The 144179-nt window shown below is 40.8% G+C and overlaps 7 protein-coding genes across 9 annotated transcripts in view; 5 read left to right on the forward strand and 2 right to left on the reverse strand.

Moving 5' to 3' along the window:
• The window catches only part of slc8a2a (solute carrier family 8 member 2a), a 37775-nt gene extending 28230 nt beyond the window's left edge, over positions 1 to 9545 (forward strand). Inside the window, exons 8-12 of the mRNA XM_042498945.1 lie at positions 1459 to 1562; positions 3362 to 3474; positions 6276 to 6375; positions 7809 to 8081; positions 8677 to 9545. Coding sequence (XP_042354879.1) covers positions 1459 to 1562; positions 3362 to 3474; positions 6276 to 6375; positions 7809 to 8081; positions 8677 to 9053 — 967 coding nt within the window. The 3' untranslated portion in view covers positions 9054 to 9545. The remainder of the gene's footprint in view (positions 1 to 1458; positions 1563 to 3361; positions 3475 to 6275; positions 6376 to 7808; positions 8082 to 8676) is intronic.
• Positions 9546 to 13317: 3772 nt separating this feature from the next.
• Positions 13318 to 30687, forward strand: hnrnpl (heterogeneous nuclear ribonucleoprotein L). Of its 2 annotated transcripts, XM_042498816.1 has the most exons (14): positions 13318 to 13428; positions 13957 to 14075; positions 14700 to 14937; positions 17687 to 17772; positions 17912 to 18008; positions 18108 to 18180; positions 26265 to 26300; positions 26600 to 26668; positions 26768 to 27018; positions 27669 to 27790; positions 27897 to 28098; positions 28183 to 28240; positions 28662 to 28757; positions 29970 to 30687. In XM_042498816.1, the coding sequence occupies exons 1-14, from the start codon at positions 13345 to 13347 to the stop codon at positions 30026 to 30028; spliced, it is 1590 nt and encodes a 529-aa protein (XP_042354750.1). In that variant the 5' UTR covers positions 13318 to 13344; the 3' UTR covers positions 30029 to 30687. The 2 variants fall into 2 exon arrangements, with proteins under 2 accessions (XP_042354750.1, XP_042354751.1); XM_042498817.1 differs by lacking the exon at positions 26265 to 26300.
• Positions 30688 to 32388: 1701 nt separating this feature from the next.
• LOC121952202 (interferon regulatory factor 2-binding protein 1-like) lies at positions 32389 to 42114 on the forward strand. Its single transcript, XM_042498734.1, has 2 exons — positions 32389 to 34421; positions 41047 to 42114. The coding sequence occupies exon 1, from the start codon at positions 32615 to 32617 to the stop codon at positions 34394 to 34396; it is 1782 nt and encodes a 593-aa protein (XP_042354668.1). The 5' UTR covers positions 32389 to 32614; the 3' UTR covers positions 34397 to 34421; positions 41047 to 42114.
• Positions 42115 to 42583: 469 nt separating this feature from the next.
• Positions 42584 to 48804, reverse strand: micu2 (mitochondrial calcium uptake 2). 2 transcript variants are annotated; one of them, XM_042498736.1, is made up of 12 exons: positions 48516 to 48804; positions 48114 to 48243; positions 47036 to 47067; positions 46856 to 46931; positions 46095 to 46142; positions 45702 to 45784; positions 44989 to 45039; positions 44784 to 44878; positions 44163 to 44334; positions 43980 to 44088; positions 43733 to 43890; positions 42584 to 43291 (listed from the first exon to the last, which is right to left on the reverse strand). In XM_042498736.1, the coding sequence occupies exons 1-12, from the start codon at positions 48708 to 48710 to the stop codon at positions 43190 to 43192; spliced, it is 1251 nt and encodes a 416-aa protein (XP_042354670.1). In that variant the 5' UTR covers positions 48711 to 48804; the 3' UTR covers positions 42584 to 43189. The 2 variants fall into 2 exon arrangements, with proteins under 2 accessions (XP_042354670.1, XP_042354669.1); XM_042498735.1 differs by having other exon boundaries at positions 44784 to 44881; positions 48516 to 48803.
• A 7748-nt stretch (positions 48805 to 56552) lies between these two features.
• LOC121952144 (spectrin beta chain, non-erythrocytic 4-like) lies at positions 56553 to 105084 on the reverse strand. Its single transcript, XM_042498655.1, has 19 exons — positions 104941 to 105084; positions 87261 to 87524; positions 82094 to 82327; positions 79808 to 79897; positions 79439 to 79717; positions 79219 to 79349; positions 78646 to 78850; positions 75673 to 75918; positions 75407 to 75541; positions 73825 to 74066; positions 70786 to 70924; positions 70574 to 70658; positions 70145 to 70356; positions 68351 to 69774; positions 68133 to 68196; positions 67769 to 68037; positions 65969 to 66139; positions 65779 to 65821; positions 56553 to 57244 (listed from the first exon to the last, which is right to left on the reverse strand). The coding sequence occupies exons 1-19, from the start codon at positions 105061 to 105063 to the stop codon at positions 56945 to 56947; spliced, it is 4656 nt and encodes a 1551-aa protein (XP_042354589.1). The 5' UTR covers positions 105064 to 105084; the 3' UTR covers positions 56553 to 56944.
• Positions 105085 to 117119: 12035 nt separating this feature from the next.
• tiprl (TIP41, TOR signaling pathway regulator-like (S. cerevisiae)) lies at positions 117120 to 127096 on the forward strand. The gene is made up of 8 exons (XM_042499130.1): positions 117120 to 117184; positions 118411 to 118538; positions 120436 to 120615; positions 122047 to 122146; positions 124054 to 124185; positions 124654 to 124749; positions 125196 to 125258; positions 126830 to 127096. Exons 2-8 carry the CDS (start codon positions 118414 to 118416, stop codon positions 126959 to 126961), a joined length of 828 nt encoding a protein of 275 aa, XP_042355064.1. The 5' UTR covers positions 117120 to 117184; positions 118411 to 118413; the 3' UTR covers positions 126962 to 127096.
• A 6029-nt stretch (positions 127097 to 133125) lies between these two features.
• ska2 (spindle and kinetochore associated complex subunit 2) overlaps positions 133126 to 144179 on the forward strand; it is a 15573-nt gene continuing 4519 nt past the window's right edge. The window contains exons 1-5 of the mRNA XM_042499615.1: positions 133126 to 133185; positions 137356 to 137448; positions 138096 to 138272; positions 139737 to 139811; positions 141670 to 141712. Coding sequence (XP_042355549.1) covers positions 133153 to 133185; positions 137356 to 137448; positions 138096 to 138272; positions 139737 to 139811; positions 141670 to 141712 — 421 coding nt within the window. The 5' untranslated portion in view covers positions 133126 to 133152. The remainder of the gene's footprint in view (positions 133186 to 137355; positions 137449 to 138095; positions 138273 to 139736; positions 139812 to 141669; positions 141713 to 144179) is intronic.

Below are 144179 nucleotides of genomic sequence, written 5' to 3' on the forward strand. Positions count from 1 at the left end.
ATTTTAAGGTAAGATAAGATAAGATTAGCCTTTATTATCTCCCTTAGGAGAAATTTGTCTTGGACATCTGAGAGACTCAGGCCACATGGCCATATAAATACACAGTCAAACTAGTCAATATAACACAGGCAACATGATCACACACACATACAATCAGACTACAATTAACCCACAGTATCCCCACCAGTCTATACAGCCAAGAGTACTGCACAATGCCCTACATTTATTGGATGCTTTACAATGATAATTACACTGAAGTGCTATACAAGATAATTGCACAAATGCTCTACACCTAATAAAAGCACACAGAACACTAAGAAATGTAGTGTAGTAATAATGTAAGAGACTGATCAGATGTCCAGTGGATTGTAATGCACTTCCTTGAGAACATCAGTGTATTTTTTATGATATTCATTTGAATGGTCCATATTGCCTGTGCAAAGGACACACAAGCCAGGCGATTCTGTGATATGAATACCTAAACATGATGATATAGCATCGGAACTCCAAAATGCTGACAACAGATTACAGAATCAAAACAGGCTTTCAACTAAGATGTAATATTGACCTAAAGTGTACCTTCAGTGCGGGTAGATAGAGGGTTACAAAGCCTTTGTTCAGAACATTTTCTCATTTGGCAAACTTCTCGGGAGACAAACTGAAACATACTCTCGTGGTCTGACACACAGCACCCTCAATGCTTTCATATTGTACTGCTTCAGCCCATCAGTGCTTCTAGGAAAAAGGTACCTGACCCTCACTGAAACCAGAGGGAGGAGGTCCTATTAACAGAATTACCTGATGTCTTAACACCCACAGATAATCCCATCCCCGATCAGGTGTGGGAACCTCCCGTCACCCCATGTAAACTGACAGATCCTTTTCCCATTAAATTTTCAGCTTATATAAGCTGTGTTTGCACATAGGCTAATTGTACACTTAGTGAAAGACTCTGTTATGTAACATGGCAACAATACATGGTCCGCAGCAAAGGGTACAACAATGTAGATTATCGTTCATGGAATTATAGTTAAGTGTAAGGATTTTTTCCCCCTCTGTGACCATTATCCCTCGTTATATGTACACTCTTCTTCTAAGTTGTCAAGAATTCATCAAAGTTTTCTACACATAAACTTAACACACATTGGTTAAACAAGTATTGTTGTTCTACGAGTCATTTAGTTTCACAGTATTTCTTTGGCACATTAAGGAGCAGGAGCACACTACATTTAAGCCTGAATAATTTAAAGTCCCATCATGATTAATTATTTAGGTCACTTCAATTTGCGATCTGATTTAGACGGTAGAGCAAATGTTTCAGATGTGGAGGTATCCAGCATTTAGCTTGTGCACTCAGTAGAATTTAGTTCCTAGTACTTTACTTCTTTGTTGCAGAAATAAAAAATGTGTGTGTGTGTGTGTATGTGTGTTTGTGTGTGTGTGCTTGCATATCTCCAGTCAGACCTTAAAGGTGCGCATTATAAATGTGGAGGAGTATGAGAAGCAGGAAAACTTCTTCATTGTGCTCGAGGACCCCAAATGGCTGAAACGAGGTCTTTCTGGTAAGTGTGTGTGCATTTCAAATGTCAGCATTAATTAATTAAGTGGTGTGTGTTTTCACAATTATCAAAATAAAATAATGCTGTCTGAGATAACAGTCAAAGATGAGTTGTTCACTTAAACACAGTAGATGGGAGCAGTATCCAAGATCTAGAATCAAAATAACAACTATAGTAACACACAGGCGGCTGAACGCTGGGCTGCGTCACAGCCAGTAACTGAAGATTACACACTGCCATTCACCACTGGCTCTGTTTCACTGTAGAAGTGGCACAGCAGCTAATTATGAATTTAGTATCCTTTAGTTCTCTGCTCCTTGTCAGTGTGTCAAAGGATGGAGCAGGAAATGGATATGTGCTCATTAGTGGAGGTCAAAAGAATCAGAGACATTAGTTTACAGTAAGTGATATCATTAGGGAAGAGAGCTAATGAAAGCTAACAGTGAGGGGGCATTACGCATTTTTGCAGAACTGTTGCAGCAAGAACTCATACAGAAAATGTATAACTAATGTTGCCATCTATGGTAGCCATGAAAACCTACTCAAGACCCTTTGAAATTAATTTGAAGATGTTTTAAGACCTGCTCAGGCCTTTTTGAGAGAACTGAATTTAATGCTGTTCGAGACCTGCAGACACCATGTATAAAAGGACACTTAATTTGCTTTGGCCACTTTTGTAAGTATGACAGGAGGCCAGAGGCAAGTCACATCAGCCCCATACATGTCTCTAGGATTTTATGACATTTGTACGTTTAAGGACATTTCTAGAATTTAAACATTTCTAGTATCTGAGGACATTTCCAGGATTTGGGGACTTTTCTCAGATTTTAAGACATTTTCAGGATCATACAATGTTTCTAGGATATAAAGACATTTCTAGTATTTCTGGCCAATTGCCATCCTATTGGGGCCACAATTGGCCCATGGGCTGCAAGTTTACTATCACTGTGTTAGGCCCTGAAAATGGTTTTGTTATACTGTAATGAATCATTGTGTGTCTCTCTTCACAGCGCTGCTGCTTAACCAGGGTAAGATAGTTTGGTTGCAGGTTTTGGTGTGAAAGGTGATATGTGCGGCACTTTAAAATACCATTATACTGTTTTATAATACATTTTTAAAAACTTTTTCATGCTATCTGTCTCCACAATGGTGGAACAAGCTTCCCATTGACATCAGGACAGAAACTCTAGACATCTTTTGTAGACTGAAAACTCATCTGTTCAAACTGCAAGAGAGTTGGAAGCCTTGTCAAGTTAATATATTCATGATTTCTGCACGTCACTCAGCTGCTCCGTTTACATGCATCTGCACATGTAAACACCAAATCATATTAGAGAACATCCCAGTCAACAGTTGCCCCAAAATCTTCTTTCATTCATTCATTCATTCATTCATTCATTCATTGTCTGTAACCGCTTGTCCTCGCAAGGGTCGCAGGCCAAAATCTTCAATCAGATTGATTTTAATCAAATTGAGAAAACGTGTGCATGTAAACACAGCTACTGGGATGAGATTTGAATCTGTGAAAAAAGAGCTATTCAATTTAGGGCTAAAAGAATCTGACCCCATCCTGTTTTAACAGGAAGTACATCAGATTATGGAAACTAGATTCTCTTTAAATGCAACATACAGCACCTTATGAACATGTTCTTCTCTCAGAGTGTGCAGTGTGGAATGCTCTCTCATCTTTATGCTTCAGATATGGGCCTGTAGCCTTGGCTGATGTTTAAGGTTTTTGTGTGTTTTGTAAATGACAAATTAAAAAATTGACGTCATAATTAAACGCCTGTGCTCCCTGACAGGAAACCCCACTCCTGAAGAGGAAGAGGCCCGTAGGATCTCTGAGATGGGCAAACCCATTCTAGGAGAGCATAGCAGGCTGGAGGTCATCATCAGGGAGTCCTGTGAATTTAAGGTGTGTGAGTGGCTTTATGAAGACATAAACCAACCATCTTTATGCTCTGATAAATAAATCAATCAATAAAGTTTAGGGGCACTCAGGTGTATCTTAGGTTAAGTCCATAAGGAAATGAACTTTTAGCGCACTGGTTTTCGAGAGAGAGAGAGAGAGAATTTATGTGAATACCATTATGAAGCTTGAAGGTAAAGCTTTTAAAATATGATTACATCTGCATGTTTCAAAACAAAATCTTTGCAAAGTAACAATAGCTTGTCTAATTTGACATATGGGTGGCACATAAGTTAACATACAATATACAGGGTTCCCATGTTCATGGAAAACCTGGAAAAGTCATTGAATTTCACAATCACATTTTCCTGGAAAGGTCATGGAATTGGTCAAAAAAATCATTGAATGTTTTGGAAAAATCATGGAATTTTGTTGGGTCGAATAAAATTGTCACAGTAATCTTCTGTGAATAAGCTTTCTGAGATTGTAATGTAGCTTCAATGTGAGTCATTGTGTGACATTTTCTTCACCATCATGTACATTTCTTAATTTTCTCCTCGCTTTCCAGCTCTCCCCTCATATATGCCAGCTAGCTCAAATTATGTTGAATAGAGTTTTAATCTTATATGTTTAAAAAACTGTGGGCAAGTTTGGTAAGAAAAAAGGGTCCTTGAAAAGCCATGGTTTTGAAAAAAGTTTTGAAATGTTGTCCAAAAAGATGTGTGGAAACCCAAAATACAGTGTATAGTCTATGTACTTAATTACAGGGTCATTTCCTTTCTAAGCTTTAACAAATGTTGGACTAGTGACAGGCATAAAATCAGTGCTAATCAGGTGTTTGTTTTTTGTTTATTAACCACCTCACACCCTCTTGCCCATCAGACTCCCAACGGAGTACTAGACCAGGTACAGTTTCTGCCAGCTTTCTGTGAGTGATGGGACTGATAAGACTTTTCTCATCTCATTTTCTCATTCTAATATCATTGTATATTATGTATTCATATCTACCATTCCTCCATTCTCAGCTTTTTTCATACATTACACACATCTTGATTTTAGATGTGTGTTCATTTATGTGTGATGTGTGGTAAATGTTGGGTGCGTTTTTCTAAATTACATTAAAATTCTTTAGCATAACAGTGACGCCAGTGGTTTTGTGGGCATAATATGAATTTGTGCCATACTTTATAGATTCAAAGTAGGGATCCAAAGTATTGTAACTATGACCATATCTGAATGTGTGAAACACAATACATTCAAATGTGTGAATGTGTAAAAGTGTTTTGATAAATTGTCATGTTTGAATGTGTATTTAAATATCTGTGCAAACCGAATTAATTTTTGAATCTGCCATCCATGCATTATAGTTTTGAATAATTAAAAAATATTTGTGAGTGCATTAAGATTTGAACAAAAATTTACCAAAGACTAGCATTTGATGTCTGTGACCTGTGAGCCCTCTCTGGTTAGAAGCCTGAAATAAGGTCTGTTGTTAAGATGTTTTAATGCCTTTTAAATGTCGATGTGAGGGTCTAAGGACAGAGGGGTGTCGTCTGCTATAAAGCCTTCTGAGGCAAACTGTGATTTGTGATAATGGGCTTTATAAATAAAATTGACTTAATTTGAATTGACTTGTTAACACAAGCTGAAGACACTTTTACATTTTGTTCTACAATATAAAATACATCTGTAAATACCCCACTGTGAACTTTGAAGCTTTTATGTGTCTTGAAAAAGATGGTTGCTAACAAGTGGCTAAATGAGAAAATAGAACATTATCAACCTGAACAGCACTGAACACAGCTTTACAGCCTCGTAGCAGTGGCGGCATGAACGTAGTGTAGTTTGTTTCAGCCTAGCAATAGCTTTTTACTCATGGAAATTACATTTAGGCATTCAAAATCCTGAAAATAGTCTTCTTTTATGAATCTTGCTGTACAAAATGTGTATGTATCATAAATGTCTGTTCATTACAGAGCTTATTTTCTGCAGTGATACAAAATCTAATGGAAAAATCCTATAGGCTTTTTGACGAGGGAACCAGGGCGACATCTGTTTCTGGTTTGGCATACAGAAAAATGTCATGCCTGGGTCACTCTACCTTCTCTCTTGCATTCCACAGGCAGACCCCTCCCAATGTGGGACTAAAGTATTTGTACTTTTAGGTATAATTTGAATTTGTAGATTTAATTCGTATCTGTAAATGTGGGATTAAATCATAACACTGTGTGAACTTTTTTTTCACTCAGATTGATGTGTAACTGAAAATCTGTTCTGTTCTTTGACTGTAAATCTTGTTTGTGCACTCACAAATCTTTATTCAAAACTGTCATGTACAGCTATAGATCTTTGTGGATCGAAAAACAAAATCTTTTTGTTCAGATATTATTTAACCGTGAATGCATTTGAATGTATTGAATCAAAATGTTTTTACACTTTCACACATTTCAGTGTATTCATACAAAATGTTTTCACACACATCATACACAGCTATAACAGATCTGACCCTGTTTTGAAACGATACATATTTGCCGTATTTGTTTTGACATCACACTGCACCTAGTTTTCATCCACTAGCCTGTAAAACAATCTTACAACAACATTTCTGTAACCTTTTTATTTCATGCTGCTTTTACTCCCATTAATTCTCTTTTTATGTTACGATAAGCTTCAACCCTCTGAGATTTTTAGAAACAAATCCTGAAAAGGGTGAAGTGACAGAAATGTGAACCCATCTGTTCTGTGTTATTGATATGAGGTTTGACTACCTCGGCCTTATTACTGCCGTGTTCAATGTGTTGTAACAGAACACAGTGGACAAACTCCTGAAGGACACAAACCTGGCTGTGGTGGTTGGCACTCACTCGTGGAGAGAGCAGTTCATCGGAGCAGTCACAGTCAGCGCAGGTCAGTCAGCACTATATGTTTAGTTTTTCGGTTAAACCAGGTTAATTTTCTCATGTGGATTATGTTTTACATGAATTCAATTGATGATGTAAAAAGCCCCAAAAATAATCTTTAAAAAATTCATATCACTTTGTAAATGTCATCGGACCAGGCATGAACTTGACTCATTTTCACAATTCATGAATAGATTAAGATGATAGCTACATAATAGGGTGAGCAATGATGAAGTGATGACATTTTATATATAAAAGGCCAAACGCCAAATTGACTCTGACATCATAATGTTTTATAAAAAGACATTTTTGGCCATTACTCAATGTCATTGCACATTGTTTATGCACATTTCAGTGGGCGAATGCATGCACATGATTGGTTGAGAGTATCGCCTGTAGAGTCCAGTAGAGGGCAGACCCTGTGAGATACAGAACTCCACATATTGACATTGTTATCAAGTATGCACCTCAACAGCATCATAGAATTCATGAAATTAAGCTGTGGCTTTTGGTTTTCGCCTTCCACCTCGAAAGCTTTCATTGCCCCCATCTGGCCAACCATATGAAAGAATGTCTGAGGGCACCACTACATGTCTCTCCATTACGCCTGAGACACACTGCATGCGTCACTCAGGTGCGTCTCAGCAGCTGCTCAGCTGTGGCACATCTAGAGAAACAGAGGCTTGCCAATTTTTTCCGCCTGACGCATGTGGCTTTCAGCAAAAATAGACAGTGAACATGAAGTTTTAAAGGTCATACTGACCTTCCTTTCTTTCACTACAGTTTCAATGTCTATAACCTCCACAGACATGAAGACATCTGATTTAATCAACCTTCCCTGTCTCTCATAAAAGCCCTCAGACAAAGTTTCTGTCTGCAGAATCCATTCTGTTGTTGTCACAAAGCTTTTTATTTTGAAATATTTGCAGGGCCGTGTTGTTAAAAGTTCAGAGGCTACATGGCTTAATAAATGGGTGGAGTATGTGCTTTTAATTGTGGAAATCCAGTAGTTCGAGCAGCAGGTAGCTCTGTAGCAGCGCCGCAGCTACAGAGCTCTCAGTGTAAACACCACAAGTTTGCCAGCTGCAGCATTTCGGCAAGATTGCTGTCACATGCTGCTTACGCATTCAGTGTGTCCTGGGCGTTAAATATGCAACTGTAGCTAGCAACTGATTAGCTTAGCTAAACACTGGAAACACAGGGAAACAGCTAGTTTGTCTCCGTAAGAAAATCTCTTATCTAAAGCTCGCTTATTAACATGTCATAACTCATTCGTTTTAACCAAACAAAAACCCAAGTGTTGAAATGAGAAGTTGTGGTTTAAGAGGCAGTTATGTGCTGGACTTAGTCGGGGCTGTGTTCAGAATATTGAACTTTTCCTTTAAAGCACGGTGTTACGAAGGTGTGTTTAGTTTGATTGTGTCTGTCTTCTTCAAACAGGTGATGGAGATGAGGAGGAGGGACAGGAGCAGCGAATGCCGAACTGCTTCGACTATTTCATGCACATACTGTGCGTTTTCTGGAAGATTCTGTTTGCTTGCGTCCCACCCACAGAGTACTGGAATGGCTGGGCATGCTTCATAGTGTCAATCTCTGTTATTGGTTTTTTAACAGCCATTATTGGAGACCTAGCTTCCCATTTCGGCTGCACCGTCGGCCTGAGAGACAGTGTCACTGCGGTGGTCTTTGTAGCACTGGGGACGTCACTTCCTGGTAAGTGATTCTACCAGCGAGTCTCAGTTTTGTAATATACAGTATTTCCCTAAGCAAACTGGCTGAATTTCTTTCAAAAACATGGAAGGAAAGCAAAGAGCAACTTAATAAGACATGCAAAAAAATGTTTAAAAACAAATTTAAAAAATGACCTAAAATACTGCTGATAATATCTATCTATCTATCTATCTATCTATCTATCTATCTACCTGTCTGACTGTCTACCTGTCTGACTGTCTGTCTGTCTATATTGATAGATAGATAGATAGATAGATAGATAAATAGATAGGTAAAGAGAGAGACAGAGAGATATTCAACAGTATATTTATTTCATAGTTGTCTAATAATCCTTCCCTCTTTTGTAAAACTATTTTTAGGTAATTTTCTCGTTATATTTTAGTGATTTCTTGCCAAGCTGGTCATTGCCATATCTCCCCATGTTATCACAAGAGATCGAACTAATTGCACAGGTTTCAAAGGGTCAAATACTTGTGAACAGTATCTGAACACAGCACAAGAAAACTGATGTTGACCCAGTCTCAAAGGGTTAAACTACTGAATTACTGACTACTACTTGACTTGCCCTTTTTTCCAGATACCTTTGCCAGCAAAGTGGCTGCCACTCAAGACCAGTATGCAGATGCATGTGTGGGAAATGTGACAGGAAGCAACGCGGTGAATGTGTTTTTGGGAATTGGTGTGGCCTGGTCTGTGGCTGCCATATACTGGCAAGTCAAAGGTAAGGTCTTCCGTGTTGACCCCGGCTCGCTGGCCTTCTCCGTCACACTCTTCACCATTTTTGCCTTCATATCTATGGGAGTGTTGATGTTACGCCGGAGGCCGTCCATAGGCGGTGAGCTTGGGGGCCCTCAGGTCTCCAAAGTCCTCACATCACTGCTTTTCTTTGGACTCTGGTTCCTTTACATCCTCTTCTCCAGCTTGGAGGCCTACTGCCATATACAAGGCTTCTGAGACAGCACTGCTGAGGAGAGTAATGACTGCACAATAACAAATACACATCATCAGGACTGTACACTTCTGTTGCAGTAACTACCACTGAGAAGACCTCTCATCACTTGACAACTGCTGCCATGGTTCATAAAAAGAATGCATACACACTACAGACTCACACATACGGATCTGTACGTCACATCCACTGCAGGACAGTTCCAGTCAGGAAAATGTATTGTGACTACACTGATTCATTTTCACTTCAGTGGACTAAATAGCATGCACTGTTTGTGTTACAGGAGAGCAGAGCAGGTCCGTGTGCACTGTGAAGTCACTGGATTTTGCTTGATGCTAACTTGATGCCTAATGTCTCACAACTCGGATTTCAAGTGTGGTCTCATTTCTTCTCATAGAGGCAGAGTCACGTTAGACTTCCTGACCTGGTAAATAAAGTAATAAAACCAAGGGCAGCTGCTTTTACAAAGATGTGTGATGTAAGGACAGCTGAGTGTATCATCATGCTCATATCATAGTTACTCAGTAACAAAAGCTGTGTTAAAACTATCATCCAAGTTTGTTGTCAGTAAGCTTTAAGCTTATTTAAGCTTTAAGCTTTTTTTGTAGGTAATGTAGTTCACAGCAAAAGTGCTGTTGCAAGGGTTACTTCCACCTTTTGCTCACAGATTTAGTTGCCTGTTGAGACCATCCTGATGACATGAGCTCAATATCCTGCCTCACTCTCTGTATCAGTCTTGACTCTCTGAAACCCCAAACACTTTCCAGACATGACAGTCCAGGCAGGCCAATCACAGAACTGCACCATAGTTGACAATGTAAGCAGCCAGTCAAGGACTGTGTTATAGTTGAAGACTTGACATGCAAGCCACTGCAATTTTTTGTTTGAAAAGCGTTCTGAGAATGGTACAAAGCAACTAATGCAATGTTTTAGTTTTCAGTGGCAAGTTTTCTTTCAGTTCCCAGAAGATTCTTCTTAAAGTTAAACATCAAAAAATGTTTAAAATGCTGTTGTTGTTATTTTACTGTCCTCAATGTCATGTTCTGAATGTTGCTTTGAAAATGTTCGTCCTTTGTTCTCAAGTAACATTGTGGGAATGTTTTATAAAAAAGAATATTCTAGGGTCTGTCACCTCTCACCAAATCATCCTCAGAATGTTTCAGTTATAATGTTATGTCTTAGTTAGCATTTACCCTTAAAGGGACATTGCAAAGATAAATATCCTGAAAAAAATCGTTAAAAATTAAATTAAAATGTTGTCTTTAAAACATTATTGCATCTCATAGATAACGTCAGCTAGTGTTATAGGAATGTTTCCTGCTAGCTGGGAAGTGGGGACTTTAACGTTAGCAGAGTAAACATGGCGATAAGTGAAGTTAAGTCAGTAATACTGTCAATAACAACAATTAAACAACATCAGGATGCACTCACATAGGTCAATGTCCATTGTAGTTTGGCCTGTGATTGGCTAATGAAGGAGCAGCTAGGACAGGCTGCTAAGCTGGGGATCAGGCCATGCAGATCAGTGTTCACAGTGCTTCAGACAGACAACAAGGACACTGCCAGCTGGGATTCAGCAATCCAGAGGCAGCTGGCTGCTGGATGAGAATTGCAGAAATATGCCAGTGTATTAAGAAAACCCCATATGGATTGTTGACTATGAGGAACATGTCACATATAACATGTAAATAAATGAATTAAATTATTTGGACTGTTACTGTCTACCTGACAGTGTATTTGTGTAGTAGGATTGGCTGAAGGAGTTTGTCAAGGTGAGTACTCCTACCCACTGAAAGTGTTTGGGGCTGCAGAGAGTCCAGAATGATACAGGGAGTGAAGCACAATGTTGAGCTCATGTTATCAGGATGGTCTTACCAGACTACAGATCAGTCTGGTACAGTATAAACTGTATAAAAGCACTTCTGGTCAACAGTATAAAACTGTTGACCAGAAGTGTAACCTTGTCTTGGTCTATGATTTTGAATGGAACTGCTGTAAAGTGTTTTCTGCAGCTGTGGTTTAAAAAAATGAGCACAGTTTGGAGACAATCTACAGTTGGGGAGATAAGTTGCTGATTTCACACTGATAAACTGTGTTTCTCTGTTGACACCAGGAATTACTTATTGTATTGTCATGCACCTACTGAATTCAATCTCACTTTAAGTATTGATTATAGTAATGAATTAACCCACTATCAAAATGTATAACTGACAAAGAATGAATTTCTAATGCGCCGTGGAATGGAAAAAATGTACCTAATATATGCCATTCATTGTGATTGTTTGAAAGTGATGATTCATTCACCCCTGAAGTCTGATCTGTTTATTCATCAATGGTGTAATTTGATGTCTTTGTAATTCAATGTATTTGAGCTGATGTGAACAAAAATATATTGTAATTTATTGTAAGATGTCCTAATTCATTGAAATTGTGTGTCCTCAGGTGTACTTACATTGGTTGTCCAGGTATTACTCCCTCATTAGCGTTGAAGAAAGTAAATCGTTTATTTATTTTAAGAGGGAATGTGCTAAGTCATTGGGGGTATTTGTTCTGGGACACACTTAAATACATTTTATTGAATTCTGGGTTTCATGTTATAGAGGATAGATTATGATTTTATACATACAAAAAACTTGGATAGTGGCATCAAGGTTCTTAAAAGGATGGAAATCTGGGTCTTTATGGTACATCTAACAATTTTCTGAAGTGTGTTAACAGACAGAAAAAAAAGGCTCCAAAACAGACCTCTGAGATACATCTCAAGTCATTTTCATGGAGGAGGACTATGACATCACAGCTACAGGGTCATACAGGTAATACATGCATTTTCTTCCGCAACAATTACAGAAGCAGTCATCATGCCCAAAAAATATTTATAAAAAAATTAAATCATGCAAGTAAAAGCAAAATGAGAATCTGTGGACTAAATTGAGCAAATTCAAATATAGGATAACATATAAACACAAATAAAATATAAAATAAAGTAATATAGCATTGTGAAAACAGTATTTGCAGATGAATAAACTAAATGTTAACTGAAATGTAGTAATTGTATAAAGATAGATATTCTGAACAAAAATTAAAGGCAATGCTTTTTTTCCTCCTTTTTATAATTTTTAAGTTAAAAACTTTCTTCGGGGAATCGAGAGATATGTCTCTGAAATTTAGACACAAATTTGTTGAAATCTGTGTTAGTGAGCATTTCTCCTTATCTTAAATTATCCATCCATCTGACAGGCATGGTATATCAAGATACTGATTTAACGGCATAATTTGTGCCGAATCATAGACTGTACAGTCTATGTGCTGAACCCCTTCCCCTGCTTGGGGGAACATTCCCACAACAGTGGCTAAGGATACCTACAATTTGTGATAATGTTTTAAAACATTATTGCAAAACATTTTAATCTAATGTTCAAAGAATGTTTTAAGGATGTTTATCATTTCAAATAATGTTCCTGTAAAGTTAAATGTTGTTGTAACGTTGTAACTACAACATTCTGAGGATGTTTGGGTGATGTTGAGAGGTGTCAGATTAGTGAATGTTCTTTTATAGAACATTTCAACAATCTTACATGAGAAACATTTTCAAAGCAACATTCATAAAATGTAATTGAGGACTGAGATTACAGAACATTTTTTTATGAAAATGTAATGTAATGTGATAAGTTAACAGTAAAACAACAACAACAACAACAACAATTTAAACATTTTTTGATGTCTATAAAGAAAGTTACCCTAACTTTCTGGGAACTAAAAGAAAACTTACCGCTGAAATTGTTGCACAGGTTGCATTGTACCAGAGAGGAAAGAGAGGCTTTTACAGTCTACGTACACAAACTACATTCAGCATGCCAACATGTTACCCTGTGCGTATAACTTACTCTGAGTAAATGCTTATCATCTGACAGGTCGCTGCTGATGTAGAAGCACAGGTATTTAATCCCATCACACACACTGATAGCACTATCAGACAGTAGGAAGTCAGGAAATACAAATTTTCTGTCTTTATTACGTCTGACAATCATGATGTTACACTTATTTGCATTATATGTTATGTCAAAATCAATACCATACTGTAAACAGACTCTCGATAACTGCTGAAGTCCAGCACTATATAGAGATGTAGTTTGAAGATCTCCAAAAACATCCAATTAACACTTCTTTACTGCTGAGAACCCCGCTAGATAACCATGCACAGCGCGACATGGAGCCGTTGCTTTCAGCTGTACAGTTTCCCATTTTCCCCCACATACCGTGAATGCAGCAGCAGCCCGGCACAGGGGACAGGACAACATGGCTGCTGCTGCGGGCCGATACTACGGAGAAGGCGGCAGAGCAACGAAAAGACAGAAAACTGAGGACGGAGGAATGACAACGGTGAGGCTGTCCCATTGGTCTTAGTTATTAGCATTTTATTGTGCTAATAATTGCTGGGTTTTGTTTTTCTAAGGGAAGAATTTAGCTGGAAATAGTGGCGCTTATCAAGCAGCTAGCTCAAATGAAGAAGCTAATTTAGCTGACTGGCTAACCGAAGCAAACCAGTTCACGGTAACGATAATGTTACTTTGGTCAGGTTGATAAAGAGTAACGTTAACGGCCACGAACAACATAAAATAAAATCAACCACATATAAATATAATTTTCTGTACGGAAGGACACCAGGCTTTTGTTAACCGTGAGGTGTGCAAACACAAACAAATAGGAGTCGTTTTCAGGCGGTTTTCATGTCAGCAGTAACTTACGTGAATAACGTAAGTAACGCTAATCACCAACGCAATAACCTTTGTTTTTATAAGAAAGTTACAGCTGGTGTGTAGCGCTGTACTGCTCCATCGTGTCTTCAGCAGCGGCATGAGAGCTCCGTGTCTCTAATGTTCTGTGCATCATGTTGTGTGGCCACTTCAGGAGAGCTATGATGACCCTCATAAACCGCTCCCCTCCCCGGTGGTGCACATCAGGGGCCTGGTGGACGGCATCATGGAGGCCGACCTGGTGGAGGCCCTGCAGGAGTTTGGGGCCATCAGGTAATATTAATGCAGACCCTGTAAGTTATGCATAACGTGCTCACTGTATTGACTTTATTTCTGCGTGGTGTGATTGTCATGCTGCAGGTTTAATGGACCTGATGTGTGAACCTTCACAGTCTCATAAAGGTATTCACAGATGACACAGTCCTGACCCACTGTCATTTTATCAAGATGCTGTGGGTGCTTTATTAGAAACCTGTTTCAGACTGTTCACATCCAGCAGAGAAAGAGCACTGCTGGAGTACAATGTTCACTTGCTTGTTGCGTCCACAAAGGAGGTCATGTTTTTGGTTTGGTTTATTAACACTGTTAGCTCGGCCTGCAACTGTGCCTACGGAGTTGACAGTGTTAACAGTTGATTTGTTTGAGGCAAATTACTTTTGAAAAGAACGGTTGTTTGCAGTTAGCCACCATGATTAGTTACTGGGACTAATGTGGAAAAGCTATGGCACTAACTAGCTTAATGTTACTTCCTCTATCTCACCGGATGTTGCACCCACAATAATTAAGGATAGGAAAAGTACAACCAGGTTGCCAATGATTTAAAACATTCATGTGGAAACGTGGTGCAGTAGTCCAGTCTTTAAGTCCTCTAACTCTTCTTGAAATATTTCTTTACAGTTATGTGGTTATGATGCCCAAGAAGCGCCAGGCCCTGGTGGAGTATGAGGACATGAATGGCTCCTGCAATGCTGTTACATATGCAGCGGAAAACCAGGTCTACATTGCAGGCCACCCCGCCTTCATCAATTACTCCACAAGCCAAAAGATCTCCCGGCCAGGAGACTCAGACGACACCCGCAGCGTTAACAGTGTGCTGCTCCTCACCATCATAAACCCCATCTATCCCATCACCACGGTAACAGATTATAAAAAAAACCTAACCTTGTGTTCCTGTGACAGTATTGCACCATAATTTATGGAGTAGTGTGTTGAACTGGATACATCAGTGTTTAATAACAAATCAGTGAACATGTCAGATATGAGTCTGGCAATGTGAAAAAATCTTTTTGATGTGGGTTAAACAAACTACATGGATACTGCTACACATTGGCACATTATCCATCTTATCATCTTCTGAGATTTTGCTATTCTGATTTATTTGAGCTTGCTTTTTCTGTGAATGGGTCTCTATACTGTGTAGTGAGATGAACCTCCTGCACTCTAAATTTTAAAAAATTTACCTAAATCTAATAAATCATTTACAGAGAGACTCTCCTGATTAGAAATAAGACAGGCAGAGGCAACTTTTCACAGAAACGTTTGGCTGACTTGGTATATGCAGCATCCAACTGGCTCCTCTTAGCTGAAGGCTGGTGTGTGCTGTAGTGCCATAAAGCCATAGGCACTTCTCTTCAGAGGACCGCGGCCCGCTGGACCAAGGTACAAAATGCTGGAAGCAGGCAACTGGGGGGCTCTGTGAGATCGGGATAGATGCCATTTTCTTTGTCGAAAGTTAGTGTACTATTAGATGGACTTCGAAACTGCTATTTTAAGGTGGAAAAGCTGCATAATATTGCTTTGAAGTGGGTAGAATGAGCACTGAGTTTGCTCATATTGAAAAATAGGCAGAGCAGTGGCATCTGTGCAGTGTAAAATTTAATGTGACAATAATAATCATAGTATTGGTGGAGTGTTCACAGGATCAAGGTAGAGATACTTATCATTATGGGCAGGATTGACTTCTTGGGTGGGTTCTTGCTGAAGTAGGCAGTGCAAGGTAGGTTTTCATTAACCCCCAAATTGCACAAATTGAAATTGCAAATACAAAATATGCCTATGGAAACAGGTCAGTTTAGAAAAAACTCAGATTTATCACAAAAAAGTTTTTTCTGCTCCTATTAGGTGGTATATCAGGCAATTTAAAAAAAAGCCATATTTCACAAAATTGCAATGGAAACATTTTTTGGCTTGTATAGGTCACATGATGCTATGGCTATGTGCTTGTCAGTAGGAACTGGCTCCCTCATGATGCAGCAGGAGCTACAAGAGATGTTACTGCGTCACATAACTCTTCAAAAGTTGAGTGGATCATATGTAAGTTTTGAATTATAATTCCTCTGTGAAATCGTGGACTATCAGCTCCCAGAAATCCCTCATACGTGGCCGCTCCCATGTAAGGTGCTCGCCTTTTCCTTATTGCACCATAACACGCCTACGTGGCCTTGGATTGTAAATAATGACGGCTAGTGTGGTGGCTGCAATAGAAATAAAGCTGCTATTGTTTTGAACAACCATCACAATGCTTCTTGGAATGTTATCACCAGAGGAGAAATCATAGAACATCACTCAGTGGAAACTCAGTCATCTCGCAATTATTATTGAGATTTCTAAAATATTGCTTAATTTTTGCACAAATCTGTAATGGAAACCTATCTAGTTAGAATTCAAAGCAATATGGTAGGTGGAGTTTTAAAGTACATAGACCTTTTTTTTGCATCAGCATGGTTTTAAAATGCAAACAAACTGCATCTTGTCATTCTTTTCTTCTACATTTATACTTTTCCTAACAACTGTGGATTTCTTTTCCATTTTGATATCACTGAATACTTTTCATAGAAAATGCAATTATTAATCCATTTAAATTTGGGAAACAATCAGCAAAACAGTATGCTTTTGTGTTTGTCAAGTCAAGTCAAGTCAATTTTATTTATAGAGCCCATTATCACAAAAAATGGTTTTCCTCAGAGGGCTTTACAGTGTACGACATCCCTCTGTCTTTAGACCCTCACACCACCCAAGAAAAAACTCCCGAAACAGAACCCCTGTAACGGGGAAAAAAGGAAGAAACGTCAGAAAGAGCGGAGAAGATGATGAGGGATCCCTCTTCCAGGACGGACAGACGTGCAATAGATGTCGTAAATAACAAATTAAATACAATTGTGGCAAAGAGAGGGGGGGCACATCAGTAGTGGAAACAGACGCATGTCATATTACATTAACGATAGGTGTGAAATTATCAAATGCGCTCTATGATGATATTGTGGGTGTTGATAAGAGTCTCATGTGTATATTGATAGGGAGGTGTCCAAAGGGATGATCACAGCATCAGCAGGACCAAGACCACAATCAGGGCGAGCGAGGGGTACATCCAGGGTTGCGGCCAGGATCTGGGAAAGCTAGGAAACAAGGGAGCAGGAATGCTCTGGAGAGGCAACGGGATTAGGGTAGTGCAGTTCAACAGACCCAAGGTGGTGAGCAGTAAAAAGGATAAGCACTCAATGAGGATCCTAGAGTCACTGATCAGCAATTACGACTTAAATATGAATGCCAGAGAGCAGTAATAGAAAACAAAGAAAGAGAGAGGAAGCAGAGTCCGAGTGGCAGATCTGAACGGACTCAAAACCGGACGGGTCACACGGATGGGGATTTCAACTGAGCACAAGAAACTTGTGCTCCAGGAATATACACACTAACAAAACTAGGGTCACTAATCAGCTATTATGGCTTAAATATAAAAGTCAGAGAGCAGTGTTAGTGCTCTCTGACCCCTATAGAAAGTCCCCTGGCAAGTTAAACCTATGTCATGTGTGATGTTGTTTAAAGGTGATATGTGCACTATATATGTCAGAGGATTACTATATGAACTTTTCTGTGTGCCTCCACAGGATGTACTCTACACCATTTGTAACAACTGTGGTCCTGTACAGAGAATTGTCATCTTCAGAAAGAATGGTGTTCAGGCCATGGTAGAATATCCTTTCAAGAATTGTCTTTTTTTTATTCGACAGTGGTCTTTTGGACACAATTGTACAATATGTTGATGTTTAGTTATACCGTGTTCCTCAGTAGTTTTCATGCAATCAGACCTTACCTTAACTCATTGCTGCCACATTTGATTCGGTCCAAAGTGCTCAGAGGGCGAAGGCCTCTCTGAATGGGGCAGACATCTATTCTGGCTGCTGCACTCTAAAGATCGAATATGCCAAGGTAAGTGTATGGTAATGTCTAATCAACCTTTGTGCCCTCACACTAGATGTCAGTGAGAGGAAACTAGTTTTGATTTTTGAAATGCAATTATATTTACAGCCAGCACGCCTTAATGTCTTCAAGAATGACCAGGACACGTGGGACTATACCAACCCCAACCTCAGTGGCCAAGGTAACATACTGTCCCCAACCCTTCTTCCCCTTTTTTCTTCCTCTTTTCCTCTCATTCCACTGTATGGGATGGTATGGGTTCTCTGCCTCCAGGGGTATTTCCTGTGATCACAGAGTAGTGGTTTCTTCCACTGTCCACCATGCTATTCAACTCAGTGTTCACAGGCAGTATTCCTGTGATGCCCTCACAGTCTTCATGCATTTTCTCGCAACACAGCAGGCTCAAAGTAAGGGCATGAGGAGCAACCTCAAGGGCAGCCAACCTCTATTACACGCTCATGCATGTGAACAGCCCAATGCAGCCGTCACAGTAGCATATGCAGACGCACCATTCTTCACATAGGTTCACATTCCCTATAGAGCATGTCACAGATACACAACCTCACCCCCCTGTCCAGGGTTGGGCCGATGTAAACATTTACAAACCGGTTTGATATTAAGAAACGGACCTGACCGGATTGGACCAGAATAGTGAATATTACCACTAGGTGTCGCACTTGAGTCAGCAACTGCTCCCGAGTAGAACAAAATGACACTGTGTCCTAACAGCAAACGAGCGTCACACTATAACCACCACAACTGTTGAATCATATAATGTTGGAGCTCTCAGTCCACATTGACTCTATTAAAAATGCACCTCTGATATATCATGCAACAAACCACAAAGACTAGAGATCGGTTTTTGAACAGAAAACCCATTTTTGTTGTAATGTTTACTTGAAATAACACACTATATAGCCAACAGCAAGTAGGTTGTTATCACTGATCATCTTTTACCATAAACTTTAAGTTTCCTGGCTGTCTCCAGCCAGCTGCGACCTCATATAGGTTTTTGGAGTAAAGTGAGGAGGTGTCATAATTATAACTCATTTTCACTTCATCAATGAGCCCTTCTCATCTATTGCTGCAACGACAGGAATAAATGCAAACGGCATCCTACTTAAGTTCAGCTTAAAGCGCTCACAGCCAATTAGAACACATCTTTTGTAAGCTTAAATCCAAAATGCATTTAACAAACAAAACGTTTCTCCCTCTACCCCTCCCACCTCTGTTGAAATTTGATCTCCTTTATGTTACTGGCCTCTGCTGGCAGTGAATTGCACACGGTCTGTCAGACACCAATGACTCTATTAGTATACAATAAACACAATATGTTAATCACATTGTTATATAGCTTATTCTAATGTAATACTAGATGGAGTTAGCGCTGTTACGCTGTCAGCACAGGTTGCTGTTGTAGGCTACCTTTTAGTGTGCCAGAACTTGGTATAATGACAAATGCCAGTTCAGCCGATTTGTATAAAATCAAACCGGTTTAAACCTGTACACCGGACTGGAACGGAAATAACGGAAATCGACCCAACTCATCCCCCTGCCTACTATACACTACAGAAACTATCACACCTGTTAGCATTCTTTCAAACATAGTGGAGATTTTATCATAGTTAATCTAAGTCATTCCACCAGCAAGCTGAGTTGACTTGTTAGGCCATTCGGCACACCTCTGGTTAAAGGTCCCATGAAACGACTCCTGAGATTTGAAACATTTTTCAGGCATTGATGTGTGGAACATGTATTCTTGCTTGCAGGAAGGGCTTAATGACCCTGCTCTTATCTGGTCTTCGCATGCGTCTTGGGTGAACAAATCATGAGTGGACAGCTCTAAGTACAGGTGTGAGTGCACCCAGTGTGTCTTCAGTGCACCTAAGGATCAGATCACTTATATCACATGCGGGGGTATGCTGGACCACATATGGCCACATTCTTTCAGCACTGTGTACGCCTATGTGTCCTCGGCCATATCGATGGTTTGCCTACTTGGCTGTCTTTCTTGCTGAAATGACAACCTCCCTGGAAAAGCAAACTTTCTGTTGCTGCTGTTACACAGCTCACACAGCGCAGAAAGACCATCTCTGCAGCCACTCCCCTCCCAAACAGTCAGTTCAGCATCTGTCGAATCGGCACGAACCAACACAACAGCCGCTGTTTAACTGTCCCAACAATCTCATATCAACTCTGTCGTTAAACCTGTAAAAAAAAAACTTTTGGTAACAATAGCCATGATTAGCCATGTCACTGACTGTGTGTGCGTGTGTGCGAACGCACGTGCAAGTACACTCTCTCCTGCTGTACCCATCACAGAGCTCACACTTGAATTAAATGATGTAGGTCTACATGTTTGTTTGCACACAGAGTGGGAAAGTGGTAGCAGATCAGTGTTCACAAGTGGAGACACTCTTTTTTTGGCATTTTTGCCTTTATTTGACAGGACAGATCAATAGTGTGAAAGGGGGAGAGAGGGGATTACATGCCGCAAAGGGCCACAAGCGGGAATCGAACTCGAGGCCGCTGCGGCAAGTACACTGCCTGTATTCATGAAGTGCCTGCTTTATCCACTCAGCCACCGATGCCCCATGTAGACACATTCTAATGCCAAGTCTGATCACACTGACTGTAAGTTGTCCACTTGTGATCTAATCACCCAAGATGCATATTAGTACCTGATGTAAAGGCTTCATGCTGGGAGGGCTTGGGTTTGAGTTTAGGCGGAGCATTTTCGATTAGCAAACACAGTAGGTGCTGAAGTTGGCATCTGAGTCTGTGAGTACATTTTTATTGGATGGATTATTTTACATACGTCCCAAGTACATGATGAGTTATTTAAAAAAGACACTTATCAGTTTGCAAAAGTGTGGGGATCTAGTATAATTAATGATGGGCAAAATTTTTTGGTGTTTTGCACATAACCAGTGATGGTGGAACAACAGATCCAGAACACAAGAATATTCTGCATTTCATGGGACCTTTTTAATGGAAAATTAGAAACTCAGTTTTTAGTGTCATCCACATTATTAATCTTTCAAATCAGTATTTGTAGTGACAACAAATTTGTATTGTTTTAAGACTCACTGATGAACTTTGGCAAAGGCCAAATAATATGGACATAATTTTTTATGGGCAGGAATTACATAATTTGTTATTAGATATGAGTTTTGTTAATGTAATGCTAAAGCAACATGTTAATAATAGGCAAAGAACAGAAAAACAAGATAATCGCATGCCTAAAAAAAAGGAGCTTAATCAGCCACTTAGCACTTTGTGGTTTACTGTTAGGTAATAAGATTTCAGGGTATGGGATGGAGAAGATGATACTGCAGTTCATATTTGCTTTAGATTCTGTGTGGTCAGCAGGGATTTTGCTGTGATTTTAAACGTGACTACGGATAATTACGCAAGTGTATCTGTATGGAGGATTTTTAAAAAATATATTTTATTATTATTTTTATTTATTTATTTGCCAAACACTGTAAAAGGTTGTAGGTTTTTGTTTTCTTGCACACAACCGGGACGACAACATGTACATTTCAGGTTTTATACAGGTGTTTGACCTTTTTCTGGATATTCTGTAGATTGTAACTGCCTTACGAACTGGAGGTTCTCCTTATGTCCTCACTGTGCAAACTCATACAGGCTTACGTCAACCTCTAAGCAGACACAGCGACTTCTACAGCTACAGTATAACAGCACCCACAGCCACAAGTAATGTGTATCTGCTCTGTGGCATACATCGGACACAGTGGGGCAACAAATACTGGAACACAACCTCAACTCAGTACTTCCTTATTCCAAGTCCATCATCACCCCTATCTCCACCACCTGACATGGGAATCATTTTATTTTTGGTGGTGGACAGTAGCCACCATTTCAGTGTGAGGGACAGAAATACGGCACGGCCATGCTAACAGACACCTCGCATATCCACCACAGACCGATGTTGATAGATTGATAAGCATCTACCACCACCTCTTTACCAGTACAGCACATCTCATCTGCAGAGCCCTGAGGAGTCGCCACTTTTGACACAACACATTGATGAGGAGGGCGGGAGTCAGGTGTGTGGTCATTGTGGCCACGCCTCCTAGCCCTTGGGATGTGCCTGCCATAACACAACCACAGGGAGCAACAGAGGAGTTTTCAGACAGATTCAGCCCGACCAGGGAACAGATGATACCACATACTGGGGCAGTAAACAAAAAGAGGCCATTTCTTTCTCAGATGCTAAAAGCGCTCGTCTCTACCTTCCTGTGCCGAACACAACATGACAACACAACGAGCTGAATATCCACGGCAACACACAGCTGAACTGCCATGACAACACATCTTCATGCAGCCATTCAAGATGATTTATTGTCAAGCACTAGATGCCTTTTCACTTTGCAAGTGGCTGACAGCTATTAAACCAAATAAGCAAGCATCATGTGAGCGTCCATTTTTACATGAGAAGAAATATCCACAGGGGGGCCTATGAAGACACAAGCATCAGACACCTATCAAGCATACAAGCACAAAGGCAAACAGATCAAAAATCCTTTCCTAAACCTTTTTTACATTTATGGACTCTGTTCTGTTTTTTCCCTGTACCTTCTTCCCCATTTCCCTTCTTCTCTCTGTGCTGTTCTTGTGTTGTTTCTGCGTTGTTTCATTTTCCCTTTTTTTGCACTGGCCCATAGTGATGCCTTTAACGCCTCCCGTGTGATGCAGGTTTGGCTCAGTGTGTCTGTGGACAGACAGCCCACTCTCAAATGGTGCAAATGTCCTGCTTTGTGGTCAGAGCACGGTAAGCTGGAAATCAGCCTCAAATAGCAACTTTCAAAACAAAGCGGCAGCAAGGCAAAACCAAGCATGGATGTGTGGATGTACTTTTCTCTCTGGTGGTGGGGATGCAAGGAAGGAAAGAAGGAAGAAAAGACTGAAGAGGGAGAATGAGTTGAGGCTGGAGTCAAGAGGTTGGCGGGTAGCATCCTTGCTGAAGACTGCCCCCTACCTGCCCACTGTGTCCCATGCTCCATGTGTGGTGCTGTAAGTACTTGACAGAAATGAATTAATAATCTGACTTGATGGTTAAAAGTTATGTAAAACTAAAACAACATGACCATTTTGAAATTGTTGAGCCATCATGTGTTAATACTAGAATAATTTAATGTTGTTGATAAACTGGCTCTGAATTCTCATGCTAACTTTGCTACTTTTTTATTACTGTTAATATATTCTAATGATTTGCTTCATATAGGATCTGCTGATTATACTGTCTTGTGTAGGGTTAGCAAGCACTTTAGTACATAAGGGAATAAGTGGAGGCAGCTTCGACTTTGATATTTGGGTAAAACTTAGTTTATAATTTGGCTTTTACTGTCCTGTTGCAACACTAGTAATTTACATGCAGCTTTCAAATTGCCCATTCTAAAGGTGGAATTTTATATTACAGATTTGGATTTTGGTTTTAGTGCTGGCTGTTTTTATTTGGTTTTCGCACTGATCTAAGGTTATTTTCACACCTAGTAGTGACACATGATGATGACATCCACGGGTTTTGTTTGCTTGAGTAAGGATTTAATTGAACTAAGGTGGATTAAGTAATTTTTTCTGATCATTTCTTGTTGAATAAAACTATCAGACTTTGGTATATTCAGATTATATGCAGTATGCAAATTCTATGCAGAGTGGGCTGTGGAAGTGGTGCTCATATTTTTAAGTCCTCATTTGATGACTATTCCCAGTGATCTCCCCTTGAATTGCTCATCAGGGTGTGGTTTTCAAGGCATACTCAATTGGCAGTCTGCAATTAAGCATTCATTATAAGCAGCCACAGATTTTGTATGATTAACTTCATTAGTTGCAATGCATTATCCATGGTGTTCAATGCACATTCTCCCAGTTTTTATTTCACAGTGTGTACCTGCAGTCCATGCATATCATAAATATGCTGCAGATAAATATTTTGGTTACAGTGCAGGTTGTATTTGGGATAGTGAATCTATTTTTTGTTTATGTAGAATTGCAAAATAACAACGTTTCACCAAACAGATAATGTGAAATATGTTTGGGTGATACTAAGAAATTGTGTTTGCTGACATAATTGTAAGTTGCATAGAGGAGAAACACTGTATCATTAGGTGATAGTAATGAGGATGAAAAAGACTTTAATGACAGGTGCTCCATCTGAAAATACTGAATGTGTTAAAAATGACACCAATAGGGCCACCACTTGGTGAGTTTTAATTTCTTATATGTTTTGAGTAGGAACTCATAAATCTAACACTAACGTGGGAATGTTGTTCACACAGCCACGCTGCACAAGTGTGTCAAATTTCATACAGTTCTATCCACAGGGGCGCTGCAGTATCATTAAAACATGACATTTTAACAATTCTAATGACTTTAATTAAATTTAATTAAATGTAGTTTCATTAATCACTATAAGTTCATTTCCACTTCCTAAAAAGTTCAGACAATGTGTAAAACATAAACAAAAACAGAATGCAAGGATTTGCGAATCCTTTTTGACCTATATTGATCTGAGCACTGTACAAAGACAAGATATATATATTGTTCAAATTGAAAAACTTTATTGTTTTTTCTGTAAGTATACATTTATTTTGAATTTGATACCTGCAAGACATTCCAAAAAAGTTTACCCCTGTTTTACATTATTGTTTCTTTTAAAAATGCTCTGTAAGTGTTTTGAAACTGAGGACAGTAAATGTTGAATTTTTGAAAGTGAAATTCTTTTTCTTGACATACGACTTCAGTTGCATTGCTGTATTGAGCATTTCATAATGCACCACAAATTTTCAATGGCAGTCATGTCTGGACTGCAGGCGTGTTAGAACACGTGCAGAATATATCTGGTTGTCTTGCTGGAATAAAAAGGGACGTCCCTGAAAAGGATGTCGTCTGCATGGCAGCATATGTTGCTCCAAAACCTGGATTTACCTTTAAACGTTTATGGTGCCTTTACAGATGTGAAGTTACCCATGATGCCATGGGTACTAACACCACACTCCATCACAGGTGCTTTGAACTTCAAGCTGGTAACAATCTGGATGTTCCTGTTCCTCTTTAGCCTGGAGGACATGATGTTTATGATTACCAAAAACAATCTGAAAGGTGAACTGTGTTTACTGACAGTGGTTTTCTAAAGTGTTTCCGAGCCCATGCATTAATATTCTTAATACAATCATGTTGGATTTCTAAGCAGTGCAGCCTAAGGTGTCAACAGTCATGGGCATTCAATGTTGGTTTTCAGCCCTACCCCATTCTCTGAATCTTTTTTCGTTGTATCATAGATTGTAGACGGTGAAATTCTTAAATTCCTTCTAAGTGTGCTTTTAGAAACATTGTGCTGAAACTGTTGGAGTATGTGCCCAAGTAGTCTAACTCGCAGTGAAGGACTGAGCCTTTTGAGGATGCCTCTTTCATACCCAATCATGATACTTTAATCTGTTACCAATAAACCTTTTAACCTGTGGAATGTTTCAAACATATGTTTATTGAGCATTCCACAACTAGTTGCCCCATCCCAACTTTTTGGAAACATGTTGCATGCATCAAATTCTGGACAAGAGTATACTTACCCAAAAAAAAAAAAAGAAGAAAGATTTGGTCAGTTTCAACAATAAATATCTTGCCTTTGTACTGCATTCAATTGAAAATAGGTCAAAATGGATTTGCAACTCGTTACATTATTTTTTTAAATTTATAGTTTATAGTTCATCCAAACTTTGTTGGAATTGGGATTGTAAATTGTTGATCTGCTAACCATCAGGAAGTTGCCCTTACAAAACGGGTGGCAGATGACACTGAGAATTCACCTTGGGTTTTGTTGACTGGAGCACACAGGAGAACCTTTTTTTTTTTTTTTTTAACGACATAAATGGGGTAAAATTATATTACATTTTGGCACTTTGATGGCTTTAAGTCAGTCTACAATTTGGGTGTAATTCTCTCCCCTTCATAATGTTATCTAGTCAAAATGTTTGATGTCAGTTCACTTCTTATGTTATACCTCTGTTGTGTCCTGGTTTGTAACAACTGTATAGTTCCAATAGTTTTCAATAAAACATACTCAGAGTGCAGGTGCTGTTCTCAGCACTGATGCATTTTTTCCCTCTGTCAGCCTTTACCTGAATGTTTCCTTTACATATTATTGCCTAGTATGTAAAAGGATGTTTATACAATGTTGCCAAATTTATACTTTTTTAATGTCTGTTTGGATTTGACGTGTGTATATGTGTACTTGCACAGATGCTGATGGTGAAGGCAATTGGAACAATTCACAAGGTGTGTGTGTGTGTGTGTGTGTGTGTGTCTGTGTGTGTGTGTTTGCACTAGGATGGCTGATAAAGGAGGCCTTTTAAAAGAATAATTGAAAGCTATTTTCCAAAAAAACTGCTAAAAAAATCTCCATTATGTCACATGTTAGATTAGCAAAATAGAGCCTGCAGACTTTTATTTTTACATTACTGATGTCAGGCCCTTTTCTTGCATGTTAATCACAATCTTGTCCCATGGTATATTTTAAGTCTGATACTTTTATCAAGGAAGCTGTTTGATAGGCAACTTTTATTTTACCATTTTAGATCCCAATGCCAATCCCAACAAACGTCAGAGGCAGCCTGCTCTTTTGGGAGACCACCCACCGGATTATGGTAGATATCCATTCACTAAATTGATCTGACATTTTGAAGAATGGATCACATTCCAATACTGTGCCTATACCACAATTTGGTTTTTTTTCTCCAATTAAGGTGGCCCTCAAGGAGGTTATCATGGCTACAATGATGACAGCTACGGTCCCCCTCCTCCCCACCGCATGGGGCCAGGTATCGGTGGGCGTGGGCGTGGTAGCCAGCGCTACGGCCCTGGTTATGGACCACCACCCCCGGAGTATGGTCCTCACGCTGACTCCCCGGTTCTTATGGTTTATGGCCTTGAGCCCTCTAAGATCAATGCCGACAAGGTCTTCAACATTTTCTGCCTCTATGGCAACGTAGAGAGGGTGAGTGAAATGACGCTAACTTAACACTCTTGTAGCAATAGTCATGAGACACCCCAAAATTGATGGCTGGAATCCTCTACTTTCAAAAAATTAAATGTGATGGTATAGTTTAATGGATAGTGATCACTGAAGTTTAGGTGGTGACAATTACTCCGCTCATTTAAGTGACAAGCAAAAGAAGTGATAGATGGTTATTACAACAGTTGGCAAGGAAAAGATGTTTCCTGCTGAGCTTCAACAATTGGACAAATAGTTGACCATAAAAGGAGGGAGAAGTTAGACATGTAGTTAGCTCTGTCAATTAGCTATAACCAAAAAAAAGGTCTTTAATAAATGGGCTTAGTGCCTATGCTAAGGTCAGAGGTCAATTACATTGTGATATAATGTTCAACAAAAACACTTTTCTGGCCATTAATCAATTGGTGGTACTCATCTTGTGTGCCATGGATATAATCTGCAACTTGGTGGCAATATAAAACCACACAGCACTAATTCTGGTTTTCACTATTTTTTAAATACTTCATAGAATAAATAATTAATGAATGGAGGAACTCATTGACAGAGTAATTGATAATGACAATAATAATGACTTACAGCATTAGCGTCTTGCTCTTTTTTGTGTGAGTCAGTTAGATATTGTCTTTCTTCAGATTAAGTTCATGAAGAGTAAGCCTGGAGCAGCTATGGTGGAGATGGGAGACTGTTACTCTGTGGACAGGGCCATCACTCACCTCAACAACAATTTCCTTTTCGGACAGAAACTCAACGTCTGGTAAGAGCTGTTGTCCAGACCATTACAACACATCGGCTCTTAAAAAGATACCAAGTGCAGACCTAGATATGCAGATGAAAGACCTCTGTCCCTCTCTCCTTGGCAGTGTGTCCAAGCAGCAGGCTATTGTGCCGGGACAGTGCTACCAGTTAGAGGACAACACCAGCAGCTTCAAAGATTTCCACGGATCCCGCAACAACCGCTTCACCTCCCCAGAGCAGGCAGCCAAGAACCGAATCCAGCACCCCAGTAATGTCCTACACTTCTTTAATGCACAGCCCGACATCTCCGTAGAGATCTTCAACCAGGTAGGAAACGCCACCATCATTCTGTCAATGAAATCTACATTTCATGCACACCGCCTCAAATTTTCACTTTAACTTTGATTCCAGGTCTGCGATGAGCTGGGAATTAAGAGCCCCACAAGTGTGAAACTTTTCACTGGAAAGAGTGAGTAATATGAGTTGAGACAGCCTGGCTAATAGGATAAACTGGTTTTTCTAATGAATAATAATAAATTATGATTCTGGCTTCTAGATTCTGAAAGCATGTGAAGTAATGAGTGGGTAGGAAGATGTTTGTAAGAATACAAAACATTTACAATACAGGGTACTGTTGGTGTGTCAGAAACCCAATTTCTTTTTCTAAATACATAACTCAATTCCTTTAATTCATTTGAGTTAAAATTACATTGCACACAATACATTTCAGATGGTTTTGGATATTGGTACTTTAGCTGTGTTGCAGCTGCTAGGGGTCTGTTCAGGGACATTAGTGCATGATCATAAAAACTATACAGATCTCTGTTTAGCTGGATGCATTAACACACAGTTAAGTGTTATCTAACCAGTCATATTTTGTGGCACAAAAGGTGAGCGAAGTTCGTCTGGCCTTCTGGAGTGGGAATCCATCAATGATGCCATGGAAGCTCTTGCTCTGATGAACCATTACCAGATGAAGAACCCTAGTAAGTTCTCACCTTGTGACAATAAAATATCAGCATGTTTTTATTAGGGATGTCTCAAACTGATCTCAACCATCATTATCTGGGCCAATCAGGGCATTTTTTGACAGAGGCCTCAACTGTAGCGCACGGTGTTTCTCTGCCCTGCTCTGAGGAGAGACAGACAGTAGTGCTGAGTTTACTACAGCCTCACTCACCACTGCAAGTATACGAGCTAAAGCAGACATAGCCAAATGTATTAATGAAGCGTATTCCAACCAAAAGATGTGACGACGGGTGAGGCTTTTTTTTTTTATTGAGCACTGGGGAGGGACTTGTGTTTTTTATTTTAGCTTATGTGAGTGACATACAACTTTAAACTGTAGTATTTTGTATTTCTTTTAAGAAATTTTAGTCAGTTGCTCAGCGTCATTTGATTATATGTACATGACACAGTGTTTTTTCCTCTGAAGTTATTAAAAATAAACATTTTGACTTAATCGATAGCAGTTAGCCGAAAGGGGGCATATCTCCACCTACTGTGGCAGAGTCTGACATACTTCCATCAATATATAGATTATCCTCCTGTGCTTGTATTGCCCGTCTGTCTGTCCTGGAAGAGCAATCCCTCCTCAGTTGCTCTTCCTGAGGTTTCTACTATTTTTCCCTGTTAAAGGATTATTTGGGGGGAATTTGTCCTTAGTCGTAGTGAGGGTCCAAAGACAAGAGGGATGTCGTATGCTGTAAAGTCCTCTGATGCAAATTGTGATTTGTGATAACTGGCTTTTTAAATTAAATTGACTTGACCAGTAGTCCAATGAAATGACCTTATTGAGCCAAAGCCATAGCTCAATTTATCTGTGCATGGAAATGCACTGACTGAGAATACTCTCTTAAAGGGACAGACAGTAAAAGAATTAAGTAATAATAATATTAATAATGCTAATGCATTGCAGAGCTATTCATTTATTCACATTGTCAAGCACAGGCTATACATGGGATTGATTTTATATAATTTCTAAGAAGCCTACTGAAAGTGTGCACAGTACAGCTGTATTATCTAGGAAAATAGAAGTATCAGATTGGAACTTGGGATCAGGGCAAAAAAAACATGATCTTGACATCCCTATATTTTATATAAGTGGGCTGTGGAGTTTTCATGATACATTGTGAATTTTAAGCATTTTACCAACTTTAAAATGTATGGCTTTTCTTTCTGTGTCTTATCTCTTCCAGGTGGACCTTACCCGTACACGCTGAAGCTGTGTTTCTCAACCACACACCATGCCAACTAAATACTCTTCCCTCAAACCATTTTTAATGTTTTGTGTCTCTGCATAGAGTATATTACAGCTCTGTTGTCATGTCCCATTAATACATTGAATCAGTATTAACTAAAACTAGGACTAACATGCTTTAGAACATGATTGTATGATTTATTATACCTTTACCATATTTGTCAATCAGTTGTTTATTTTGTACGTGCACAACACTAGATTTGAATAACCTCCCACTACACTGAAGTAATAAGTCAATGTGGACCTCAGCTTTTGTTTTTTTTTAAATCAAGTAAAAAGTAACAATACAGTGAATACTGATAGAAGCAGTGTTCATGTCTTCACTGATGTTTGTATTGTATCTTTCATTATTTCTTCACTCTTGACTGGGAAACATCTCTGGCCATTCATGGGGAATATAAATACACTGATCGGCAGGTTTTTATAGAGAGAAGCAGCTGTAGTTTTGTGAATGGACAAGGTCACACCGACATCTCTGTTCTGAAATGTTAAGATGCCTTCCATGTGTTGATACCTGGACTACAGAAGATTATCAGTATGAAGATTAAAGGATGGCAGACATGCAGATTATGGTTATCTGTTAGAGGTGTGCTTATTCACTGTCAACATTTAATGTCAAGTTGTCACTTTTTTAGTAAATAATACTGTGAATATTACTTTGGCTTGAATTACTCAATTAACTAAAATCTCTTTGTTTCAGTTTCTACGTGCCTGCATTAGGTAGCTTGGATTGGGAGACTCCCTGGCTATACGCACAGTTTCTGAAGCCTAATCTGAAGTTATTACATGTGTTTAGACCTATACTGAATTATTTTCAACAGGGATCTCTGTATTCACAACATACAGATACATTCAAGCAGTTTGTAATAATGATTGATTTCCTCAAATCGATTATTTAGATATTTACCTACATAGTTTTTTTTAATGATTTAGATTTAAGCCTGTTATTAGCAGGACATCCAAAATACATCACTGGAGTTAAATAAATATTTAGTATAATACAACAGTCGTGACACAATACTGTGTTGCATCACTATTGGTGAGATTAGTTGTTGGCTGCATGTGTACAGTGTCCTGGTAACATTGTGTTTCTCCATGTTGTTTTTCACAAATAAGTTGCATGTTCACTCAAAATGCATGCATATTTAAAACAAAATGGTATAGAGCGTGAAGCATCATTCTTTATACTGAGTAGTTTAGTAGTCAACTCCAGGTACTAGATTTTCCATGGAGCTCTCAGCTGTATGTGGTTGCCTTCATCAGCAGATTAAATCATCTGTGTGCTGATGAAGGTCATGAGATGCAGCTGAAAGCATTAGAAAGGTCTGCTAAGTAGACATGATTTGGTTGGTTGTTTCAGCTAATGACACATTTGTTCAGTCTAAACCCCAAATACCCCAAATTCAGTTTTTACCAGGTGACCAACTTTCTTGATTTAAATGTGAACATTTATCTAGATGGGGTTCATACCCATATGAAAAACCTAGGAAAAACATGGAATTTGCAAATACAAAATTACAGGCTTGGAAGGGTTTTTGGAAAACTAAATGTACACTGAAAGTTTTAGAAAAGGGATTTTGTTTCACAAACATGTTTAATAACATATGGAGTGTTCAAGGACCATCGGAACTTTGAAAATTAACCTATAGTACTTCAGTAATTGCATTTTATGTCTGATAAATGATGTCATTTTTGGTGATTGGTTCGGAAGGCATGTTTCTTTAAAAATCACCCAAATGTTTTAAAAGGGAAAAATTTAAAAATACAGCTTCTTAAAAGTGGATGTGTCTCCCTGAAAGCCAAAATAGGAAACATAAGCCCCTTGCTTTAAAAAATATTTGACATGGCTCCTTTCTGCACCACTCTCTCCCCTTTCATAAACAGTCCCTTGGTTATATTTAAATGTTCTAATCCTGTGCTATAGTAAGTAAGTATAGTTTAAATAAAATATATTTTACTATAGCTTATAGTAGTAGAATAGATAGGGAATATCGATGGTCGTTTCAGAGAATGTATGGTAAAATTTGCCTCAAAGTCCTGGAAAAGTCCTGGGAATGTATCGGTACAAAAATGTGTATGAACCCTGTCAAGAGGTCAAGAGACAGATCGTCCACGCGTTTTTGATGTTCCCACATGAATGTTACGAACCTCTATGTTAAAGTAGTCCTGGTAGGCTGAAAGATCGTTTTCACAATCATAACATTTTGCGGAAACTATTTCCAGTTTAGTTTTTGTACAAGAAAACACATTTCCCTGCTTGCGTTCCGCTGCTAGACTAGAGAAAAGAAAAAAAACTACAACTCCCATAGTGCGCTGACCCATAGTCGCGTAGGTGTTTCCGGTGTCTTATAACATTTTACTTCCTTTCGCACAGCCCGACACGAAGAAATCAAGAAAGAAGGCGTCTGTAAGTTTTAAATGCTGCCGTCAACAGTCGCGTTCTGAGCTCAGTTTTCTGTTCGTTTTCATCGTTAAAAACGCGGCATGTGGCGCGCGCTGTCTGAGAAGTGAAGAATAGTTGAGAAACGTAGACCCGAACGTGTAGGCCTCCGAAGAAAGTTTGGTCGAGGGCCTGTAAACAACATGTCCTCCGCCTCGCAGTCTTCCTCCAGACGGCAGTGGTGCTACCTCTGCGACCTGCCCAAGATGCCCTGGGCCATGCTGTGGGAGTTCAGCGAGGCCGTGTGCCGCGGCTGCGTCAACTATGACGGCGCCGATAGGATCGAGCTGCTCATCGAAACAGCCAGGCAACTCAAGAGCACGCACGGAGTGTTGGACGGCAGGTCCCCCGGTCCTCAGCAGGGCAAACCCAGTTCGGCCGGGCCCCTCGAAGCGGGGCGGCAACACGGAGAGCGTGTGGAGAGGGGGAGGGGTGAATATGGGGTGTCCTCTCGCCTCCCCAACGGCCTGCACAGACCCGAGGATGTGGCCCTGTCAGAGGGCAGCAGACAGAGCCCCAACACCCGCAGGGCCATCGTTGGGGCAGTTCCTAGTCTCCATGGCACCATATCCCATGCCTTGATAGCTCAGGGGTTAGTAGCAGCCCCTCATGGGCTTCTAGCCCCCTTATCAGGCTCAAGAGCTGGGGCCACACCAATCGCAGTCTCTGCTGGCCCCATAATGGGTGAGGCTAGCAGGAGACAGGCTGTGTCGCTGGGTGTGGGGGCCAGCACCTCTGCTTTGGTGGGAATAGATCCTGGAGTGTGGAGGAACAATGAAGTGATGGCAGAACTGAATGAGGTGTCCCGCAACAGGGTCGAGGGCTGGCCAAACCGTCCCAAAGCGGTCCGGGATGTGCTGGTAGCTCTCAGCAGTTGCGTCCCCTTCAACGTGCGCTTTAGGAAAGACCACAATCTGATGGGTCGGGTTCTGGCCTTTGATGCCAGCACAACCCAAGAGTTTGAGCTGAAGGTGTTTGTGGAGTATCCTGCCGGCTCTGGAATGATCTTCTCAGGAGTCCCAGATCTGGTTAGGCAGATGTTCCGTGATTCAGCCAAAGACGCAGGGAAAGCAGTGAACTCTGGGCTACGTTACGTGGAATACGAGAAGCGGCAGGGCACAGGAGACTGGCGTGGGCTGTCTGAGCTGCTCAATGATGGTGTGCGGATGTTCAAGGAGCCCCCGATCCCAGAGGTGCTGCCTCAGCCAGATGCAGGGTTGCCCATGGCCACCGTTGGACGCCCGGTACCAGCAAAGGGCACGACTCGTCGCCGCAAGGCCTCTCCGGGCTCAGAGAACGGGGAGAGTGAAGGCAGGTCTGATCACCCAGTGAGGGAGCCCTGGCCCCGAGGTGCTTACTCAGGCATGGAGCCTCTTCCTGGCATGGCCGCTCCTCAAGAGGGCCCGCCCCGTTTACACAGCCAGCCCTCACCCATCTCAGCGCTCATAGGAGTCGCAGACAGTCTGAGCTCCAGTCAGATGCCCAGAGACAGCCCCAGCATGTCCACAGCGCACTCCTCCTCTGCCGGGCGTCCCACCAGCAGCAGCCCCTCCACCGCATCCACCTCCGTCTCCCAGGCTGCCTTGGGCCAAGGTTTAAGTGCGGCGGGGCAGAGCAGCAACGCCAGCGGCGGGGAGTCCACGAGCAGCACCCAGGGCACCCTGCTGTGCTGCACACTCTGCAGAGAGCGCCTGGAGGACACTCATTTCGTCCAGTGTCCATCTGTCTCGCACCACAAGTTCTGCTTCCCCTGCACCCGAAGATTCATCCGTAACCAGGGTCAGGGCGGGGAGGTGTACTGCCCCAGCGGAGAGCGTTGTCCCCTGGCTGGGTCCTCGGTGCCCTGGGCCTTCATGCAGGGAGAGATCTCCACCATCCTGGCTGGAGACGGAGACGTGACAGTAAAAAAAGAGAGTGACCCCTGACCTCTCCATCCTGATGTGGTGAATGGTAAGATGACGGGAAAACATTCTTTTTTTGCATTTCCAGGTCCAGCATCTGTCTTTTCTCAGTGAGCACAAGGATGCAGTTAACCTGAGAGGGATTATTAACATTCTGCTTTCACTAATTTCACAACTTGTTCACTTTAACCCTTTAAAATCTGATGTGACATCAGTGTCTTGTGCTGCGTTCGCATACCTTTCACAAGCTATATAATGAAACCTGAGCAAATGAGTTTGATTTCTTTAAAAAGACGCAGGAAAAAGACAATGACCAAGTTTGCCATAGATGTCCCACAAATTGCAAGAAATTAGTAAAATGTGATGAAGAAAATGACTCGAAAAATAACCTGGAAACCTGGTTTTAAAAAAAGGGGAGAAAATTGAGCATATTGTCATAAAAAGAAAAATGTCCGGAAAACTATATTCATAATCATTCTAATTATACATTTAATATTTAAAGTTCTACATATATTTTAATTTTCTGCACTTTTCTTGTTTGTTTTTGTTGTTTACTTTTTTTTTTTTTTTTACTATTTCCAGGTAATGTTTTTTTTTTGTAACTTTTTAATTCATTTCTCATTATTTTATTTTTTGAGCCATATCTTGTGAAGTTGCTCTTTGCCCTCTCCCCATGGTTTTTAAAGAAATCAAACGTGTGTGTGTGTGTGTGTGTGTGTGTGTGTGTGTGTGTGTGTGTAAATGACCCCCATCCGGCCACACACCCCGCCACACACACACACACACCTGGTGTGTGTGTTTGTGTGTGTGTGTGTCTGGATGGGGATCAGGCAGGTGTCTGTGTGTGTGTGTGTCTGTCTGTGTGTATGAGTAATTAATATGTATAACTTTGTATTGGTGGGGACACTGTGTCATTTGATGACAGCCGTATATGACTGCATTGTATTTGACGATTGTACCTTAAACATAATTAGATCATGAAATTTTCTTGAAACACTGATTATGTAACATACTGAAAATGAATTATAAAGTATTCAAACTGTGCTCACTCAATAAAAGAAATAATTTTTTAAATAAAAGAAAGAAATCAAACCAATTTGCTCAAGTTTCAAAGGGTTAAAACAGACTGAACTAATCAAAACTCATCATTCGTGCTTAATGAGATGCATTTTAGAAAACTGGCTTTGTAAACGAGTGTATCAGTGTTACACTCATTTTTGGTGGGGCGGCTGTGGCTCAGAAGTAGAGCGGGTCGTTCTCTAATCAGAAGGTCAGCAGTTCGATCCCCTGGCTCCTCGTGGCAACATGTCGAATTATCCTCGGAGTGTGCGTGTGTGTGGATGAGTAGCAGGTGGCACCGTGTATGGTAGCCTCGGCCACCGTTGTGTGAATGTGTGTGTGAATGTGTGGACGTAGTGTGGAAGCACTTTGAGTGGTCAGTAAGACTAGAAAAGAGGTATATAGAGTCCATTTACCATTTACAAACAATGGTAATGTCTTAATACTAGTTTCCTTGTTTAGCTGTAACTTTACTTGTCTCGATATAGCAACAGTTATTATTATTTTATTTTATTTGTATAGCACCTTCAAACACCTATTTACAAAGTCAAAGCAGACGGTAGATACCTCAGAGGCAATATTACAAAAGAAGCCATCTGTAATGCCGTACTCAAGACAAAAATTAAACGCGAAAAATGCTGTAAGAACATCAGAAAGAATACTAGTGAAAATAAGAAATAGACATAAAAAACTATTTTGAAAACATACCAATAAATGTAAATACAGTAAAAAGAATAAAAACAAAAGTCTTAAAAAAATATTTTGGATTGAGAAAGAATAATGAGATAATAAAAATGGTCAAGTTCAGGTCATTTTTTAATCTGATCAGACTGTTGTTGCTGTCAGAATAAAGGTCTTGTTTGTATGATCTACCTGAGGTAGTGGAAGGAGAGACAGAAAAGCAAATGACCAGAAATAGAGCTGAATAACAAAAAATTTCAACTCCTGATCGCAGTCCTTTGCATTATAGAAAATACAGTGTGTCCCACACATGCTCCTGTAGGCTAAATGTGTCCTGGTGGCAGCACACTGTTGGATACGTGAGGCTCAATGTCATAATGGCTGTAGAGCAAACACCACAAGACAATCAGTATTATCATGAAGAGTTTTTTATACTTTGTGCACCATAAAGGAACATGATGTGAACTAACTGAACAAATCAGCATGCATACACTGGAAACACAACTTACAACTGTGAGGAATCCTCTCCACGCCTCACCTCGTGTTTACAGTGTAGATTAAAACGCAGACTACATTCATGTCACACACGGACAGAAGAGTGCCGTCTCCCCTCCGTACCGTGTCCACCTGCTGGAAACACACTCTCACTGTGGGTGGCTGCACAGGATCAGGCTTTTCTCTTTTTTTCTTTTTCTCTTTTTTCAAATTTCATTTTCATTGACAGCTAGAAGACTTACAAAAAAAGACAGAAAAAAGGATAGATACATTAAAAAATGTAATAATAAACTAATAAATAAATAATAAGAAGAGAATGAATTAAAATGAGGTGGAGAGAAAACAACAGTTCAAGTCCATCTCCATTAGATTCCAAATCATGACAGCCATCTCTGTCATGTGAAGGATATTTTAAACCCAAATCAAATTCCATGTGTGCATATTCACATGTCGGGGTACTGGTGGGACTCCAGCTAAAGCAGTGGTTAATTTCTGTGAAAGTCGGATAATGCATGCAGAGAATTTGGACCCTGTAGTGAGCTATTTCACGTGGTGTAGTACTTCCAGTGGCCACTAGGTGGCACTGGAGGGGACATAAATTCCACATCATCTTGGTGTACATCATTTGTAGACCAAACCATGAAACTTTAATGTAAATTAGAACATAACTGTCTTGCAAGGCTTACTTCCTGTAGCCAGTAGGTGGCTCCATTGCGACTAGTGATTATTGTCATATAGATTTTCAGGGCTGGACCCTTTTCAAACATATGATGTTTCAGGCAGATCGGACAATGTACACCAAAGTTAAAACAATCTCCTGTTTTATGGCGAAACATCAAAATGCTATGCTGCAACAGGGGAAACACGTAAAAGTTTTGCATGGACCTTTGATAACTTTTCATCACCAAGGGGTTGAGAAGGGACACACCTAATTTGAAGTCGATCAGATTCATTCTGTAGGACAAAAGTTAGAACCAAATTCGAAATGGCCGACTCCCTGTTGGATTTGGGGGATGTGTCCAAGAGCCTTTTTTGTGCGTGTGGGCATGATACATAAGTGTACTGAATTTCATTCTTGTAGGTGAAACTGGCCATTGGGGCTACACGTTAGGGACGTGATGTGATGTGACTGTTGATTTTGTCCTTTTGTCACTAAATCGGTATCAGTTAGGGGCGCTGTGGAGCCATTTTGCCCCGGCCATTTCCAAAACCACCAAAATAAAAAAAATTTCTCCAGGCTGGACATGCGTACCACGTTTCATGAGTTTTTGGGCATGTTTAGATCTCCAAAAATGCGATACATTTTGTAAGAATAAAAAATTCCTTGCATTCCAAGAGTGTTATACCCGAGTGTTGACAGTGAAAGTACAAGTAAATGCTGCAAATAACAAAGCAAAAGGTCGGAGTTTTAAGAATTATGAGGTGAAAAATGGAGCGTGATACACTTAAAGAAAAACACGGTCTTTAAAAAAACTTGAATTGAAGCTGCAAGCAGCGATGAAAGGGCCCTCGTACCCCCATGCATGTCAGGGCTCGTTGCTGACACAGTCGCTTATCTCTATCAAAGTCAGATAATGCACGCAGAGAGTTTGGACCCTGGAGTCAGATATTTTACATGATGTTGTACTTTCAGCGACCACTAGGTGTCAGTGGAGGGGACACAATTTCCATGTCATCTTGGTGTACATCGTTTATAGACCAAACCATGTAAATATCATGTAGATCCAATGATTATTGTCCCTCAAGGCTTACTTCCTGCTGCCAGTAGGTGGTGCTATTACGAGTAGTGAACATTGCCATACAGATGTGTAGAGGGCAGGACCCTTATCAAACCTATGAAGTTTCAGGCAGATCGGCCAGTGTACACCAGAGTTACAAGAATTTCCTGTTTTATGGCGAGACATCAAAATTTTACGCCACTTAACGGGAAAACTGTAAAAGTTTTGCACAGACCATTGATAACTTTAAATCAGGAAGGTCTTAAGATCATACAAACAGAATTTCAACAGGATCCAAGTAATTATGAAGGCCAAGTTGATAAAAGTAAAAAAATACATTATTTCCTGTGGCCACTAGGTGGCGTTATCAGGACTAGTGAATATTGTTATACAGGTGTGTTCAGGACAGGACTCTTATCAAACATATGATGTTTCAGGCAGATCGGACAATGTACACCAAAGTTAAAACAATCTCCTGTTTTATGGCGAAACATCAAAATGCTATGCTGCACCAGGGGAAACACGTAAAAGTTTTGCATGGACCTGTGATAGCGTTTCATCACCAAGGGGTTGAGAATGGACACACCAATTCTGAAGTCGGATGAATCCTGTAGGACAAGATGGCAAAAGTATGAGGCCCGAAATGGCCAAAAATTAGCACAAAATTCAAAATGGCCGACTTCCTGCTAGGTTTGGGGGCTGGGTCCAAGAGGCTTTTTTGTGTGTCTGGGCATGATACATAAGTGCACCGAATTTCAGAATTGTAGGTGAAATCAGCCATTGGGGCTACACGTTAGGTGGTGCTGTGGAACTATTTTGCCAAGCCCATTTTCAAAACCAGCAAAATATGACATTTTTCGCCAGGCCAGATGTGCGTACCAACTTTCACGAGTTTCTGAGCATGTTTAGACCTCCAAAAATACGATTCATTTGGCGGAAAAATAATAATTCCTTGCATTCCAAGAGGGTCCTCGCACCGGTCGGTGCTCAGGCCCTAATTATTTAAACAACAAAATCCAGTTCATCCTTCCCTCCCACTGCTTCATTCATCTGTCTATCCCTTTCTTCCTTCCTACACTATTTTGTAGAAAGTAATTAAAAAGTTTAGGGGAAACCGAGTGGAGTAAAAGCTTACATTTTACTTTGAAATGTAGAGAATTAAAAGTGAGAGCTGACAAAAATATAAAAATTCAAGTAAAGTACAGATACTCCCAAAATAGTATTGTTTCTCTAGTAAAATATTATTACTTTGTTACATTACACCTTTACACAGGACAAAATAAAGCAAACGTTTACCTTTTCACCAACTTTGAGCTCTCTCCCACTGCTCATCTTTTGTAAGCACCTCACATGTTCTCAACTGTAATTTCCCTGCTGGTCCAGTGTCATCAACCAACCCCTGTACTCACTGTACTGTTTGGGATACTTCACATATATTAGACCTCAGGGTTCTACACAATTTACAGTTTTTTTTGGAGTTTATTAATTAAGTAATTGATTAAGGTGATGTAATTGTTTCTATTTGTTTTTGCTAAAATGAACCCTATAATAATTAGACGAGTGTCCTGGCTTGTGTGTAGCATCAGTGAGTGTTTGTTTGCTGCAGCTGAGATGATGCTGACTGAAGAACCACGAAAAGGCTTGACAGCCTTCTCAGTGCAGTCGGCTGCAGCACCAGTCTCTGGTACCAGATTCATCATGTACGCTGACAGCAAACAACTTTGTGCAGAAAAATGTTTCACTGATGTTCCCATCTATGGCAGCCAAAAAAGCCAATTCAAGATCTTTTTAGATTCATTTTACGATGCTTTACTTTCTTCTAAGGCCTTTTTGAGAGAACTGAATTCAATGCTTTCAAGACCTGTAGACACTATGTAGACCAGGGATACTCAACGTGCTTTGCTCGGGGGCCATTTTTGCTAATATGACTGGAGGCCAGTATACTTTGGCAAGATACTCAACCCCAAAATGCTCCCGATGCTGCCTCATCAGAGTGTGAGTGCGTGTGAATAATTACTGAGTAGGAGGTGGCACCTTGTTACGGTAGCCTCAGCCACCAGTGTGTGAATGTGTGTGTGAATGGGTGAATGTGACATGTAGTGTGAAAGTGCTTTGAGTGGTCAAAAAGAAAAGCACTATACAAACACAGTCCATTCACCATTCACATGTTTTAGGATTTCAGGACATTTCTAGGATTTTAGGAGGGGTTTTTTGTAGGATTTTAGTACTTTTTTTTTTTTTAGGATTTTAGGACATTTCTAGGATTTGGGGAGTTTTTTTTAGGATTTTAGTACTTTTTTTAGGATTTCAGGACATTTCTAGGATTTTAGGATGGTTTTTAGGATTAAAGAAAAGGTGAAAGTGTGAAGTTTCTAGGATTGTAGATTGTTTCAGATTTTATCATGTTTGTTGATTTTAGGATGTTTTAAGGATTTAGCACATTTCTATGATTTTATGACATCTGAAGGATTTAGGACATTAGGGGCGTAGCTAGGACCTCTTTCGGAAGTATGGGGGATCCTTCACTGGCACTTTCTTTATAAACTGGTCTCATATAAAGTATGACTTGCACAAGGACCACAGTTTATGTGTAAAGGTAACAAACTAAATACAAAAAATGAACCCTTAAAATGATCTGTTAGGAAAGAAAGTTGCATGTTGTCACCCTACATTTGGTTTCAAATGTTTCCAAATCCTAACACCCTCTTTTTTTCTCCACAGTGGATCAAACACTTTGAAAGCACTTCCCTGTTATCTCAAGCAGAGGTCCACTTTGGCTGCAGTTCATCATGTGCCTCTGAAAACAGCCCAGGAGAACAGCTACACACACACAAACACACACACACACACACACACACCTATAACTACAGACTGGCTCTGAGAGGAGGGACATGTCCGTCTGTCAGGGCTCGGCTGGGCTGAATGTTGAGTCCCGACCAATTCTCTCTCTCTCTCTTCTCAGTCCTTCGCAGCAGAGGCCTCGATTTCAAAGCCCACAATAGAAAGCACATCCTTCTTTCAAGAATGACAATCTCTTGTCTTTCCTTTGTGTTTTTGTTATGTGTTGCGTACAGATGGATGGCAGTGGTATTGCCACACAGTTTGCCAGAATCATGCATTTCTTTGAAAAACAAATGAATGTTGAAAATGCAGCAGAAGCATTGGGTCCTTAAAGCTAAGGTTTGCAAACATGTAATCCCACAGTATGTCTCTTAGGTATTCTCCTTCTATTGTATGTCAAAAATGTGAATTTACTTTCAATATGGCTATGTAATTTCTATTTTTGATACAATACAAATTTCTATGTATTTGTTTATAGTGATAAGAAGACCAAAGATGGCTTCATGCTCAATGTAATTTTATTGTATTGTAGCAATGTATGCTGTATTCATCAGTCACTAATTTGTTCATCTATCACAGAGGTAAGCTTGTTTTGTCTATTTACTTTTTGAATTCTATGTATGGTAAGAAAATTAGCACCACAGTGTTCAATGGTTAACCCATATACTCGTGATCTTCACAGATCAATTGTACAATAAATGACTCAATAGTTATTAGAGCTGGTTTATTCTTTGAACTTGACATCGTTGACACTTTGGCATTTTTTAAAGAAAACCTTACTCGATAAATATCTGACAGAAATATGAAAAACCCACACTAGATATTGTAGAAGCCCTTATTCCCTTGATTAGCATCTCTCCCGTGAGCCACAGTGAACAGCATTCTGAACACAGTGCCTGTAGACAGTGTGCAGAGTGCAAAAATAAAAGTTATCAAGCATTCTGAAAATGAAATCCATGATTCCATCAAGCACAAAAACCAGAACACTGCACCAGACAAAGACATCATGTAATGTTAAAGGGACAGTTTGGTTTTTTTAGTGGGGCTGTAAGGAGTACTTATCCATAGGCAGTATATTCAGCATAGTACCTGTCAGTCAGCATGCCCTCAGTTTGGAGAAGCAGACTGGAGTCTGGCGCAGAAGCTCAGCAATGTACTGCTGTGGATGGGTTAGCTTCAAAAAGTGTTTTAGACACCTAAAAAAGTTTTTCTTTTTAAACAATGGCTTAATGGTTTAAGTGGACAGCGTATTTTTGCTGTTTTATCTTCAGACAGCTCGCTGTGATGGGAACACCGTAAATGGCCTTAGTTCCCTGTTAATGCTCTCCTCAAAGCCACCAGACTCCATTGAGAAAAAAACAGTACCTTTAGCTTGCTGAACACAGCAGCTGCTGGTCAGCCACTGCTTCAATCAGTTAGTTTGTGTCATTGTGTGACTTTGGTGAATCCAAACTAATCTTTTTAGGAGCCAATGTCACACATAAACACAGACTATCTGATCTCAGCAGCAGTAGATCTGTGTTCAGTGAGCTAAAATCAGTTTTCTTTCTCAATGGAGGCTTTAACGAGTGATATAATGGCTTTATTTTTTCTGTTGAAAATCACTGCTGAAAATATTCTCACTGTAACGAACACTAATACTGAGAAGTTTTTTTTAGTTTGGACTTTCTTTGGGTTGCTAAATGTTTTGTTGCTGACATCTCTACAGCAGTAAATTTCCTATCTTCTATGTCAGACTCCAGGCTGCTTCTCCAGACTGAAGGCATGCTGAAAGACAAGTTGTGTGTGATATACTGTCTATTGACAAGTAGCCCATACAACCACACTTTAAAAAAACCCACTGAACTATCCCTTTTAATAACAGATCTGTAAACATTATTTGTAGACGACATAGTGGTGTAAATCCTTTGTTTCGTGACGTAGTTACATTTATAATGTTCACACCACTTATTTGATTATATAATAGCAAGGTGAGCAGTGGTTTTAGTGATGGCCTGTCAGATGATCCTGGGACATGACTGGGTCAGATGGGGCACCCGGAGTCCCCCAGGGCCTCCTGAGCTCCCTTCAGGGTCTCTCTCTTCACACACTTCCAGTAACCAGACAAGCCGCTCTGATGCTGCACCTGAGGACAGAGCAGTGATGAGCACACTGTGGGGGACAAATACCTCATATAAACACACTTCAAAAAAACAGAACTATCCCTTAATTCACCAACACCACAAGAGGGCCATCTCAGAAATGTGTAACTATAGTTTTTTTTCCTCCAGTTTCATCAACAGTTTATCTGATGACTTGGGGAATATTTGGGAAATGTGCTCACTCACTTTCTGTCTGAGAGTTACAGATTAGAGTGAGCTCCAGAGGTGTTGGAAGGACAGAGCCAAGCCAGCTAAGCCAGCTGTTTCCCTGCTCCCAATCTTTGTGCTAAGCAAACCAACTGTAGCTTCATATTTATTGCACAAACATGAGAGAGAGAAGATCTCAACATCTAACTCTGCAATAAAGCCAGTGAGCTCATTTCTTGAAGATGGACACTTGTTGTAGCTCTGTATAAACGCCTGACCTTGAGACCTCGTAGGACTCTGTCTTTCATCACTCCCATGAACTCCTTGTGGCTCAGGCAGTTGTCTCCGTCCATATCGAAGAGTTTAAACACAGTATCCAGCACATTCTCAGACAGGTCGTGGCCTGTGGCGATCCTCACAGCTCGTTTGAACTGGGCTGCAGTGACACAAAGGAAACGTGATCATCCACTGTATGTAGTGTTTAGAGGAAAGTATCAAACATTGTGATCAACAGAGACGTGTTACCCATTCCAACAGGACGGTTGGCTTCAGTCACCAGCTTCATTGAAAAGGCAAAGTCCTCCAGGTTGTTGGTGAACAGGCAAAAGGCTTTGAACTCGTCGAATGTGATGCTCTGCAACACAACACTTGAGGTCAGGTGCATCGTATGTTTGAGTGAATGACGTTTCGGTGAGGAGCTCCTCTCACCTGGCCAGCAGGGATCTTCTTCCTCATGTTCTCCCAGTACACCTCATTGTCTTCTTCGTTGGTGTAGTGTAACAGCCACTCTGCAAAGTCTTCTCTCCGCATGGTGTCCATACCTTTGGAGAACTGCAGGAACTCCATCTCCTGGACCTCCGCCTGCAGGTCCTCCATGAACCTGAACAACATTAAGTCTTTACTGGAAATCTGAGTCCCGCTGAGCTTTGTTATAAAAACTAAACCACAAAGTCACTTCAAATAGACCTTAACAAAGACATCTGAAAAGAAATCCAGTCTCAGCTCCATTTGTTATATGTACACAGATGATAAAGTCCATATACTGACCAAAGGATTTCCCACACATTCATTTACACGTGGCAGGCTGCCACAACTAAGTCATCTACCACCACTAATAGATTTTTGGAGCTAAACTCTGAATTAGGAGCTATTGAGAATATGTCTATATGTTTGGTTATTTATATGTTTGGTATATATATATATACATACACACAATAAAATCAAATACTATCTAATGTTAAAAGGGTTTATATGACCAAAGTAATGTACTGATGAATGACAGCAGCAGTTTGCGTGTGTGTGTGTGTGTGTGTGTGGACATTTGCTTACCTGTGGAACTCCTTATACTGCAACTTGTTTTCTCCTCTTCTCCCAAAGAAGTAAGCCTGCAGAGTGGTGTCCACACCCTCCCTCTCTTCCACTGCCTTCTGGAAACATCCACCACATGTACAACATCATCATGGACTGTTAGGAGTCGAAGTGCGCGCACAGACATTACACTAAGCTATCCTTTTAAGGGACTGTGAATACTCACCTCTGTCACATCCTTGGGAACTCTCTTACTTTTTCCAATGATTTTCTTCAGCTTCAGACGGAGGAAAGGAAATGTTAACGTTTATCCAAGAAATTGAGAATTATTTTGTGCACTGGGTTTGACTGAATGTCAGCATGTGAACATACATCTCTCTGCTCTGAACAATTACGAGAAATTAACAACAAGGGAAGGGTTTCACTTTTCAAACCAGAACTATCACACTACAGACTGGAGTAGATGACAATCCATGCACCTCTCCTCTTTTATTGAATGCTTCAGGCTTCTGCAACAAGTCACGACATGAAGATACAACACAGGGTGTTCAGCGTGCCAACATGCAGTCTGCTAGCCTAGGCCTGATCTAGAGTCAGCACACAGTGCGTTTGGTACACAACATGTCAAAGGATTTGAATAAATGGACTAAAGCGAGGGCTGACTCAGGCTGGAGAGATGCAAACACAGGACAGATGAACAGACTCTCCCTCACCTTCACATGGAGCCTGGGTCCATACTTACACCTGAAGCAGCATCAATGCTTGAGGCAGCATTAAAGGTGGCAATATTTTGAAATTTAAATGCACACACAACAGAATCACAAATCTCTTTGTGCAATGTGTCCTGCCATTATTCCCCTGCCCTTACCCAACATATCAAAAAATCTCCTCTGTTCATTATTGCTGAAGCATTATAGAGATGTATCTATCAGGGCTTACCTTGAGAAATTCCTTTTGGTCCACATGTTCATTGCCATCAACATCAAGCATTTTGAAAGCTATATGAAATCCTGTACGTGGCTCTGCAACAGTAATGCACTGTCAGTTATCTGAAAGCCTCACCTGAATCACTGCTTTTGGTCAGTGAGACAAAGACAAAAACATTTATCAGCACAGCCTGGAAAACAGTGCTAAGAAATAAATCACAAATCAGGTCACAGCGGCTCCACCGACAAGTGCAGGTGTGCAACGCTTGGGCAGACTGTGCTAAAGCAGGATTCTCACAGAAGAGAATAAAATGCAAAGTCACAAGATGACAGGCAAATTCACTCTGACCAACATCACTCAGAGCAAAGGCCCACTGGTTCATGCACAGTTTGTGAATCTACTCACTGGTCAGGATGGTCAGCAGGAACAGATACTCTGTGTAGGATATCAAACCTGCAAGACACAAAGAAATGCACGCTGAATTATTCTAAGGAAACAGTGTGTGTTTAAAAACACTCACTCTGAATGCTGGAGTGCACTTTGGCACAAACTGGACCGCTGTTGGTAAATTCAGAGCACTGCCGGAATGTACCGATCAGGTATCGGCTCAGAGGTAGAGCAGGTCGTCCTCTAATCGGAAGGTCAGCAGTTTGATCCCCTGCTCCTCCAGGCAACATGTCAAAATATCTTTGGGCAAGATACTGAATGCCAAAATGCTCATGATGTTGTGTTATCAGAGTGTGAGCGGTGAATGGTTACTGAGTAGCAGGTGTCACCTTGAACAATAGCCTCAGCCACCAGTGTGTGAATGTGACATGTAGTGTGAAGATTAGAAGAGTCCATTTATCCAAAGCACCTGGGAAGAAGGAGCAGCAGTGCTGAATGGAGTGAATGTGTGACTAACTCCATCGTTAGTTCTTGTAGAAACAGAACGCTTTGTTTCTTTGAAAAACACCTACCTTATTTTAGTTCAAAAGTGTCAGACTGGAATGACGAATGCACCCAGGACAACCAAAATAATACTGACTGACATAGAAATTAAACACACTGCAAACATATAGATGGGATTTTTTTTTCCGTTTGGGTCATAACACATTCCGACTCCCAGACACACAGCAGCATGTTAGAAGTGTTAACTCTGCTCTGTTAACACTCTGCAGACCTACCGTTGTCTCCGATGCTTCGGAACAGTTCATTCCCAGCCTTAGCTTTGGAGGCAGCCATCAACATGTTGTTCACTTCCTGCAAAGACACCAATAAGAAACACAAAACAGCACGAACTGGTGACATTGCTCTACATGCATCTGAAACTAACTTATTGACACGATGTGATGATGGATGTGTACCTGTGTTGTTAAAATTCTCTTCTGCAGCTTTCCTGCATGAGAAGAAAGAGAGAAGATTTGTTAATAAGACGAGTAAACATTACAAATAACAGCAGAATCCCAGCATGACATGATACTGTTTACATGCATCTGAGCGTCTGACAGGTTGGTTTCAGGGTTTCATCCTAAATCTTCACACCTGACTCTTCTTGACCTGCCAGTACTGTAAAGAGCGATGAACAACCAACAGCTTATGACACACTTGTGTTTTTTTCATCTAAAAACATAGAGTCATCATGACAAAAACCTAGCATTTAAAGGACTGAAGGATTTAAAGGGTTAAAAAATACTGACTTGATATTTATAATTAGGACTCATGTTGGTTAAAAAAATTAATGAAAGTAGAAAATATTAATGTAAAAAAAATGTAAAGCTTGATTTTGAAAAGTGTTTTTTGTGCTCAGAGAAACATGAGTGAGTGTAATATTAAAGTGGGCTTTAAGGGTTAATATCTTCTATGTACAAGGTTTAAACAGGGATCTGTACCTTCATGTCAAGGTCTAACCCTCTCGTGTTGCCACTAGAGGTGGGGTGTGGGGGAATCGACAAAGCAAAGTATCGGGTTATTTTGTATAACAATATTGTAGTGATATATAATAAATATAAATTATATAATTTTGGTAGCCCACTAGAATAATAAAAAACAATTGGTTATTCTGTCCAGTAGATATATTTTTCTTAAAATAAAAATGACTGAAGTGAGATGAACAGACTGAAAACTTTACTTCATTAAATCAAAACAGATGCTGACATCTGACAGCTGATTAGCAGATGAAAAAAGTAATAAATTGCAATGTTATCACAATACTTTGCACATTGCAAAACATTTAAAATCACAATACTGTGACTTAAGTATTGTCATCATCAACACTTCCAGTCAAGTTATTACATCTACTATAAACCCTAACATAACAGATCTGGGCAGCAAGCGGCATCAGTGCTCTCTGACACGGACAGAACAAGACCGAGCCTGTTCTCTCCCGGCACAGCACACTCAGCCTGCTCACTGTCAAACTGAAGGTGTGTCGGTGCAGCTTACGGTCAACATTCTCCAGCATCACTGAGAACAGGAAGTCTCTGGGGGTCATGTAGGGCTCGTGCTCGTAGACCACTGAGGCAAACTGGTTGAAACGGATCTTTCTGGCAGACAGCTGAGGGGCTGCAGCTTCCTGAAACACCACAGTGACATCACTGACTCGATGTAAACACAGAGCCAACCGACACACAACCGACAGCATGTCGCCGTGACAGCGTCGGTGAATCCCAGCTCACTCCAGCTGTTGACACCAACTACTGACACGCTGTCTGTGACGCTGTGCTCCTCTGTTACTTGTTTTCAGCGGTTTAGTATTTCATATGTAAAAGTACACAGTGGCCATACGTGTCTGTTTACGGCCACTTTCACGACAGGAACTTTTAGTAGTTGTGTAACTTTACTCACTTTCGGTGCGTCGGCATGAACGGTGAAGGGCAGAGTCCTGTAGTAAGCATGATAGTGGTAATAGATGACCCCGGTTCCGATGACACAGCTCAGAACACCGGGTCCGACAGCACGGCTCAATGAGACACCTTTCAGTGGGCGAGGACTCCTAAAAACATTCCTCAGGACGGCGGCGACCCTCCTCAGGCTGGCCATTTTGAGGAAGCTGGCTCGCTAGCTGGGTAAACCAACTCCCGGGCTTCCGTAGCTGCGTACTGTGCGTTAGGAGATATCATGTTTAATGCTAATGTAGAGCCAGAGAGGGCGGAGCGTCGCTTTTATGGGCTCCGGAGGCTATATGACCCGCCCACCAGCTCCATGACGCGGCCGCAGCGCGGAATGTCTCCGCCATGGACTGTTTACAACATGGCTTATAAAGACATCTGTGGTCGCCATCCGTGACTCCACTGCAGCTCTGGTTCTTCAGATAAACATATCCACAGTCCACACTCTGTGTCCACAAGCTGTTCAAACCCGACTTCATTATAATACATCCACGGTTCAAACACTGCAGCCTGCTCCACTTCCTCAAGATGTCAGCGGTCCAGACATCATCGGTGAAAAGGAATTTTCATATTTTTTCAACAGAGGCGTTTCTAGGATATTTGGACGTTGGATCTCTGTATGGGTTTCCTCTATATAGGGATGTATTAACTTTTTAATAATGAACACGCTCTGTTTTATGCCTTTTATGCACTTTCACTTTCACGTGACGTTAAAAATATGAGTAGTTGTATGTACTACTACTGTTGTATTACTGTACTACTGTTGTAGTAGTAATATGTACTGAGTAGATACAGAATACAACTGCTAACATTAAAAATGTATTGACTAGAGTTGTAAAAGCAGTTAAATGTATGCATTTTATGTGTTAACAGTTGTGGAATGTAACTAGAGCCTCTCGGTTAATGTCTTAAAGAAATATTATACATCTTACCTAAATAATGTTATACATAGGCAACATAGGCATTCGATAAAATAAAGATGAAGAGGAAATACAGTGAGTGTCCAGGGGCATCTCTGGAGACATTGGACCCACTAGATACCATATATGTATTAGGTATTAGGGTTGGGGCGACGCTTCGACGTAATCGATTACGTAAATACGTCGATTCACGTAACGTGCTGCAACGCGTCGATTTATAATAGATCCATGGTCGAACCGTTTCACGCAGCGTGCGTCATGAGAGCGTGAGCACCGCCAATCGGGTTGTTTTTTTTATTTCGGCGCTCGTGCATCAAGTTAGAGCGTGCACACTGCCCGCCTAAGCAGCGCTTGTCAGGCGCGTCTGAGCTGAGTGTCAGCTGCAGCACATCTAGAGAAATGTTTTTTTTACGCGTGACGCTCGCGTTTGTCAGCGGTAATAGACTGCTGACAAACTGAATGATTATACTGACTCTATACCACTTTATACTGCAGTTTAAAGTCTCTCTCTGTCAGAGTGATGAGGAAATACAAAGATGTTTGTTTTACCTCAACTTCCGTGCTTCCCTTTCTAAACAAAAGCTACCTGCCTCCGTCTCTGTGGACAGAATGTCATCAGTTGCTGATAGAATGCATTTTATTTTGAAGCATTTACAGGACGGGGTTGTCAGCTGTGCAGGAGCTTGTATAACTTCATAAATGAGTGGAATATGTGCTTATAAATATGAAAATACAGCACTCATATCAGCAGGCAGAGATATGCCTTAGGACCCAGTTAGGGCTGATTTATTTTGATGCAGAAATAATGTACTAGTTATAATTATTTCTGTTCTGAAAAGTTATAATGTTATTCAAATTACACTAATTTTAATGTTTTGTTGGACTGGATTTGAGGTTTGTTACTGTAACAAAGAGTAACTGTTTTGTTAAGTGACTTAAATATTACATTGTTTTATTTATTTTGCTGTCGGATTGCTAAATGTAGATTGCACTACATTCCTTTTACTTGAGTGGAACAAGCTCTTGCATTAATTTCAGCTTGGAGAGACTTTACATCATTTATACCGGTTAAGACTATGCTATTTTTTGGGGGGGGGGGGGGGGGGGGGGGGGTAATGCCTTGCAGCATTTTAAAAGGTTATTTTCGGTAAATTTGTTGTTATATTAATCGAATAATAAAAAAATAATAGATCAATAAAAAAAATAATCGATAGATTAATTGATAAAAACACAACCGCATACACATATATATAGATATAAATAGGCTTTATACATATATTTATACACACATATATATGTATAAAGCCTATATGAATAGATGCAGGGCTATTTATCAAACATTTGGGTGTGAAGACTTGGACGCTCAGGCCTAAACAGCACCACTGGTTCTGTCTATGGGGGGATTATGGCAGAACACAAACATGTGCTGAAAAAGAGAAAGACTGGGGGACGGGGAGGGAGTAGAGCGTTAATGGTCTGTTGGAGATAAGAGTCACAGCGTGACCTGTAAAGAGAGTAGGCGTACACCGGAGGCTTCAAGTCTCCACATCACATTTGTGTAAGTTTCAAACCGTCCATAATAAGCTTCAAACTAGTTGTGATGTCGCAAAATCCTGCTGTAATGTCCAGATGTTTTACTGGGAAACTCTGCCTCTTCAGCAGATATTGATGTTCAAGTGTCAAACGCACTTTTGTGTTATAACACACAAGAAGACTATAAAAGAGAATAGAAAATGACATGGTTTATTCTTTGCATGAGAAGAAAAACAATCTGCTTCCAAGAGTAGATGGGACGTCTAAAACAAACCATCATCAGCTGAGCCCTGTAGCTTACAGTCTATACACTCTGTGGCACATTCTTATCTAATGCTGCTCTGGTCCACAGATCCAGTCTTAAAGGACAACACTCCTCCCTGGAAAAAAGACTTTTGGACCTCATAAAGCCATACCTAAAAAAAAACCCCCAAAAAACCCAATAATAAACCTGTTGATAATCAAGACATCTCAGGGTCTTTCTCCTTGTCTGTCTGAGCACCTCGTGTGTCCCTCCATTGTCCAGAGGTCCACATAGAAACTGTGCAAGAACCACATTTTTTAATGGCATTAGTATTACACAAGGAGAAAGGAGCCAATACTGCAGAGTGAAAACTAAAGAGCTCAGTTTGTGCACAAATGTGTCCACTAAGAGGCAGACAGAACACAAAAAGGCTGGAACACACAGCTCCTCTAAGACCCTGAACATTCCTCTGCAGCATGGCACTGGAGATTATGTCCTGCTTTGGCCACATTGACTGATGACAGCCACATCAACTGTGTAATATTTATTTTCAGACTCCTCTAATACAAGGTGATGTTGTGTTTGGGTTGAACTGTAACTGGTAAAGCTGGTGGAGGACAATGTGACACAATTGTGATGTCACTGTGGTGACAGCATGAGCCAAAGTCTAAATTCTTCATCAAATCTACCAACATGCATCTGCCTCTCAGCTTGACATTATTAACAACCCAGATGTCAAAGAGAGATGCATGTCATGTTAAACTGTACATTTTGTCTCACTTTTGACACGAGTCGAAGCATTTGATCACAGCTGAAAAGTCATCATATCTTCTGGAGGATTTAGGAGAGATACAGGTCTTAGAGGCTACTTGGTATCAGGTATTCATGGTATCAGGGCTGTAGTTGTAGCAAATGTTTGTATACAGTTTTGCTGAAAAATGCCAAAGATACAGTATATCCTCATTCTTCTTGGTTAAAATTGTTTAGCAGTGATTCATATATATTGCAGTTTTATCAATCAGACAATAAATCACAAGAATTCATCTTAAGATGCTCTATTACTGAGACTAACTGTGACTGTAAGAGTTTAAAGTGTCCATCAGTGTCCATGCTACAGACCTACAGAGGGGACAAAAGACAAAAGCAAAATCAAGGAATGAACAGATTTTATGAGACAATACATATTTCATTTTTCCACACACAGATATTGGCAGAAGTTATTCAGTTCAATCAACACATCATCATCATAAAATAAATTAAAGAGTACATTCTTCAAACATACATCAAGTTGTGCAGAGTTTGTGCAATACTGTATTCATGTCTGTACTGTCAGTGTTTTGTCATGGAACAGACCCTGCATCAGCACTGCGGTCAAACACTGTGCATGCCGCTCCACCTCAGTGCCAAAAAAAGGGTGCATGAACCTTTATTTTTACTCCCATCAATTATTCACATGTCCACTCACATTTGATTTAAAACTGCACATACGGAACTCCTGAATCTCTTGAAAAAGCTGAATCTCATTCAGCTTTTTCCATGATTGCTATAAGAAAGCCATAAATACAGCATCAAAATGTTTGTAGCAGTTAGTGTATGTACAGAAACACAGGGCAGATGTGAAGCACGGAGATAACTCCATGACATGGAAACAGTTTGGAAAATACCAGCCCTTCAGATGATCTCCAGCAGGCAGTCCTGCAGTGTGAACGCCAACACACACACACCCTCTGAGGGTTCCTAAAAACAGATCTGCATCATTTGAATGAGAGTATCAGCTGAATGTGTGTACCTCCATACTGTATGCTGCTGTTGTCTCTCATGCATGACCTCTACAATCTGTTCCATAAGGTTGGAAGCAATGTGGCTTTAGCACAGTGTTTGGAGCTTATCATATGCAGTCAGCGCGAATCAGTCCTCATGATGAGAATGTATCATCGTTCCAGCTGAATTCTGAGAGAGCTGCAGTCAAAGTTCAGTTTGAAACCTGAGCAAATTCACTTGATTTCTTTCAAAAACATGGGAGGAAAATTAATTATTATTTAATAATTAAAAAAAGACCAACCTGAATTAAAAAAGGGGGGGATGATCTGGGAAAAAGTGCTTAAAAATATAATAATTCAGTAGCATTAATATGTATGTATGATAATTCGTTTTTTCTTAGCTTTTTCCTTTTTTCCCTAGACATTTTTCCTCTAGCTTTTTAAAAATAGTTTTCTAAATTTACTTATTTCTTGCAATGTGTTGTACATTTCTTGTTAAGTGGCTCATTGCCTTTTCCCCTGTGTTTTCAAAAGAAATCACCAAGATTTTATTATTTGTGAAAAGCGTCTGACAGCAGCAGAAGAAAGGCAATGTTGCTCCAGGTTTTAAAGGGTTAAGAACGTGGATTTGAGTACAGCAGCTGAAACCAATGTGAGGAGCAAAGTTTCCTTCAGGTGTGTGTGTCTGTGACCAGCATGTGTGTCCACATCAACTGCACATCAAGTTTGCATCAGCAGGTTTGGAGATTTATTTAATGTCATAGCAGCAACTCGTAATGTAAAGTAACAACGACATACATACTTGTAAGACCATCAATGAGGGAAACAAAGTTTGCACAATATTTTTTTCTTCAGTTACGCTTTACGCTGCTATTTAATTTCAACTGTTACCGTTTATAACATAGTGGAAAAAATCCCCCCAGTGTTTGATAAAAGTGATGGGAAGCAAACAGTTAAAACGCACATGGTGCTGTGGGCTAAATATCTGCCATGAGCAATGAGTTAGAGAACATTTACAGCCACACCAAAATACTCAAGCTTCTATTTCAATGATAAAAATATGTATTGCAATGACACTGTTGGTATTCATGTTTGTTTTCTCTTCTGATCCACTTTTTCATCAAACTGCACGACATGGCACTTGTGTAAAAACAAAAAGTGAGTGACAAGTTAAAAAAAAAACATTCACACCATAATATAGCTTTTCTGTTGTGGTTTAGCTCATGTGAAGGCTGCAGTGACACAGACAGAGACAGCACACTGTCATCACAATCCTCAAGTCAGTCAGCTCAAACATGGCTGCATTACAAAAAAGATACTTTTGGTCTTTTAGAGAAAGGAAGACTGTTAAGAAGTCACTTTTTACAGGTGCAGTTTGATAGGACTTTTAATGTGAGCACAATGTTCCTGACATAAACCCTTTGAAGGCTAAGAGAACTGAGTTTTTGAAAAAAAAAAAAAAAAAAAAAAAAAAAAAAACGGGTAAAAAAGTCAATGAGTAACTTGTCAAGAAATTTCAAGAAATCAGTAAAATGTAACAAGAAAATTACCTTAAAATTTCTTTCAAATAAATAAATGAATAAATTAATACATTAATGAAAAATAAATTAAAATGAATGAAAAATAAAATAGAATAAATAAAATGTTCAATAAATATAATTAAATAAATGTGTGTGTGTGTGTGGGGGGGGGGGGGGGGGTGGGGGGCATTATGTAACATAGAAAGCAAAATTTTAGAATTATATCACAGGAAAAAAAAATATACATTAAAGAATTTTTTTTAAAGTTTTCTTTTTTTTCTTTACTTGTTGCTTATTTTCAGGTAATTTTCTCGTAACATTTGCTTAACAAATTTTTGGACCAGTCTTGTTAAGTTGCTCATTGCCTTCTTATCCCCATGTTTTTGAAAGAAACCAAACCAATATTGCCCGGGTTTCAAAGGTCAAGGAAACTTTCAGTTGTATTTGTATATGTCAAAATAATTGGTATACATGACAAACAAACAGTGCCTGGTCATGTCTGTGATCACGGCACACTGGACTTCACTTTAGTCACCAATAGATTCATTATCCACATGAGCATGTACTCAGCTGCCCAGGCTTGGTGAGTTTTTATTTTTTGTAGGCCTAATCTCTAAATGTAGCACACCTCTCACAGACACACAGACTACTCAATCAGCTATTAGTACACATTGTCACTGGGGCTGCGGGACTCCTGAATCTGATATGAATGAATATAGGCATATAAAAATACAACAAGCATACTTACAGTATGTCCTGCTGCTCCTCCCTGGTAAAAGGTGTTTCATACAACTACATACTGGTGTACTTATATACACTATGATATTTAATAGTGGCCCCTAATTTGCATATTTTTCATTTAAATGTAATAAACATTAATATATCTGAGTGATGATTGTTTTTATTTGTGGATTAATACAAATGTTTTAGTTTAACCCATTTCAGTTCAGAATATTGTTTTATTAGAGCACAGGGATTTATTGGTATACATACAAAGATAGGTATATACAATTCATGACTGGAATCATGACACTGTTACATTTAACTTGCCTTTGATGGAAAGATCCCAATCAGTTTGAAGTTCAAATTATAGACACAGGGTGCAGAGAGGCTCAGCTCTCACTGAACTGCTTCAGGGTTTTACAATTTGGGGCACCACAAAGTGAGTGATGATTGAACATTTCACAGCTGAAATCAATACATTCTGTGGAAAAGAAATTGCAGTAATACAGTACAAACATCAGAGGGGCTGTTTGGCTTCTTCATTCATGTTACAGATCAACGAGTCATCACTTCTCTGGTCTAACCCCAAAACCTCTCTCTCCTTTCATGCTTGTTGTGGTTAGAACACAGCCCAACAGTCTCACACCTACCTCAGGATTTTCAGAAGTGGCCCTCCAAACTCACATTTAATTATTGCAGTTCCAATACTGCTGAACTTATATCAAGAACATAAAAATAAAGGCAAGTTTAACAGGTGCACTAATAGACTTTGTCATGCAATGTTCTGATTTTTGTCATGTATACAAAGCATTGTGTCACATAGGCTTAGTATTACTTTGAGCATTGCCACTTTGAACACACCTTGGATTAGAATTTGATGGAAGCTCTTTTCTTGACATGGATCATTGTGGATAGTGGACAAACAATAACAATAATCATAATAATAATCAAAAAAAGGGAAAATAAACTGTTGAAGTGTGTATTCATTGACACCAATGAAGTCAGGTGGGTAACACCGGCATTCCATTATATTAACATGATTCAAAGCTAGCCATGTGATGGGATTAAATGCCATTATGATTAGTATACAGATGTGTCAAGTGTGTAAAGGTGCACGACTGGCTGGAGTAAGCTTATGTGGATGTGACAAATCACAGTTCACATTTGCAATTATTTCTTGTTTCCTTTTCCCCTTTTCTCTCTTTAACAAAGAGAAGAAGAAATAAAAAAGTATATTGCTTCAAAAAACGTTTTTTTTTTTTTTCTTTTTTGATATTGTGAAACATTTCATTCACCACTTCTCGGGTTCGTCTAGCTAGACAGAGCATTACATTATCAGTCAAAGATACATACAGAAAGATGCTGTGAATCCAAGAGATTAAACGATCAACGATGGGACGTGACGGTGACTAATTCCTGGGACCACTTGTTGGAGTCTGTCTGTCTGAGCCAACCTCCTATCTACCAGCAGGTGGCACAATGCAAGCACTGATGTATTGCCTGGGTGAAGGGGAGGGGCTGAGAGATAAGTCTGTCACAGTAACAATAGCCCATGGCCTCAGTGTGTTCCAGCTCTGTGACTGAGGATCTGCAAACCTAGCTGCACATGCTCTCCATCCATCCCTCCCACCCACTGCCTCCTACGCCTTCAGTCAGTGAGTAATGTTAAAACACAAAGGTGCTCCTCATTTGCTCTTTCCAGAGGTGCTGGAGCCCCCTGCCCCTCCCTCCATTTTGTCGGCAAGCTCTGACGTGTCTAACTTCTCAGAGCCATCCCCTTTCTCTGACCTCTCCTTCTCTGACCTCTCCTCTCCTTCAGCCAGCTCCGACCTCTCTGACCTGGCATCTGCGTCGCCCTCCGACTTCTCCTTCCTCTCCGAGTGATCTGGGTCCATGGACGAGGTGACTGGCTTGTCCCACTTGGCCATGGCCTCATGCTCAGCTATACAGGTGGTGATGTTTGAAGTCCAGGCCTTCAGGTCCTCCTACAGAGACCAGCAAATGACACGTGTCTTACACAGGGAATCTCTTTCTCATGGAGGTAATAGCTTTCGCTTTTTCAGATTGGCTTTTGTGATTTACACCGTTTTATTGGTTTTATTGTTACTCATCAACATTTTAAGCTCACAATCTACAATCTCAGCTGACAAGAAAATTACTTAAGAATTAGTCATAAAAAAGTAGAAAAGAATGGGCAAAAATATCATATCATATCATATATATATATATATATATATATATTTACTAATTTGGGGTAAAATTAAGAGGAAATCAAGGTAATGTGTTCAGGTTTTAAAGGGTTAAAGAAGCAGATTTATCAGTACAGTATACATCAGTGTAGAGTGCTGGGTAAACAGAAGTAGAAAATGTTTCCAGCACACAGAAAGCAACCATCGAATTGAGCATTGTACTTTTCCCTTATTACATCGGCTGTTTTTGTTTTTGGCTGTTCGCTCAGTGTCAGCCCACCGGGAGGATTTTCTGACCAAGGGGTTGGGAACCATTGATGACCTCCAAAGGGTCACCAGATAAATCTGAGAGTTGGTGAGATGTTTAACAGGGCAGGAAGGAAAAACAAAGTTCTGCTACACAAATCTTTTTTTTTTATTTTTGGATTTTTTATAACGTTGCTTTTTTTGAGAAATATTGGACAATTTGACCTCATTTTATATTAAAATGAAACCACTTATCTGCAACAGTGAGGGACGTGTTTATAGATCTTTGCATCATTTACTCAATAAACTCAAAATGTAACGTCCCACACACCTATTTCTTTAGTTATTCACAAATTCAAAATATAATGCATAGCACATATACTCAGTTCCACAATTTACCAGCTGAAACGTCTTTAGATATAATTATTGACATAAATGTGTAGTAATCAAAATTTGCATTCTCCCTTCCTTTCCACTGTTTGATAACATGATCACTTATATAATTAATTCTGACACCTAGGCATTTTATTATGAGGTGGAACTCATGTTTAAATGAGGAACACGTTTGGAGCCCAGATAAAGAATAAGGCTCTTTTACTTGATTTCATTAAGTTCTCTTTAATCCTTTGGTTGAGACATGGCGAGATTCTGCACGGTGGATGATATTGTGATAAGTTTGTGTAGACTAAGAAGGATTATAAAATGCATGGAGCTGTATAGAAAGAAAAATGTGCCCAACACTATGGAGGTAGCATCATTTGTCAATGATCAGCTGGAGGAGCAGGAAAACTGGACACAGATCTCAAGTACATATCACTGGGAGTACTCACAGGCCAGGCAACAGGAAGTGACTGATGGGGCTGTTTTTCATGCAGTAAAATTAATTGATTTAAACATGCAAGGCTACTGTTTAAACTTATGACTGACTCTGTCAAAATTAGCAGAGGAAGCATGTCAGTTGCTATTTGCAAGCCCTAGCGGCTTCTCTAAGCTCCTCCCCTGCTGATTTTGTGAGAAATGTTCATAAGTTCCAAATATATTTAACACTCTGCTAGTGCTATGTTAGTATGTGAGTGCTCTGATAGATAAATGATTTCCTGGATTTGGAAACAGTAGCCTCATGTTCTTATTTAGTCTCTCTGTGGCCTCCCCAGTTTTAACAGCCCCTTCAGCTGTTTAACTTTTATGTATCTACAGAAAAATAGCAAAAACGACAAAGATTATTAGCCAAGATACTGTACATGTGACTCTGGCATCGTGTTTGTTTCAGGACCATGGACAGTGCTGTTTACTGTAAAGGGGCTGGTGGGGGCCTTAAGGAGATGTAGTGCTGTCTGTAGTACTGAAACTGAGTTTTGGACAGATCGACAAAAGCCACATTTACACTGCCTGTTTAAGGCGGGAATATCACGCTGCTCTACAGCCTCCTCTGTGGAAAGGGAGAGACAGAGTGGTCTTGCCTCTGAGCGAAGACAGGAGGTAGTAACAAGGAAGCCACAAAGACATGTCCATGGGTGCGGAGGTGTGATGTTTTGATTACGTATTATGTTGGTGACCAAACCACAGAAGATTTATAAAGCAAAACTACATAAATTATTTTATACAGTCTGTTTGGAACTTGATGCAGAACACAAAAGTGCCAAAGACTTCAGTTCCTCTAATGGCCACTTGAGGCTGGCTCCAAGAGCAAGTCAATCCCTGTAGATCTCCTTCTTTAAATGTCCAACTTTACAGCAGAAATTAACATGTTTCAGTCTCTATAGACTATCCATGACTGCACTCCCAGACATCAGAAGAACTCTATTGTGAAGTATGCAGACGACACCACCATCATTTGCCATATTACAAACAACGATGAGAGTTCATACCAGGAGGAAATCAACAATCTTGCAGAGTGGTGCACAGAGAACAGCTTACTGCTCAACGTCAGTAAAACCAAGGAGCTGATTGTTGATTTTAGAAAGAAGGAGGCAAAGACACACACCCCTGTCTACATCAGTGGAGCTCAGGTGGAGCAGGTGAACAGCTGTAGGTTCCTTGGAATTACTATCACTGAGAACCTATCTTGGTCACCACACATCAGGTTAAAAAAGCACAGAAAAGGCTTTACTTAATACAGAAACTTTGGAAGTCTAAATTCCAGAGCAAGATCCTGGTTAAATTCTCCAGAGGAGCAATAGAAAGCATAATGACTGTAAACATTACAAACTGGCACGGTTCCTGCATGGCCCAGGACCGGAAGACTACAGCGGGTGATTAAAGCTGCCCAGAACAAAGGATACTGAAAGACAGCAGCCACCCCAGCCACAGTCTGTTCACCCTGCTGACATCTGGAAAAAGGTATCTGCTGCAGAACTAACAGATTACAGAGCAGCTTCTTTCCCCAGGCTGTCAGACTCCTCAACTCATCCTTTGACGACAAAAGATGTAGCAGGATTTAGGATCAAATCTAAATTCATTTCTTATTAAACCAAATTTAGGAAAAATTACAAAATAAATCTACCTTGTACCTTGTACCTATAGCTGATGTAAACATACATGAGAACTGTATGGGAGGTGACTTACCCATGCTATATCAATGCTAATGCTATATTAGACTCTGAGGACCATCCACTCCTGCATGAGTTTAAGTTTTTGCCCTCTGGATGTCGTTTCAGAGCACCTGTTTTAATGCTATGCTCAGTAGGAAAGTGCTGTATTTCTTACACTTTGCACTCTTGGACATCTATAACCTTCTTGGTATGGTATTGATAACCATTTCCTTTTTCTAGCTCTGTTGAATCACTGTTTTCATGTGTTGTTGATCATGTCTTATGTTTTTACGTGAACGCTGGCTGTTCCCTTAGGACAGGGGTCAGCAACCTTTTTTATCATAAGAGCTATATTTGGCCTAATTTTTTTTTAATCTGTCTGGAGTCTCAAAAACATATTTTTTTGCCTTATAATAAAGGTATCACAGCCTCTAAGTCTAAATTAGCCTATCAACATTCCTAATAGTTCTAAATGAGCATTCAATAATATGCTTAACCACAAAATAGCTCCTCTGCAGGGGGCTTTATATGATTATCTGGTGCTTTAACGTTGCAGAGTTGGCGGTGACAGCAAACAATTCTGTCAACTCACTATTAAATTCTTTTTTAAATTAGTTTTAATTGCAAGACAAAATACAAAATACTAACAAAATACAGCGAGGTAGACAAGAGTTGTGAATACAAAGGTGACTACAGGTCAGACAAGAGCGCAGAAAAAGTGAATACAGGACAGTCAACAAAGTTTAGGGTAGTTTATGGTGGTTAGAGTGTGTGTGTGTGTGTGTGTGTGTGTGTGTGCGTGCATGTGTGCTAATGATAATAAAGTTAAGGGGGGGGGGGGTTCCCCACCTGTCAGGACACTATCGGAGGACTCATTATTAAATTCTCTATTTTGCTCTGAGACTTTTCTTTTTTGGATTTGGAATCAGCAGCTAGCCTCACAAGGAGACTCCAAACTAGCCACTGTTACTGAGGTTCACCAAAATTTAGGAAAAAGCCATGGACTTGTGAGTGAGTCACGGATGTTAAAACATTTCAGTGTATAGTGTGTAGGCTAAACATTTTTACAAGTAGAAAATGTAACAATCACCTAAGGCTTAAAAAAAGGATGAATAATAATTAAAAAGTATTTAAAAAAAAAACGGTTTGTACTTTTGTCAAAGCCACATGGAGCCACTGGCTCCAGAGCCACAGCTTGTGTACCTTGGCCACAATGGGACTGGAAAGTTGGATGATGCAGCTTTAAAATGCTGGGGCTTTGACTGTTTTTGTTATGATGAATGTAATTCTTTCATAAGTCTCTTGAAAACCCAAGCTCATGAGGAGCACAGATTCTATATCAGGATTACATTGAGAACATTTCCTGAATAATCAGTGAATAAGAAAATAAATATTCACCTGCAGATTACTTTTTATCTTCAAATACTGACATCATACTGTGTATTCTGTTCAAATCTTGTGATATTTTAGTAAAAAAGAAAGGGAATTAAAAATAGACAGACCCAAGCAATGTCGGACATTTATTTGCATATCAAAAAATGAGAAGATTGAACAAAATGTTTTGAAAAAAGTAAATGTCAATCCATTTAGCTGCACTTAGTACATTCTAAATCTATCTCAGAATCTATCTCTGCTGGACTGTGTGGGTAATACTCTCCTCGAATTACAAGTATTCCTTCACCCACTTACATAAACATAGTTGGCCAATCAGGACATGCCTACAGAATACTTGTGGAGCCCACGGTATATTTTTTCTTTTTATCAACTATCTCCACCGCTGGATTTGCTGCTTCAAATCATCATAAGGCAAGTTTACATGGAGCCTACTAATCTGATGAGAAAAGGTTTAAAAGCCCAAACAGATTAAACATGATCCATATAAACACCTCAATAATCTTAAACAGTCCCAGACCCATTCAAATTTCAATCAGCTGCAGAGGGGGATGACCCATCAAAAGAAGATTTGTATCATGTTAACGATGAAACAGATTAATCTCTGTCTGCATTCTTTCAGGGCATGCTCCGTCCTCACGTTAGGGGACATGACAATGTACGTTTCTCCACACAAATGGCGACTTTCAAGCAGAAATGGACTACAGCGGAGAGTTTGTATCATGCTGTTGCTTGATTAAGAGCATTAAAACAACAGCAAATACTGCTCTGAACAGACAATGAATACACATTTTAGCCATTAGACTTCAGCTAGACAAGATGGACCCATAACCATAGTAACTGACTCACTGCTGCCAGGTGTGTGAGAGGAGGGAGGGATGGTGCTGTGCTGCTGGAATAGCTGTTATTAGCTGTGGCATGAGAGCGTGTGAAAAGTCAGTTGTGTGTGTCTCACGGTCAGTGCAAGAGTTTGCAGCGCTGTCAAGTTACTATATTCATCATTTTTGTGCATGTCACACAGCTGCTCCATTAACATGCATCTGCTCTTATCGCACAAGATCATATTAGAGGACATTCTATGTACACATCTCTCTGCCGGGACTTCCCACTGGTGATGCCTGTCTACAGCAGCCCATTTTGGATTCCCACACCCTGCCGTCACATTTAGCCACGACTCCAGCCCCCTTAAAAGGACTGAGATGATCTACAGGAGCCACCTTGTCATGGAAGGGCTGTTCTGAATCAATTTCAGGAAGTGAGAGAGAGAGTTGTTGTGTTGTGCTAATTCTAGTCTCATTTGTGTTCTGATAAACAGTTAATTCATCAAATTAAGTGCCAGATTACTGTTTTCCAAGCCACTTTAGTTGCAGTTTGGTTGCAATGGTAAAGGATTATGTCCAACTATTGACCACTCTCTGTTTGAGAGAGAATTTTAACCATTTAACAAGAAGTATCACGGCTTACCAGTCACCAGTTATTGATATTTGTGACCTGATGCCGAATCGTCCGAATCTGTATTTGCATCAAAAAATCAATTGCCTCCCCCACCCCTGGTTAATAATGACAGATTCTTTGAAAATGAATAAGGCATTTCAGGAATTTTAATGTATATAATGTTTCTTTAATCATTTGATTATAATCCTACCCATCCCAACTTCTGTAGTTTTTTGATGGATTGGATATCCCCACACCAAACTGGACAAAATGTAGCTGAGGAGATGGGAAACCAATCACTATCGAAGAATTGCATGCTGCTATGGTGTCTTTACAAAAATGGAAAGAGCCCAGGACCTTCTGGTTATCCATTCAGTTTTGGCATAGCTCCCCCTCTTTACTGAACATGTTCAACAAATGATTTAATTCCAGTTGCTTTACACAAGCCTTGTCTAGGTCCCTTTGAAAAAAGGCAAAGACCCCTTAGCCAATTGTTTTGCTTCATGCCGACCTTAAATTATTGTCATAACTGGTGGTTTTACACCTGGAACAAACCCAAATCACCCCAGAAATCGAATGCAGCAAATCCTTTTTGACATATTAAATTGAATACAATACAAAGACAAGATATTTAATGTTCAGTCTGATGAACCTCTTTGAAAATATACACTCATTTTAAGTTTGATGCCTGCAACACCCTCAAAAAAAGTCAGAGCAGACAGCGGCATATTGACTACTGAGTTACATTTGCTTTTCTTTTATCAACACTGCTCATTTGGAAAGTTCTTAAAGTGAAATTCTTTTCCATTCTTACTTCAGTTTCTCAATAGTGCTCTGTTGTTGTATTTTGCACATAAAAATGCACCATACATTTCAGTGGGAGACAGGACTGGACTGCAGGTAGGTCAGTTTAGTACCCAGCTGCACTCTTTTACTATGAAGCTGTGCTGTTGGAACATGTACAGAATGTGTCTCACTCTCTCGCTGGAATAAGCAGGGACATCCCTGAAAAAGATGTCATCTGAGTGGAAGTATATGTTGCTCCAAAACATGTACGCACCTTTCTTCATTCATGGTGCCTTCATAGATGTGCAAATTACCCATGATGCCATGGATAGTAACACCCCCATACCATGCTGGCTTTGAACTTAGAGCTGCTAACAATCTTGATGGTCCTTTTCCTCTTTAGCCCAGAGGACACGACGTCCATGATTTACAAAAACAGTTTGAAATGTGCACTCGTCAGACCACAGCACACTTTTCCACTTTGTCGGCTGTGTTTCTGGATGTTGTTATCTGGCTTTCACTTTACATGATAGAGTCTGAACTTGCTCTTTAGATGCAGCGACACACTGTGATTCCCAACAATGGTTTGCCAAATTGTTCCTGGGCCCATACTGTAATAATATTTAATATTGCTTGTCAATTACCTGCAGAGATTTCACCAGTTTTTCTGAATCTTTTGATGATACACTAGATTGCTGATGGTGAAATCCCTGAATTACTTGCAATTATGCTTTAGGGAAGGTTCTTCTTAAACTGTTGGACTATTTGCCGATGCGTTTTTTCACAAAGTGGTGAAACTTGCCCCAGCCTTGTTTGTGTACGACTGAGCACTCTGAGGATGCCCTTTTCTTTATGAAACAATTACCTGCTTTTAACCTTTTTTCTTTAAGGATGTTCCAAACAAGTGGCTTTTGTTGCCCATGCTAATTTTTTGGAGCTTGTTGCAGGCATCAAACTCATGCATGAGTGTAGGTTTATAAAAAAAACCTGTGTGTCTTTGTCTTTGTACTGTATTAAATTAAATACAAGTCAGAAACAATCTACAAATAATTGCATTGTGTTAATGTACACTTTACATAGCATTTCAACTTTTTAGGATTTAGGTTTGTATTATTTTCCAACTTCAGATGTCTGTTTAATGTTATCTACATTCCCATTACCTTGAACTACTGTGAAGCTTTGATATCCTCAGATGCAGACAGAGCTTTTGACAGATTAGAATTGAACTACACTTTGACTTAAAGAAGACTTTTATTTCATCAGTTGCCTCATTTAATGAATTAAACACTATTTTCTATTTTTTTGAGGCTAGACAGGATTGCCCTTTGAGTCCCTTAAAATATGCAACTGCCGCTGAACCCGTGTCAGAAGCTTTATAATCTAACATCCATGTTACTGCACAGAAATGATGTAGAATGAAAGTCTCTCTGTATGCAGATGACCCGCTTCTGTATAAGTCCAACATGCCACTTTCTGTTCCAGAAGCCTTCGCCACTCTTTAATCCTTTTGTTAGAAACTGAATTTTACAAAAACACTGTCAAACACGTATAGTGGGTAGTAAGGGATGATTGAAAGTATGATCACTTCTGGATGAGTCAATACCGTGATTTATAGTAAAGTCCTAGATAGTAAACCTTTAATTAAAGTTTAATATTTTCCATCAATATTGCTGTTGTAAACTATCCCCCCGCATAGCTTTACATATCTCAGCATTTAGGTCTCTGCAAGCATGCAGACCTTCATCAAGTCTATCATTACTTTCCTTTTGTCCTGTTCCCCAAAAGATGGTAGTCTTTACTGAATTTATCTCTGGCTGCAGAGTTCACTGAAAATGAATATCCCTCTCCTGTCTTTGTCAATGCATACACATAGACGTCAGGAAAGTAGAATGTCCTAATGTCTGCTTCTCTTAAACATGAGTAAAATATAGATGTTCTTACCTCATCTTTTGCATGGAATGCAAAGTTGTTTCCATCGTTCATTCTGTTGCAAAGAAAATCAACACAGATTGTTAGTTTCTAGTCCACTTCTATGCCTTTTATATGTCTGATGAATAATAATAATATTGCTCTTGTTTAATAAAATGACCATTTCTGTCATTAAAATTAGCCACAATAGAAAAACTCTTACTGAAGAATAAAGACATTTTTCTTCTTCTTGTATCCCATTGAAGGATCAAATGTGCAGGTACTGAGGTCTACAGGAGGCTCCTCATTGTATGTTGTGGTGTGGTTCCTGGCATCCTTGTAGAAGGTCAACTGTCCCTCTTTCAGCACACAGTATACGTTCACCCAGGACTTACTGAAAAATTCAAATGACACATTCAGAAGAGCTTAACAAATTAAGGCGAAAAGGCTATTAGTACGATGCCTAGCCAATGTGTTTACCTGACAATAATCGAGGGTAAACTTCCTAGAATTCAATAAGAATCAATCTGTCCCACTCCCACTGAGCATCCTGGTCACCTACTTTCAGCAACAACTTGTCCAGCAGGCCGTGGTTCTCTTGTGAGAAGTGTATACGGCTTTACAGCACTATATCACACACCAGCCTTCAGCTAAAAAGAAGCCAGTAAGCTCCTATGTATCTGTTGCATTTAATGCATTTTTGTTTAAAAGCTTGTGTACAATAAACAAAATGTAAAAAAAAAAGTCATTTAGCTCATGTCGGTGCTGTTTGATACAATGGCTGAGGCTAGGAGATCGAAGAGGACAGTGACGGAGGAAGCTACAAAGAGAAAGAGACTGACTGACCGAGCAAGAAGCTGGACTACAGGCTTTACCATGTTGTTGAGAGCTTTGTGAAATGGTAGCTGCAAGTCCGTCAATGAGATGGCTGTGTTGCTGTTGGACAGGTGAGTAATTGTTCATTTGCAAGCTTCACGTCTAATCTGTTGCACTTTATTATTGTTGGCTCTGTTATCAGAGTTTTTATCATAAATCCATTGAGCCCATCTGGACAGAGGTTTAGCAGCGTGTTACAGCCTGATGTTAGCAGCAGAACGTTTCTGTCCCCTGACGAGTTAGCTGCACATGCTACTTGTCAGAGTTTAGTGCAGCAGCTCTGCAGACTTTGACTGTTGCACGACAAGAAAAGTCAGCTAATTTAAGTGTACCTGTCAGTTGACATGGTTCTATTCTGGCTCTGCATCCCACAGCTTATCAACAAATGCACATTGTCTATGAGGGGGAGGCGTAACAGCGCTGTGTGTGTTTCAGAACAGTGTTGTCGCACTGAGACCTTTGGTGGGCGCCAAAGCACACGGAACTGGATTGCCACATAATGTTACTTTCAACGTTTGTAATTTTTTTCTTTTCGCCCCCTGGTGTCTGACTGCAGTATAGGGCATAAAGTCTGCCCCTCCATGTTAGTGAATTGACATAAGTCAAACTAAAAACTCAAAGTACACACCAATTAAATTTTTTCCAAAGATTGTTTCTGTTACTGAAGTTAGTTCTCATCACCCCGATGTTTGTTCAGGTGTTTGTTTTTATGTTCTTATGATGTGTTTTTCATTTCTACAAAAAGGGTATTTTCCACCATGATTGACAGCTGTGTGTGCAAACCCGTGCGCTCACATTCAATGGGGCTGCTCACGATTGGTCGGACAGGTGTTTTGGCAGGAACTATCCCACTTCGGATATCACTACTGCGCAGAATTTGGCTCCAAATGACTTTACCAGCGCAAGATGGCAATGCCTGGATCTCTGATTTTTTAGCCCCACTTAAGCATAGTGGGGGTAAGTGGGGCCGTGTCGTCCATCTTTATATTTAGTCTTTGGGGCCAGTAGACATCCAGAACATGACAGGCCTGCACCTAGTTAAGGTTCCTAAGCCATGATTGGGCAATTACTATTAGGATATGGTGTTTAGCATATGAAGAATTGTAAGTTATGTCTGTTGTATGATTTTTATCAGTGGTAGTTGTACCTATTTGGGCTTCTCTGCTGAGCTTCAAGGTCAGAGGTGGTGGCCTTTTTGCGGTAGAGGAAACCTTCGTTTTGGGCAGTGTGTGAAGGCGGCTGAGGTGTTGTTGGGGCACCAGTAGCTGGAGCTGAACGAGAGCGTCTTGTCTCCTCAGGTTCTTTCGGACGGGGCCTCCTTCTTGGTTTGGGGCGGTCTCTGGCACGAGGACGTCCGTCAAAACGAGTCACGGGTGCTGAGAGGCTGCTTGGAGGGCGATAAGACTCTCCTCGTGCCTGAGAGTAGGAAAAAGCAGAGAATGTGACACCAGGACACACGAAAAGAAATGAACACACACAACATTTTTGTTATAAGCTTTAAACTAACTCACATGTGCTGCCTCTCTCTCCTGGACCTGTTCCACAATCTCAGCCATGGTCTGTTGTCTCTTGTCCCTGCAGTGACAGCAGACATGAAAAAAAAAATCATCACGTGTCCTTAAAAATCATTAGGATCATGCTGGACAGGGCTTACTGGGCAATCTGAAAAAGAAAAATTTTATAAAGATAACTTGACTTTCACTGACACCAGCATGACTCATTCACATACCCTGAGCGTTTGTCAGAGCCCTCCTTAACAGAGCCCTCCAGGTCACTGGAGTCCTGTCTCTGCAGCCTCTGCTTGCTGCTACCCTCCTGCTCACTGGACGACTGCCTCTCCAGGCGCCTTCGATAGCGCTCCTGACGCACAATCAGCGGCAGCTCGTTCAGCCTGGCCTGGATCTCCTGTTCGCTGGAGGTCTGTCTACCCAGCTTGTACTCCCTCTCTCGCCTCAGATGGTCCATCTGAGGATCAGAGCGGCTGCCACGAGGATCCCTCTGGAGACGCCCGTGGAGAAGCTCCAGTCCTGACTCTGGCCCCACCATGTCTGCCATTGGGATGTCCCCAAACTGTTCCCGCTGCACTCTGCTAGCTTCTAGGAGGGGGTTGACAGCCTTGTGGATGTGGTTGATCCTGGGCTGCATGAAATCAGCTTTCAGGTGCTGCCATGCATATGCCATTTTAGGGTCCATGATGCCACCACTCTGCGCCAGGTAACCAGAACTGCCCAGACTTCCACTGCTGTAGTGATTTTGTGCCAGAAAGCCTGAGCTTCCCAATCCCCCACTGCTTGGATAATTCTGTGCTAGGTATCCAGAACTCACCATACTAGGCTGCTGCGCCAAATACCCAGAACTCCCCATATTAGGCTGCTGTGCCAGATATCCTGTACTCCCCATATTAGGCGGCTGTGCCAGATATCCTGTACTACCCATATTAGGCTGCTGTGCCAGATATCCTGTACTCCCCATATTAGGCTGCTGTGCCAGATATCCTGTACTCCCTAAATTAGGCTGATGTCCCAAGTATCCAGAACTTCCTGTATTTTGTGGTTGGGCCAAATATCCAGAACTACCGAAGTTCTGTTGAGGGAGAAAGCCAGGGCTTCCCATTCCTCCACTACTTGGCTGCTGAGCTAGGTTACCTGAACTTCCTAGCCTGCCACTACCTTGATGGTTTTGCGTACCACCCCCACATCCAGAGGTCAGTCCGAAGTACCCAGAGCTCTCTGCACTGCCAGCAGTTTGATTGTTTATCCCAAGGTAGGTGGAGGTGTCTGCTCCACCACTCTGGGAGGTCAGCGCTGAGAAACCAGAGTCACTTCCACCAACGGCTGCCTGGTGGTTCATCCCGAGGTATGACGAGCTCACCAACTTCCCACTGGATTGCTGTTCCACTGCGTGGTAGCCTGATCCATTTATAACTGGATTGTAGCCAGCTAAGGTTGAGGACAATCTTTGGGTTGCAGGGGTGGCACCCAGATCCAGACTGGTCTGTAAGGGTTTGGGTTCTATATGTGCCTGTACCGTCTGCCTCAAGAAAGATGAGGTAGCACTGGTTGAGGGGACACTGGGAGTCAGACATGATAATGGGAACATCCTTCGGCTGGACAGTGGGGTTGTCTTTTTCTCCTCCTCCTTTTTCTTCTCAGCCTGGAGAGAGAGTTGGCAAATAACTAACAGCACTACATCAGCCCAATTAAAACCAGAAATCAAAAGCAAGATGGTCTAGTAAAATAAAGGTACAACAATTCATCTAGAATGATTTGCTCATTTCAAACAGTCTTTTATTGGCTACTAAACAATGTAGCATGAGAGGCGGGGGGCGGGGGGGGGTGAATAAAAGTACATCACATGCAGTAAACGTCATGAGACAAATTTAAGCTCATATCAGTGCAAACTCATGGCATGCGCCCATGCCTGCTAAGCAAACACAACATCCCAAGGTCACATTTTTAACCGTAGCAGCATTAAATTGTGACTCCACCAAACTGATTAAACATTTATCTACAGTCAAGCTTACTGCGGAAAGCTGGCGGAGAGAGCTGAAGCGTTCTTTCCAGGTTACAGCAGCCTTGCGGAAGGCCTCGTGACGAAGGATGAGTTGCTCAACCTCATCTGTTTGGGCTTGGGCCTGTCCTCCCTCTGGCTCCCTGGAGGTGATGAGCGGCTCCTTGGCCTTCAGCCAGGCTTCTGCCTTTACCGTCTCCTGGGCAAACTGTAACTTTTCCTGCTCTGGAGGTGACAGCAGACCAACAACACAGTTACCAACACTTCAGTAAGAATTATACTTGTTAATAATTTACTTAGTTCAGAGTGAGTGTGTCATGTTTGTACAAACAAGAAGAACACTAAGATTCATACATGATCCATAACAAAAGGACAAAGTGGAAAATACATTTAAAGTTTAAACACGGTGTTGTGTTGAGAGCTATTCTACTGAGTTACTCACTGCACAGTAACTTCTCCTGGTGTTTGTCCCATTTGTCAACAAGATCCTTCTGCTTAGCCAGAAGACTGTCCAGCTTCTCTTTTATCTGTGGTGACGAACAAATTGTAACCATTATCAAAGCAACATACTAATCAAGAAATTCTCTGAGTTTTGTGTATCCTTTCGTGCCATTTTTACAGTCATTTAAATGTGTTGTCCTGTTGATGCCTGACCTCCTCTGATGCAGGGTTGCCTGCTGCTATTAGGATCTTGCCCAGATCTGCACACTGCTGTATGGTCTTGCTGCGTCCATCTATTTTGGCTTTCAGCTCCTGATGTTGCTTCATCATCACCTCTAGAGCTGTCAAATCTCTGAGGAGTAATACATCAGAATATTCAGGTTAAATTAAACACTAAATACTGTCAAGGAATCAATCTACCTGTAGTGTAAAATGTTAGCTGCATGCTAGTTTATGTATTGAATTGCAGTTTGAGTCCTAACACGATGAATGATGATGAATAATGATGAATAATAATGAATAATGAATGTGGTGATCCCTGACTTTTCCTGTAGCACCAGCAGCAGAACCAGTTCACACCATTCTCATACAATTACTGCGTCCACTGTTTTTCCTCGTCCACTGCAACCCAAGCCCCCAGAGGAGGTTTTAGGCTTCTCAAAGTGCCATTTCAGGGAGCACCTGAGTGAGGACTGCACTTGGGTTCACACATGAAGTCTTTTTTATTGAAAAATGTTTCTATGGCTTTTTATGAAGGACATATTGATACTTTAAAAACCCCAATAAAAACAGTGATATAGCCTGTTTAAAAATCGTATGATATGATAGTTTTCCACATTTGAAAGTAATAAAACTGGGACATTACAGTGTTGTGTGTTGGACCCACAGCAGTTGAGTAGCAGTTGAGCAGCAGCTTCTGCTGCTGTATGGCAACACCACTCAGACAAACCACATGCAGAATTGCAGAATACCATGATACTAGAACCAGTAGTAATAATAAGGGAAATTTGTTATTTACATTTATGATTATAAGACATTTGATGGCGTTGCCTTTTGTAGCATAGCAAAAAACCCGGTTGAAATATAATGCCAATGTCCGTTCTGCAAGGTGTCTTTGGCTGATCGCCCAAGTTAAAGGCAGCTGCCACATTTTGCAAATAATTTAACTTCTCAAGCACCTGACTGCAAATCTGATACTACGTTGTAAAATCTTCACCAGCAAGGACGACAATCAAACATGCATAAACACCAAACATAATGTACGCCCATACACCACGTAGCTTTCACCACAATATATATAATGTCAGTGTCTGATGACGATGATGATGATGATATCTGCTCTGAGTTAACTTCTGCTAGATATGTTGACTCCTAGTAGTATTAATAATAATAATGAAACAAAACTACAAAAACCACAAAACTCCCTATATCGATCTGTCTCTGGGCACTATGATGGCCTACTGCCAGAGAATAACTGGTTAAGGATTTTAGCATTCAATTAAGAATTTAGGCCATTTATGAAGACAAAATGCCAAACATTTACTGGTTTCAGGCTCACAAATGTTAGCAAGGTGAATTTTTACTTTTACATGTGCTACTCATCATAGTGTTGCCAGATTGTCTGCTTTGTACTATCTGCAAAACGTACAACACCTTCCATCCTTCAAGCCCTAATATTTGCTTTTTGCTGTTATGTGCTGAAAACATTATTCAACATCGTTGTGTTTCAAACTGTTGATTAAACAAAACAAGGCATTTGAAGCCATCACCTTGGACTGAGCATTTTTCACTTTTTGACATTGTATAAAATAAATAATCAATTAAAAAAAAAAAGCACTAGACCAAGCAGTGACTGAAGAGGGGGTGCAGGTAATGATTTATATTATTGTTTAATCTGTCAGATCTTATCTTAATTAACCCTTTGAAACCTGGATTGGCATCGCTTTTCTTCAGTGTTCAAATATTAAACCTTTGAAACTTTAGCAAACTGGTTTGATTTCTTTCTTTCTTGGACTGAAATGTCTCTCAAATTCCCAAAAAGTTTTAAAAAGGTGACCTTAATCTTATTATTATTATTATTATTATTATTATTATTATTATTATTTTATTATTATTATTATTATTATTATTATTATATTATTATTATTATTTAGGAAATTGCATGAAAAAAGTAATAATTCATACTAATTTCCTACGTTTTATGTATTTATTTTTCTGGTTGTTTTTTTTTTCTAAATTCAATTTATTTTCTTTACTAATTACTTGTGAGGATTTGGGTAATTTCTCGTTGAGTTACTTATTGCCTTCTTTCTATGTTTTTGAAAGAAATCAAGCCAATTAACTGAGATATCACAGAGTAAATGGTCTGTAAAATGGCACAAAATATCTACCAGTCCTTAAGTCCAAGGTGATATCTTGAAATGTCTTGTTCTGTTACACCACACATCAGCCGCAAACACAAACATTTTTAGTTCCCAGTCACAGAGGACAAAGTCAAGCAGAAGAGAGAGAATTTCTGTCATTTTTCTTGAAAATGATGAACCACTTATCAAAGTTGCTTTTTTATCTCTGTTGGTCGACTTATCAGTTAATCATCTAAACATTTCAGCCCTAAATCTTTTCTCACTCCCACAGTGTGGGTGTATGTGTATGTGCATATGTGTGTGTGTGTGTGTGTGTGTGTTCCTACATATGTGTGTGTGTCTCTGCATATATGTGTGTGTGTCCTTGCCAATGTGTGTGTATGTCCCAGCCTATGTGTGTGTCCCTGCCTATGTTTGTGTCCCTGCATATATGTGTCCCTGTCCATGTGTGTGTGTCCCTGCATATGTGTGTGTGTCCCTGCCTATGTGTGTGTGTGTGTCTGCAAGTGTTTGTATTGCCTGCCTGTGTATGTGTGTGTTCCTGCATATGTTGATTCATCGACAGCTGCTAAAAGATTTCCAGCCAAGAGGGTGTGCTGTGGCTTTATAGCACTGAAGAACTGGCTGGTAAAATAATAAATACTGGCAGTGATTATAGTGTAAAATGTACAGCCCTTAGTTACATCATATAAACATGTAATAACATGTCATAATAATTTAGGTCAAGGTGGCTCAGCAGCCTAATTTGACACTATTGAGTAATGATACCCTATCTACAGGGACTGCACACAACCACAGACTCTGACTTCACTGAACACTGAAACTCTGAAACTGGACCACATGCTGTATACATGTCAACACAGAATGAAGGTGCCGGCAGATGTCTCACCTGGGTTCATCCCATCCTATCTGGCCCATGATGCCTTCCATCCACATCAGGTTTTCACGCACCACAGAGAAGAACTGCACCTTGTCTGTTACTGAAGTGACCTGGACGCGACTGGCCTCACAGGAGCTCAGCAGCGCCTTCCAGGCCTCCATTATTTCCTGTTCTTTGACCATGATGGCCTCAGCCTTCTCCCCAGCATAGATTGTCCTCAGCTGGGCAGCGTTCTCCTGCAGCTGTCTCACCTGCACCCACACAGGAGGAAGGAAGTGACTGCAGTTAGTGTGGTTGTGTTTGTAGATAATAAGTGGAAATGATTCAATGAAGGTTTATGACTGTTGGTAGAACAAAACAAACTAGAATTGTCGCCACATGGTTGTATGTCTCTGTGCACCAGGTCAGGTTACACTTGCAGTTACCATCCATGTCTGTAAAACATAGATGCTCCCCACACATCTTCCCCCAGCAGCACAGATCTCTACAACAGGGGCGCCCAGTAGCTCAACTGGTAGAGCGGACACCCCATGTACAAAAATTGTGTCCTCAGTGCAGTGACCGCAGGTTCAATTCCAGCCCATAGCCCTTTGCTTCATGTCATTCCCTCTCTTTCTCCCTTCCATGCAAAATCTGTCCTGTCTAATAAAGGGGACCCCCCCCCCAAAAAAAAACAAAAAAAAAAAAAAACAAAAACAAACAAAAAAAAAATGATTTACACAATCAGCGCAATTTCAAGATGGGTACTCAAAATTAGTGTCAGTAATTCAATATCTGACCAAATGTCTCCCCTTCTGTTCCTGAGATATGACTCTGAGTAATGACAAGAGAAGTGTTTTTGCAGAATGTTACGATGTCACAGTGAAGCTGACCTTTGACCTTTTGGATAGAAAATATGAGAACTTTAGCACTATATCCTATTAGGCATTGTGTGAAATTTTGTCATAATTAACACAAAAATTCTTGAGTTTTGGCCAAAAACATGTTTTTAGAGATCACAATGAAATCTGATCTTTGACCATCAATCACCAAATTCTAGTCAGTACAGTCTTTAGTCCAAGTGGACAAGTGCCAAATTTTAAGGAAACTCCCTTTAAGACCTTCTTGAGATATTACATTCAATAGAATGAGACAAATTTGAGGTCACATTGACCTTGACCTTTGACCACCAAAATCTAATCCTTGAGTCCAAGTGAACGTTTGTGCTAAAACAAAACAAAATCCTTCATCGTGTTTTTGAGATATCGCATTTACGAAAATGGGACAGATGGCATAATAAAACCGAATGGAATCTTCATAGTAGTTAGTGATTTTAATCAACTCATCCTTCAACTCCTAAGATATAGCAGGATCAAGGATGAATCTAATTTCATTTTTAAACGTTGTTTAAAAAAATGACTAATAAAATCTACCTTCGACCTTCTAAAACTAAAGCTCATATGTACATAAACAGCCTGCAGGCTGGATTAGTCCATGGATGTGACCAGCCATACAGAAAAAGAAAATACAAGTCTGGTGAAATGTGTACGCCCTCATCCTGGTGCTCATGAGCAGCACACTGTGTGACTGATGACTGAATCAGATGACTTGCCTGTGCAACCAGCAGCTGAAGGGCATGTTCAAAAGAGTGCATCAGTCTCTGCAGGGTGGCTGGATTGGTGATGTTGGCTTGGCACGCCCTCACCTCTGGCAGCTGCTTCGTCTTCCCTGCAATCTGAGCCAAGACCTATAACACAGGACAGCAACGTTATCACGAGCACTTTAAAAATAGAAGCCGCATGTCATGGCCAGACTGTCTACCTCTGAAATGAGCAACACACCTCAATCACAAACTGATATGTGTGTTGTTGACTGTACCTCTTTGCAGTCGGTGAAGAACTTGTGCAGCTGGTTCGATGCTGCCAGCATCTGTCTGCGAGTCTCCATCAGCTCCAGGAGGTCTGCCCATGACTCGTTCAGTCCGTCCTTCCACTCAGCGATGGTGGCTGCGTCTGAGTGGCCGCAGTCGATCATTTCGTTGACCATTTTGTTCACCTGCTCCATGCGCTGCTGGCCAATGCTGTTTGTCTCTGAGGAAAATTTGGTGAATCTCTCCTGAAGAACCTGCAACACACAGAGAGCACACAACGCTGCAGACACCAGACACGAGAACTTGAAATAACCAACTTCGATACAATGCACTAAATCATGCAATCAAGCCAACCTGTGTGAGGCTCATATGAACTATTTTTTGAGACACTGGGTGCTTTCCATTCTGCTGAGCATGCCTCCTCCCATCCTCACTCTTCTGTCATTTAACCCAGAGATCAGCCAAGCTCCACTATCAACAGGCATTGTTTAACCCCATATATGTATCTCAGTGGAGACAAGGATCCACGTGTGTAGGTATAAAAACATGATTTTCATGAGGCACAGGGATGACGAGGGGGTCTAACAATCACCAGCTACTACTGTTTAATTTTTTTTTTCATAGTTTATCATCTTCTTTTTTCCTGTAAATAATATTGTAAAATAGTATATATTTGGTTTTGGGTCTGTGGGTATATACATATATTTTTAGTTAATTAGAGTATAGGTTAAAATTAATAAGTTTGTTAATTAAGGCTGGTTAATTAAAATCCAATAACTTATAGAGTAGGGGTGGGATATATTAAGTTTGTACTTCTTCTCACTCCTTTTCCAATATGTAAATCAAGTCATCATGTGTTTGACCATGACTTTTGCTTTATGTTTTTCATTCTCTGTAAATGTTACTTTCTTTGTCTATGTGTATCTACTTGTTTGTATAATCATTTTTATTTTTTTAACATGTTCAACATAATTGAAATCAAATCAAATAATCAAGTGTGTTTTATGTGAAATGGATTTAATATAATCTGCTGTTTTGATCGAGCTGAGCCTCGAGCCTCTCACTAATAAACTGTAGATTTGATTCATTTGATTTGATGCATTTGTAGCTGTGTGTGTTTATTGCTCTTTAGTGTCTACTCTGTTCTTTCAGTAAAAAAAATAAATAAGAATTTCAATTGTGTATTGGTTTTATTCATATCAGCTACATTCTATGACAACAAAACAGATATGAAGCTCAGCATCTTTCCATGTTTCATTTGTTCTTTTGATACTCTGATTTTCCCAACTTTTGATTTTATGCTCAGATCAAAATAGGAAATGAAAAAACCAGGCCACGGGCTGAGCTTGATTTTCATATTTAATTTGTCTGACTGATTGTGACCCAGAAGTTGCTCCTGTGAGCTCTGCTACCCCACAGTTCCTCTCTTTCTCACATCTGGTTTATGAGACTGCTTTTGCTGTGGGGAGATTCTAGGTAAATACATTGATATTTCAGAGCATTGTAACCATAAAAACAATGATCTGGCATGATGAGAATATCTTACTGTTTTCGTTTATTGCTTTCACACTTAGCCTCTAATTTAGTGTAAATGCCCTCTAGTATGCATTTCAGTTATGTGTAGTAGAAAGTGGTGTGTTCCCATGGTCATATCCACACAAGCAATGCTACAAAAAAGCTAAAATGATGACCACATGTTTTAAAGATTATGTTGATTATGATTATGTTGTATTTGTTTCAATAATTAAATGAACTAGAATTACCACCTTACAGTTCTATGCCTCAGTGCACCTGTCAAGTAAAAGACAATTCACATCCATGTCTGTGAAAACATGGATGCTTCACACACATCTTCCCCAAAGAAGCACACAAGATCTCTACAATTAACACAGTTTTTCTGACTAAATGTCTCTGCTTCTGTTCAGATATGACATTAAAAAATGGACAGAAAAGTGTTTTTGCAGAACATTATGATGTCAAAGTGAAGTTGATCTTTGACCTTTTTAATATAAAATGTCATCACTTCATCATTTTATCCTATTCCACATTTGTGTGAAATTTTGTATAATTAGCGTATGAATTCTTGAGTTACGGCCACAAAATGTTTTGTGAGGTCACTGTGACCTCTACCTTTGACCTTCAATCACCAAATAATCACTAATCAGTTCATCCTTTAGTCCATGTGAATGTGTCAAAATTGAAGAAAATACCATCAAGGTGTTTGTGACATATCATGTTCACAAGAGTTAGACAGACAGACAACCCAAAAATATAATGCCTCTGGCTGTGGCTGTCACCAGCGCAGAAGCATAAACATGCGGTTGTATGCCATTGTTCTTATTTAATATATGAAGTGATGTGATGGGTACATGATTGTGGTTCATGGTGTTCTCACTGTGAAAGTAATCTGTTCCATCTCATTTTGAAATAAAATATAAAAAATTGAATTCTAGCAATGAATATTTATGCACTGAATTATGTATCTGAATTGTTTGCTTCTGAATTCAATTTTTCAAACTTTCAAAAATTCATTTTCACCTTTATTTTCTAATGTTCGCAGCCTCCCAGCATCGCTGTCATGTGACCAATGGAGCAGAAGTTGATTGGCTGGATGTTGGTTTGACTTGATCTAGAATTGACTGCTTTTCCTTGGGTTCCCAGAGGTTCACTCTGCATTTTATACCTGGTATTCTGGCCTATCGGATCTGAGTAACTTGAATATACAATATTTGAATTTTTTACATTTCTGATTCTTTATTTGTGAACATTGAAATATAAAGCTGAAAATGAAAAATAAATAATAAAATAAATAAAAATATTAAATATTCAGTGCTATAAATTCAGTGACTTTTTATTTTCAAAATCAGATGGAACACATTTACTTCCATATCTCACAGAAATGATTCTTACTAGTCAAAAGTTGGATATGTCTGTGGTGTATCAGTGTAGTGAAGCAACTGAAAGTGCGTTGATTGACTAACCGTGACATCCTCGAGGTCTTGGCCCAGCTCAGTGGAACTGGCCACTGTCTCTCGCTCAGTGATCCACTTCTCTAACTCCTCCACCTCCTTGTTGAGCTGATAGAGCCAGTACTGCTGCTCCAGCTTGGTCTTCCTGTGCTCCACCATGTCCTTCAGAGACACATACAGTCGGTCTATGTGGGACTGCTGCTTGGTGATCTGCTCACTGTTGAATATTGAGAGAAACACTTTATTTTACAGCCACCACCAAGATGAACATTGACAGTAGGCGGGTTTCCATTAACCCTAAAATTGCGCAAATTGAAAATGCAAATATAAAATATGCCTAATGGAAACACCTAAATTTTGAAAAAAAACCTTGATAAAGCCATATTTCACAAAACTGCAAAGGAAACACTTTAAAAAAAAAGAAAAACTTCTATAGGCATTAGCATCAGTAATGGAAACCTGCCTATTGATGTAACCCTTATATTATCCAACACTGTAGACAAAACACATGAAAATCCACTTCTCTTCTCTTGAGCTATATGTGCTGCTTTGTGAGTGCACATATGACTGTGGGTCAGGACACACCTTTCTGGGTGTCCAAGCTCCAGTAGACGCTGGCATTGCTGGGATAGCATGCCCACTGTCTCTGAATATGTCTCCACTGTTTGCTCCAGAGCCAGGTGTGCCTTCAGCAACTGCAGGGTGCTCACCTCGTCCTGAAGATATCACAATAACATCACGATAGAGGTTTCACTCTCACACTTTTGCCAACAAATACGTGTTTGGTTGACAGAGCTGTCCTTACCGTGCCTTTTTCTTCATTAACCAGATGGAGCTTCTGACCTGACAGCCAGGACTCTACTTTAGCTGCCTCGCTGTAGTACTGCTGAGCCTGCAGCGTGGCGTCCAGCATCACACACCTCCTCTCTGTCTCCAGCTGTAAAACCTCCCACAGCTGGCGCACATGCCCCGCCCCTTCACGCACAAACTCCACCTCAGGAGTCCTCAGCGAAGCAATGATCCCCGCCCGGTCCAGAACCTCTTCGACACGAGCCCGTCGCCCTGTCAGCTCCCTCTGGAGTGTCTGAAGGACCAATCACAGTTAAAGTTCCAGACTGAGCCGCGTTACATCACATCTCAGCTAAGCATAGCGACCGTAATCTTTTACACTTACCTGGTTCTTTTTTACATGCTGCTGTACACTCTGGAGGTTATTCCCATAATCCTTACAGGAGGCCAAGGGAAGCCTCTCCTGAATCCACAGCTATCAAGTAACCACAGTCAGGTCAGTAAGTTTTTCACAATGTGTATGTAAAGCTCTGTATGAGGCATGAAATCTGGAAATCATGGGGAAGACACCATGCAATAATTCCTTCAAAGAGAATTTCGCCATTTTTCAACATTAACTTCTTCTATTCAGGTTTGGGGTACAGTGTGACATTAAGCAAAATATTTTTATAGTGTTCTTTGTGTTTCTGGGGGCTGCTTCAAAACCTGCTGTATTTCCATGAACCGGTGATGTCAGTGGTGCTTTGAAGACCTATGAGCTATTTTAGTTTGTGTTTCTAGATTCCAACTCTGGGTATCCAGGGGGTGTGCTCTACATGCACCCAAAAACAAATCTTCTCTCTTGTCTCCAATTGCAAACTAGCTGTCCACCAGGGAAAATGGCATAATTTATTTTGAGCGCTCCATTCTACCCTCACTCTTGTTGCAGCATCCGCAGTGATGCTGGAGTTGCGTCGGACCGAATGGTGAAGAGGGAGCTGAGTCAGAAGGCAAAGCTCTCAATTTACCAGTCCATCTATCCTTTGACCCTCACCTATGGTCATGAGCTCTGGATGGTGACCGAAAGAATGAGCTTGCCGATACAAGCAAATGAAATGAGTTTCCTTCAGAGGATGTCTGGGGTCAACCCGAGCCTGTGCGCCTCCCATTCAGATGTTCCAGGCACATTCAACTGGTAGAGAGGCCCCCTGGCAGAGGCAGAACACGCTGGAGGAATTACATATCTCGTCTGGCCTGGTCACGCCTTGGGGTCCCCCAGGAGGAGCTGGAAAGTGGAAAGTGCTGTAGGGGAGAGGAGTACTGGAGTACTTTGCTCAGCCTGCTGCCTCAGCGACCCCGCCTTGGATAAGCGGACAGCAATGGATGGACAGAGGATGTTACCAGAACCTTTTTTACTGACTTACCGACACACCAGAGAGCGCTTGTGTGTGCATTACTGTGTGTGCATTATTATGTGTTGCTATGCATGAAAATTTTGCTCTTCTCTTGGGCAGAAGTGTGCTGGAAACTGCAGTTGGACTATTGGACAAATATTTGATTTTTTAGCTCAGTACATTGCTGGCTGTTTTTGTCATTTTATTTTGCTTCTACCTCTGATATAACCAAGAGGCGCTGCTCTGCTGTCAGCTTAGAGACAGCGGAGTAATGCAGTGTGCGGAGAATTTCTTACTTGGTTTATTTTGACACCAGAGTTGGTGATTATTGGAATAGTGGACAGACCTACCACGGCACTTGAAATTTCTTTGGTTTTTGTCAAGTTTTATTGAAGTCCTTACATATAGCCTTTATTGCAAATCACTGGATGTTGAGCTAACTGTGGCTGCTTGGAAACTCATGGGAAACCTTCTTCAGGCTGACAAAGGTAAACTGGATTAAACAACCAGTCAGGCTGGGAGGACAGATGATCACTGAGTAATAATGTCCCCTAATGCTGTTTGTGGTCAGAAAAGTAATAGCTTTTGGTTGTGGTGGTGATACTTCAAGGCATTGTTCAGTTAGGCTCGGTTGTTGTTCCCATAGAGTCCAATAGAGGGCACTGCCTGTGCTGATAGAACTACGGTTAACCTTCATTATATACTGCCCAAAGTTAATAAAGCTGTTAAAATTAGCTCCTCCGTGACATCCATAAACTCACATGTAATATATAACAAATATTATATCAATAAATAATATATATGATCAAAACAACATGTCAAATGGTGCCATTTTGTAAAATTAGTATCTTTGTATTTTTGTATATATGTATTTATTGTATGTAGTAATTATTTTTTTTATTAGGTTTGTTGTTGGTAACGAATTAGTGCTATTAGATTTATGATTTTTTTTTTTTCTGGTGTTCTAGTCGAACAGTGAAGTAAGGTATTTCGGACACAAAGCCACTTTTAAACGCCCACCTCCATGTGCTGGTAAGGTTTGGGGAGTATTTGGAGATTGATTTTCTCTATCAATACAGCCTTCTTTGGTGAATTGATTGCTTCAATTGACCGCAATTATCATTTGATTTAATGTCCACGTGAAACATGGCGAATTTCTCCTTTGAATATATGCAGCCTAATGCCTTAATATACTAACATTGACAGATGAACAAAAGTGAATTAAAAACAGAGTCAATGAAAGACTAAAGATATTACAAAAATCAGTGGGAACTCAGGGAGTAGATGTGTGCACTCACTATCTCATCCTCCAGGTCCTGGGCGACTTGATGCATCTCTTTGGAAGCCAACAGAATGCGACGTCTCTCCTTCAGGGGTTCAATGAGGCGGACGATGCGGGTCTCGACTACACCTGACTGTTCGCCGCCCTCCCTGTCATCTGTCATCAGCCCTCGCTGGGGTAGGCAGACCCCTTGCAAGCTTCCCAGGTCTCCCACATCCTTGTAAAAGTCCCCTATCTGAGACTCCATAGCCTGCACCAGAGGGGAGGGGAAGGTCATATTACAGTCATATGAGGGATGGACAAACACAGCACATCAGCTGTTTCCCTATCAGAACCTCTCAGGGTTATATAATGGACTGCCTCACTTTTGGAAAAAATAAAGCATATGGTGCATTTTCTAATGCCATCGAACCTCGTGTTTAGGAACAGGCCACAACAGCAGCCTCTGTGGACGCATGTCAGAGCTGGGGAAAATTATATAAACAAGAGGAGCTGAAGTATGCAGTCTGTCAAATGCATTAGCTACACTGAGGCATATGAGAGAGTTTCAGTTTTACAAACATCTCTCATTGGCAAAGGTGCTGTGGAGGTAGAAATCATGTTTTTGGCTGAGTTAAATATCACAGGGTGGAGACAAAGCAAAACTAGCAAAACTGAAGCCCAGTGGTATAAAGTTAAGATAAAGATAGCCAGTATTTGTTGGACCCACCCACCCCCAGCCACCCTATAGGCACTCTTGCACTCCATATATTACTTCATAAGCAGCAGCATTTCATCCAAGCCAGCGTATCATGTGGACGTAACAGGTTCTCTCGGCTGCCGGCGTATAATAATACTTTGACGGGTTTGTCCACTGCTTTCTAAGCTCACATTAGAGGTGCACAGTATATATAGGACATGTATGACAGTCTCAGTATCCTGTGTTTTCCAGCATTTGGACAGTGTATTGGTCCTTCAACACTTCAGGACCCTGACATAGGGAAAGCAGGAGTTGATGAGGACTGAAAATCACACTGTACCTCTTCCCATTCCATTGCACAACCTCATGTTGAGGACTGGTCCCCCACCAGATGAGTGGAGGCTTCCCTCTGAGGTGGTGAAGCAGATCTAGACACGGTTAGGGAAAGCAGAAGTTGATCTGTTCGCCAGACAATGCAACACCCACTGCCTGCTGTGGTTCTCCTAGGTTTCTCAAGACAATCCACCCTTGGAGGTGGATGCATTTGTGCACACGCCGCTCATGTTGACCTCAGCAAAAAGAGTGTGTAAACTAACCAACCTGTCAGTGTACCCCCGGTTGCTGCTTTATGGTGACTGCAGAGGGGTTACTCTCAGACCAAATCCCTCCGTAGTTTCAAGAACATAGAGACTTTGTTCAATTCGAGAGTAATACAGTGAGTTGATTTTTGTCCTCCACCCCATGATGTGGACAGGGTGGCAGAATTGTATCTGCTCTGCCCAGTTTAGCTGTTTGTGTGATTTGGCAATGGTGTGGCTGTTAAGTCCCTGTCCAAGCAATGCTTGGGAGATGGCTTTGTGAGTGCATCTTACATGCCTTAAAGAAGACAGGCAGGGACCCTCCCACTGGAGTCCGAGCACCACTACATGTGTTGTGGCAGTGTCTGTGACCTAAGGACAGAGGACTGTCGTATGCTGTAAAGCCCTCTGGGGAAAATTGTGATTTGTGATAATGGGCTTTATAAATAAAATTGATTTGACTTGACTTGACTTGTTCAGCGGGGCTGCGTGTAAAGGAAAAATTAACAGCAGCATTGTGGTCCAAGCCCAGACTGTTTGTACTGCTCTATCTCGTGGACATGACTGACATGACATACATTTTTTTCTACACCTACCATGTGCCTTTTTTTCCTAAACCTAACCATCTGTGACTTTGTTGCCTAATCCTAACTATTGTGACAGTCCATGTTGGTTGACATGTGCTCATGTTGTGTAAACATAAGGACCTTGTAGCGTCATCCAACCATGTGCATTTGTTGACGTCATGGCACTGGCATCCTGGATCGTAAACAGTTGGTGCAGAAGGATATTGACAACGTCATTAGCAGATGCAGAAGGTCACTGACAGAGTGATGTGATGTGATGAGTTGGAATAAAAACGTGTTGGGTGAAAGAGCGTTGGGTATATGTCAGCTGTGTTGCACATGACCCCCCTCCGATACACCTCCATGTTTCTGTGCTCCTTGATAACCTGGGAAATGTGGTGTGCAAGGTGACTATTGCTTGTCTTTCAAATCCTGCAAGGTTAAGCCAAAGCTCCACCCAGTTAGGTTGCATACCACCTGGGTTTGCAGGGGCTGCCTACTTCTCAGCTGCAGTGACCATGGTTATAAAAAATTAGGTGGGCTGCAGCAACTGACTTTTAATAGATTAGGATCAGTGTAACTAGGCTGATGTTATGCTGGGACAGGGCATTCATTCATTGGGCTCCACCCAATGTACTCACTGAGTCCAGTAGAGGGTGGAGCCTGTGTGAGAAAGAATGTTATATAAGGTTACAATATTGTAACCCCAGTTCACAGGGTGAGCCAAGCAAGGGCCCTGTCGCTCCCACATTACTTGTTGAAGAGGGTGTAGGATGCTGAGACTGTTGTATGGTCCTATACACTGTTCATATATTCGGATGGCCCCGTCCTGATTGGCTGGCTATATTTATTGATTGGAGGAGAGTATTACCCATAGAGTCCAATAGAGGGCACTGCCTGTGCTAACAGAACAACGGTTAACCTTCATTATACTGTATACTGCCCAAAAGTAAATAAAGTTGTTTTTGTCTCTCATTTTGTAGACATTTTTGGGCATGCACCTCCACAGTGCTCAGGTGAGGTGGAGGCTTTAAAAAGTTGGTGACCAGCTGCTAGACCCAACACATTTTCATCCCAAGTTGTCAAATATTGCTGCTTTGCAGTGGACTTCCACGGCTACATATCACACTCAAGGTATCCTTCTAGGATGCTGTTACCAATGCCAGGATGAAAAAAATGACATGGTGGGATGACACTGTACGTGGTTATGTTAAGGCAACAAAAGCACATGGCAACCAACGCCAAGACGTTAACAAAAGCGCATGCTTAGGATTAGGCAACACGATGTTGTTACTGGCAGCGTTCAAGGCAGACCGTGCTGCCTAGCACCGTATCATACAGTCGTAAACAGTGGCCAAATCACTGAAAAAGGGGTTGTATTTGACAACTTCTGAATGAGAATGGGCTGCCAGACTACAAAGAGCAGGCATTCTAGCGCAGAAAAAAATGCAAATATAGTGATGCAAAATGCCAAACAAGAGTGACTCCGGTTCTGACTTTTACTTTCACTTACACTGGTGAGTTTATAAATAGTAAGTGGCAATCCTGCGTAGTATACTTTGAAGCAAAAGATCTCAAATTGTCCCTCCCCACTGCTTTACCGCCAGCAACAACCATCCATACTAATTTCTGTTCAAATCTACTAGGCAATTAATACCTAAGTATGTTTATTAGCTAGACAATTTTAAGCTGGACTTTACAATTAAAGAATCTTTTGCCACTTAAGTGTAGGATTCAGGATCCAAAAGTTTTTTTTTAACTCTTAACCAGACTTTAATGAAGAATACCAAGAAGAATACAAGTTAAATACATGTAATATTATAACTGTAATGCCAAAGTGTTAAGTGACATGTACAGCATTGGCCTGGTGTGTAGCTGGGCTGTGCTAGCCCGTTCTCATTCTGAACTTATAAAATACTGCCACTTTGATACTGCTCATATCTGCATGATACATGCACAGGCAGCATCACTTTGGAGCACAGCTGGATGGAACCTGTTGTGTCTGCATAAACGCAGCAGGACAGTGTCAGGTTGAAATGCTGCAGGTAACAACCTAATATAAGGAGTGTGCAGTGGGTGGGCGGTAGGGGAAGTGGATGGGTCCAACAAACCCTGGACTCATGTAGGAGTCCAGTGTTCGCTTCCCATCTGAATGGGATTTTTTTTGCTCCCTTTCACAAATCTTCACTGTCTGTGCCAGCATGTGTGTTTGTTGACGTTGGCGTTGGTTGCCATATGCTGTTGTTGCCTAAACATAACCATGTGCAGCATCATCTCACCGTGTGCTTGTGTTGACATCACAGTAGCGGCATCCCAGAGCATAAAGAGCAGACACAGACGGATACTGAAGATATGCAGACAGAGGAATCCACTGCAAAGCGGCAACATGTGACGATACAGGATGAGAACATGTTGGCTGTGCAGCTCTTACACAAAATAAAATGTTAAATGCACATGTCACAGTTCAAAGCCTCCTACAGACTGTGGGATTTTAGTAATCTTGTAAATTTAGTGCAGCTCCACAGTGCAACATGGATCTAATAAACTTGGGTATGACATCAAGTTTGATGTGTGCTGACTGTGCGATTGACATCACCGACTGAATAACAGGCTGTGACCTACGTCCATTGAAGTCAATATGCAAGAGCAAAATATCAGTGTGCATCATCCATCTACGCCACTGTGGTGGTAAGAGCAAAATGTAAACAAACAAATGGAGCCCTCACTTTCGTGGCATTTATGTTTGTCAAAAAAAAAGTTAAAAGAAGAAGAAGAGGAGACTGTGGACATGGTCATGACCTTGTGGCACTGATCATTGTGTCATTTAATGCTGCATTTCTATTGGATGGTTGGAGGACATAGGTCGTAACAGCACACAGTTTGATGCTGATCCCAAATTTCTAACACTGTCAGACTTTGATCCCAGGCTGTCTTTGATCATAAGACCGTGACAATGGACATCCCTGAACCTCTCTCAGTGTGCGATGTAGGACCACCGTTTTAGAGCCATGACCAAATATATTGCCACATTTCTGTCATGATGGTTATCTTTCGTCTGAAACAGCCCAGAATCATACAGTGTATGCCAGGCTTAAGGCAAACTGTAGAACAAAAGGTCTCAGACATTTAAGTGCAAATACTGAAATGTGCAGGGCAGTGCAGTGGACATGTGTTAGAGAGGGCCCAGGATTACAGAGGTTAGAGGATGGCTGACTGATTGTCATAACCACCAAATTAATCATTTACAGCTGAGGAGCCACTCTGTTTCACACGCTACAGTATTTCGCATATGACAGAATCATTTTGGTTTTAGTGATAGAGCGAGAGAGACCCTGGAGAGCCTTGAGAATTGAGACTTGCCTGGAATTTCTGGAGCTGCTCATTGAAGGTAGGCAGATGGTGTGCCTGTTCCAGCTGGGGGGGCTGCTGCTCAAGGTGGGAGAGCTGGTTGTCTAGGTCTGAGTAGCTCTTCACTGCTGGCTCAGGCTTGTTGTTTTCAAAGAGCTGGCGGGCCTTGGCCTTGGTTGTGCTCTCCAGGTCGGACCAGCACTCTCTGATCTCCTCCAGCTTCTGCTGAACAACTGAGCGCAGCTCCGGCTTCTCCTGGATCAGCTCCTGACCCTCCTGGAGATAGAAAGTGAAAACTGTTAAGCACTGTTAAACTGAGTGTTAAAGAACTGCATAAAACAGTTCAGATGAATCCAAATATTAATATTTTTTAAGGTCACCATATTTTTTCCTAGGTGTTATACTTTTAAAAAATGGCCTTATATGTTGTCATTTCTCGACTGAGTGACTGTTTACTTCTCACTCGTATGCTCCTTTAATGTCAAGATTTGCTTCAAGGGACAGTTCTTAGGGGTTGAAATGATTGTTGCTTCACTTGGTACCACAAATCTGTGAACTGTACTGTTGCAGCATAGGCCATAAAACTGCCACCAACTTAGATTTCAAACACAAAGAAAATTTAAAGCAAAATGTTTCAATTCTAAATCCATATCCTTTTATAGGACAATGGTTTTAGGTAATTGGTAACCTTTTGTTGACATTCTCTACCAAAAGGAATTAACATCCAAAGAAAAGACTACTGTACGCACTTAACAACCCTATTACACACACACACACACACACGCGCGCGCGCACACACATACCAAAATACACCATGCTATTCTTAGCGACGAACCTGTAGATCTTGTTTTCATAATTTACACTGTGAGAATAACATTTCATAGTGCTGAAAGTGAGTGGCTGAATTCAGTGTTGTCCCCAAAATAGCTCAGGATGACACATGCCAAGGATGAAGCCCCCTGCTTGCATAGAGGCAGGTGTAAGCAGCAAAGTTTGCCCTCTAGCTGACCTAAAAATCATGCATGGTAAGTCTAATAAACCCCTGTTCTGTCCTTCATCTGTGCTCCTCAGCTCCTTTTTCCTCCCCTAAATCTTGGGCTTTGTTCATGACATGATCTGGATAAGGAGATGCAGGGAGATCAAAGCTTGTGGCACTTTCCTTTGTGTCAGTGAAGCTCTCCCCTCACATAGATTTTTACTAGTCTCCTCCCACACCTATACACTTAGGGCAGTGGGAGTTGTTTTCCTCCTGTGACAAGATTTTGGAGACTTTTGCATCAGGCTCAAAAACACGAGTAGAAGCCAACGAGCAATGATGGGCGAAATAACTCCAAAATTAGCAAGAAATTAGTAAACTGTACAAGAAAATTACCTGAAATTTGACAACAAAAAAAACATGAAAAACAAGAATTATGATTAATTACAATAATTATCAATTTAGTTTTTCTTTTTTTCCCCCCTATACATATTTCCCTTTTTTAAATAAATAACTTCTTAATCTATTAATTTCTTGTAATTTGTGGATCATTTCATCTGTCTTAAAAAAAACTGCACCAATGTGCTTAGGGCTTAGAGGTTTAAATGTTGCGAAAGGCGTCTGAAAGCAGCACAAGAAAAGTGATGTTGCTCCAGGTTTCAAAGGGTTAAAATTGCCCTAATGTTTCAGATTTGATTTATATTCTAAGAGATAAGCCTTTATGCTCCACATTCTGCCATGGGTAGAATGCAGTGGGTAATGCATTCATTATTTGCTTAGTTTGTATTGTAATAAGAAGCGAGTGTATGATGGATTTTATCCTCTAAATTCTGCTTCCCTCCTGTATCTTTCACAGAGAGCTGGACCTATATCCTATGGCTTTCATAATGCAGTGCTGCATTCCTCCTCTTGGCACAGGCTCTCTGCTTAACTGCTGCTAGCGCTCACTCTATCACAAGACTCTCTCTTGCTTCTATCTTCCCTCTGCCTCGCTCTCCCTCTCATAATGCAGAGCCAGCAGAAAGCAGGTCTCTCTCTCCTCTCTTGGCTTTACTGACACAGAGAGTGGGGCAGAGGGAGAAGAAATCAGAGAGGGGTAGAGAGAGGAGAGCAGAATGGCAGAGTAAAGGAAGAAGGGAAGAATCAAAGGTTTATGGAACAGGAATAAGGCTGCGGGTGTGCGGGGCTGTGCTACAGCCTGGGCACAGTTGGATCTAAAGGGCATCTGTGCAGTGAATGTTCGAGGCAGACGTGGTTGACACAGTGCGAGATTTTAACGGCTGCCACATATGAACCATGCTATCACGGCAGCACTGCGTTGCCAAATTTTGCAGGCTTTCTTCTAATGCTGATACAGCATTACAAACAGTAGTGGGTGGGATTAAAGGGCTTGTTTTATACTACTGGCACAAACAACGATGTATTCACACCTACTGAATGTAGAAAAATAGCACTGCAACTTCTGCTATTAGCTGCAAAACACTTACACCAGTGGTGAAAAAACACACCCTAACATCCAGCAGACATCCAATTTCAAATCTAGCTAATCAAAGAGTCATAATGACACAGATATCACTAAATGAAGATGGCAGCTTCCTTCTTTAATGTCATGTTATCAGCCCAACACACAATGCAACAGTCAGTATGTTTCCATGCACAGTTAAGTGGAGCTATGGTTATTGCTCCATATATATACAAATTGACTGTTGGCCATATGCCATACATTTTCCTACATCATGTAAAGGTATGTTTTACAGCCAGGTCAAAACAGCAAACTGTCAATCTTTGAGTGAGTGTGTCATATTTACTAATCTAAGTTGTTTTACTGCTTTGGCAACCTCAACATTGACTGCGGTTACATGGACATGGATAACCTGTTTATGAGGCTTATCCTGGCAACGATCATGTTCTGCATATGGTGTTTACACAAGCACAGAGAAATCGGGTTATTCACATTCCATGTATAAACCCAAGTTCCTTTCAGAGTACTCCAGCTAGCATAGGTTTCTACTAAATGGAATATGCTGTTTACAAGCTTAGACACATAAACACAATATTCCAAAAACCCCAAAATACACAGCGATTATTACGTAGTCATGAGCTCTCTTATTTGCTGCTGCAACAAAACAGTTTTCCTCACGGGATTAATAAAGTATTTCTATTCTACTCTATTGATTAGTTCACTGTATTTTCATGTGCCTTAAAATATAGGCCTAAATGGATTACGCTCTTTCTAAAAGGCATATGCCAAATAGATTGAAAGTCATCAGTGTTTCAAAAAATGCTCTAACCTATTCTGTGCACACGTAGTTTCTGAGCTCCAGCCTGTGATCGGTTTTTCATGGGTTGATTTTTAACAGTTTGCTGAGCAGTGATGCATGGCTGGTTAGTAATGCTGCTAGCATGTTATGTCTGAAAAACATCAAGACAGATATGTATTAGCCATTACAACGATGTTTTAATACTGCATTATGATGTATTGGTTATATCTTGTGTGTGTCATTTTTAGAAATAAAAAAATTGCACAATGCACATCTGTTTCTTCTAGATTACAGGACAATGACAAGCTCGAAAAAGGTTTTAAAAGAATTCTTGCTTTCAATTAGATTTTGGTAATTTATGTATTTGAAGAAAATGTTTAGAAAGTGTAATACAACTGCTATACCTTCAACTAATGCTACCAAAAATACAATCATGCAGATGAGGTAAACAATAATAAAATAAACAATTCATAAGAAAATGATCAGGACATTGAATGCAACACAATAAGATGATAAGTAAGTACATGTAACATGAAAAACAGCAACATCTGGGAAATGAAGGTGAAGTGACTTGGATTGTGTGTGTGTGTGTGTGTGTGTGTGTGTGTTTGTGTGTGTATGTGCGTGTGTGCACTGCAAGAGAACACAGCAGGGATAATGCTAAATTAATCAATACTGCCTAAAAGACACGAGAAACTTCTCTTGGCTAATTTTATCTGTTTACTTGTTAAAACCCACTGGCACAGTTTCTAAAAAGAATCTGACATTTACCGCACTGTTAAAAGAAACTATTTGATTTAACTTAATAAAAGCTAGTGTGCGACTGCCTTATACTGTATTTTTAAGTTGGCAGAATTTGAGAATACCAGTTCATTATGTCACATGCAAAATTGCCTCAGCTCTTTTTCTCAAAATCATTCAACTTAAAAGTTTATGCTAGGGGATTTTTTTTTACCCCTCCTTGAGCTACCACCTTATCGTGGTGGAGGGGTTTGCGTGTCTAAATTATCCTAGGAGCTCCGTTGTCGGGGGCTTAATGCCCCTGGTAGGGTCACCCTTTGCAAACAGGTCCTAGGGGAGGTACCAGACAAAGCGTAGCTCACCAGACCCCTTTCTCTCGCCCAGACGCAGGTCAGCGAGCGTGGGCTCCAGAACCAGTCTTCTCGAGAGGGTTTGGACTCTCTTCCACTCTGGAGTTGCCAATGGTGAGAGGTGCTTGGCAGGGGTGGCAATACTTATTGCCCCCCGGCTCAGTGCCTGTATGTTGGCGTTTACCCTGGTGGACGAGAGGGTAGCCTTCCTCCGCCTTCAGGTGGGGGAACAGATCCTGACTGTTGTTTGTGCCTATGGTCCAAACGGCAGCTCAGAGTATCCACCCTTTTTGGAGTCCTTAGAGGGGGTGCAGGAGAGTGCTCCTTCTGGGGACTCCCTCATTCTGCTGGGGGACTTCAACATTCACATTGGCAGCGACAGTGAGACCTGGAGGGGCGTGATCGGGAGGAATGCCCCCCCCCCCCCCACCCGGGGGGGTTTTTGTTATTGGACTTCTGTGCTCACAGATTGTCTTTAATGAACACCATGTTCAGGCATAAGGGTGTCCATATGCGCACCAGGACACCCTAGGCCGCAGGTTGATGATTGACTTTGTAGTTGTGTCGTTGAACTTGTGGCCGCATGTCTTGTACACTCGGTGGAGGACAGGGGCGGAGCTGTCAACCGATCACCACCTGGTGGTGAGTTGACTCCGATGGTGGGGGAGGAAGCCGGTCAGACCTGGCAAACCCAAACGCATTGTGAGGGTCTGCTGGGAACGTCTGGCAGAGTCTCCCTTCACAAGCAGCTTCAATTCCCACCTCCAGGAGAGCTTTGACCATGTCCCGGGGGAGGCGGGGGACATTGAGCCCCAAGTGGACCATGTTCCGTGCCTCCGTTGTTGAGGCGGCCGATCGGTGCTGTGGCCATAAGGTGGTTGGTGCCTGTTGTGACGGCAACACCCAAACCCATTGGTGGACACCGGTGGTGAGGGGTGCCGTCAAGCTGAAGAAGGAGTCCTATCAGGCCTTATTGGCCTGTGGGACTCTGGAGGAAGTAGACAGGTACCGTCAGGCCAAGCGAAGCGCAGCTATGGTGGTCGCCGAGGCGAAAACCCAGGTGTGGGAGGAGTTCAGTAAGACCATGGAGAATGACTTCTGGACGGCTTCGAAGAGGTTCTGGACCACCATCCGGCATCTCAGGAGGGGGAAGCAGTGCTCTGTCAACAGTGTGTATGGTGGGGATCTTGCACTGCTGACCTCGACTTGGGACATTGTGGATTGGTGGAAGGAATACTTCAAAGACCCCCTCAATCCCACCGACACGCCTTCCGGGGAGGAAGCAGGGCCTGGGGACTCGGGGGTTGGCTCTCCCATCTCTGGGGCTGAGGTTGCCGAGGTGGTCTAAAAGCTCCTCGTTGGCAGGGCCCCAGGGGTGGATGAGATCCACCCATGGTTCTTTAAGGCCCTGGATGTTGTGGGGCTCTCATGGTTGACATGACTTTGCAACATTGCTAGACATTGGGGGCAGTGCCTCTTTTGTGGCAGCCCGGGGTGGTGGTCCCTCTTTTTACAAAGGGCGACCAGAGGGTGTGTTCCAACTATATGGGGATCACAAGGTCTATTCAGGGGCACTGGAGAGGAGTGTCCGTCAGATAGTCGAACACGGATTCAGGAGGAGCAATGCGGTTTGCTTCCTGGTCGTGGAACTGTGGACCTGCTCTGGACCCTTGGCAGGGTCCTTGAGGGTGCATGGGAGTTTGCCCAACCAGTCCACATGTGCTTTGTGAACATGGAGAAGGCATTCGACCGTGTCCCTTCTTTTCACAGTCCACAAATTGTTGCCCAGTATAAGGAAAAGAATAAGTTTGAGGAGCATTTAAAAAATGCATGAATATTATAAAATCAAATTCAGATAATGTTTAGAGTAATTATAATGATTGGATTATCAAATTTCAGGGCTAAAGAAATACTACTTCATGGTCCATTGATCCCAGTGACCATAATTTCATCCATCCATCCATCTATCCTTCCATCTTTCCTTCCTTCCATCCATTCATCTGTCTATCCATCCATCCAGGCCGGGCGAGGGGAGCAACAGGCTGAGCAAAGCACTCCAGATGTGTCTCTCTTCAGCAATGTTTTCTAGCTCCTCCTTTTCTCAAGTACTGTACTTAAGTATAAATCTATTACCATTAAAAAGTACGAAGAAAAAGGGTATATTTTCAATGGTTAGAATTAAAGGAAGGAGGCACATGGTAAGGTGTAGAAAAATATAAATAAATACATTACATTTAGACGGGAAGCGAACACCAGACTCCCAGACCCTAAAGTCCAGACCCTATATTTTGAAACTTCTGCATCGGCCTACAGAAAAACCTTAATGACGCATTTTACACATTTTTATAACTGTTGATTTATCTCTTCACTATTCTATTAAGGAAAACAAGATGCAGAATGTAGCAGCAGACCTAGTTAATATCGGCCATATAAAGTAGTAGGAATGGTATTGATAAATTATGTGAAATCAGTAACACATTTCTCAGCCTAGATGACTAAACACATAAATCAAGGTATGCTGCTGAGTTTATGTTATAATGAGCAAATTTCTAATATCGGCTGAGAAGGCATTCAGACAGAGAAGGACTTGGTTTTATTATTTCTTATGTCATTCTAAGCATGTGAAAATGCAATGCATTATGCATTAGAGTAGGGTGTGCACACAAATACGGGACATATTACATCCCATATTGATTCACAAAGAGAAAGTATACCTTCTTTTTCAATATGAGATGATCCAGTATTAAATGGAATAGGTGGCAACCTATCCCCCTCTGCAGGTAGGCGATGGAATTGTATCATTGATTACTGAAACAATCCTTTGTTCTGGGTGCATGTTCACAATGTTGTTGAAGTCAAAAATTTAGCTTAGGCTGGTTGATAGTTACAAATATCTGTTGTATGTTACAGACGATACAGCACAACAGGTACTAGAGCTCTGCCAGGACATTTTAGAAAATGCAGGGTTGGAGTTCCTGTACAGAGAACAGGACCTCCAACAATGTGTTGGGCGGAGAATGGGCCCCTACAAGTGCTCTAGATTGCCACCTTAAAAATATGCACATCATCAAAGAAACACTACAGGGAGTGCAGAATTATTAGGCAAGTTGTATTTTTGAGGATTAATTTTATTATTGAACAACAACCATGTTCTTAATGAACCCAAAAGACTCATTAATATCAAAGCTGAATATTTTTGGAAGTTGGAGTGGGGCTTTTTTAGTTTTAGCTATTTTAGGAGGATATCTGTGTGTGCAGGTGATTATTACTGTGCATAATTATTAGGCAACTTAACAAAAAACAAATATATACCCATTTCAATTATTTATTTTCACCAGGGAAACCAATATAACAGCTCAACATTCACAAATATACATTTCTGACATTCAAAAACAAATCAGTGACCAATATAGCCACCTTTCTTTGCAAAGACACTCAAAAGCCTGCCATCCATGGATTCTGTCAGTGTTTTGATCTGTTCACGATCAACATTGCGTGCAGCAGCAACCACAGCCTCCCAGACACTGTTCAGAGAGGTGTACTGTTTTCCCTCCTTGTAAATCTCACATTTGATGAGGGACCACAGGTTCTCTATGGGGTTCAGATCAGGTGAACAAGGAGGCCATGTCATTAGTTTTTCTTCTTTTAGACCCTTTCTTGCCAGCCACGCTGTGGAGTACTTGGATGTGTGTGATGGAGCATTGTCCTGCATGAAAATCATGGATGCGGACTTCTTCCTGTACCACTGCTTGAAGAAGGTGTCTTCCAGAAACTGGCAGTAGGACTGGGAGTTGAGCTTGACTCCATCCTCAACCCGAAAAGGCCCCACAAGCTCATCTTTGATGATACCAGCCCATACCAGTACCCCACCTCCACCTTGCTGGCGTCTGAGTCGGACTGGAGCTCTCTGCCCTTTACCGATCCAGCCACGGGCCCATCCATCTGGCCCATCAAGACTCACTCTCATTTCATCAGTCCATAAAACCTTAGAAAAATCAGTCTTGAGATATTTCTTGGCCCAGTCTTGACGTTTCAGCTTGTGTGTCTTGTTCAGTGGTGGTCATTTTTCAGCCTTTCTTACCTTGGCCATGTCTCTGAGTATTGCACACCTTGTGCTTTTGGGCACTCCAGTGATGTTGCAGCTCTGAAATATGGCAAAACTGGTGGCAAGTGGCATCTTGGCAGCTGCACGCTTGACTTTTCTCAGTTCATGGGCAGTTATTTTGCGCCTTGGTTTTTCCACACGCTACTTGCGATCCTGTTGACTATTTTGAATGAAACGCTTGATTGTTCGATGATCACGCTTCAGAAGCTTGGCAATTTTAAGAGTGCTGCATCCCTCTGCACGATATCTCACTATTTTTGACTTTTCGGAGCCTGTCAAGTCCCTCTTCTGACCCATTTTGCCAAAGGAAAGGAAGTTGCCTAATAATTATGCACACCTGATATAGGGTGTTGATGTCATTAGACCACACCCCTTCTCATTACAGAGATGCACATCACCTGATATGCTTAATTGGTAGTGGGCTTTCCAGCCTATACAGCTTGGAGTAAGACAACATGCATAAAGAGGATGATGTGGTCAAAATACTCATTTGCCTAATAATTCTGCACTCACTGTAATGTTATATTAAATGGTAGCATTCAGTAAAAGCATTAAAAACACTGGCTGGTACAGTGAATAACATTTATCATTGTGTTACAATAAAATGTTCTGCTGAGAAACCTTGGCATTAACGTGGTTCCCACCTGATACGCTTCACACACTCAAACATCATTGCAGACCAAGTCCCCCCCTTGCCCTCATGGCAAAGGCACTTCCTGATGGCAGTGCCCCGCACCCCTACCAGGACAATGCACCCTGCCACACCATATTAACTGCTAAGGAATAGCCTGAGAAACATGACAAAGCGCTCAAGGTGTCGACCTGGCCTCCAAATTCCCAAGATCCCAATCAGATTGAGCATCTGTGGGGCACGGTGGCACCCTAGACGTACCCCTGATAGACAGTCTAGTCTCCTTGGATCTTAGTTGACTCTGACTGGTCAAAGCATGAGCAGGACCTCTGGGGCTGTCCTATGGTGTCTGGCACCAGCGCATTGGCATCAGATCCTTTGAATCTTATGGGTTACAAGTACAAGCTTTTTTCTGTTTATTTTGAAAAACTCAAAATGCATTTTACATGCATAAATTGACACGTGGTCCCTGAGCATCCAAAACTGATACTTGAGGGGTACCTAGATGTCGTATGCCACGTTTCCACCAAAAGCTTTCAGTATAGTACCTTTAGAACCTAAAGTAACACCTACGGAAATGTACCTGAACCCTAGAATGGTTTAGCACAAGCATCACCAACTGGCGGACCGCCGTCCAGATCCGGACCAGAACTTCGTCCTATCCAGACCCGTGGCCAAGTTGTAATGAATGAAATGTAAGAATGAGAACAATATTTTTTAAGGAGTAGTGCTGGGCAATTAATCTAAAAATAATCGAAACCGACATTCAGAAGCTCTAACCGACATAATCTTACACATGTTGGGTCACATGTCTGACAGCCAGCTCATCTGTCATGTAAAAAAGTGAATGACTTTGACTTTAGAACAGCTGAGTGTGTGACAGCCACAGCATTTCATTATCGCGGATCAAACAGCTGATGGTCCGACAGCAGCGCAGTGAGACAAACAGAGCATAGCATAGCTCAGAGCACCAAAGTGTCTGAAACAGACAAATTTGGTGGAAAGTGCCATCTATACACTACTCTTTGTTAGTTTCAGGTTTAATCAGACTTTGGATGAATTATTTAGAAACACCAGGACGCATCGCTCTGTGTCTCATTCAGCCGCTTGTGCTAAGCTCTCTTTATTATTACCAGGGGCAGATGTAATGTTTTGGGGGCCTGGGGCCACAAGCACATGACCTTATTTTCACCCTTTCTCTAACTGGGAATGTTGGCAGGCTGTTGGCAGCTATAGGAGAAGTAGGCCTACTCAAAAGTTTTTAATTCCTGAGTAAAATGATTAATAGCACAGAAGATTCACAGAAGTTGAAGTCAGAATCCTGCAGTCAGGAGAGGTTGGCCTATTATCAGCACAATGTGCTTAAATTTACCTGAAGTTTGTTTAAAATTGAGATTTTTTTTTTAGATAAAATAAATAATAATAAATCATATGTTTATTACACTCCAAAACACCATAGTCAAATGAAACTATGTCAGTGAACTATGAGGGCAATAAACAAACCTAAAAAAAAAAGCAAAAGCAAAGCATAAAAGCAAATCATTCATTAATCATAATCGAGGTAAAAATGTACAATTAATCGTGATTCTGATTTTAGGTATGAGGTTCGGACCTTTGCTGGGAGGAAATTTTAGCAACTGGACCCCTTTGAATTTTAGTTGAATACCCCTGGTGTAGAATTTCCACCACAGACAGTACTCTTAAATGCCAGTGGCATTTATGTTACTCACTGCGCTGTCTTGCTCTCACTGTATTTCCTCTTCACCAGTGATACAGACCTGCAGTCTGCACATCCATTATCATCCACAAAACGGGGTTGCATGCAGAAATTTTCAGAACAACAACAAAAAACAGGCTGGAGTGAGACTCTCTCTTGATGGGATCTCTAAAAATAGAGGGTTTGTGCAGCGCACCAGAATGATGCTCCTCCATGTTTTTTTTCCAAGTGAGGAAACAGGATATATGCAATTCACATAATCTAGTTGGGATTCATATATATATATATATATATATATATATATATATATATATAATATATATATATGTATGTATGTATGTATATATATATATATAATGCTTAAAGATCCAGACGTCCTCCAAGAGAGACAATACAAACTAATTAAATGTTCAAAGTTGTCATCTTGAAATTTAAGGTGTGTTGCGTCTTTGACTTCTTGCATTGAGTAACATGCAAGAAAATGTTCACCATTAAAAGCAGCCTCTAACTGCAGGCAGTTAGCACAGTGAATTAACTCGTTTTTGTTTTTTTCTCAGTGTATAGCTGCTAACTGTCAACTAATAAAGCTGAATAGGCTGTAAAACCTTCTTTTTATTTTATAGTTATAGTTGACTAGTGTATGTAAGCCTACCATGCCCCAGTATAAACAGTAGTTACATAATCTTCAGAACCTGCTACAACCCAAACCTGACGGTTCTCTACTTACCAATCAACAGACTGCAGTGTTTCTAGCTCCATCTTTTGGTATCAGATCAGTGTGCTAGGTACCTCAACAGAGGTTGATAAAAAATGGGGATGGAAAGGAACAGATCTATTGGTACCATGAACAACTTTTCCCAATGGAAATTTTAAAATAACCTTTCTAATGTATACCTAACTGAACTCAACTGGACCGCTTGGTTAATGAAGCCAATGAAACATTGCATCAATAACAACATGAGGTGTGGTTTTTAATACTGTTATAAACACAGGTGCTCCTCTTTCTAATAGACCCATTGTATGTAGTGCACAGCATGCACCACCAGAGCTCAGTCTCCGGTCTCTACTGGTGGAACAGGTAGCTAAGCTGAAAGACACAGGGACACCTAGTGGTGGAGGGAGAAAATACAGGACTTTTAACAGCCGGTGGCCAGCAGGCAGAGAGAGACTGTGGGGAATAACAGCAAGTGTTTTTCCATCTAACTTGGTAAATTAAGAATTAAAACCAAACCAGACTTGGTGATTGTTGGAACAGTAGACTTACTAATTAGATTAGTAGCAACAGTAACCAAGATGGTTTGTGTGAGTTTTATTTTGTTTCTGTCGAGTTTGAATGATCTGTGTTTTATGATGAGTTAACAAGGCAACTAAGCCTTATCAGTCTTCAGTAACCCGAGAGAAAGTTGAATTCAAAAGGTGTACAGTTGTATTTCTTTGTTTAATAGGGAAAATGGGGTGAGAATATTACTTTTATATGCATTATTTATATATGACACTTATACCACTATACATTGCATACCCCAATGAAATCTCAGGAAGGTATGAAGGTATAAAACATTAGATACACAAAATTTTGTTTGTCATTGTTGTCCATACACCATTAACATTAACATTAACAACACATTAATGAACTTAACCATTACACTGAGTGACATGTTTCTGAATTTACGTGAACATGGCAATACCATATGCACCATCTTTCTAAATACTCACTTGACCACCATGTATTCTACCACTGAAAATATTCCCAAACAGACAGAAATTGCAGTGAAGCTGAAAAATAGAGGCCTTTTCACAGCAGACATTTTAACTTGTCATATTGGAAAAATAACATTAAGCATCTTTTACTTTATCTTCATCTCCTCCTGTATGACTAATAGAGCTCAAGTTAAGGACATTTACAAAGGACACTGGCTTTAATTTAAAAAAAAAATACATTCAGCATTTTAGTGATCGTATGTTATGCTACCATTTTCATATTAATGTCAATAAATTCCATAATCAAATAAGACCAGAAATTACAAGGCATTTGTGCATCTCTCAGTAGGCCTTTTTTTCATGAAGACTTTATGATGTCACGATATAAAAAGAACAGCTATATGATATGATCAGATCAGTGATGGCTGAATTCCATTTAGCTGCTTCAGTTTTAGGGTATTGGTATTGTGCACACTGGCTCACTGTCACACTGTCAAGGCTTACCGGGACTCAAAGCCATCGTTAAAGAAAAACTAAACCCCTAAACCACCTTTTCAGTGAAAAGCAATATATATGGGTATATAGTTGTGTTGTTGATTGATTTCGGTCAAATTTGTGACATATGCATGCAAAGTTTTAAATTCTACATATTGTGAATAAATGTGCATGGTGATTGCCCTCTAATGGTTAAAACCAGCTATTGCAATTGAACTTTGCCATTGGTTGATCCTGGTCACAGGAGCCTGTCTGTTGCCCTCCCATCACTGCTCTCTCACCAAGTGATTGCTTTCTGCATGGAGGTGCTGTGGATCGAGAGGCAGTGCGACTGGGTGACTGGGCATGTCTTAGCCCCTCTCCCAGCCCTGCCCATTTGTGAGACTTTTTCACATTCCAATGAGGAGGCACTCAAGACCCAAAAGTGGGGGTTTTAATTACTCTTTAAAATTAATTTTTATTTTTTTAAATTTTGACCTTTCTCAAAGGGTACCAATTGAATATGAAGATGCCCCTTAATATATTTAGTGTATGTGTATATAGAATATGAACAAATAGCTTAATCTTTCTTTGTCTGAAAAATTAATTCATGCTGATCTCAAATAACTATAAAAATGGATTAGGTACCAGCACCAAGAAAGAGAGCAGCAACCATATGCATATGTGCTCATCAGTGTGCCACTGATATATGCTCCAACTCGAGAGGGGCATGATTAGGCTGTATGTTGACCCCTGAGCCCACGGTAAGACTTGGCACAAGGTCAGCTCTGAATTCTTTCACTGTAACAGAGAAACACCCACAGATCCTCTTCACACAAGCCGGCCCAGAGCTGCATGCCCAGCTTCATGTGCTGAGTAAGTACTGAGAGAACGGAGGTGAGGAGCTGAGGCGGGAACCCTTCCAAAAGGACGCAGAGTTCTCTGATCACGGCAGGACGCGGCGTCATCTTTTCTCTCTGTCTCTCAGGTAACGACAAAGGGAGGTGGGGGGAGATGATGTGATGTGTGCACAGCTCTAGAGACATGAGGGTCTCTGTAAAGGTCTGTATGGGGCTACATACACAGAAAGTTGAAGAAATTGTGCCAGTCAGCACAGGACAGACAACCTCTGTGGAGCAGCCATCTTCTGCACTCGCTGTCAATCCTTTCAGCTGATTTATCTGCTATTTGGCATGAAAGGTTAAATACAAATCCTCTGATGATTCTGCAGAAAAGCAGTATCCTGTTTCATTTGGTTTTCATTTCAAGCTGAGACGTCATTCCAGTTAGACGACCTCTTCATGTCTCTCTGATTAGAGTCTTGTGATTAGCAGAGCATTAACTGCATTTATTATGTATTTTATTGTATTTTTCTATTTGGAAAATAAAATATAATGTACACATATATCAAAGGTGTCTGGTCATGGGTTAGATGTCATGTTGGCCTCAGAGTCAAAGATGCAAATTGTATTACTGCATGTCAGTGGTTCCACTCTGGTCCAGGACCTTTGTTGCCTGTTGTAACCAATTTAAATTTTGTTGACAAAGACACAGCGTTGGTGAACCAAAAATAAATCTCTCACCAGAGCAAAGTCAAGTTGACCTGGTGAGAGATCTATTTTTCCATTGTTGTTGCAAGTTGTGAGCTGTAGATCAGAAGTTACAACGCAGCCATTTGTGTCTGTCTGTGGATGGTGCAGCTGTTGAATGCATTTGTGGAGCTGGCTGCAGCGGAGGCTGTTAGCTCTGCTTGTTACCCGGTGAACCACAGCAGCCCAGTTTAAATAGAAAAAAAACCATCTTGACTAAAAGTTATGACTAGAAGTTGATTAAAATGTAATGCATTTTCAGTGACTAGAACATTTTAAGCTTTCATCGATAAAAACTAAATTTAAACTTTGAAGGATAAAAATGACTAAAATGTGACTAAACAAGTAAAGATTTTCATCTCAAGACTAAGACTAAATCTAAAATAGCTGCCAAAATGAACACTGACTGTTAAATCCCCATGCCTCTTGTCTATATCTCTTTTTTTTAAACTATCCGTGGGTATATCCCGAAACATGTCCAGGCGTGTCTAACAGTTGAGCATCCTGAGCAGGTGATAGCACACTACAGTCTCTTCTCCACCAAGCAGTCAGATTCAGTTCAGCTCAGTTTGTTACGCATTACAACAGTTATTTTTGCATTCCCGTTGTCAATGGTTGTGAATGGTACCAACTGTTGAGGTACCCAGCACACTGCTCCAGTACCAAAAGGTGGAGCTAGAAACACTGTAATTTGTTGATGGTCAAGAAAGATAGCTGTATCGCAGATACTGAAGCAGCATGGTAGCATTTTCCAAACTCTCTTGGTTTTTTGGCAGTATTTTCCATGCTGCCTGCAGCCTTCTCTTAAACAAATCCTGCCTCTCTCTTCTAATAAAACAGCAACATATTGAGAAGAAAAAACAATAAACATCTGATGTCCTCCATTGTGTCTGTTGTGGAGATATTACAATCTGGTAACAACAACTCCTGCATTTAAGAGTTCAGTCAACAGTACAAATGCAAAACGGAATTCGGATTAGGTTCATGTCTTTACAGGCCATATACAGGTGCTAAGAGAACTTACAGTGTTTGGTGGAATTGCAAATGATTTTACTTGGACTTGGGTGGGATGAGTTGACCTCACTTTTCTACTTATCCGACCACTCAAAGCACTTTCACACGAGTCATATTCACACACATATATATTCTGGTGACTTGAGGCTACCATACAAAGTGCCATCTACTACTCCATTTCTAAACATTCCGACTCAGATGGAATAGCAATTCAAGCAATTTGGGGTTCAATATCTTGCCCAATAATACTTCAACATGTTGACTGGATGAGCTGGGGATCGAACCACCAGCCTTCCAATTAGTGGACGACCTGCTCTACCTCCTAAGTAACAGCTGCCTCAAAAAATCCTTTTTCCAGTCCAGTGTAGCAGCCAAATTATATGATTATGCCATTGTTGAAGATATGAACACTATGTCAACAACAGGTTTGATTTTCACATAAAAATAATGTCATTGTTCTACCATCTGAATTTCTTTTTTGGCTGTAGACCAGTTCATCTCCTGCTCACTCTGTCATTCAAGTCTTTTTTAACGTCGCAACATCAAAATAAACATACAACATTCATAAACTGAGATGCTAGCTGATCACTTGATTGATCACGGATGTTTTGGGATGGCCAACTGAAACCCCAGAAAACTATAACTAATACCCAATAACAGGAGATACATCATGTGCAACTGCAATTGCAAACAATTTTTGTCCCCTAAAAGCCCAAAGCAATGAGCTTCAAATGACCTTACAGTCCCAAACCCAAAGCTGTTCAGTTTACATGATCAAAAAACAAGAAGTCACTGCATTTGTTTGAGTTTTGCTTGAAAAGGACTTTGGGTTAAAAAGTTAATCTATTATCAAAAATTTGCAGATTCATTTGACTAATTCATGAACTCTATAATGTGGTTGACTGTAATATCATAAATGTGAAAATAGGTCTGACAAACCATAGACTCAGATAATGAGTCACACATTAAATTGTTTGGATTGGATTTACTGTCCAGTAATCATCCACTGTCTTCTAACCTTTATTAAGAATTTACAGTGCATAGTAAAAGTGGCATTATTGTTTAATTGTAAATAAATAAATAATTTATCCCACAAGTACCATTAGGCACTCAAAATGAACTCCAAATCTGTACCTATTTGACAACATTTTGTCTTTTATACCTCTATTCTAGCTCAGCTGCTACTCTGAGTTTTAAACATTCACATGTAAATGCCCCTGTACTGTCATTGTAAAAATAACATCTCAGGTGTTCCTACCATGAATTAAAAGGCTAAAATGACTGGAAGTATTTCAACTAACATATTATTGTGAATTACTTAGTCATAGGATGTAACACAAATGAATATGGCTGCTAATGTATTCAATAAAAATTAATAATTAAAACACTTGGAAATGTCAACAAAGCCTCTTAAGATATTATCAGAGATGTAAATACATGTTAGCAAGGTCAAAGTCTGACAAACCTCACCAACTAAATAACGCCATCCATATATTTGTGACTTAAACCGGCCAAATGCAAAGTTCCATCAGCAGAAATGGATTCTCATTGACTGATTTACATCTCGAGAGCCCACCTGAGCATCACTAAGGCAGAGGGCAGAGAGAGCAGAGTGGCAGGGTGGCAAAGCATGATGGGAATGTGGGGCAAAAAAACAAACCTGAGAATGTTTTTGTGACGGAACTGACCTTATGTATTCCTAACAGACACCATTTATAAATCCATGGAAATGAAAGCAGTCTGCATTCTGTGTAAGTTTGGCCTTTACTGCTGTAAAGGTTCTAGTGTCCTCTACATGATTCACTGTCACCTCCAACTGAGCAGGTCAGTTCAGGTGCTCTAAAATCTGTGCACAAACACCAAAGAAGCACAGGGTTCCTGCCACCTGTGAACCTCGCTGTCAAAGACACTACAACAGGATAACCTTGAGAATGTAATTCAGGATGTCCCCGAGCAGAGTAATGAAATGAAGCTGAGTGATGACATCTCTCTGACTTTCACCTATTCTACTATTATATTTTACTGCCACCACACCCACTGTTACCCTGTCATGTACCCTCCTCCCTGACTCACCTGCTATGCCTCTCTGACCTCCCCATCCATCCCTCCCTCTCTCCATCATTATGTTTCACTCACCTGTTCTATCTTGGCCAGCCATTCTTTATTGCGGGCCAGCTCAGCCATAAAGGCCTGGTGCTTCAGCCACTTCCTGTGTAGCTTTTGAGCCTCATCCCGCGCCGTGTCTCGGGCCATAAGCATCTTCTCTTCCACCCGCTGTCCCAATCACTCAGTTAGGGGAGACAAAAATAGCCACCATCAGGAGCTCAACACTCGAGCCAGCCCTTCTTCCCCCCTTTCCCACAGGACGTCCTGCCTGCCTCCCTACGCAAGAGCCAACCGCTCTGCAGGGGCCTAGGTACCTGTGCTGTTACCACCCACCCCAACCCCCACCAGACAACCTTTTCTGGAGGAAAAAAAACCCTAGATAAGCACCTCAACAGCAGTGGTAGCAATGGAAGTACTCAAGCCCTTCCTTTGGGTCGCCCCTGGGTCCTCATGCCCTACTGCCTCATGGGTCTTGCGGTCCTGATGCTGCAGTGCCTGCTAGCAAGTCTCGGAGAAGGCAAAAACAAGCAGCCAAATAGAGGAAATGCGCCAATGACAACAGTGGAAAAGAATGGCACACACATCCAAGATTCCTGACGGGTTGTGGGTTATCTTCTAGCTCCAAATGTCGATTACAATCCAGCCATCAGTGAGGATGTAGATGTAGCATAGCCACAGAAGAATCTTTCAGCCGGGGCAAACCTGACCATCCAGCACTCGCTAGTCCCAGTCAATCTGTAGTCCGGTCTAATGATGCTGTATACAGGAGGAGGAGGAAGAGTTGAAGTGGGAGGAGCAGGGTGAATGGGATGCAGAGGCAGTGCAGAGGAGGCCGGAGAACATAAGCTATCTGCTCTTTAAATGCATCGTTCCCTCCACTGCAAAGGTGCATACGTAGGCTGGTGTGAGATAGCACACTATATTCTCTCCTCAGTTCCCCTTCCTCGTGTCCCCGAACAGCTCAGCCGCGGTTGGTGCATGCTGCTGCAGTCCTTGCCTCTCAGCTACGCTCCCGTGTGTGTGCTTGCGTGAGTGTATGTGTGTGTGTGTATGTGTGTGTGTGTGTGTGTGTGTGTGTGTGTGCAATCACAATCAGCACTGCAGTGCCGGAGCAGAGAAGGAGAGAGAGAGGGAGGGAGGAAGGGAGAGAGAGCAAGAAGGAGGGGAGAGAGGGGGGAGACAGCAAAAGGAGAGGGGGAGAGGGAGACGGGGAGAGGAAATGGAGAAAGGGGGAGCGCCACAGCAAAAAAAGAAGGGGAGAGCAAGTCAAAAGAGGGAAAAGATGGTGTTTGTGGTAGTGAGGGGGTTAGTGAAACAGAGAAAGGAAGAGAGAGCCTGCGTCATCCCTCAGTGTCACCAGGGACATTTCTCTGCACTAGAAATGACTGCACTCAGAGCAGGAGCAGGATTTGGGAAGGAGGGGGGGAGGTGTCGTTTTAAAACAGCTGAATGAGAGTGAAGAAGGATGCGTGCACACATGGTCCACAGTGCAGCTGACTGATTCAGATCACTGTTCCCCCTCCCTCTGTAAAGAGACCTACATGTGATTCTCCTGCTGCAAATATGTCATTTGGGTACAGAGGGTGCACACATTTGACTGTGTGATTTGGCTAATACTGCTCTCCTACATCTGAATTATAGATAAATAAGACAATTTTCAAAAAATGTTTTCTGTTAAGCTCTAATTTTTAGTTTGCAGTGGTCCTCCAGCATTGCACTTTAAAAAAGAAAACATATCCTTAAAAATGCCAAATTTTATCTAATTGAACCATTGCAGCATCCAGAGTTGACTACAGTTTCATGAGCACAGTTAGGTGGAGCACGACCTTAAAGTGCCAAGTGTTGTAGTACAAGTGTGTAGTGTTTATAAGTATAGTTCAGAATTTCAAAGATTGTCTGCATTTTCTTGAACCAAAAAATCTACATTTTTGGTTTGTAGAAATCAATTAGAATTCATCAGACGCAGTTTGACCCAATAAATTATAAATATATACATTAATAATACTAATACTACTGCTACTAATAATAATATGTTTTGAAGGATCAGGACCTTTGACAGTTTACATCACCTGCATGAAAGATAACTTACAGACAATCAGCCAGATGCTCATTTAGTTATGTACAAATCTCTGCCTGGCCACGCTCTGCTTTGCAAGACTGTCACCCCCTATCGGTCAATTGCATAAACATTTAATGTCTACCAAAGCTGGTGCCATTCTCATTCTGAAGTCGTCAAATACTACTGCTTTGTCAGTGCTTTTGGCATATAAGATCCCAACGCCAAAAGCCGCCTTACAAACCAGTCCTGGTGTAATGATAAGCCAGCGGACGGTTGTATGGTACCTACTGTATCTTCATGATACACAGCAGGATGCAATCAGGTTTAGACACTGACAGTAACAATGTAGGCCTAATATAAGTAGCATGAAGGAGGGTGTGCATAAGGTGGGTGCGAGGTGTGGTGGATGGGCCCAACAAACCCTAGATTTTCATGTGAGAGTCCAGTGTTTGCTTCCTCTCTGAATATGACGTTTCTTTTTGTATTTTTATACCTTACTGCATGCCTCCTTCCCTCAATCCATTGCAGTGTTGGTTCCCATATGCTTTTGTTGCCTAAACGGAACCACATGTAGAGTAATTCCACTAGAAGTTGTCAAAAATGTGTTTTCAAAAGCTTTCAAAATGGTTGAAAATCTATCCAGGCGTGCCTAAATAATTTTTGAGGCTTTTTGTGAGGCACATTGAGCTGGACTTGCGTTTTGAAATGACCTATTGCTTAGCCCCGCCCCCTCAGCTCACACGGACAAACAGCGCTGCTTAAACAAAATATGGTGACTGTCAGTGTCACGTTAGGGGACAGAAGCTACTTATTTCACACAGAAGCCATCGAAAGTGTTAGCATTAGCCAGCCTTTGCTTTCTTTGTAACATTACAGCCGAGCTGCCAAATCGCACACATTGACAGTGAGACACGCGCCCGCCCCCCTTCACACACTCTCACGCCACACCCCCTTTTTCTTACGCCATCAAATCCAAAACAAAAAAAAAGTTTTAGGAAGTGTTGAAGAGGGCTGGTCAAGTCACCAGCAGTATTGTTTGGACTTCCTTCAGAATTATACAGAATGAGAGTTCTCAGGGCAGATCTGCCTATCAAATCTGCTAGTAGAGTTGGGAACCGAAACTCATTTCCAAAGAACGAGTAGCTACTTAATGCCAAGTACCGGGTACCTGTGGGAAAAAAATCTGTTCTGCTTATCGGTTCCTAAATGTGACATAAAAATTAATGAATGCAAACAAAGGCTATATATATCTGCAAGGCCGTAGCTCATTTGGCTACCTTCCTGGACCTTTTCTCAGCTGTCATTAGGACCTGTTACTTCATGCATCAACACTACAACAAGCTGTAGAGCCAGTGTGCATGACCAGTGTGTCACAGCCATACTGCAAACCCTCCAAAATTCACGGGAATTTCCTGTTTCATGCAGCCCTCTCTTGGTGTCCTCCCGGCGTCACATTTCTACTGTATTTCTCCCGATTTAGAGGCCTTGACCATGTGTGTAGTCTCCACGGGGAGCCGGGGGTCACATCTGCCCCAATATACAAAGTAAAGTAACAGTAACAAGTAAGTAACAAGTAAGTAAGTTACAAAGTAACTGAGCCCAAGAGATAAATTTTACTATGTTCAACCACTGACAAAAAATAGAAAGCACTAATGAAAACAATATGCCTTACACATTTTGCTATTCACACAGCTGATCGATAGATCGCAGCAGACTGACAGCGTGGTGCAGTACCAGAGACAGACAGCAGAGTTTGTCCTCACAGCATCTGAACAGTTGAGTGGGGGAAAGTGACTTTAGATTTCTACAGAGGACTTTGTTTTAGTCTGAGTTTCCATCAGACTTTAGATGGAATTCTGTCTAAATACGACGACGCATCGCTCCATCTCTCATCCAGCTGCGCTCTGTTGCTTCCATTTTTATCTGGGGCGGATTTAGTGATTTGGGGGCCTGGTGCCCCAGTCTATCTGTCTTGCTTTGATTTCACCCATTCTCTAACTGGGAGTAAAGGTGGGCTGCAGAGCTCCTTCCAAATCTCATTCCAAACTTTCAGAAAAGTTGGCAGCCCTGGTTACAGCAGGGGTTGGAAATGAACTTTTTGTCCACCTGTCACTTTGGCTGGTGGTTTCCAAAATCTACCAGCCACTCAATAGATTACTGTTGTTTTTTCGTTGGCATGTGAAGCAAATCTACCAGCCACATGCATGTTTTACCAGCATGTGGCCAGTGAATAATTTCCAATCCTGATTACAGCCAAGTTTACATTAATGCTTTTTAGTTGAGGTGGGCATTAACTACATTTTGCTACAATTTACACTGATGTCCAATTGAACATTGAACAGAACAAAAATGCTAATACTAAGTTGAACAGATGACATGATGAGTTAATGTTACGAAGCTTAAGTTGGCCATAACGTTAGCGGCTATTAGCTAACTTAAGCTAACGTTACCTAGCAAAGTTTGCTGTACGGTGACATTATACACATTAGAGTGGTGAAGTAATGAGTCCTAAAACGCGGAAGTCCATTAGTCTCATAGCACTCCCGGTTCCCCTGTCCATAAGTCTATGGGTTTTTTGATGGTTTTTCGGTAAAATGCCCTCAATAAGGTCAGTGGTTAACACAGGCTAAAGATATTTAAACACGATTTTTGAACTTTTAGGTTTTACTCGTCTTAAAAAACTGCTAACAAGTGGCTAAATGGGATTACAGTGTTTGTTGGGGATGTTAGACGTACGGACACAGAAACTCATTAAACCCACTTGTCTGCCTTTACAGCTTTACCAACTCGCACTCGAACTTGTACATTTATCTGTATAATATTTATCGATTGTGTTTTAACATGTTTTTACAGTGTTTGTAGTTGTGACGTTTAATACATGCGACCGCGATGTAGTTCGTGTATAGCCTAATAATAATTTTTTGCATCTGGTGATTTCATTTACGTTTCAAAACACACAAAAGTGGTGTTCATCTGTGAAGATTATCTCGCTGAACAAAACATGTACGTCTCATAAACTTGTGCTTATCAGAGAGCTTATTTTTGGCGATAACTGAGAATCCCATTCAAAAATTCCACAAGGTTTTTGACATGATTTTTGATGAGGGAACCACTACTATGCTTACTTTCTGGTTGACTTGCAAAAATACATCATCCCCTCGCCACTCTATGTTGCTGATATAATATGAGGTCATATATACTTGACACTTTGCAGTAAATTTTGCTAACACTATGTTGCCTTACCTTAAAACAAATGTAGACATCCATGTTTGTTTAGCTTCTTTATGTTGAGCTGCTTAATCCAAAGGAGACACTTTGCTCTGTTTATGTAAGGTTTAATAAGACACTCCATTCTCTTGCCTCTCAGGATACCCCGTATCAGTGTTGCATTTACTCCGTGCACTGTTTGACAATTTTTTTAATTATTATTTCATTAATTTCAGTAAAAACGCAGGAAAATCAAAATTTCTGATGGTTTTCTATAGAGCTCTATGAGCAGGATGTCTGAGAGCATTGTGCAGCATTTTGTTATTGGCTCCTGGCGTTCAAGGGCGGGGCCTAGCAATAGGTCAATTTCTATATATCGACTTCCCTATAATACATCCATGATATATTCACAGTGTGAGGGGCGTGGCCTCGCCAACTTTGAATTTTTGAGCCTTGATTACAACGCCCCCATCTGGCTGATTGGGGTCACATATTCTGTGCATTATTTGCATGCAACTGGTAAATAGTCAAATTTGCAGTAAAGCTTCAGTGATTAGACAAAATTGCAAGGCTGCATAGAATTCGTGGGGATTTACGTAAATTGTTTCAATGCAATATCTCAAGACCATGGAGGGACTGTAAAGCCCCAACAAGACAATAGGTGTCGTATTTGTTGAGCAGCATTCAGACTCAACTTCCTATCATTTGTGAAAATTTTTTTAAAAAATTAAGAAAAAATAAATAAATTCACAGAAAAACAGTAGCGCTTCAGTTGATCCTGCTTTAACCTCTTGATGTAAGTACTCAATGAAAGATTTTGAAATTGACAAATTATTTTAATAGATCAAAATAATTAAAAGGAACACAGGAAGTTCTTGACAATGTGATACTGCTCCTCAACCATTCATCCATCGTATCATATAGATTTATCTAAAAACGCATTCTTTGCGTAATGCAAAGCCTGAATCACCAGAGCATCTCAGAGCAGTATGTTAGTCATTCAGACACTAAACATACACAGCAATATTTTTTTGTCTTAAATAGGCTCCATGGACCAATTCTTTAGACCACAAATTTAAGATTAAAAAATTCAACCATAATCACTCTAAATCATGTAATAATCTAAATTAGATTTTATGATATTCATGCTTTGCTTTATGTTTATGTTTTTACATGTTTTTCAATCATTTTGGTAAAAGTGCTGTCAACCACTGTTCTAAGAAGAACAAAGATAAGAAATCAAAGGGTACTAAAAAAAATGAGAACAAATCATAGATATGAGGAAGACTAAGAGAGAATCCGTTTGGCATGACAGCTATTGTCTTTTATTATATACAGTGTTGACTGTCTAAGTAATACCTGGGAAGTATGTTTTTGCAATATAAAGTACTGATTGGGCAGTGATTGGCATGTATGTCAGATTGCTGCTGGTGCCTCTGTGACTGTTTTTTGCCAGCATTTTGGTTTTTTGGTTTTTCATATTGTCTGCACTTGTAGGAGCTTTGTTTAAATTCAGATTATAAAAGTAGTATTTCCCTAAAATACCTCATGTCAATGCTAGTAGTTATAGCCTAACTATTAGCTTTTTACTTTTTTTGCATTTAGGTTTCAATAATGATAAAGGTGGTGTTCATTTATGAAGACTATCTTGATGAACAAAACGTGTAAGTATCATAAACGTTTGTTTACTACACAGCTTATTTTCTGCAATGATGCAAAATCCAATGGAAAATCCCATACACTTTTTGATGAGGGAGCCAGGGCAGTGCTAACTTTCATGTTGGCCTACAGAAAAATGTCATCCTTGGTGAGCTCTATTGTCGAGGTGGCCTAATGTTATTAATATACTTCAGTAAACTCCACAGTAGGACACATAGACCATATGACACATACAGCACAAGACAGTTAAAAACATTATGAACATATATTAGAGAGGTAGCAGATAAATGTCAAATCAAAGAGAGCTTGTAAAGGCAGTGCCTGAGATGAGGTGGTATGATTACAAGGTTTCAAGTTTAATTGCTTTTTACTTCTTTAAGTTTATGTTTAAAGGTTTGGTAATTAGTAACAGGAAGATGTTTCAGTAGTTAGTGGCTCTGACTGAGAGGAGTGTTTGCCCAAACTTGCGACATCTGTATTGTACAACACAGTCCCCTCTGGCAGTTGCCCTTGTTGCCTGCCATTACTATCCCTCTGCATTACAAATTGCCTCAGTGGAGGAGGTGCAAATTCATGGATGTAAAAAATGAGTCAAGCATCTGCAAAATGTTAAAAAATACCACAGAGACATTTCAGACCTCAGATCTTCAACCCTTAGGGCCTGCTTTAATATCACACACAATTATATTGCTCCACACAAAATGTGCTTTTCAAAATAAAGCTAAAATATTATACATTAAAATGATTTTCTACTTTCATATAATTTTTTTCTTTCTTTTGGTGTATGCCTTGTCCCTCAAAAAGTGCTTCCAGTTTTATGGCAAATAATGGGTAACTTTGGCAACAGCGTTTGATGAAAACTCAAAAGTTTAATTTCTGTGCATCATGAAGGTCTTTACAGTATTCTATTTGAATGTAAGGTCAATTGAGTTAACCTGCTACAGGGGAAAAATGAAAAAGTAAAAAAAGTAACTTCCTGCTACCAATAGGTGGCGCTATGACTATGATTCAAAATTGCACCGCAAATGTCTTCAGGCATGGACTCTTACAAAATCTGTAAAATTCTGTAAAGATCTGACCATCTGAGGTGAAGTTAAAACAGTTTTTGATGTGGAAACACAGAAATTGTCCACCCGACTACGGTAACGCCTTTCAATGAAAACTCACAATATTCATTTTCAAGCATCATCAACATCTTAAGGATATTTTGAAACCATTTTCAGATAAATCGAGTCAACCAACTAGGATTTGGATGTCTTAGTGTAAAACTTTGCCTTTCCTGTGTCAATAGGTGGCGCTCTCATTATCGCTTAAAATTGTCATATAGATGTGTTCGGGGGGGACTCTCATCAAAAGTGAAGTTTGGGGCAGACTGGACCCATGAATCTATTATTCATCTGGATACAGCTGTGGGGGCAGGGCCTTGTTCATTTCTATGAGAGCTGCTCAGTGGCACATGAAGCCAAGCCCCCAGGAAGTGCGCCGCCCTCTAAAGGAAGATTTACATAGTGGCCGAAAGTGGAATTACAGCATCACGTGATGCACACTGGCCCAGAAAGACTTTTCCCCATTTGCTTGACATTGGAAAAGAGACCTCCTTAAATGACTGGATAATTTTTTTTGAGACATGTTGACTTTTCAGAACGCATTTTTTATAGTTATTATTGAAAATTAACTTCTAAAGACATAAAATGGTCCATTTTCCGAATAAAGAGGTATTTCTCCAGACATAAAATGAACGCACATAGGACCCACGGAAATCTACCGCGTGAACGCGCATGTAACTCTTACAGTTTCTGACTCAACACAGGCTTCGCGCAGTAATGGATATTTTTGCTGTAATTCATCATTTTTTAATCGCAATTCATCATTTTTAGTATCTTACAACACATCCATATGCTGCTGGCTGTAAAAGTGTAATACAGTTATTAAACGGTACTGAGCATAATTTTTTTTTTTAAAGTTGAGTTGTTTAATAATACAAGGGCCAATGTTACATGGCACCACCTTTTATTATATTTGAGTGGAGAGAACACATTTCATTTCTCCGGTCGTGAGTATGATATGATTCCCTGTGAAACTATATGTATATTTGTGTGTGTGTGTGTGTGTGTGTGTGTGTGTATGTGTGTATAGAGCGATCGATACACTATATATATATGTATTCATGTGTGGGTGTGTGTGTGTGTGTGTAGATAGATAGATAGATAGATAGATAGATAGATTTGTATAGTCTACACATCATTTTTACCCTTTTACAACACATCCATACACTGTTGGCTGTAAAGCCTGCAATATGGACGTCTTACCATGTCTGTGTCAGAGACCAAATATATACTGTCTACGGTCTGTATTCAGACAACCGGTTATCAGTGAGCAGCGCGGAGCACTAGTGACAGTTATTAAACGGTACTGCATGTAGTATTCACTTATAGTTGAGCTATAATACAGGGGGCAATGTTACAATGCACCACCTTTTATTTGTGGGCACAACACATTTTTTTTCTGTTAATTTAATTTCTCCGGTTGTGATTACGATATGATTCCCTGATAAGATGTATGTATATTTGTGTGTGTGTGTGTGTGTGTGTGTGTGTGTAGAGAGAGAGATAAATATACCATTATCTGATTATCATGTAGCAAAATATTAAAACCAACTGCACTGCTATTGTTATACCGCCAATTAGCTAAAAAGTTAAGCTACTATGAGAGGAATGCTCGTGAATGAGCGCTGTTCGCTTCGAGCACTTGACTTGGGTACCTTGTGTGAGCGAGCCAGTGAGTCGGAGTCAGTGCTCGGGTATCCAGATTTATAATAGATCCATGGCCTGAGTGAAGGTGAAGTGAAGGTTTAGAAAAGTGAAAAATACCTGGCCCATAGACCATGCGCAGAAGTGATTAACGACAGCCGAACATGGCCAAGTGCGGCTGAGTGTACCTGAGCACTGACTCCTACTCACCGGTTCGCTCACACAAATAACCCCAGTGCTCGAAACGAACAGCGTGCGTTCACATGAGCATTCCTCTCATAGTCAACCCACCCTCTGAAGCAAAATTTACATAGTGGCCGAAAGTGGAACTACAGCATCACGTGATGCACACTGGCCCAGAGAGACTTTTCCCCATTTGTTAACATTGGGAAAGAGACCTCCTTAAATCACTGGATAATTTTTTTTGAGACATGTTGACTCTTCAGAACGCATTTTTTATAGCCATTTTTGAAAACATTAAGTCCTAAAGACGTAAAATGCGCTATTTTCCGAATCAAGATTTAGAATTCGGTCTTTCTCCAGACATAAAATGAACGCGCATCAGACCCGCGGAACTCTACCGGGACAACGCGCATGTAACTCTAAGAGTTTCTGACACAGCACAGGCTTCGTACCGGCTGTAGTAATGAATATTTTTGCTGTAATTCATCATTTTTTAATCACAATTCATAATTTTTATCATTTTACAACACATCCATACGCTGTCTTAATGTGTCTGTATCAGAGACCATATATACAGTCTACAGTGTGTTTTCAAACTACCGGTTATCAGTGAGCAGCGCGGAGCTCTAGAGACAGTTACTGAAAGGTACTGAATGTATTATTTTTTAAAGTTGAGCTGTGTGATAAAACACGGGGCAATATTACAAGGCACCACCTTTTTATGGGCACAACACGTTTCTGTTAATTTGATTTCTCCGGTCGAGATTACGATATGATTCCCTGATGAGTTGTATGTATATGTGTGTGTGTGTGTGTGTGTGTGTGTGTGTGTGTGTGTGATAGATATACTATTATCTGATAATCACGTAAATATTAAAACCGACAGCACCGCTGTCATTATACCGCCAATTAGCTGCTGTTGCTAATAAGCTAAGCTACTACGAGAGGAAGCTCGTGCACCGGTGCTGTTCGCTTCGAGCACTCGGGTCATCTGTGTGAGTGAGCCAGTGAGTGGGAGTCAGTGCTCGGGTACACTCAGCCGCGTTCGGCTGTCGTTAATCACTTCTACGCATGCTCTATGGGCCAGTAGATCCGGGTATTTTACATTCTATAAAAAAGAGTTTTCTCTGCTTCATGCGCCCCTGAGCAGCTCTCATAGAAATGAATGAGGCCCCGCCCCCACAGCTGTATCCAGACTTCCTTATAATACATCCATGCTCATAGTAGCTTAGTTTATTAGCAACAGTCGCTAATTGACGGTATTATGACAGCGGTGCTGTCAGTTTTAATATTTACGTGATAATCAGATAATGGTATATTTATCTCTCTCTCTCTAAACACACACACACACACACACACACACACAAACACACACACAAATATACATACAACTTATCATGGAATCATATCGTAATCACGACCGGAGAAATCAAATTAACAGAATCAAAAAGTGTTGTTCCTACAAAAATATATTAAAAGGTGGTGCCTTGTAACATTGCCCCTTGTATTATTACACAGCTCAACTTTAAGTAAATACTACGTTCAGTATCGTTTAATGACTGTCACAAGTGCTCCGCGCTGATCACTGATAACCGATTGTTTGAATACAGACTGTAGACTGTATATACGGTCTCTGATATGATACAGCGTAAGACGTCTATATTACTTTACAGCCAACAGCGTATGGATGTGTTGTACAATGGTAAAAATTATGCATTATGATTCAAAAACATCCATTACTATGACCGGCACGAAGCCTGTGTTGTGTCAGGTACTCCAAGAGTTACATGCATGTCCAGACATTTTATGTCTGGTAAAAATACCAAATTCCGAATCTTTATTCGGAAAATGGCGCATTTTACATCTTCAGAACTTAATGTTCTTAAAAATGGCAATTTAAAAATGCGTTGAGTCAACATGCCTCAAAAAAATATTCATTGATTTAAGGTGGTCTCTTTCCCAATGTTAACCAAATGGAGAAAAGTCTTTCTGGGCCAGTGTGCATCACGTGACGCTGTAATTCCACTTTCGGCCACGTAAATTTTGCGTCTGAGCATGGAGCACTTCCGGCCGGCACTGAGCAGCTCTCATAAGAAATGAACGAGGCCCCGCCCCCACGCCTTATCCATATTTATAATAGATCCATGCTTCATGCGCCACTGAGCCCTCAAAAAGACAATTCATTTGAGAAAATAATAATAATAATTCCTTTAGTTTCAAGAGGGTATATAATATAAATGTCCTATAATAATCACCAGACATTAGGCGGAAGGAGAGTAACACCGGACACCGGTAATCTGAAGGACACATTGAAATAGCGGAACCACAGCGTGAACGCAGCAAACATACCCGAACAGTTTACACAGGCGCACTCAAGCAGCCTCCATGACAGCTAACAGTTGACAACAACAGCAAGGTAAACAGCTTTTTCTTTCTGTCAGTGCACGCTGTCACACACAGCTAGAGACACCTCCAGCTGTTCTCGCCATGGACGGCTGTGTGTACTGTCCAACAGCACACAAACAAACACACACACCGACACAACAGAGGCAGAGAGCACTCCATCACACCGCTGTGACAATAACTGACACAACGGACTGTCACCGGCAACACACAGCAGCTCCCTCACAAACTACAACTACATATATGTCGAGTTGCTTTGAATGTTTTTTTTCTCTGAAATGAGTGTAACGTCACCAACACACCGAGACAAGAGTCCAATAATGCAGTATTCTCATTTGTGTAACGTTATTTGGAAAAAAAGCACAGTGGGTAAAAAACAACAGAGTCGTTGGAGAGTTCAAATAGGTTTAACATGAGTGCATGCTGGATTTAACCAAAGAAAACATACATTTATTTGTGTTTTCTTGGGTTTAACGAAGCTAACCCTCAATGTGAACATGCTGAGTGAAGAAATGTCGAGGCTGAGTGTCTCTCATTGTCTTCCCCTGTAACGGTTCCTCTGGAGGCTGCACACAACACTGGATGAACTGATAGGACTAACTACATTAAAACCACGTTATTACAGTTTGTAGATTAACAATTTGTTGATTCGTGTTAGAGCTTAATCAACAGCGTACATATTAAACATGAGGTGTGTCTTCATTCAACATCCATGAAGACAAATATGGTAATATAGAGCGAGACAAAAAAAGGTTGTGTATGAGGGTTCAGTTGCAGCTAATTTAAATATGAGTAGCTTGGGTGTCTGCTGGTTTTCATGATTTATCTGTGAAAATGAGAGCCACTGCCATCAGTGAGCCATCACTATGATGTGCTCATTCCACTACAGGAGAGACTTAAGGTTCTCTGCAATAAGCTGCGAAAAATATCTGCATATATCAGTATCTGTGTTTGAAAATATTGGTATATTGGATACTGGAAAAAATCCAATATTGTGCATCCCTAACATGCAGCTAGTGCAAACTCAGCAAGCAAGGCCTGTTTCTGTCTCAACATGTCTGTGTCCCTGTGCATATGGCAGCTGCAGAGAAATGGGCTTTCCACTGTGGTGTGGAGGACCTGGTCTGACCTGCACAGAACTCTGACCTCAAACTCATCCACCTCAGTCAGCTCAGTATTTCCTGCCAGACAACTAACAAACCAGCCATGTGAACAGTGTGCTGCTGATCTCTGTTGCAGTCGATGTTGGCCTCTCTGTCCACCATGATGTCGCATGGCTTCAAGAGCAGTAAGCAGGACTTCACCTTTGGACCATGGAAAGTGACTGCTGCCAGAAACCACATCATGAAATCCAAAGACATTGAACGGTGAGCTGTTCCTCTTATAGCAGGTAGCAGAGAGGGCCAGGAAATACATAAATGATGTCAATATCCTGATATGAGACTTGATATCCTCTCAGATTTTGGATATGGTAATGTCCTAAGTCAGGGGTGTCCAGTCTTTTATGAATGGGGGCTGGATTAGATAAAGTGAAAATACCAGGGTGGCAGCTGCCACCACAACATGTGGATTATTTAAACCAAAAAAACCTTTACAAATGACAAACATGACATAACCGTTTCATCTTTCACTGAAAAAGAATTTGCTTTCAAATTTACACATCTTTGCTGCAGGTTTCTGTATTGGCAGGATTCTAGCCTTACAATACATACCAAAACACAAGTTATGATTCAATATGAAGGATTATATCACAAAACTGTAAGCACTGTAAGGACCACTCCACCAAATACATAAAATGTGAGTAGAAAAAGGTAACTTTTTTAATGCAGTTAGAACAGTAGGACCTATATTCATACTACCCCTGTAACAAGTTTGAATGGCAGAATCTTGTGACAGCCCTGCTATCTAGCAGTCAGGGGTTGAAACACAACACATGTTAACTATTGATTTAAAAATTGATAGTGTATTTATTTTCAAAAACACTATCACAAAACCTGAAATCGCAATGCTCAAATGTTTAGATTTTTTTTAACACCCCTTCTTTGCTGTGTTCATGTCTGCTACCGAGCAGGAAATGTCAGCTGTTAGGTTACTCCTCATTATCTTGTTTGTTGTTTCTTCATGAAAACACATTAGTTCCTCTGTGGGGTTTCCACTTGGTTCATGTCCACAAACTGTGTGATCGTCCTACCATCGTGAGGTGAACGGAAAAATCCAAAGTGATCTGGCTTTATTAACCAATAATATGTAGGGCTACAGGGTATGTTTTAAACAACAAGCTGAGGGCCATTTAAAATCCATCCAATGGCCAGATTTGTTCCCGGGCCAATTTTTTAAAAGAAAACATGCCCTCCAAACCCCCAGGCCCGTGGGTTTAGAAGGCATGTTTTCTGGGGCGCCCAGTAGCTCAGCTGATAGAGCGGGAGCCCCATGTACAGAGGCTACATCCTTGCTGCAGTGGCTATGTGTATGATTCCAACCTTGGCCCATTGCTGCATGTCATCCCCTCTCTCTCTCTCTCTCTCCCTTTCACGCTTAAGCTGTCATAAAAAATCCTTTAAAAAATAATGCATGTTTTCTTTAAAGATCACAAAAAAGGTATTAAAAAATGCATTTTTTCTTAAAAGTTTCCAGAAATTTTTAAAGAACAAAAAGAAGAAAAATAATTCCCAACATTTCATCTTAAAAAATCACCCAAATTTTTTGAAGAAAAAGAAATCCATACAAAACTTTTTCTTTAAAATTTACCAGAATTTTTTAAAGCAAACTTTAAAAGGAATTTAAAAAAAGCATTCTTAAACAATCAATTCCCCCACACACAGACACAAAAATTGGCCAAAAAATTTTCTTTAGAAATCGCCAACATTTTTAAAAGAAAATGGCTCAATTTTTTTTAAAGAACACAAGCCTCCCAAACCTGTGGGCCTGTGGGTTTGAAAGCCATGTTTTCTTTTCAAAGTTCTGGAAAAGTCATGTAAGGTTATTGGTAAAAATGTGAATGAACCCTGTGGTACAGTACTTAAACAGAATAAACTGCAGCCAATCTGTTACCACATCTCAGTAAGCTGTAGACATGTATTCATGGTTACGACATGAACAATATTAGCTTAGCATCTGCAAAGAGCAGAGCATGTAGAAAAACTACTTTGCAGACTGATAAAACTTTGCAATATAGAACTAAAGAGTGTGTTTTTTGAAAGAAAGGTTAAGTGTGATGTTTCAAAAGTGTTCCAGCTGTCAGCAGTTTGTTGTTTTCCTTTCCAGGTTAGCTGAGGAGATGAACATGCCTTCTCTTCCAGAGATGCTGTTTGGAGACAACCTCCTGCGCATCCAACACACAGACGGCTACGGCATCGAGTTCAACGCCATCGATGCCCTAAAGAGAGTCAACAACATGGAGGATGCTGTGAAGGTGGCGTGTGCTCAGGAGTGGCTGGAGAGCAGGCAAGATGAGCAGCACAGAGTGTCACCACAGCTCGGGGGTTGTTCTTTTGTTTATGTGTTTCAAGCAGCAGCTTAAAGTTAGCATGAACAGCAAAAACTCAAAGTTGGTCTCCTGCAGAATGACTTGAATTCTGTCCACAGAGAGTTTTATCATGCATTTAAGAAGCTACTGCTGATTTGGCATAGGAAACAGACAGTAATCTGTTATTTGACATGTTCTCTAAAACCTGGTGGGGATTTTCAAACAGTACCACGTACGGACTCACTTTGAGCCCAGCAGCTGCCTGTCCACTGGTGTCCCCCACATAGGACAAATGCATCAGATGTCCTTCCTGTTCAGACACATCCTGAGTTTGGACTCTTTGGATGAGCTCAGGCCCAGTTGAAAGCTCTCTGCTGCATTCAGACAAACAAAAGCAAAAGAGAAGAGCTCCTGCAGTATGAAATGTCCTGTGCTCATCCTCACATTTGCACTGACCTACACCTGCCTGTCCATGCTTGACATTTATTCCTTTGAAACCTGGATTAACATCATGTACATTGTGCTGCATTCGGACACCTTTCAAGTATTTTAACCTATGAACCTTGAGCAAATTTATTTGATTACATTTTGAAAAACATGGGAAAAAAGGCAATGAGCAAGTTGGCAAGAAATGTTCTAAAAATTGCAAGATTTAGAAAATTTTAAATTAATTTAAAAGAAGCTATGGGGGGGAAAATCTGAGAACTATATAATTATCATATACATACATAAAGGTATGTTTCAGAAAGATTATTATTTTTTAAGCACTTTTTTTTAAGGTAATTTCCTTTTTTGTCTTTTTTCCATCTTTCTTTCTTACAATGTAATTGTCAGCATTTAAAAAAAAACAAAACTTTTTACTAATTTCTTGCTGGGGGTCATTTCTTCCTAAGTTTTGTCTCTGTTAAGCATCTCTGAGTATTGTGAAAAGCGCTCTATGAATAAAATGTATTATTACTATTATTAAGTTGTTTGTTGCCTTCTTCCCATGTTTTTGAAAGAAATCGAGCCAATTTACATAGGTTGCAAAGTGTTGAGTGAGTCCAGTTTATCTCTTGAAGGAGTGAGACAAAAAAGCATGGAAACAGTGTTTGTTGAGTTTGGTAGCAGGATGCGATCGCTCCTCTGGCAGCCATGCAGTTTACTTTCATTAATGACAGATATTGTTTCATATTAGAGCTGTGATTTGCATGTATGATATAAAAACAATTTTGATATTAAAGGATATCATAAAAGACAACAGTGTGCGTTTATCCAGCTGTTGGGTGAGACAGCAGGACATCACAGACAGCACCTGCAGGGACACTGTCACAACAAAAAATGTGACAGACTTATAAAGGTGTTCATTCCCAGAGACACAAAGACTGCTGCCTGTGATGTTAACATGAGTGTCTGTGATCTCCTTCCAGAGCTGACTCTGAACACTCCAAAGAGGTGGTGAGACCTTATGACTGGACCTACACCACAGACTACAGGGGCACTCTTATAGGAGAGAGCATGCAGATGAAGGTGAGTCATTTTAGGACCCGAGTGGAGCACTCAAAGCCCTTTCACACTTCAAGTCACATTCACCTGCTCAGAATCACATTCACACACTGGTGGCCATGGTGACCCTACACCTGCCACTGGCTTCTCAATAAAACATTCACACACACACACACACACACTCACACACTGATGGAACAGCCATCAGGAGCAATTTGGGGTTCAGTATCTTGCCAAAGGATACTTGGGAAAGATAGGACATGTTGACTGGATTAGCTGGGGATCAAACCACCAATGTACTGATTAGCAGATGACTCACTTTACTTCCTGAGCCTCAGCTGCCCATTTGCTATGTGGATGTGACTTGTGTCCACAGGCCTGCTCTAAGGAGCCACTTTAACATTCCCCATGTATCTTCCTGTTATGTGACTTCACTTACATTCCGGAGCATAGTTATGTGAAAGAGGTGGGGTATTTTATCACCAGGGACATCATCAGAACCATGAATGAAGTACTTCATATGATATTAGATTAGAAGGTGATACTAATTACCTGCGTTGATGTTATGTTAATTGGACAGCAAGAAGTCATAGTCATCAGGCGCCATAGTCACAACACTTCTTAGTACTAAGAGTTTCTCCTAGTAACAAAATTTTATGACATTTTTTTAATTTTTTGACATGGTCTATGAATTGCCCCTTTAATTTGAGATTAGATCCTGTTAAAGATAATAATTATTCACAAAACATCTTAGCCCTTAAGAGAGCTCCTAAGGTGAAAAACTGTTAGAAGTAGGAGGGGGGACTTTAGATTGAAGATTTTGTGAAGCAGAGGAGAAAACGGCAGAAACATGTAGAATAAATATTCTCCAAATGCAGGATGACAGTGAGTAAATGAAATGCTACAGATTTGATGGTGTAGGGAGAATATTTCTGCTCAATCTCTGTAGACAGTCACCTATATCTCCAACCCCACACAATAACAATATATTGCCAGAAATAAAGTGAGGACAACTCTAAGGTTTTTGCAACAGTAAAACAGAGCTCTTACAGTCTCATATTGTGACACAGTTCATTTCATTTCTAGTGTCCATACCTTTGAGGCTCACTACAGGGCGTGTCTGTGACAACCAGTCACTTCTGTTAAAAGTATGTGTCATACCTATTAACAGGGTCAACCACAGCTCCTTACTAAGCTTAAAGTATCTGTCCCTTCCTTGCTCAGTTGTTCTGAGAATGTTCATAAATCAGTTCTAAGCAAGGACTCCTTGCTTTAAATTTTTGGGCTAAGTTAGGAGCACTCTGAGAGTATTCTTAGAATGTTTGTGAATACGGCCCATGAAAACGACAGCCTATAATCTTATAAAAGAATAAGAAAATATAGAAACACTGAAAATAATACAGAGGTATGATAACTAGTTTAAGAGAGAATATCTTGTGTTGGTTTTATTGGTGAGTTCCACCGTGTGTGGATTATTTTTCTGATAAAAGATCTTCTTTGTATTTCCAGTGATCATTGCACATGTGTCTCCTGTTATTCTGTTCTGCAGTGATGAATCAGAGTGTAAAATCAGCCACACTGTCAGATATCACTGCGGGGAAAAAAAAACAAACTAAAATCATCATGTGTTTATTGTGTTAAACAATTTCTCCATTTGTGAAAAGCTTTGTTTTAAAATCAGAGTGAAAATAGAAAGCCTGGAACAATAAAATAATTCTACTGACCTTATAAAAATATAAACTTGTTTTATCTGTGTGACCTGTGGAGCAGGTTAGCTGTTCAGCATGAGTTACCATGGTGATTTATCCCGATAAAAAGTGGACCAGCTTTGTGGTGCTGAAAACCCAGAGTTAACGCTGAAGTTACCTCGCTAACTCTTAATCCTGCTTTGTAGTACACACCTCTGTTCTTCTGTCTGCTGTCCTTTGCAGGTGACAAAGACAGCAGAACGTATCGACATGGAGAAGCTGAAGGCGAGGGAGCAGATCATGTTCTTTGATGAGGTGCTGCTGTTCGAGGACGAGCTGCATGACCACGGCGTCTCAATGATCAGCGTCAAAATTGTGAGTGCTGTGTTGATGATGAACAGGTGATGCTGTCGATCTAAACAAGGAGCAGATTTACTAACAGTTCAGAGTCAGATGGAGCTTTGAATGGATTTTTGAGCCACAGTCTGTGTTATCAGGACCCCTTATTCATTTAATTGAAAGCCCAGCTCTCAGTTTCAGGAATCACACTCACACAGACGCACACATTCACACCTAAAGAGCTTCCCGTAATGCAGTCAGCTCCTGGATCTAGCCAACAGGTCCATCCTGGGAGTGAGGGGGAGCTCAGCAGGCAAATTTCTGTGGTGGGATTAAACAAGATCACTACGCTTAGAGAAGAAATACAGATGTAGCATTCCGCACTGATTTCTGTTTTTTACTGTATCATGATACGATGTTGCATGCAAACAGTGTGAAGAAATGAATTTAGCAAGAGCGGCTCTGCAGTGTCACATGATCCTGTGTGTCTTGTTGTTGATGCAGAGGGTGATGCCCACCAGCTTCTTCTTGTTGCTGCGTTTCTTCCTCCGAGTGGACGGAGTGCTGATTAGAATAAACGACACACGTCTGTATCATGAGGTGAGTTGGTTTCCTGCAGGACACAGTACACTGCCTGGTGTTTTTTTTTAAAATAATATATTTACTGCTTTTTTTCATATAAACACGGAACAGCTCAGACATGACATGACAAGATTAAAACATAAGAAAAAAAAGACAAAGTGGAATAAGATAACATCAAAACATAATGATAACGGGCATTATGTTTATCCCCAAGCTCAGCTTAAATGGTCTTTCGTGTTTGATATGTCCATCTGGGAGACCAAGAAGGAGGCACACAGGGTCTAACTCTGTTGGAACACCAAGAAAATGGATAGTTCATTCACAATATCCAACCAATATCTATGCAGGCTTCACGTGTGTGGTGTTTAATGAGCAAGTCATAGAATCGAAATGTAGCTGAAGTGATTCTGTCTTCGGGTAAGGCTGAAATGAGTAATAGATGGTGATGCTGTTTTGCTTTCCAGGCTGGAAAGAATTACATGCTGCGAGAATTCAGCACGAGGGAAAGCAAGATAGCAGAACTGAAGGTGAGCTGTGGCACAACATGCACTGATAACAGGCAGCAGAGCACAGCTACAGAGGTCTGCTCACACCTCTGCTCCTGCTGCACAAGAACATCTCCAAAGAAAGTGTTTTTGAGTATGGAAATACATTCTTCACCCCAACTGCCCTACTTTCCACTTCAAATCTTTTTTTTTTCAGCTGCATCTCACACTGTCCATCAGTAGATGGAGTTGTTGGCACGGTTGGGTAGAAGTATGACACTCGGCCATTTGATTGCGTATGTGTAGAGATGGTAACCCTGTTCAAAAATGTTATGGATGTCCTTGATCCTTCCACATGTGAGGCTCTTGTTGGGACTGCTGTATCATAAAACTTCAAATAGTAGCCTGGGCTATTATTTGCTTAAATCACTGTACTCAACAGGCTTATATTTAAAGAGGCGTCTATTTGGGACAGGCTTTTAGTAACTTTCACAAAAAACTATTGCTCAGCAAAGATGGAACTACAATTAAAATATTTCATTTTTTGAGACCTGGGCAAATTGGCTTTAGTTTATTTAAAAACGTGGGGAAGAAGGTAATGAGCAACAAAAGAAGAAATTACCCAAAGGTTAGCAAGAAATCTGTGAAAAGTACAAGAAAATTACTTGGCCAAAAATTGGCCAAAAAATACTATAAAGCATGAAATGACCTGAAAGAAAATGCTTGAAATTATATTAAGTCTGTAAAATAATTGTAAATACAGTTCATTGGACATTTTTTCATAGCTTTTTATAAAATAGTCTTCTACATCTGTTAATCTCTTTTTTTGCATCTGTAATTGTTCACTATGCTGATAATATTGTCTTCTGTGGTGATCAACGTTTCAGTAAATTGAACTGAATGATTGAATTGTGTAGAATCTAACCAAGTTAATGATGTCTGTAGTGTGTTCATACTGACAAAACTTTATATATTATATATATATATATATATATATATATACACATGTATGTGTGTGTGATCTAAGCAGCTAACTAACGTTAACATCAGCAGGTGGCCAAAAACCCGGTTTTGTACATCCAGAGAACTTCTATAAAAATGAACTGTATGGCAACTCGACTGCTCTTCTCATTGAGACATTGTCAAAATGTGTCTCCACACCGCTCTAGTAAACGGAACTGGGTGTTTAATCAGGACTGGGCTTTTGTTTGAAGTTTTAACTGTATTAAGCAGTTCTCTCTCACACACACACATACAAACACACACACACACTCATCCATCTATGTGGGTTTTTTTTCTACATCATCCATCCATCAGTTAAAGCCTGTGCTGTATTTCCTGTTTGTTTTGTTTTGTTTTGTTTTGTTTTGTTTTGTTGTCTTTAGTTTCATTGTATGTGTCATTGTTTGTCTCTTTTGCACATTTATATGTTGTTGTTTCCTGTTCTCACTTTTTCCGTTATCACTGCATTTCACAATAAAAATAAAGAAATCATATCAATTTGCTCAGGTTTCAAAGGGTTAAATGAAACCTTTGCCATAAAGCCTCCTTGTGTAACTGTGATGATATATTTCTTGTTGTCATGTGAACATGTTGGTTTGTTTCTCCTTCAGAACGTCCCTGCTGCTCTGTACACGGATCCCAATGAGATCGCCCAGCACTTAACCCTGAAGCTTACAGAGTGTGAGAAGCTGGAGCTTCCTGAGATGCAGCCTCACACAGCTGCTGACGACAGCCGCCAGTGACCAGTTTATAATCACAGCTCTACGTTGATGTCCTGCATGATCAAACATGGGAAAAGTCATCTGGAACCACATCCATAACTGTACAGTAACATAACAACCATCGATCTGTCCCTCAGATATCTGCACGCGGATAGTTTTTATTTTGTGAGCACTCTGATGGTGTGTTGTTAGACCTCTCTGACCTGGCTTTAGACACGTTCACCAAGTTGTCAGTGCAGAGTGATGCACTGTGATGTCATCCAAACTTTAACCCCAGTGACATACGTTGGTCTAGCATCTATTTCTGTTCATATTTGAACTGATTTTGTTTTAAGAGACTTTTTTTTCCGCTGTCAAATTGATCGTCTGTTTTACACGAAAGGCTTGGTAGGGTAGCTGTTTGTTATATTAGTATATCAATGATGTGTTTGTAAAAAAAGCTACACTAAACAGCACTGTATTTTCTGAAGTCATCAAGAATTTCTGTAAATACGTCGATTGTATTTTCTACGGTGACTTATGGAAGGGGACAAAGCTTATTTCCACCTCCTGAATCGATATAAATATGTCTTCCATATGGCCAAATACATTCTGTTTGTGCAAATATAGTTACCTGCTTATCTTCTGCTGGATTCTTGTCTGTTGAGCATGTTTAGAGGGGGTTTGTTGTATAAAAGGTCTCTACCAATACTGATCCTGTAAATGAATCCAGCATTCAACCCAAATTAAACTTCATCAAACAGTGTGACCTGTGTTTAGTTTAACAACATCAGCAGTGACCAGGGTGGTGGTGGTGATTTAATGTTGCAGTAGGAACTGGGACTCAAAGCAAAGAATATAGATTTACAGGAATTATTATAATAAATCTGTGCAATTAAAATATGGAATTTTTCATCCATCCTATAAAATAATTCCCCTGAGAGTGCGTAGAATCCCAAAGAAAGAGAAGAGTAACAAAAAACATCAATGAGCCACATGCTTCTTCATTACAGTAGACATTCATACTATATTTCATTTGGACTCACTCCATCCTGCTGCCACAGTTACTCTTTAGAGCAGCAAATGTGGATTAATCCGCTGCTGAAAATAGTTCCAAACAAATGCACTAAGAAACTACAGTAAGCAACTGTTTTGAGTCTTTTAAAAAAATGAATTTATTTGTGAGCTGTTTTTAAAGAATATGAGTAGACTCCAGTAGAAAAAAAACCCAGTCATCATCATGAAAAATTGAGCAATAACTTTTTTTTGTTGTGGTGCCAGCAATACACCACTTCAAAGGAACCAATTAACTAATCAGTTATTAATAAATGTGCTTGGATAGAGAGATGCAAATAGGACAGCAAAGACAAAGTATTTAGCGATACATAAACACATAGTTGATTTGGGTATTTTCTTTTCGCTATTCAGTTTAGTTTATTTTAAGTGACCAATGCAGATTTCTTGCACTGTAAAAGAAAATAACTATGAATTGCACAATAAGATTCAAGATTCAAGATTCAAAGTGTTTATTGTCATATGCACAGTATGGAAACATGTTTCCCTGTACAATGAAATTCTTACTTTGCTGTCCACAGAATGCCTAACGTTTAGCAAATATAAAAGAAATATATGAAATAGAAATTTAAAAATTTAAAAATTTACAATAGAAGAAATTTAGAAATTTACAATAGAAGTAGAAAGAACAGTGCAAATAAAACAGTACAGTGCAAATTCAAACAGTGCAATTGTGCATGTGTAAACAAAGTAGTAAACTGTCTGGTACAGTTATGAGGTCGTGTGTGTGAGGTAGTTGCTGTGTGGCCTCCTGTCAGCAGTTTAGGAGTCTGATTGCAGCGGGAAAGAAAGAGTTCTTTAGTCTAGTGGTCCTGCATTTCACACTTCTGTACCTCCGGCCTGAGGGTAGAAGTGTGTGAACAGACCGTGCTGGGGGTGGGTGGGGTCCTTTAGGATGGAGGCAGCTCTGCTGTGGACTCTGCGGTGGTAGATGCTCTGCAGAGAAGGCAGTGGAGTCCTGATGATCTTCTCAGCAGTCTTCACCACTCTCTGCAGGCGTTTGCGGTCCACAGCAGTAGCACTGCCGTACCACACGGTGATGCAGCTGGTCAAGATGCTCTCAACGATGCAGCTGTAGAAGTTGCTGAGGATCTTTGGCGACATGCCAAATTTCCTCAGCCTCCTCAGGAAGTACAGCCACTGTTGCGCCTTCTTAACCAGCTGTGTGGAGTTGAGTGTCCAGGTGAGGTCCTCGCTGATGTGGACGCCCAGGTATTTAAAGCTGCTCACCCTCTCCACTTCAAGCTCCCGGATGAAGAGTGGCTGCTGAGGTCTCCTCTCCTTCCTCATGTCCACTATCATCTCCTTGGTCTTGTCTGTGTTGAGGGTGAGGTTGTTGTCCTCACACCATGACACCAGACTGGCCACCTCCCTCCTGTAGGCCGCTTCGTCGCCGCTAGTGATCCGTCCTATCACTGCGGTGTCGTCTGCAAACTTCAGGATGATGTTTTCCTTATGGGAGGCGACGCAGTCATGAGTGAACAGGGTGTAAAGGATGGGACTGAGGACACATCCTTGTGGGGTGCCAATGTTTGTTGTAATGCTGGCTGAAGTCCTGTTACCGATTCTGACAGACTGGGGCCTGCCAGTCAGAAAGTCTAGGAGCCAGTCACAGAGGGCGGGGTGCAGACCAAGTGAGGACAGTTTGTGGGTGAGCTTGTGGGGGATGACTGTATTAAAGGCAGAGCTGTAGTCAACAAAGAGTATCCTGATGTAGGAGTCTTTGTTTTCCAGGTGGGAGAGGGAGTAGTGGAGGGCGGCAGCAATGGTGTCAGAGGTGGACCTGTTGGGCCGGTAGGCAAACTGCAGGGGGTCCAGGGTGTCCGTAAGCTGTTCTGAATGTGGGCCAGCACCACTCTCTCAAAACACTTCATGATGATTGGAGTGAGTGCTACTGGCCTGTAGTCGTTCAGACAGGTGGGTGGGCTCTTTTTGGGGAGGGGGACGATGGTTGTGGTCTTGAAGCAAGAGGGAACAATGCTCTGACTGAGGGAAAGGTTGAAGATAGAGGTGAGAATCAGCCAGCTCGTCGGCACATGCTCTGAGAGCCCTCCCAGGAATGCAGTCTGGTCCTGCTGCCTTGCGGGGGTTGATCTTCCTCAGAGCTCTGTGTACCTGGCCTGATGAGACGGTTGGTGGGGGTGGGGTGGGGGGTTGAGTGGACCCGGTGTGTGTGTGCCTCTCTGGTGGTAGCTGGAGTTCTCAAAGCGGGTGTAGAAGAGGTTGAGGTCATACGGCAGGAGCTCACGGAGCTGATGGTGGTCCTGTAGTCCGTGATGTGCTGCAGGCCTTGCCACATTCGCCCGGCATCAGCAGTGGAGTAGAGGCCGTCCAGCTTCTCTGTGTACTGCCTCTTAGCCACTGTGATGGCTTTTCTCAGTCCATACTTCCCAGCTTTGTACTCTGTCTCATTGCCTGATCTAAAAGCAAGAGAGCGAGCACGCAGCATGTGGCGTACCTGACTGTTAATCCAGGGCTTCTGATTGGGGAACTTTCGGACTTGTATGGTGGGTACAATGTTTTCAACACAAGTGCTGATGTACCCAGTCACATACTCAGCATAGTCCTGTATGCTGACAGAAGAGTCCTCTAAAGTGGCTGCAGTCCGAAACACATCCCAGTCTGTCCGAGCAAAACAGTCCTGCAGGATACTCTCAGACTCTTGGTTCCAGAGTTTTACCTGTTTAGTAACAGGGTTCGTTTGTTTCAGTTTTTGTCTGTAGGCTGGATACAGGAACAGAGAGATGTGATCTGAGTGTCCGAAGTGGGGGCGGGGTGCAGCCCTGTAAGCACCACGTATATTACTGTAAACATCAACAATAACAATAACAAATACAATATGAAATACACAATTACTAAATTTACAGTTTGACCAACTAACCAGTGCAGATTCCTTACAATATACAAAACAGTAGGCGCACAATGCACAATACAATATCCAATATGACATACCCGATGACAGCTGGGATAGGCTCCAGCCCCCCCCCTTGACCCTTAAGAGTACAATGAATGAATGAGTGAACCTACTAGTAAATACATTTGAAATTGAGCAGTTTGGCGTACAAAAGCCTTACACAATGAAAAACGTTAAGTGCACACTGCACAGGTGAGTCTCTGACCTGCCGTCACCTTTCTGTTCTTATTTGAACAGAAAGGTGACGTGTGTGTGTGTTAAGAATGAAAACTGACTGAAAAGTTTCAATAGTTTTCCATGTCCGGTAGACTTCCTGGTGTCCTAGCTATATTCTACAACCTCCCTAATTCATGTCTGAGTGGAGACCATTTCTCTCCCTCTTGATTCCTGAAATAAATATACGGGGAGATTCCCAAGTCAGACCAAAGGAAGGTTTTCATGTTCTGTCAGTTGTACCAACATTGCATCAATGCAGGAATTCGCATTCTGTACACAGAACCCAAACAAAGATAAAATGAAGGTTAAAGGGAAACATCACCTAAATTAAGAATTCTAGTATGATATTTCCATTTTCATTTAATATTAATGAACATGAGCTTCTCAATCTCAATGCCAGAAACCAGAGCAGGAAGTCTGACGCTTGTGATATATCAAGTATCAAGTGTGGAGCTGCTCCTCAGACAATGAATGGAAGCCTGGTTTTGTGGACCCATAGAATGTTTGTTTTCTTTCTTTCTTCTTTTTTTTAATATCCAAATAAGTTTTTTTTTCTATTGTAGTGCTCTCTGTCCTGGAACAGAGCTTACACTGCCTCTTCAAGGTGGGAATATCACGCCATTATGCTGCCTCACCGTTCTGTATATAATGTTCAAAATATGGAAAGAGGGGACAAAGTTGTTACACTTCTGAGCTGGGACCAGAGGTACTAACAGCCCCTTAACAAGATCTGTGTACAATGTCAAGCTGGAAAGCCGTGACCATGGGCAGCAATGGGTGTGATGTTTTAATGACGTGTTTTGCGTGCAACCCACTGTGAGAAATTGAAAAGCAGCTTTTAGGAATTGGTGTCTAATTCAAAAGAGAAAAACAGCAGTCATGAATGTCAGAAAACTGGGTAAACAAAGACAAAACGAGACAAGATCGGCCACCAAATAACAGAAAAGGTAAATGATTATGATTGACATGTTATGTCTTTGATATTAGTTCAAAAATGCTGCTGACGCGTATATTACATGTCACCGTAGAGGTGGACGCTCGGGGTTAAACATCACGCCCTCTTTTGTTAGCAGGATGCTGTGCTGCAGTGTATAATCACACACTGAAGTGGAGTGATGCTACCATGGTTTGGTTCTGTGTAAAAATGAAGGGCATGGGGGCGCCAGGTGGCTCAGTGGATAGAGCGGGTGCCCCATGTATAGAGGCTGTGTCCTCGCTGCAGCAGCCACTGGTTCGATTACAGCCTGGGCCCTTTGCTGCATGTCGCCCTCTCTCTCTCTCTCTCTCTCTCTGTCCCCCTTTCACACTTGTGCTGTCCTATCAATTAAAAAGGCAGAAATGCCCCCCAAAAATACCTTTAAAAAAATGCAGGGTGTGGCATAAAGGGGGGACTATAGCGCCATCTCTGTCATGTAGAACATCTTTCACCATTCATTGTTGATGGAACAGATCCAGACATTATACCCTATGACATCACAAGCTTGAGCTTAACTCTCTAGTTTTTGGATTTGTAAGAGTGTTGTTCATGTTTAGTAATATCTTCGGAATGTTTTAGACCATAGGAATAATATGTATGCATTTTGAAAATGAGCATAGTTCCCTTTTAACTAAAAAACTAGCAGTTATAGCTGATGGATTATGTTGGGCTGGTGGAGCTAGTTCAAGTCCCAACAGCTGTATAGCAGCACCATTGCTTCTTGAAATCACAACTGTGCCAATGTAATTAATAAAAACAATAAATCCTAAAAATGTACGGTTGTGTCAAATCACCAGACCATGCAAGAAGCAGTGTAGTCAGCGAGGTTAGAGTTCCACAGTTGTGTGTGCAGTGTTTTTTCTGATGGAATGATTAGCTACACTTTGTGAATAAAGTCTTCTAAGAAAAAAAAAGCAGCCATTCCACAAGCAGAGACGGGCAGCAATATGGCGCACACACAGAAGCTGTCTGCTCACAGCGGACCAATCAGCTGCCTCCACTCCTGACAGCTGGCCAATCACAGAGCCCGCATCAGGCTGACAACTATTCAACATGGAGACAACAGTTGAAAAGCTTGAGGCGATGGTAAGCACAGAGTTAAACTACTTGATTTTATGCAATATTCGGTTTCTGACATGGATTTTATCATTGATAAATGATTCCAGAAACAACTCATTTACTGACGCCGAGGTGTTGTTGTGGGATGCCTGTCTCAGTGAGAGCAGGAAGCTCATGGTTTGTCTTTGTAGTAATAAACAAGTCAAACTCCTTTGCGCCATTCAGCGGGCCTGTCTATGTCCTGAAATGTTGAGCTCGTTTCGAACCCTGTCTGTTTGTACAGCTGGTACTATCAGAGCAGCGACTGTTGCGTGAAGCGTAAGGACAGTTCACACGTAACGTTACGCTTTCCCACTCTCTACAAAGGTAATAAAATGGCCACTGTTCAACATGTAACATTACATAGCTGTTGTTTCGCTTGGTAAAGTGTTGGTGTAGTGTAGCATGATAACAACAAGCTAACAGTTAGTCAGTCAGTCAGCACAGTTAGCTTCAGTTCAGACACACTCACAGTAGGCAGACGGTCATTTTCACTACGGCTCAGGTATGTTCCCGTGTGGCTGTAGCATAGTAACCTTTACAAAATTAAACCAAAAAGATAACTTTTATTACAAACGTATTTTTTCTAACTCTGCGATCATGTTCCTACTCTTCTGCAGGGTTGTAGGGGTGTGTGATTTTCACGGTGTGATAAACGTCTCAGAAAATATCGCAGTTTCACGGTATCACAGAATTATTTTCATTATCAGTTACAATGAACCTTGAATGAGTGTAAACAGAGGGTTTCTTTGTGGCCCAACAAACGTTAGTTTTTCCTGTTTTTCAAAAACATACTATATTTGGCCTGCCACACAGTTGGTTAAATAAAGCAAGCACTTTTCATTTTTCCCGTTCAACTCATGATTGCTGTACTATCGTATAGTTTGTAGACTGGCACCAAGTAGGAACTGTGCAGGTAGAAATAATGTTTTCATAAACACACAATAAACAAGCAAACTAATGGACCTATCAGCAGACATTTGCTTTTAGGCAGCAGACATGACCACAGCAAAGAAGTGGAGATTAGACAGTGAGGGTAGGAAGTTGTGTTTGTGTCATTTGTTTGTGATAAAAAAAAATACAAAAAAACCCTAATATGATGAAGCAGCTGTCCTCTACGTATTTAACATTATTTAATCTGGCCTCCATTCAAAAATGCACACAGTATGATAACCTTCAATTTTCATGTCCCAATATACCATTAAACAGGTTTACTGCTGCAGCCCTGCTCCTCTGGAATGATTTCATATAAAGCAGAGAAGGATTTCTCAGTCTAAAATTCTGTTTAAATACAACAGATAGCCATCATGAATTGTCTGAAGTTAGTTGTCAGTCTACAGTAAAACGGCCCAGAATAGTTTGACCAATTCATTTCAAATCAAGGTCTTTTTTTTTTTGCTTTTTCCAGAGCTTTTACCTGCCATTTCCCAAATACATAATACTGTTTCTAAGCAGGTTGTAAGCAGATTGTAATACTTACTATCATATTAATACTTGAAACAGTACAAAATATAGTAGTAGTCGCCAACAGTTTATTTTCTTTATTTTTATTTTTTAAGATTATATTTTGTTTTTTTTCCCTTTATTAATTGGACAGCTGTATAATGACAGGAAATGTGGAAGAGAGAGAGGAGGAATGACATGCGGCAACGGGCCACAGGCTGGAATTCAGCCCAGGCCGCTGCAAAAGCCTTAGCATATGGGGTGCACACCCTAGCAGGTGAGCTAGAGGCCGCCCTGTAGCCATCACTTTAACTTTCACTTAGAATCACAAATGTGAAGCTCATGTTGGCACTAGAGGACGAGTCACTTTGGCCAGACACTAAACCAAGGGTGTCCAGACTTTTTTGAAGGGGGTAAAGATTATATTATGTAAAATACCTGGGGGGCAGCTGCTTCTCACATCATATAGGTTATTTACAAAAATCACTTACATGTGAGATAAAGCAACCTCTCTGTCTTTCAGTGAAAAAGAATTCAACTTCCCATCAGGCATAAAAGTGGCTGCCGCTTGTTGTCCACATTACGCTTCTTTGCTGTATCCATAACTGCTACTTAGCAGGAACTGTCTGCTGGCAAGTTAACCCTTTGTTTAGTTAACCCACAAGTTCGGCTTGTGTAGTTCCTAATAGCTGTTAGCTGTGTGGTAGTGTGGCCATTGTGAAGTGAACGGAAAAATGCAAAGTGAACTTGCTTGAATGACCAATAATGTCTGACAGGCCACATATGGTTTATTAAGAGGCAAGTCAAGGGCCAATTAAAATCAGTTTGCGGGCCACGGTTGGCCCCAGGGCCAGGCTTTGGACATCTAAACTAGGGGTGTCAACGTTTGCAATTTTTTCTACACGTGTAAACGGGACTTCTAACCGACGTGTACCCGGTTACACGATTTATGATCTTTTTCTATCGCAGTTGCGCTATATAACCACTAGATGGTTCTGTCTCCATTCAAATACCTCCTAATCTCATTAAATCAAAGCCATTCCAGTAGTTAGTTATCGCACAAAAACGTTTATTCAGCGAACAGAACTTAAAAAGTAGGCAATCCATCTCACCATTTAAGGCTTAGACCTACTTATGACAGAAAGTAAAATGAGTTGAAAATAAAATCATCAATTTTGACAGACAAGAAAACGTACAAGTGAAAGCTGGAAAAGGTTTAACCTTCTTTTTTAATCATTGTTTTAACTATTGCTCACTTTTGTACAATATATTTTTTTAAGCTCCGCTTGTTCATCGCTTGTTGCTTGTTGTCCATGCGGCCCCGAGTCAACTTGAAGTGACACGACACTGGCTGTGGCTGCGTTTTTTTTTTAATATCAACGTAACATTGCCACCTGTGCATCTATTATGTATGCGGATAACTGCATTAGTGGGAACATTTAAGTGTATAGTTAGTTAATGTTATTAGCTTTCCTGGCTATTAGCTTTCAGGCAACATTATCACCCCTAAAAATACTATTGGTGAGAAATGAACGAGGAGGAGGAGAGGAAAAAATGACGTGTAAACGGTTATTGATTTTTCTGAACGGTTATGATTTGTTATCCGTGTACCTGTTTACACGTGTAGATGCTGACATCCCTAATCTAAACCATCTCGTTGATATTAGAACATTTGACTGGAGAACCTTGACCTGCTGGCTGCCAGAATTATCCCTTTGGGGATCATGAATGTCTGTACAAAATTTCATGGCAGTTGTTAAAATATCTAAGTCTGCTCTGGACATCCATAGAGCCAAGTCACTAGCATGTGTCATAAAGAAATAAATACAGTCACACTCTATTCACATACAGAATTGATATATATATATTTATTTTTTACCACACATGTCACTTTCTGTTTGACTCAGTGAGATGTCCTCTCACATGTCTATGACACCCTCACAACTCACTGCTTCACAACATTGTCCAGCGTTAGGCTGCGCTCGTCCGCTGTCCGTCCAGTGCCCCTTTTATATTGTGCTGCTGGTGACCCTGCTAGTAAAGCAGTGCAATGTTAAAAGGGCATTGGCCAGAAATGGTTACAGGCAATGAAATCATTTCCACACTGTGAAGCTCAAGCTGTTGGCAGGTGCTCTGACTTCATTGCACTACTGTATCAGACAGCTAGCAGTGCAATAGTATTGTCAAAGCATCTGAAAACTGCAGAGAACAGCTCACTTTAACACACACTGTGTCAGGTGCAGTGGACATGTTGGATGCACCATGGTTTGGTCTGATGGGTTGATAGTGTTCACGTCGAGTCACTGAAAACACATGCATGGATCAATGTGTTTACGTGATGACTGCTGACCTACTCTGAGTTTGTCTACACTCCACATTGCAGACCCTTCAGACCCGCCTTTAACAAGAACTGAACATAGCCCACCATTGGCTTTTTACCTCTGACGATTGCATTTAGGCTTTGAAAGTCCTGAAAATTGCACAAAATGTCTAACTATCATAAACATTTGTTTCCACAGAGCTTATTTTGTGGAATATTCTGAAATCCAATGGAAAAATCCAGGCTTTTTGATGGGGGAACCAGGGTTAGCCTTATTACATTAGTTTCCAGGTTGGCCTACAGAAAATCATCATCCCTGGGGCATTATATAGGAGGCAGGGTTAATTTGTGTACAGCAATGTCCTACCAGATAGTAAAGCTGTTTGTCTTTGCAGTTCCTCAAGTCAGAGGCAGACCTGGAATATATCGAGAAGCGGCTGAAGCTAGACTTCATCAACAACGCTGCAGAGAATGGATGTCCTGCTGAGGTGATAACTGAAATAACAGCTGCTATTTCTCATTACTAAAGACAGGACCAACTGGACATCATCTGCAGTCTATTTGATGTGATCTGCATGAAGCAGCTATTGTTGTTCAGCTGTGATACATTAGTATTTATTGGCCAGTATTTGTTTCTGAAAAGTGAGTAACATACTGACAGAGAGCCTCAGATATACAGTATAACCAGAGTATTCTGAGGACATGCATTTTTTTCATCCATGTTTTAAGACATCACATCAAATCACTTGGTGAGTTTTTCCATTTCTCAACCAAATAAAGAAACTTAAATTCTTGGGTTTTTATGCCTCTATGCTGGCAATAGCTGAGGTGGGAGGCATTATGTTTCCAGGTTGTCTGTCCATCCGTCCAAAACTAATCAGGGCCCAAAGAATAAGCTAAACAAAAAGAGCCGTAAACAGGAGTAACACATTTTCGAAATAGAAAAAGTGGTAATTTTTAGTTGTGTTATGTTTCATTATTTTTATATATGTATATAAAAATAAGAAGTTAAACCAAAGTTCATAGAGCTCTCCTTGGTAATTGTTAGTCGGTGTAATCAGAGATCAGAAAGCAACTGAGGCTGGACGGTTGAACATGAGTGTTTTCGGGCTGATATCTGAGTGTGTGTCTGCAGGAAAACCCTGCAGTGATGCTGGAAAACCTGAGGGCCATCAAGGCCAAACACACAGCACTATGCTCTCAGGTGAAGGAGATTGCAGCTGCACAGAAAGAATCCATGGAGTCCATCAGAAACAGCCTGAGCAGTGCCCTGGAGCTGGTCCAACACTTCCAACAGACCACTGATGTGGAGGTACCCACACACCAACCGCACACATGCTGCATATCATAGATTGTATACAAAGATGGACCACATGACAGTTTCCCCAAAGTGTAGCTTTTCAGTCTGGATCGCCCCCTTGTGTCTGACTGTGGTATAGGCTGTAAAGCCTGCCCCTCCATGTTAGTTATCTATATATATATATATAATATATATATATATATATATATCCATCCATCTATCCATTTTCTTCCGCTTATCCGTAGTTGGGTCGCAGGGGCAGCAGCCTAAGCAGGGAAGCCCAGACTTCCCTCTCCCCGGCCACTTCGTCCAGCTCTTCCCGCGGGATCCCGAGGCGTTCCCAGGCCAGCTGAGAGACATAGTCTCTCCAGCGTATCCTGGGTCTTACCCTGGGCCTCCTATCGGTGGGGCGTGCCTTGAACACCTCACCAGGGAGGCATCCGGGAGGCATCCTAAGTAGATGCCCGAGCCACCACATCTGGCTCTTCGCAACACGGAGGAGCAGTGGCTCTACTCCGAGCTCCTCCCGGATATCCGAGCTTCTCACCCTATCTCTAAGGAAGAGCCCAGCCACCCCTACAGAGGAAGCTCATTTCGGCCACTTGTACCCGCAATCTTGTTCTGTCGGTCACTACCCAAAGCTCGTGACCATAGGTGAGGGTAGGAGATCGAGAGCTTTGCCTTTTGGCTCAGCTCCCTCTTCACCACGACAGATCGGTGCAGAGACCGCATTACTGCAGACGCTGCACCGATCCGCCTGTCGATCTCTCGCTCCATCCTTCCCTCACTCGTGAATAAAACCCCAAGGTACTTAAACTCCTCCACTTGGGGAAGGATCTCATCCCCAATCTGGAGGGGGCACTCCACCCTTTTCTAGCTAAGAACCATGGCCTCGGATTTGGAGGTGCTGATTCCCATCCCGGCCGCTTCACACTTGGCTGTGAACCGATCCAGTGAGAGCTGGAGGTCACGGCCTGATGAAGCCAACAGGACCACATCATCTGCAAAAAGCAGGTAACCAGTCATGAGGTCATCAAACTGGACCCCCTCAACACCCTGGCTGTGCCTCGAAATTCTGTCCATAAAAGTTATGAACAGAATCGGGGACAAAGGGCAGCCCTGGCGGAGTCCAACCCTCACTGGAAACAAGTCCGACTTACTGCCGGCAATGCGGACCAAGCTCTGGCACCGGTCATACAGGGAACGGACGGCCCGTATCAAGGGGTCCAAAACCCCATATTTCCGAAGCACTCTTCTTTATTTGTGTCATTATTTTTGTTCATATTGCTGTTCCCACTGCTCCTCTTTGTGATAACCTTTTTTACACAAGCCATTCAAGAGCACTGCTCACACAATTCACAAATGATAGCAGACTGACGTTTGATAAAAAAGAATTCAACAGCAGATACATTTGCGAAAAAAAGTGTCAAACATTGCACCATATTTCATTCTGCTGTCTCTGTTAACATGCTGCAGGTTGAGCCACCGACGGAGTCAGAGCAGGAGTCAGCCGAGCTCCTGGGTTCAGCTGCCAGTGACACCACCACAGAGGTGAGATGCAGTCAGCTCCCAGAATCCTTTCTGTTTGTTGAGTGGCCTCTTCCTTGGCTGCCTCACAACTAAACTTCTTTTTTTGCCCCGATCCGATTGGAGTCATTTAATATTGAGTATCTGCAGATAGTCCAAAGCTGCACAGAGCACACTTTAAGAAGGCTTCTTCAAAGTGATTAAAATCAGTCCAGTGTATAGCCTGTGTGACAATATGAAGAAATGAATAGCCCTGCAATGCATTAGCCATTTCCTTATTATTTATTTATTTATTTCACAAAATGAAGTACAAAATGACAAAACCTCCCTTTAATCTTTTTGGCCTGTCTTGGTTTGTTGCTTCAGTGCAGCTTGTATCTGAGTTACCTGATTTTTATTTCAGTTTATTTTTGTCGTCCTCACATTTTTTGGGTGAAATATGCTTTGTTAATTCATAAGCCATGTTGGTTTATTGTTCGCGATCCATCCTTTGTTTTATCTCAGCTGTCGCACATGTGTTTTTTAATTTAATGCAAAGCAACATAGAGTGCAACATAGAGTGTAAACATAGAGTGTAAGAGCAGCGGCTGAGCCCCACCCACCACAAAACACCACACACCATTCAAAAAACAAAAATGCTGTATGAGATTGTTTCTTTAACTAAATTTACCAAAGTTATGTGCATTGGTTTAGCTGCAGTCTAAAGCCCTGCGGTCAAAATGCCGAGTTGGCTTTTTCATTAATGGAGTGCAATCTGTGTAAAAGACAACGAAAATAAACACTCAACACACGACAGCTCATTCAGGTGACACTGGCTGCAGGAGCAACAAACACTGGGGTGCCCATGGATCAGAGGTAGAGTGGGTCATCCTCTAATTGAAAGTGGTTTGATCCCTGATTCCTCCAGCCAACATGTCCATGTACGTTTTGGCAAGATAATGAAACCCAAATTGCTCCTCGGCCATCTGAGCTGAATGTGTGTGAATGGTTACTGAGTGGATGGTAGGCTCAGCCACCAGTGTGTGAATGTGTGTGTGAATGGGTGAATGTGACATGTAGTGTGAAAGTGCTTTGAGTTGTTGGAAGATTAGAAAAGAGCTATACAGTCCATGTGGACTCTTAAAGGGCTAGAGACAATGCCAGTAGGTATAAAGGGAGGGTTTGTAATTTTCTGCTTTTTTTTGGGTAAAATAAATAAATAATAATAGGCTAATATATTTTAAAAAAAACCATCAAGGAACAGCTTAACAAGCCATCACTTTTTTAAAAAAAGTATTTAAAAAAGCCTTCTTAAATTGTGCTCTGTGCAGCAGTCTTATCTAGGAAAATAGAAGTATTGGATTAGGACGCAGTATGGTCAGATATTAGATATGAAATAACTGATCGGGATCAGGGGCAGAAAAATGTGAGGAGGACATCTCTACATGTGTTGTTTTATGTATGTTTACACAGACTTGATTCATTTGAGCTGGTTATGCTCCCAGTTATTATTTGACACACAGCTGTTATTTGAATACCAGCTTTATTTTGAAATGTACCGTTATAGAAATGGCATTTGAATATTAATTGTTATGTTGGATTTGTTCTACAAAATTCTATGATTGAGCCTTTAATAACATAATGTAAATGTTGACTGCATCAGTCAACATTTTTGTGTATCATGTGGATCAAGATGAATGCGATCTCTACAGGACCTGATCCTGCTGCTCCACAACAAAATATGACACATTAATCTGTGAATGTTCTGATCACTGATGATGTCCAAACATGTAAAACATGATGATCTGTGTAAGAGTGAATCAGCTGAGGTCACAGGAGTGTGTGGTGTGAGCGGCCACAGTCGGCTTACCCACTCATGATCTTTACTGGGCTTTTCTTTCAGGGGCCTCCTGCTGCAGCAGCATCTGACCACCAGCAGCCAATCAGTGAGTCTGTTAGCTCCAAGCCTTCCACTCTGAGTACTGCAGAGATGGAAACGGTCCCTCTGTCTGTCTCTCTTTGTCTGTCTGCATTATCAATTATAATAACTCAACATGTGAATGTGTCCAATTTGGTTTATAACCAAATACTTGCAGAACTCATGACATTCCCATCAGCCTCAGCTGGACTTAGTGTTTAGCACTAATTACAGCGTTTCTGCGGCTACTTAAAAAGTAAAAAAAACCCCAAATATCTAAAAATAAGGCCTCAATTGGTGTCAAAATGCTTTTAACGAGTTTTTTCTAAAAGTCTCAAACATGCTAAGACAGTGAAAGTAGGATTTTATTAATCGTCTTTTTCTGACGTTACATGTTAAAATTTTAAAATAAGTGTTAAGAAAACAATTCACAGAATGCCTCTCACATAAACGTCACACAGATCAGTGGAACAGTGGAACCAGCAATGAATCGTATTTAGTATCTGGCCAGGATGCTCAGAGCAGAGGATCCACTGTCTGCTTGCCAGCTGTCACTGAGCGATAGGAGCAGTGCAAATTCAGTGAAAAGTTACTCTGTGGATTTTATGCAAAAGGTTTTTCCAAACTTGGCTTGATGGGAATCAAGGCTGTGGAATCCCACACGAGTCTGCACACGAATTGACAGAAGCAGCAGATATTAAATTTGCCTCTAAATTTGAGCAGTGAAGTTGTTGTTTATGTCACCATGCCCACATGTACAATACAAACACAAACAAATAAAGGGAGAAACTTAAATATAACCATAATGTGAACATCACTGCCCATGTACGCTGCTATTTATCAACAAGTAAAGCTACTGTGGCCCTTGTCCTGTAGGCAGACATTGTTGTTTGTTTTTCAGCTGACAGTTACGTGGTTGCTGCAGCTGGCTGACAGACTTCACTCCATTGAAACAGCTTTCTGGCCCTGTTCATTACATGTAGAGCGGTGCACCGGCACACTGAAGTGGAACACCCCCACTGCTCATGATCTGCAGTCACACTGTCAAACTAGGCAGCGCTGATCAAATATGAATCAGAATTCTGTCACTGTGTTGCCTATTTATCAAATGTTTGAACCAAGTGTCATTTGATTCAAACATATTTAAGTGTATTGTTTAACTGTAAAATGAGCAAGTTTGTGAGCTGGCCGCCATGTTACAAACAGCCAACTGAAGCACCAACCGGCCCAACTGTCATTTTACAGCTTAACAGTGCAGTAACATGTTTCTGACACCGTCTGAGGAGAGAGAAACAGGTAGCACACACAGATTGTGGATTCATGTTTGATCTGTGCTGCCTAGTTTGACGGCAGTTTACAAGCAGTGATTGACAGCTGACTGTTAAACCAGCTGTAGCTGTAAGGGTAAACCTTTGACAGGTCCACAGTAGTCTAGTTTATTTAGCTTACAGTAAGCTTGGCTATCCCCACAAGATAAGAAATATTTGCACTAATAGCTTGTAATATCAGGAAATCAGTTCATTTGAAATCCTGAGACTTGACAGGATCAGTTTTTTTTTTTAAATTTTTTATTTTTTGCTACACTGCAATTTAAAGGTCAGTTTGACATGCACATCACAAAAAAAAAGTTTTTACAAATTCTTAAATCTGAAAATGAATACAGGATGATTAGATTATATTTCACTTTATTGTCAGAAATACTTATAATAGTCTCACTTAAATTCATAAATACAAACATCATTTAACTAGACAACAAAAACATACAACAAACACTACATATCACAACAGACAGTACAAAAAGGGAATACAGTGCAATATATTACTCATTAGCAGTGCAACATATTACTCATACACATTTAGTTCCATAATGTAACTTAAAGAGGAACTGAACCCCCAAACTACTGTTTTCTGCTATAAAAAACAATGTATCTGAGTATTGAGTGTTGCTGCTAGATCCCATGGATCTATTATACACTATATTACCAAAAGTATTCGCTCACCTGCCTTTACTCATACTATGAACTGAAGTGCCATCCCATTCCTAACCCATAGAGTTCAATATGATGTCGGTCCACCTTTTGCAGCTATTACAGCTTCAACTCTTCTGGGAAGACTGTCCACAAGGTTGAGGAGAGTGTTTATAGGAATTTTTGGCCATTCTTCCAAAAGCGCATTGGTGAGGTCACACACTGATGTTGGTCGAGAAGGCCTGGCTCTCAGTCTCCGCTCTAATTCATCCCAAAGGTGTTCTATCGGGTTCAGGTCAGGACTCTGTGCAGGCCAGTCAAGTTCATCCACACCAGACTCTGTCATCCATGTCTTTATGGACCTTGCTTTGTGCACTGGTGCACAGTCATGTTGAAAGAGGAAGGGGCCCGCTCCAAACTGTTCCCACAAGGTTGGGAGCATGGAATTGTCCAAAATGTTTTGGTATCCTGAAGCATTCAAAGTTCCTTTCAATGGAACTAAGGGGCCAAGCCCAGCTCCTGAAAAAC

The sequence above is a fragment of the Plectropomus leopardus genome, chromosome 13 (genome assembly GCF_008729295.1).
Source record: "Plectropomus leopardus isolate mb chromosome 13, YSFRI_Pleo_2.0, whole genome shotgun sequence".
NCBI classification, from domain to species: domain Eukaryota; kingdom Metazoa; phylum Chordata; class Actinopteri; order Perciformes; family Serranidae; genus Plectropomus; species Plectropomus leopardus.

Bases quoted from the DNA above. Each gene is read 5' to 3' on its own strand.
- hnrnpl (XM_042498816.1), top strand. From the start codon at position 13,345: ATGGCTGCTGCTGCGGGCCGATACTACGGAGAAGGCGGCAGAGCAACG. The intron at 26,301-26,599 runs GTGTGTGTGTGT...TTACCATTTTAG, and splicing joins CAATTGGAACAATTCACAAG to ATCCCAATGCCAATCCCAAC. The intron at 27,019-27,668 runs GTGAGTGAAATG...GTCTTTCTTCAG, and splicing joins TCTATGGCAACGTAGAGAGG to ATTAAGTTCATGAAGAGTAA.
- micu2 (XM_042498735.1), bottom strand. From the start codon at position 48,710: ATGGCCAGCCTGAGGAGGGTCGCCGCCGTCCTGAGGAATGTTTTTAGG. The intron at 48,244-48,515 runs GTGAGTAAAGTT...GTGGTGTTTCAG, and splicing joins TTCATGCCGACGCACCGAAA to GAAGCTGCAGCCCCTCAGCT. The intron at 46,143-46,855 runs GTAGGTCTGCAG...TGTGTCTTGCAG, and splicing joins CCGAAGCATCGGAGACAACG to GTTTGATATCCTACACAGAG.
- LOC121952144 (XM_042498655.1), bottom strand. From the start codon at position 105,063: ATGCTTATGGCCCGAGACACGGCGCGGGATGAGGCTCAAAAGCTACAC. The intron at 79,350-79,438 runs GTAAGGACAGCT...TGATATCTTCAG, and splicing joins TTAATGAAGAAAAAGGCACG to GACGAGGTGAGCACCCTGCA. The intron at 70,357-70,573 runs GTGAGTAACTCA...TGTCACCTCCAG, and splicing joins CCAGGAGAAGTTACTGTGCA to AGCAGGAAAAGTTACAGTTT.
- tiprl (XM_042499130.1), top strand. From the start codon at position 118,414: ATGTTGGCCTCTCTGTCCACCATGATGTCGCATGGCTTCAAGAGCAGT. The intron at 120,616-122,046 runs GCAAGATGAGCA...ATCTCCTTCCAG, and splicing joins CAGGAGTGGCTGGAGAGCAG to AGCTGACTCTGAACACTCCA. The intron at 124,186-124,653 runs GTGAGTGCTGTG...TTGTTGATGCAG, and splicing joins CAATGATCAGCGTCAAAATT to AGGGTGATGCCCACCAGCTT.
- LOC121952202 (XM_042498734.1), top strand. From the start codon at position 32,615: ATGTCCTCCGCCTCGCAGTCTTCCTCCAGACGGCAGTGGTGCTACCTC.